A 135310-nucleotide genomic window follows, 5' to 3' on the forward strand; every position below is an offset into this window, starting at 1 on the left:
TGTGTGATAGCTTGTGTGGTATCTTTGTGTATGTACTTGGTGTCTATGTGTGTGTGATGTCTGTGTGGTGTCAGTTGTGTGTCTGTGTGTGTGTACAGGAGAAATGCTCAGGGGGACAAAGAAACAGAAATGACAGAGAAAAGGAAAAAGGATGGATGGTAGAAAGCCAAAGATCATTTCCCTTCTTTCAGAGCTGATCTCTCCCATGGGATCAGGGAGCTTTTGAGGCTATAGGTAAAGAAAAATAGACAATTCACAGCCAGTGCCTGCACCTAAACAAGTGTTCTGAAAATAAAGCCAGCTCCAGAACACCAATCCGATGCAGCCTTCATTCCTCCACTGAGGCTACATGGTCACAGGTTCTGTTCAGTGGTTTGAGTTTTTAAAAATTTAATTTTATGTGATGTGTATATGAGAAGGTATAGAAGACAGAAGGATTGGGTTTTTAAAAGCCTAAAGCCCTACTGAGTTTAAACAAAAGGAATTCTGTCATACTCATTTTTCTCTGACTGAAAAACAAAATAGATTTCAGGAGACGAGAAGCAGGTTTGCTACCGAACTGCCTTGATCAACTTTTAAATTAATATTTTATATGACAGATATTTTATGTCCTTTCCTCCCCACCTCCATCTAGGATTTATTAGCAGGTCTCCCTCAAGAGACCAGCTGAAAGTGCAGCCTGCAGGTACAGGGATATTCCCTGGCCATTATCTCTGAAAGGCTTTTCTTATAGCAGTGGCAGTAAGCTGACTGATGGGGAGCAAAATAAACTTCATTCAGATTTTCCCCCCTAACCTACATATCCCTCTAGGGAGAGTAGCCTGTGTGTCAGTAAATCCACGCTGAAAACTGTCCTATTGTTTCACCAGCCTACAATTAACAAATCCAAATAGAAAAAAATAATATTTTCACCAACACTTAGCCTGCACTGTCCCAGGGACCTGTCCTGAAGGACCTTCAGGGGGGACCGTGAGAATGAGTTTCCATCTCTGGGCTGACGTATGTCAAAACAGATCAAGTCTCTCTGAAAGGGTCCATCCAAAAGGATCACATTCCTGCACTACATTCACATCCTAAATCAGGCTGCAGGGTAGGTTTTGCCACTCTTTTATTTTTATTGCTAACATTATTACAGTTGTCCCTATCTCCCCGCCCTTGGCCCCAAACCGCCCCCCCCCCCCGCCTCCTTCCACAATGTTGTCTGTGTCTATGGGTTGTGCATACATGTTCTTTAGCTCATCTCTTTACTTTCTTTCATCCAGTCTTCACTACCCTCTCCCCTCTGACAGCTGTCAGTCTGTTCCATGTATCCATGCCTCGGTTCTATTTTGTTCATTAGATTGCACATTTAAGTGAGATCATATGGTATTGGTCTTTCTCTGACTGGCTTATTTCATTTAGCATAATCATCTCCAGGTTTCAGATCTATAGGCCTGAAACTTCTTTCCCAAAATCCCTGGCTGCCTGACCAAAGATTATTTTGGTTCACTTGATATTTCTTTACGGAGACAAAATATAAAGAGGAAACACAAAGGGAAGAAGTTGCAAAATTCAAAAACTCATTTTGTTTCTTCAGCCTTGATGACTACCAAAAACTCATTTTGTTTCTTCAGCCTTTATGACTACCAAAAATGAGATTGATTTGGGGAAATAGTAACAAAAAATATTTTATTGGAAATAAAGTTTACTGATATTTCTCTAGAACTTCCTTGTCTTATATGACTACAACTTTATACCTAGTGAACAGCAACTCTTTATGTTCTCCTTCCCCCAGCAACCTAATTCTATTCAACCTAATTCTATTCTTTGCTTCTAGAAGTTTGACAATTTTAGATATTTTAGATATTTTATATAAGTGAAATCATGCAGTATCTGTTCTTTGGTGACTGGCTTATTTCACTTAGTATAATGTCTTCTAGGTTCATTCATGTTATCACTTATGGCAAGATTTCCTTCGTTTTCTTTTTAAATATATTTTTATTGATTTCAGAAGGGAGAGGGAGAGAGAGATAGAAACATCAATGATGAGAGAGAACCATTGATCGGCTGCCTCCTGCACACCCCACATTGGGGATGGAGCCTGCAACCCAGGCATGTGCCCTGACTGGGAATCGAACTGTGATCTCCTGGTTCATAGGTCAAAGCTCAGCCACTCACTGAGCCATGCTGGCTGAATAATACTCAATTTACATACCACATTTTCATTATCCGTTCATCCACTGATGGACATTTAAGTTTTTCCCATATCTTGGCTATTGTGAATAGTACGATAATGAACATGGGATGGTATGTATCTCTTCAAGAAACTGATTCCAATTCTTTTGAATGTTTACCTGAATTGAGATTGATGGATCATATGATAGTTCTATTTTTAGTTTTCCACAGTGACTGCACAATTTACATTCCCACCAACATTGTACAAGGGTTCCAATTTCTTCACATCTTTGCCAACACTTATTATCTTTTCCTTTTTTGATAACAGCCACTCTAACCAGTGTAAACTGGTATCTCATTGTGGTTTTGAGTGGGATTTTCTGGATAATTAGTGATGTTGAGCATCTTTTTATATACCTGTTGGCCATTTGTATGTCTCCTTTGAAGAAATTGTCTATTCAAGCCTTTTGTTCATTTATATATTTATATACATGTGTATGCCTGTTGTTTTATTGTTTTTTATTTGCCTTTTATTTTAGGGTTTTAATTTTTCTTACATAAAAGGTTTTCTGTTTTAGATAAAACCCATTAAATTTTCAGTGTAATTTCTTCAATCAGTTTAAGCTAAGTACTTACGCACACAGATATCAGCTATTTCTGTATGTATTCTAACTTTTTAGAAGAATAGTTGATAGTTTTAATTTAACTCTTTGGGGCATCTAAATTTCTTCTGAAATTATAAAAATCTATACTAAATGTATAGCTTTTCTATCCAATTTTCTTTTATTACTTATTAAAAACTTATAAATTCTATATTTATGCATGATGCCTATTTAATAACCTATTAAATTTGGATATAATATTCTGTTTCTGGCCTAATCTTTCCCATTGGCTTTGTCTATTTTTGTATCAAAAACACACTTTTAGTTATTATTATTTAATAATATATCTTATTATGTGACAATTATAATTATACATAATTCTTCTTTTTAAAACTTCTTTGCATGTCTTGACAGTTTATTCTTTCATATAAACTTCAGAAAAATTGTGTCCTGCTCATAAGGAACTGTATGAAATCTATATATAAGATTAGGAAAATTAATATCATTATAATGTTCTTTCTTTCCATACATATCAATTCTTCCCAAATTTATGTAGAGATTTAATTAAATTTCATTCAAATGCAACTAAGACTTCATATACTTTCTTCTATGCTTCACACACATTTTTTGCAAAGGTTACTTATTTTTATTATAAAAATCATTTTATTAATATACTTTTATAACCACATTTTGTTAGTATAAGGGAAAATCATTTTTATGTACTTACTGAAATCCAGTCTTTTTTAAATGCTAATTATTTATAATCATTATTTAATTTGTACTCTTGGGCTTTATAACTATATAAGCAGTTTGTATGTAAAAAATGATAATACTTATGTAATTTCCAGATTTATAGCGACACTATATCTGATTCACTTTTTTAACTGTGGTTTTTACCACTGCATTGAGATGCGGAAATTTGTTACTATGTCAACTGGATAAGAGATTTCCTAATACTGCTACCTAAAAAAAAGAAATTGATGAAAAACCTGACCGTTATAACAGATAGTATGAGGTTCAACACTAGAGCTAACTATTTAATCAGGAGAAAGAGATTCAGAAATCTCACCTTTGGGGAAGTGGGGAAGGATGTCCATGGTGGTCTGACAAAGTAGTCAAAATAGATTACTTGAGGAGCACCTGCAAGTAACTATTTTTTCAAAATACTCACAGTGCATAAAATAATCAAGACACCTAACACTTTATCATTAGAGTAACCAAAAGATAATGCTTCTCATTGCCTCTTTGAAAATGTAAATATTCCCAGGAGAAGTAACACATGTAATTAAAGTCTGTGTGTGATTTATAACAGCTGCTCATGAGAAAAACGTGTGAGAAGCGTTAGATCCCTGAAGAAAAAGCATGAATGATACCAAAACCAGTCACACTTCAGTTAAGAGGCAATTTTCCCTTGGACTGGCATTTTACTCCTTTTTTCCAAACTCCTCCTCCTTTCCATCACCATCATTCTTCCCACAAAACACCTGAGCTCTAGTTTCATTTCTTCCCGAAACAGAAGGTACAGCTTCAAGATGCCAGCTAATACCCAGGCCTCAATTTCTTATAAATTAAATATTTGGACAAAATGATCACTTTAAAACTTTATAATTTATAAGTGTTGAGGTTTTATTGGCGTTTTTAAGGAGTAAAGGTGAAATGTTCTACAAACTGTATTGATTTTACTGAAAGATATCATGAAATTTTAATACTTTCTTTTTAGGACAAAGAAAAATAAAAGTATTCCACAGCCTAATCCAAAGCAAAAATGAAATGTCCTGAAACCTGACTTTTAACTATGATATATTGATTAGTTATTTTTAGACAATCGACTTGAGAAACTAAATAAAATGTACATCGCTCTGTTTTAAAAAAAAAATTTTCAGGCTGGTCATCATGTGGCAGATTGCACACATTCATCTCTTCTTCCTTGTGAATCCCTATTAACAAACAGCAATGGGATTTTTTTTTTAAAAGAAAGCATAGCCTGACTGGTGTGGCTGAGGGGATGAGGGTTGACCTATGAACCAGGAAGTTATGATTCGATTCCCAGACAGGACACATACCTAGGTTGTGGGCTCAATCCCCAGTGGGGGACAAGCAGGAGACAGCCAATCAATGATTCTCTCATCATTGATGTTTCTATCTCTCTCCCTTTCTCTCTGAAAATCAATAAAAATATAAATTTTTTAAAAAGAAAGCATAAACACAAGCACAAGGAGACCTCAAAAACAACAACAATGGCAGGGGTTGGGGGACAGATAAATGAATAAACACAAAGAATTTTTAGGTCAGTGAAAATACCTTGTGAAATACTATTATGGTGGGAACCTGTCATTATACATTTGTCCAGACCACAGAATGTATGACACCTAGAGTGAATGCTAATATAAACTATGAACATTGAGTGACAATGATATGTCAATGTAGGTTCATCAATTGTAATGAATATAGCATTCCAGTGAATGATGTTTATAATGGGGGAGGCTGTGCATATGTGGGCCATGGAGTATACGGAAAACCTCTGTACTTTCTATCTAATTTTCCTATGAACCTAAAACTACTCTAAAATTAAAGTCTATTTTTTTTAAATGTCAGCAACATTAGGAGAGATGCAAAGCAGAAGGGATCAATGTATATTTACTTTGCAGACTAGAAAAAGCTGAATCCTAAATTGTCAATGGGGAAAAATAAGCAAAAAGATAAATTACTAGTACAAACCAAAATCTTCAAAAGTCTCAGAAATGAGCAACTCTGAAACATTCTGGTATTGAAAGTGAAGGTGTAGCTAAAACCGTGAAGAAGACTCAAAATTTGATTAAGAAGTTTCAAATGAGCTCCCCTACTTCACCCCTACTGAGTGTCTGCCAACCCTTCACCCCATGGAATAGGAAAATAGAGATTCTCTGGATTGGGACGCTAAGTGAAGTTGAAGTGAGGGGTACTCATACTGAAGGAGGATTAAAGGGGTACAATACTGGAAGAAACTGATCTTGAAATCCTCACCTTATTCCTGACTTGGCTCACAGAGCACTGGCAGGAGACTAGAAGATCTGTATCTGCAGAATCTGGCCAACCTACAACAAATAAACTAAAGATACTGATATTTGAGTGTATCATCAATAAAACAACCAAATAAGCTCAGCCTGTTGAGTCCATGGTCAGCATGCCCTATGCATGCAATCATCTTCATAGTAGACCACACTGAAATATTAATTCACAGGAACCAATAGATATTGGAAATAGGATTCTTAGCTTTATGAGACAGACAAAACAGAGATAAAGGATGTCGAAGGAAATAGAGCCCATTCAAGAAAAAGGACATTTTTAAAGTGTACCATAAATTTAAAAAGAAATAAATTTTACATCAATGAAGCAAAATATAATATTGCAGATAAATGAATATAATAGACACAATAAATTTACTTTTCTGACAAAAAAATGCTACTTTGTACACTATATTTCCATCACCTCTATTCTTTTCAGTTATGCACGTGATTTTTATTGACAGAAATACTTAATTACAGTATTGAAACAGGAATTTTTAGGGATGAAAAAGACAGGTTTAGGAAATTTTAGAAATTAAGGGGACCATGGAAGAAGTACAGGTATATGCAGAGCAGCAGAAGATATATTTCCATAGAATAGGAAAGCTGAAAAGCTGGGAAGGGTACATTTCCATAGAATGAGGAAGCTGGAAACAGCAGAAGGTCTATATTTACAAAATAAAGGGAAGGAAGCCCCTCATTCAGAGGGAGAAGAAGAAAGCCCAGAGGGGATAGGAAAACAATAAGGAGGAGGTGACCTTTGAGCTAGAAATTACTATAGTAACCAGTCAAGGGAATAGTGACCAATCAGAGGGGATATCAAGGCAAAAAGATCTACAGCCTTTATAAACCGTGGAAACAGAGACTCGGTGGGACCCTTTCCCCCTCCCCACGTGGGAGTCTGTACTTGTTCTTCAATAAAATTTCCACCTTTTCTATACCACTTTCTGTTTGTGGATTCATTCTTCAACTCTGCAGAGAGCCTGGGGTCCATCCTGCCCAGGGCCCATGCTGCCCAGGGCCCATCCTGCCCAGGGGAACACCGGGTGTTCCAGTCCAAAAATCCCGCGTCAGTATCATCAAGATTGGCCTGCTACTTTATTTGATACTGTTCATTTTCTCCTTCCTCCTGTGTATCCTTTGTGCTCCTTCCTCCTGTGTATCCTTTGTGCATTTACTAAATCAGAACAGCAGAGCATAGCTCCTAATAGTTCTTTTTTTGTTTGTTTTGTTATTACTCTTTTTTTCCTAAGATACAGGCTTTTGGAGGTTCTACACCTGTGGATAGGTTAAAGAGTTCTGCTTGTGTTAAAAATCTTTAGTTGGAAGTAATGGGGGGAAATCTCAAATTGAAGTATACAAAACTGTGTTTACAATTCATTTAAATGAAAAATCCACACTAAGTAGTGACTTCAGGAATGACTTTATTCAGGACTCAGATGATATCACCTCTTTTCTGTGCTTCCTATGAGTTGGCTCCATTCTCAGGCTTCCTTCAGTAGTTCCTGCAACTTCAGGTTCCCATATTCATCACAGTTTGGATTGAGTCTTCTTGGTTGAAATTGACCAAATTGGTAATGTTGACTGATTTAGCTTAGGTCAGGGCTCCAGTTCTAGAGCCCTGGGGTATAGGCAGCTTCAACCCAAAGCTTGCAGGCCAAGAGGAAGGCAGAGTGATAAGTTTAATCAAAATAGTAATCCTTTGTGGGAGTCTGTGTTATACTCCCATGATGTTTCCTAATGGCAAACACATTCTACAAAACTATCACATGAAATTATTTGTTCTTCCTGAAACGATTTCCAAATTTGTAAAACATAAAAATAACTGACATACTAATCATGTATTTAGACTTCCTCTGTCCGTTAGTGAACTCTTCCAAAGCTCTCAAAAATCATGAGTTTTTTATTATCAGTTTTTTAATATATGAACAATTGTAACACAAGTGATAAATACCTTCCATTAATTTATGAAGCCTAATTTTTGTGTTAGTTGTCTCAGATTCTTAATGAGGGTTCTAAAATATTTCCTTGAGTTAACAGTTCTTGACTCATGATTTCAGTTATTTTTAGCCTTTTTAAAAATTTATTTTATTGTTGAGAGTATTACAGATGTTTGCCCTTTTTAACATGGCACTAAAAGCTCCCTGTGGCGAGGGGAATATGGTAAAAGTCTGTAGTTAATGTCTTTCCTGTTCCTAGATGCCTTCCTTAAATGGTCTATTCCTTTTAGCACTTTCAAGACAGGTAACTATGTTCACCAGTGTTACTGCCTTTTTCTCCTTTGTAAACACTTGAGAAACATATGAAATGTCATTATATCATTTCTTCTCCCTCTTGCTTCCCTTTAAATATTTTGATAGAAAATATTTTTCCAGAAATAGATTTGGATTTATTCATCCATTAAAACTGTATTACTGTGGAATATTTTGAAGCAGCACCAAGGCTTTTTTTAGTTTAGTTTTTACAGATGTCCCTTTTCCCCTCATTGACCCCTCCACCCTGCTCCCGCCCATTTTTAAATTATTTTTTTATTTTTATCTGCATATCAAAAAATGCAAACTGAAAAAAAGTCATAAAATATTCTTAAACTTATTAATATTAATATTGACATATACAAATACTTTGAGTCCCAAAAACTACAGGATATTTTTGTCTATTGATTTTAATTAAATTTACTTTAGGTTGTCTGAATTGCAAGTAAGAGAGAAAGAAGAAATAGATGAAAAGAATCAGAAGCAAGCTTTTTATTCCAGCTCTTGGGGGGAAAAACTAATAAGCTACCTCCACAGTGAATTTCTAGTGAATCATTAACCAGGGATTTGTTGCCTTGGTTACTGAGCCAGGTAGAGATTCTAGTAAAAAAAAAAAAAAAGGCAATGTGACCTATGAGCTCAGAAAACTGAAGTAAAATTTCTACATGTTATTTGTAGTTTCTAAAGGAAGAAATAAGAATTTTTAAATGTATATTTAAATAAGAGGGGAAAAATAATACCTTGATTTTAGACTCAATGTCAACACATTTACACACACTCACAAACACACACACACTAAATAATAGCACCTCAGTGCTTGTTTGCTTGTGAGATTCTATAAGATATAGACCATTTCCTATACAGAAGACATCTCCCATCCTAGAAAACAAAGCACTTTGCTTCTCAGTGGTGACTGGACATGCCATTGGTAGAAAATATTTTGATAGCAATACGTTTATAAAACAAGCATTCAAAAAGCAGAATAACTGAGTAGATTTTCCAAGCAAAATATCTCTGTGGATTTTTCATTGAGTTTTTGGCCTATGATTCTTTACATTATACTGTATCAAAATAAAAATCACATGAATATGGGTACCAAACGTAGAACCAAAGGCAAAAACAAGATGCAGAATTTTAAAGGATGACTTCAATTATCAACCTTATCTTTATTACTAACTCAGGATCAAATTGATGATTTACTACACAACATCCAGTGATGGCAGAGACTACAGTATCTGTGATGGTTCGTTTTGTTCTACTTCTCTCAAGAACCCTGAATATATCAGTATCCAAGCTCTACTTCTCACTCTTTTGGGCCAATCCTCCAAACCAGTCCAGTTCATTTTAAAACCAAGACCCAATGGTAGAGAGTAAAGGGCTGGCAAGTTGATAGCTGCCCCATGGATAAGAGTGGGGCATTTAATAAGAAACAATAAGAACTTAAATTCTGCCAACAGTTAGTGATAAACAGACAGCCTGATGTAGCCAATAGGACAGGGGCTCTGGTATCAACTGGCCTGGGGTTATATTCTAGCTCTACCACTTAATGACCGAGTGGCCCTCAAAGTGAAACTGACTAAGCCTCGGATCCTCAGGTATGCCATAGGAAGAGTGATTGCTATCAAAATTCAGTGAGATGATACATGGCAAAGCTTCTAGCTCAATCAAAATTTCATTCTTCCTATTTCTCATCTGGACCTCTCTAACTTCCTTTTAAAAAAAACAGACTTCCTGAAATGCTTAAACTTGAGATACTAAAATTTAAAAACTTCCATACACATTCTAAATACTTTGAAACAAAGCTGGAAATAAAATTAAAAGGGTAAACTTAATGTTCAGATTGGAGATGTAAATTCTCATAGCATGCTTGTTTCTTACTCTGTGCCCAATCTTGAATGCAGTCACAAAGGGCTCAGGTCTTACAGCCCCAGACATAACGCGTTCATAATCAAGATATATTCGCAATCATAAATTACTCGGGGTTTGCAATCTTCCCACCATCCTCTTGTCTGTAACTGCAGGATTTCACTATCATTAATCCAATTTGGAAACTACTTAAAGTACTCTGTTCAACTTTAGAGCTGGAATAAGTTAAATGAGATGAATGTTTGGCATCTGTGGTTTATTGCAAATGCAACAGGAGGTGCTGAGATTGGCTTTCATCCCAGTATGGCTTTATTTAGACTTATTTAAGCTTTTTTGTAAACATAATGAACTTTCTGCCTTTATTTCCTGTCAAAGCTCTTAGATGCTTACTACTTGATATTTATTTACCCTTTACCTTTAAGAGACTGCCAAATCATAAGATATTTAAATATATTGCACAGATTTTGAAATTTTTAGGGTTTATTTTTGTCTCACTAGGGACAACAGAACAATGGCAAAAGTACCACTGGAGCTTTGAATTACCTGCTTAGTAAAACTTTATTTTTCGCCCTAACCAGTTTGGCTCAGTGGATAGAGCGTTGGCCTGCAGACTGAAGGGTCCTGGGTTCGATTCTGGTCAAGGGCACATGCTCGAGTTGCAGGCTCAATCCCCAGTAGGGGGCATGCAGGAGGCAGTCAATCAATGATTCTCACTCATCATTGATGTTTCTATCTCTCCCTCCCTCTCCCTCCCTCTCTGAAATTGATAAAAATATTTTTTAAAATTTTTTATTTTTCTTTCTTTCTCCATGATTCAAATAGCACTATATTTCTTATATAAAAGAGATGATTTTTAAATATTAGCCAATAAAATTAAAGGCTTATTTAATAGTAATATTTGAGTGTACCCACTTCACAATGAACATTTTTATTCTATGATTCCCGATATTTTCATGTAGAAGTTTGTTATGTGAGCATGGACTTTAACCTATTTTACGTCAGGTACTAAGGCAGACCTAACAAAAAGTATTACATGGTTCCTGCTTTCAAGGAGTTTACAGTCTCCCAGAAAGGACAAGCATATAGTCATTATTATATTTCTTGCCAAAGTTCCCTGGAAAAACAGCCTAAGGCAACATGAAACTCTGAAGATTTATTTGGGGCACACAATCCCCAGCAAGCAAAAGTAAAGAAAACTATAAGTAGAACTGGAAAGATGGAGAACAATGCAAAGTAATGTATTCCTTTACAATAAACCCTGAAAATAACAAAGCTGCAAGGGGAGGGGGGGGAAGAGAGACATATGTAATACTCTTTGTAATACTTTAAGCAATAAAACAAAATTTAAAAAAAAAAAGCTGGCCACTGATAGTGCATTTGTCCAGCTACTCAGATGTCTGCACTGAGACCCTCTTAGAGAAAGATCATGGGAAGGACAGAGAGGACATAATAAAAGATAACATCTAAGCATTAAGGCTGTACTAATGTGCTGGCTATCTTTCTCTAACAAGAAATCTCAGCCCCATAAGAGCAGTGGGCTCATCAAAGGATATGATTCAGGGAAGGAACCAATAAGCTCATTTACTGTGACCCTAAAACATGTCAATTTCCAATGGCAGAAATTAATAGTTGTCCTGTTTCATCTTTGTGCCCTTATGATTTTTTATCCTTTCCCAAATAAATTTGCTTCAGAAGAGAAGAAAAATCAAATATAGAAGTGATAACTAGTCTAAGATCTTTGGTTTTATGGTTCTACTAGAGGCCTGATGCACAAAAATTTGTGCACTGGGGCGGGGGGGTCCCTCAGCCTGGCCTATGCCCTCTTGTAGTGTGGGACCCCTCAGAGGATGTCCACCCCAGTGGGGACCCTCACCCCAGGAGGTTTGGCCAGCCTGGGTGAGGAGATGATGGCTGTTTCCAGGCTAGCCACACCCCCTTTAGGGTGGGGGGTCCCCACTGGGGTGCCTGGCCAGTCTGGGTGAGGGGCTGAGGGCCGTTTTCAGGCTGGCCAAGCACCCTGGTGACGTAAGCTCCCAGCCTCTCCTTTTTTTCTTTTTTTTTAATTCTGGGATTTATTTACCTTCTATAATTGAAACTTTGTTCCCTTTAGTGGAGGCCTGAGGAAAGCTTGGCTTCCTCCATCGCCAGGGGCAACCCACTCCTGCTCGCTCCAGCTCCGTGGCCATGGCTGGCTGAAAGCCTGTATCTGGGGTTTGTTTACCTTCTATAATTGAAACTTTGTTGCTTTCAGTGGAGCTCAGAGCGGGGAACCTTGGCTTCCTCCATCACTGGAGCAAGCAAGCCTCCTGCTCGCTCCAGCTCCGCGGCTGCCGGCTGCCATCTTGGGTGGGTTAATTTGCATATAGTCACTCTGATTGGCTGGTGGGAATGGCTTAAGGCGTAGCGAAAGTACGGTCAATTTGCATGTTTGTCTTTTATTAGTATAGGATGATTTAATGTAAGCTGTAGGCTTTAGAATTTAGCCTCCATATAAGCTGCTGATGAGAATACAATTTGTGAATTTATTTAAATAGTAATTTTCTTAGTTTATGGGCATAAAGTATAAGTTGATTAGCAAAAAAATAGATATTAATGCCAATTTTATAAGTTGAGTACAAATTATTTCATTCTGAACACATATCTATGTCTTCTTCATGAAAGTAGATGTCATTCAATTTTTAAGATTTCAGTTTCAATTCTTTCAGCAACTCATACTATACTTGTTAGGCATATATGTCCTTTGTTTTGTTCTAGACATTATATGGGGTTCCAAAATAAATGAACCTCTCCCTCTATAGAGCTTGCTATTTGGTTAAGGAGACCACCTAGAATTGAATCTCAAGGATAGAAGTAACTATGAAGATTTGTTAAGACCAACACATATACCTAAAACAGTTAATAATTATCACTATAGAAGTTACAGGTAAAATAAACAAAATAGACAATTGTTAAATAGTTAAAGAAGAGAGAAATAAATATGTTTGAGAACTTGAAGAAGATTGGTAGAGGAGGTGGTAAATGAGCTGCAACCTGAAGAATTCCCAGGCCATAAATATGTAAAACAGAAAGGGAAGAACAACACAGTTATAGGGAAAGAGCATGAGCAAAGAAACACAGGTAGCAATGAGCACAACAAGTTCTCAGGACAGTAGGAGGGGGGTGGGGGCAATAAGAATAAAGTTAGTAGAACAGAGAATAGTCTTTGGGAAAGAACAGGAAATAAAATTGATAGGATGGCAGAGAAAAGATTTAAAACTCCTGCACACCATGACATAGATTTTTAAATACACATGATATCCTCTAGTCTAGTTCTCCAGCTAACTTTGTTCAACCTTTCTAACCTGCCAGAAGTCAAAATAGAATTACTAATGGTCTAGTAAGTGACTCGACCGGAACTAAGTGCCTAAAAACAGGAAAAGCCTATATAATTCCAATGAGACAGCATGAATCACTCTGCATCATCTACAATATGCATTCCAGTGTATTTTAAGTATCCCAAAAGAGATGATTTATAAGTTCAAAAAGCACAGATTTTTAACCAGAAGTCATCACCTTTTCCTACATACACACACATCTTTTGGGGGGAAGAAAAGACAAATGCACAATACTGTTTCCTAACATTCAAAATGTTCCCTCTCTCAGGCCGTGTGGAAAATCTCATCTATAAGCCTTTCTTCATATTTCTATGGATTTTATTAACAAAGTATCCAAATAAATTCTCTGAATTACAACCAGAACTGTTATTATTTTCTTGGGGTTTTTATTTTCTTATTAATGTTCTCTTAGTTGCTGTCTAAGTTGATTTTAATTCTACATTTTTGTAACTGGAACATGATCCTGGTAAATTTTAAATATATATATATATATTAGTGGCCCGGTACACGAAATTTGAACGGGGTGTCCCTCAGCCCTGTCTGCACCCTCTCCAATCTGGGACCCCTCGGGAGACGTCCAACTGCCAGATCGGCCCTAAACCGGCAGTCGGACATCCCTCTCACAATCCAGGACTGCTGGCTCCTAACCACTCACCTGCCTGCCTGCCTGATCGCCCCCTAACCACTTTGCCTGCCAGCCTGCTCGCCCCCAACTGCCCCCACTTGCCGGCCTACTCACCCCAACTGCCTCCTACTGCTGGTCTGATTGCCCCCAACTGCCCCCCCCTGCCAGCCTGCTCACCCCCAACTGCCCCCCCCGCCAGTCTGCTCGCCCCCACTGGCCTCCCCTCCTGGCCTGATCACCCCTAACCACTTCTGCCTCGGCCCTGCCACCATGGCTTTGTCCAGAAGGACGTCCGGGAAGGTCCTCCTGGAAGGGCTCCCAGTCTAATTAGCATATTACCCTTTTATTAGTTAGATGCTAAATCACATGAATAGTGCTATGGGACATCTTTAGTAAAGTATCTGTGCAGATTGTGGCAGACCCACAGTAGCAGAAATTTTAGATATAATGACTTCTTTTCAGTTATTATTTGGTCTGTAATTTGATGACATACTGAGGCTACATTCTGCCCACATTTGAAAGATATGTTGATGGTTGAGCTTTGGCCAGGCCTGCTATTGTCCTGATGACAAACTGACAAATAGAACCTAAGAGTGTGTTTCTGTGGCAAAGCAAAAATTGCCATTTGTAGATAAGCCCCTGTGTGCTGATGGCTGCTTCCTCAGCCTCCTGCTATCAAAGGCAAGGAGCCCAGCTCTCCAGCCTCACCTGTGAACTTTGAGTACAATTCCTTAAAGAACTGAGACAATATCGAGGCATCAAAAACCTGAGGAGGTAAATGAGAATAATTCATTCATCTGATTCCTTATTTTTTTACTTTCTTTGCACTGCTTGTTTGCCAATTTGATGGTAAACCCACGTGGATAGAAATTAAACCAGACAAGTTAACATTTTTGCTAAATGTCATAATATGTGTTCTGTCATAACAATTTCTGTTGGGCTTCTTAAGATTGCTATCTTTTGAATGACAATATCATTTCAATTAAGTAAAAAGTTACTATTTATTTTAGCTGCTATCTACCAAATATTGCACTAGACCAGTGGTCGGCAAACTCATTAGTCAACAGAGCCAAATATCAACAGTACGATTAAAATTTCTTTTGAGAGCCAAATACCTGTAGGATTTGCAGCTGGTTGGAAAGATACAGGTAACTTTATGCTTCGAATAGGTACTTTTGTCACCCGCGCGCAATTTATGGACGCAACTAGCACTAACCACTGCACAATGAGACTACTGACTGACTGGCTCACTCAACTTGTCCAGGAATCGCGCGCGCCTACCCCGTGCTACTATCCCGCGGCCGGCCTGTGCCGCGTCTCCTGTCGCCTGACCAACCAACACCCCCCACTTCTTCTAACACCATTTCTTCAAAATAGACTCGCCCAGGCTGAAAATCGACTTCTGCATATGGGCCACGAAGTTTCAATCACACTGTACATGTGCGCCCGCACGTGGTATTTTGTGGAAGAGCCACACTCAGGGGCCAAAGAGCCGCATGTGGCTCGCAAGCTGCAGTTTGCTGACCACTGCGCTATAAAAATTGAGCTACTTAATAATAAATAAAGAGCCTCTGCTTTTGAGAAGCGTGGAGTCTATTGGAGAAGACAGACAAATAAGTAAAATGTTTTACAGTGATCTGCATTGAGTCTAATGGGATCTCAGAGGGGCACCTCACACAAATAGTTGAGATCAGAAGGCCTGAAAGAGGTGGGAAGGACAGGGCAGTGGCATTATCTTAAAGGGCTTGTTAAAAGAAGTGAGACTTGAACTCAGCTTTCATATGAATAGTCAGAAGAAAATGAGATAATATATTCCAGAGGGAAGAGCATAAACCAAGGAAAGGAGGAAATAAACAGTGTGATGTGTATAAAGACCCAGAAGTAGTGTGTTGCCACTAAAGCATAAAATATGGCCCCAGCCGGTTTGCTCAGTGGATAGAGCACTGGCTGTGGACCAAACAGTCCTGGGTTCATGTCCTGTCAAAGGTACATACCTTGGTTGCAGGCTCCTACCTGGCCCAGGTCCTGGTCAGGGCGTGTGCAGGAGGCAACCAATCAATGTGTTTCTCTCACATCGATGTTTCTGTCTTTCCCTCTCTCTTCTACTCTCCCTAAAAATCAATGGAAAAATATCTTCATTTAAGGATTAACCCCCAAAAAAGCATAAAATATGAAGCAAGGACAGCAAAAGATGAACTCTTGTATGGTCTATAATGGACTTCAAGCTTTATCCAACAGGTGATGGGAGTCATTGAAGATTTTATGCTAATGATAACATAGTCAGATATGTGTTACCCAGTAGACCTGGGGTGGGCAAACTTTTTGACTCGAGGGCCACAATGGGTTCTTAAACTGGACTGGAGGGCCGGAACAAAAGCATGGATGGAGTGTTTGTGTGAACTAATATAAATTCAAAGTAAACATCATTACATAAAAGGGTACGGTCTTTTTTTTTTTTTTTAGTTTTATTCATTTCAAACGGGCCGGATCCGGCCTGCGGGCCATAGTTTGCCCACGGCTGCACTAGACAATGCATCACCTGGGCAGAAGAATTAACTTAGTGTCAGGTCTAGTTAGATCTTGACAAAGAGAAAAGATTTGTGGATAGGCTCACTGACACATGAGCTTATGTGTTACCATGGTCTCCTATCTAAAAGTTTGTTTTCTTTCCTCTGTGTGTGTTCTAAAGAGACATGTTAATCTTTATCTTATAGCTCTGGAAAACCACCCTTATAAGAATATAAAAATGCTTATAAGAATGTTCACAAGTACTCTTGTAAGTTATGTTATATGATTATTCTGGAACATATCATTCCAGATGCAATGTATGGAAAGAAGGAATCTAACCAGTATCTCTCAGAGAATGGTAAACTATAAATTTCCACTGAAACAGATACCAACCCTGCTAATACAGCATTCTTAAATGTCAGAATCTCCACAATTATCAAGAAAAGTCAGGGTCCACCTTGTCCAGGAACCTGAATAAAACAATCCCTGCAGGAGTTCTTTTAGTTGAGGACCATGACTAGGCCAGAAGTACTCACTGGCAGTGACTCAACCCATACTCATAGATTAAAAAAATACACACAAATATAAATAATAAGCAATGAGGTTCTAAAATTGACTTTCAGTCCCTCTGAATACACTGGAAAGCACACAAGGCTAGTATGACTAAGAGCAAAACCTCAGTTGGTTCAGCGGGGACCACCTTCCTGTTTAGTCCCAGATCTGCTGAATCTCTGTGCTGTGCTACCCTGGGAATGATGCTACTTCCTTGCAGTATGATCATTCTTGACATATGAATTATTCAAAGTTCTTTTTACCTATTGATTTTTACTGAAGCTTTGTTCCATTCTAATATACTTTGCAAAATGCTTTCAGCCTGTTCTACTCATCTTTTGGAATAGCTTCTATCTGTATGCTGCTCTAGGCAGCTCTAACATGCACTTCATGTGTGGAAGTCTCTGCTCTGACAGCTGCATTCTCTCTCAGGTGCTGGGGTCAAGAGGAAGGTTTAATCTGTTCCCTTACCAGGAAGATTCTCCATGATATTGGAGCTCCAGTTATAAACAGTCCTACAATGCATATGCCCTTGACACTTCCTACCTTAAGGTACAAGACACTACTACATATATTCATTTGCTGTACTCAGATTTCTGAACTTTCACCTCAGTGTGATATATTTGACCTCATTATCAAAAATGTAATATTGCAAAAGTATCACTAAGGAATCCATCTTTTAGAAACCATTCTCCAGCTTTTCCAGGAAGAGAAACTTGGTTCAACCTTGTACTTCCTACACACTCAATCTTAGAACCCTATAGAGTATGCCCGAGGATAGGCTTATTTCAAATTGGTCTCAGAAAAATATCTGAACTTGAACTCTAATTACTTGTATTCTAATTACTGAGCATGAAAAACTAAATCTTTTCATTTACATATGCTTTCTATGACATGGTAAACTTCCCAGTTCTCCAAAGTTTATTTTGCATTTTAAAATTCTGCATTTGTTAATATCTGTATAGTTATATTTGCCATTGCTCACTTCTACTCTCAACTGAGGAACTTACTGGGTTGCTTAATAATGAAGCACATTTTGCTCCAGATATTTCATTTTTTTGTTAATCCTCACCCCAGGATGTTTTTCCATTGATTTTTAGAGATTGTGGAAATGAGGGGGAGAGACAGGGAGAGAAACATCAATGTGTCTCACATTGATTGGTTGCCTCCCACATGTGCCCTGGGGATCCAGCCTGCAACCAGGGTATGTGCCCTTGACCTGAATCAAACCGTGACCCTTCAGTTCCAGGGCCAATGCTCTATCCACTAGCCAAACCAGCTAGGGCCACATATTTCCTTTTTTTTTCTTACCAGAAATTCGGAGGACAGAATATATTGCTACTCCGGTAAAATACCTGGATAGGACCATTATCTTCACATGATTTGAGTGAAGAGAAGGGAAAGGATATTTATTTTATAAAGCCCAGAGTCAAGAAGCTCTATTATCTCAACTCTATATGGCATTGAAAATCTTAAGCCTCTAACAAAATTTTGTGGCATCCTGGGTACTCCATAGTTGCAGAAACATCTATATAAGTGTTTATAATCAACTTACCATTTCAGACTGAGGTGTTTTGGCAAGAATGCTATCAGTTCTGACCTTAACATCTTATGGTAGCACCCTATTATTAAGAAAGAACACTTCTTGTTATGTGATTTTGGTCTTGACTTGCTACAAACGTTCTCTGTGACAATTAATCACCCTCTGGTTCTCTGCTTCCAGTGTCTGTAAATGGTGATGTTAATAAAACCTGGCTCATCTTCTGCATGGTGATATTGTGATAGCAATAAATATACGTAGGAATACTTAGGGGGAAAAATAAATTGATATTATGGCATCAGCATAATATGAGCTAGTAATACAAAATAAGTTGTCAACTTGGTGAGAGAATGTGTTAAGCCAGTATGCATATGTTGGATTAGAGCTGAAGACCAACACCGGAGAATTACCTCTCTTCTCCCCACTGTCTGCCTTCAACCCTCCCTCAAAGACAGAGAATACTGGAGCTAACCTCAATATACACCCCTTCTGGCTACCACAGAAAGTTCTAAGTTGGTCTGAAATACAGCATAGGTCTTTGTTGTTATAAACATCTTTCTTGTTACATCAGAGTCACATAACCACAAAGATGGAAGAGATTCTAGCAACCATCTATCACAACTAACTACCTCATTTTTCAGATTAGGATATCAAGGCTTATGGAAGTAAAGCAACAGGCCCAAAACTACATGGCTCCTTAGTAGCACAGCTAGAGGTAGAATCCAAGTACCTGGATTCCTGGCCCAGTGTTTTCACCACTGTACCTCATTGTCTATCTCTTCCATTGTGTCTCCATCATTTTAAAATAGGTAACAAAAAATGCAATTAATTCATGTATTCATTTATTTAACAAATATATATTGAGTGTTTATTATGGGCCTGGCATATTAAAGGCACTGAGGATATAAAACATACATAATTTTCTGACTTCATGGACTTTACCTTCTATAGCAAGAGACAGCAAAACAATTTCTAAGGAAAAAGAAATAAAGCATGGGGGAGAGGAAATAAAGCTTCAAAATCAGGTAACCAGGGAAGGTGACTTTTAAGAAAAGACCTGAAAGAAGTGAGAAAATGTGCCGAGTTTGAAACCATAAAGATCCTAGAAGAAAATACAGGCAGCAAAATCTTGGACATTTCTCATAACAATATTCTTTCTGATATATTGCCTTGGGCAAAGGAAATAAAAGAAAAGATAAACAAATGGGACTAAATCAAACTAAAAAACTTTTTCACAGCAAAGGAATCCATCAACAAAATAAAAATTCAACCCACTGAATGGGAGAACATATTTACCAATATACCTGATAAGTGCTTAACATCTAAAATTTGTAAGAAACTTATAAAACTCAAAGCCAAAAAAAAACCCAAGCCAGTTAAGAAATGGACAAAGTAACTGAATAGACACTTCTCCAAAAAGGAGATGGCCAATAGATGAAGAGATGCTCAATGTCACTAATCATCAGAGAGATGCAAATTAAAACCACAATGCCATATCAGCTCACATCTGCCAGAATGGCTGTCATCAATAAGTCAACAAGCAACAAGTGTTGGTGAGGATGTGGAGAAAAGGAAACCCTTGTACACTGTTGGAATGCAGATTGGTGCAGCCACTGTGAAAGCAGTATGGAGTTACCTCAAAAAATTAAAAATGGAACTGCCTTATGACCCAGCAATTTCACTTCTGGAAATATATCCCCCCAAAAAAACAAAACACTAATTAGAAAGAATATATGCACCCTTATGTTCATTGCAGCGTAATTTACAATAGCCAAGATTTGGAAGCAACCCAACTGTCCATCAGTAGATGAGTAGATAAAAAAGCAGTAATACATTTGCACAATGGAATACTACTCAGCCCTGAAAAGAGGAAAATTTTACCTTTTGTGACAGTATGGATGAACCCGGAGAGTATTATGCTAAGTGAAATAAGACAGTCAGAGAAAGACAAGTACAATATGATTTCACTTATTGTGGAATCTAATGAATAAAATAAGCTAACAAAGTGGAGACAGACTCATGGATACAGAGAACAGACTGATAGCTGTCACAGAGGTTTGGATGAGAAGGATGAAGGGATTAAGCAAAGAAAAAGAAGACTTGTGGACACAGACAACAGTGTGATGATAGCCAGAGGGAAGGGGAATGGGGGAGATAGAAGAGGGTAAAGGTGGGATAAATGGTGATGGAAGGAGATTTGACTTGGGGTAGAAAACATACAAACATTATACAGATGATGTATTATAGAATTGTATACCTGAAACCTGTATAATTTTATTAACCAACTAGAGGTCCAGTGCACAAAATTCATGCATGGGAGGTGGTCCCCTCAGCGCAGCCTGCACCCTCTCCAATCTGGGACCCCTCGGGGGATGTTGGACTGCCAGTTTAGGCCCGATCCCCAGGATTCCTAGGATCGGGCCTAAACTGGCAGTCGGACATCCCTCTCACAATCCTGGACCACTGGCTCCTAATCGCTCACCTGCCTGTCTGCCTGGTCACCCCTAACTGCCCCCCCACCAGCCTAATCACCCCTCACTGCCTCTGTGTGCCCGTCAGGTCACCCCCAACTGCCCCCTCCCTGCCGGCCTGATCGCTCCTAACTGCCCTCCCCACTGGCCTGGTCACCCCTTACTGCCCCTGCGACACATGGTCGTCACCCACCAAATCCCCTCCTCTGCTCTCCTGGTCTCTACCTGCCGCCCCCCTAGCAGGCTGGTCGCTCCCTGGCGGCCCCCCCGTGCGCCTGGTTGCCCCACGCAGCCTGCTATTCAGTTATTTGGTCATCCCTCACTAACCTCCCTGCCAGCCTGGTCACCCCACTCAGCCTGCTGTTCAGTCATTTGGTCATCCCTCACTAACACCCCTGCTGGCCTGGTCGTAGGCAGCCATCTTGTGAGGGCATGATGGTCAATTTGCATATTACCTCTTTATTATATAGGATGTCACCCCAGTTAATTCAATTAAAAATATATATATGCCACAAGACATCGTTTTAAAAGTGTATAGCTAGCTTCCCTGGATGGCTATTTGAAGAAGGAAATGATCATTTGTATATATAGCTTACGTGTGTGTGTGTGTGTGTGTGTGTACACAACTGATATTTATTAAGTGCTTACTAGGTGTTAGTCACTCTGTTAAGCATGTTATGTATATACATTATCACAATATCCTCACAATAATCCCATGGGGTAAGTCTATTATTGCTTACATTTTAGAGTTAAGAAAAATGAGACTTTCAGATGTTCAATAACTTGCCAAACTTACCACCTAGGCTGGCTAACAGGAACTGAACCTAGACATCTTGACTCCAGAGCCCCTACTCTTTAAACTTTTGCCTAGAGTTTGCAATCCAGGAGATGGATTTGAGCCCCTACACCTGTTTTGTTTGGGCTGCATAATGTTTTTAAAAAAGAAATGTTCTTTGAATGCCTTTAGAAGTTAGGCATGTTCATTACATCACAGTCCTTATAGCCTTTATCCTTCCCCTTTTATCATGTAATTTATCTGCTGCACCAAGTACATCTGAGTTGTTGAAACTTGCTCTACTATACTTTTGCCTTCAATCTTTAACAAGCTCAGAATAAATCTAGGATAAAAAAAACACACAACATATTTTATCTCTCACCACTACCACCACCACCACCACCACCACAGCCATCAGGAAAAATAAAACAAAATAAGGCTGTCATTTCTTTCCACCACTTTTCCCTGTGGTGGTCATTCATGGTGCCTAAGGTTCTCTAATAGATTTGCCTCTGTAAGCCTAATTCAAGTGCAACTTCTACAATGTAGGGGCAAGTTGTTTTTTGCCTAGAAGTACAGGGCTATGCCATGAGCATGTTCTATAACAAGAGGAACTCATCTTCCAAGAGATGCATCATCTCATCATTTGTTTGATGTTGTCATATCCCTTATCTCTGAGCAGTAGCTTATGACACATATACGTGCTGTAAGTGCATGTGTATTTAAATCATTTTTCTTCTGAAATGGCAAAGCCTCTGCTGATGGGTGTTGCCTTATGAACTCATTATTAACTGCACATCCATTATACATTCAGCACATAAGAAGATTTTCTTAAATCACCTGTATCAGAAAGCTAGCATATTTCTTTGATTTTCTGGCTTTGAGTACTGGGAAGGGCTCTATGACAGTGTCTGCTTTTTGTATTTGGAGGACAAAATTTGAGCTCTGTGGGTAACCGCTTTTTTGTTTCTTTGAAGAAAATAGGAAAACACTTCTTAAAAAGCTAGATTGAAATCCTGTTTGCTGTTTTTAAAATGGTGGAGAATGTTATTTATTTCTGAACCTAAACTCTTGGGGACATTATCTTAGTATTAAAACCAGTTTTTTCAGAAGCTACTCTTTGTGTTTCGAGTTCCAACAGAGCAGGGATAAAGACGGGTGCTGAGTGCTAAATTGGGCCAGCTGCGTTACCCATCCAATGGGCTGATGTTTGCACCTGGGGCAGTGAAAGAGCACACAGTTATTAACCTCCTACGGGTTTCTTTTTGGTACAGGAAGGGTTGGATTTCTCTTCCTTTTATACATTTATACACAAGAGATGATTTTAGCCTTACACCTAAAGAGTCACCTACTATATGTTTAATAATTCAATTCACTGATTAGAACACCAGGACTCATTCTTATTTAGAATGTATTAAATATTTTAAGAAGTTAAAAAATAACCAATACACTCTCTCAAGTTTACAGACACATTAGTAAATATAATTCACAAAGTAATTCCAGTAATAATAGCTATTACTATTATCCTCATTTCATACACGAGGAAACTCAGAGAACCAAGTGACCCTCCCAAGATCACAGAGCTGCAAGTGATAATGGAGCAGGAAATTCAACTCGTGACTTATTATTCCAAATCCCAAATTCTTTCCATATGTTGGTTGTCCGTTTTTTTGTTTTGTTTTGTTTTTTTGGCTGCTCTGATATTGGTGATAGACTCATTAAGACAGGTGGCTTACTATCTCACCACTCACAATCTGCATTAGAAGTGGGTTGGGAGAATAGAAAATGCTCTGCTTTCCACCACCTGACCACTTTCCCTTAGTCAGTACGGGATATAAAAAGCTCCAACAGTGCCCTGGCAAGGTGGCTCAGTTGGTTGGATCATTCTCCCAGATATCAAAAAGATTACGGGTTCAATTCCCAGTCAGGCCATATACCTAGGTTGTAGATTCAATTCTTGGTCAGGATGCGTAAGGGAGGAAACCAATCAATGTTTCTCTTTCTTTCTCTCTCTCTCTCTCTCTCTCTCTTTCTCTATCGCCCTTCCCCTCTCTCTAAAAATCAATAGAAAAACATATACTCAGAGAGGATTTAAAAAAAAAAAAAAAGCTCCAACAGTTTGTTCCTAAACTGGTAGGCCAGTCCCGAGATGGAAATGTATAGCATTACAGGCCTACCTCAAGAAGCAAAAAACACATTAGTGCCTGGGTTTATATATAACAAAACAAAACTTTATGTGGATTGATGCTCTCTTTAAGATCACACCATATTTGGAAAGAAGGAAAAAAGGGAAAAGACATTATCAAATACCTCCCAGATTCCTTTCCATGAAGTGGAAGACAATGAAAAGCCATCATGTAACCTAATCAAGAACATTTCATAGCATAATTCCCAAGTCAGAGCAGAGTGAGGATTTGAATTCACATTTTCAACAGCCAGACCACACACACACACACACACACACACACACACACACCTGCTAGTTCTGTTCCCTGTGTATTCGATAATTTGTCTTATCCTTTTACTCAGGTGTCTAGTCTATGGAATAGCAGTGCCTCATTGTTTCCCCTGCCTCACTGTGGTCCAGGACACTTCCCAGAGATAACAGCCACTTTGAAGAACCCAATGAGAGGTAGCGTACTGGCCCCAGTTCCATCTCAAAAGTACCCCTGCAGAGGCAGGATGGTTTCACTGAGGTGATACAGACCTCAGCAGTGAGAGGTCTGAACTCTACAAAGTCTGGGTGGTAACGGTCTGCTGGAAAACTCCCTGGTTTCCAAGAAAAGTGTGACTGATTCCCCCAAAAACAGAGCTATCCTCAGGACAGAACTCACTCACATGTCCGGTCTGGCTCAACCTCTGCCCCACCGGGGATTTTCTCCACCTGTGTATTCCAACAGCAAGTGCTTTCTAGTTGCAAACACTGGCCCTTATTAAAACCTGTCTTGTGTATTTGAATCTTCAGCATAACCAACTCCGAGTTTGGCCGGCTGGCCCTCTGGATGAGGAATGAACTGGAGAAGCAAGCTTGGCTGTTCTAGACAGAGGTTCTATAAATAGGTATGCATTTATATAATAAAGACATATGTAAAATCTCTGTACTGAAGCGTGCTATCATCCTCTTGTGTAATGGGACACACTGCCTGCCACGAGACCTGCTTCTCTGTACTGTCAGGCAAACCCACGTCATCATGATATTTTCATGCTCCTTACTTTCTCTTTTCTAAATGCAGTGGGGTTTGGGAAGAGATTTGAGGGGACACCTATCAACAAATCCCATATTCCTCTAGCAAAGCAACAGGAAATCTGAAAGATGAGTGCAATTCTAGAACACTGGGGAAACAAATACCGAGAAAGTGCAAACAAAATATAATACTCAGAAAAACTGTAACTGAACGTTTTAGGAATTATGTCAGAAAAATTTAGAATTCTTTTGAAACGTCTTTAGAATTTACAGATAGCTTCATGATTGCGTCATGTACACAAATGTACACATCAAAACCTTTGTCAATGTAAGCATCTTTCTTTATCTCTTTTTGGATATTTAAAATCTGCCTTTCTGTGGGATTGAACTGTAGAAGCTTCCTTTAACTGAGTGCTTAGCTATTTCCTCAAGAAGGACTATTTCAACTCAAAAATATCATTTTTATTATTGATTTCTACTGCTTGCCAGTAGTATAATTTTTTTTCTTGTCTTATATGTCTATTTATCAAAATATGTCCAGCCAGCATTTTCTTGAACTACTTGATATTAGTACAGAGCATGGCACTAAGTGTATAAAGTTAGTATAATGGTAGTAGGTAGTTGCTGTTCTTATCTGTTCCTCTTTTGAAAATATAGTATATTTTATCAAAGCATGGATTAAGAGATGCACTCAAGTATGATATTAAGATCAAAATTCTGTCTTACAATATGTACTTTCATGAGTGTAAAATGTTAAAAAGAAAAAGGCAGTACAATCTCCTGTGAATATCATGAAGTTTAGAGCAAAGACACTAAAATCCATGGGCCACAGAGGTTGTAGGTATGGCCAGATTGGCAAGGACTCTAAAATCAACCCCTAAATATAGTGCTTTTATTTATTCAGTTATTTATTGGAGCATTTTATCTGCCTTCTTCCCCTAAGAAATGAAATGCCTCATCGTCGTTTTCTCCTCATTTTCCCTGTCTTTCCTTAGATTAGAAACTGACAGCTTAGATCATGTCTGTAAGAGCAATGAAACCACAGCCCAGCCATGTGTTATTTAAAGGCCTGGATTTCATTCACCATAGGTGAGGTTGACTAAAGTGAAAGGGATGATTTATACGGCTGGGCTGCCAGCAGGCTAGAGATCACAGGCCCTGCCTCCCATTGTGAACAAGATCTATAGAGGAAGCTGAGCCTCTAGGTTTCCACCAGGGCACTCATTTTACACAGTGTCACCTGACAGAATTTTCAGGAGCACAACTTCAGCCTGTAAAACAGAAAGGTCCCTGTAACTGGTTTAGAGTGTAACTGGTCAAAAGATAAGAAATGTAGGAAATACAAGTTCATAGCATGACTTTTCTCAAATACTAGACAGGTAATAAATGCAGAAAAAAATTGTTGCTTTGAACCTAATATTGCTGTCATTCCGAATGAGAGTTGTATTGGTTAAACTTTGATTTGAAATACAAAGTTTAAAATGCTTATCTCATTCCTGTTTCATGGGATTTTCATGATAATAGTGCTATTTTAAAAATATGACAATCCTCTCATTAGCCAGTGGCTCAGTGGTTGAGTGTTGATCTGTGAACCAGGAGGTCAGAGTTCAATTCCCAGTCAGGGCACATGCCTGGGTTTTTTATTGCTGGATCAATCCCCGGGGGGGGGGGGGGGGGGGGGGTAGGAGGCAGCCGATCGATGATTCTCATCATGGATGTTTCTATCTCTTTCTTCCTCTCCCTTCATATTTCTGAAATCGACAACACCAAAAAGAAACAAACTAAAAAGAAAATGCTGCAAATGGCAACTATTGTAAATATATTTCATTTAGGAAAGAGAAAGAGATGAAAGACATTTAGAGAAAACAGTTTAATTTCAGGGAACAAGTACAAGTCAGGAAGCAAACAATAATAAAAAGAAAGCCCTGGAAATACACTAAGTGAAAGGGAAACTCTTTTCATTTTCTCTCAGTCAGGTGATGTGAATCTTGTTTTCCTTTTTATTTTTTACAGACAATTGAATCTGTATAATCCATGCAGGAGTTAGAAGAATGGATTAGAGCTCTAAGGCTGACATAGACATTTGCCTAATATCTTTCATTAAGTGTGAAAAGAAAACTAAAGAGCAATATGTATTCATGAACTCTTTTATGGAAAAGCACTTTTAACCAAACCAATATATCACTATGTGTATGTAAATGCATAGGGAACAATGCACACCAAACTGTAAAAATGACTTCCTCTCAGAGAGAATTGTGATTGGTGTGGGAAAAAGGAACTTTGATATTTATTCTAGGTATTTATGTCCTGAATTTTTAATAAGAATGCATTTATATATTACTTGCCAATTTACATAAAGAGTACAAATAGATAAATGTTGAATATATATGCACAATCTCTTCTTTTTTTTTTAAATCCTCACCCAAGAATATTTTTTTCCATTGATTTTTAGAGAGAGTGGAATGGAAGGAGAGAGACAGAGAGAGAGAAACATCGATGTGAGAGAGACATATCGATTGGTTACCTTCTGCATGCATCCCGACCAGGTTCAGCATGAATCCTGCAATCGAAGTATGTGCCCTTGACTGGAATTGAACCTGTGACCCTTTAGTCCGAGGGCTGGTGCTCTAACCACTAAGAAAAATCAACTAAGGCTGTAGAACCTCTTCTTTAATGGATAGAGCTATAGACTAGAAAACATCAAGGTTAGATTCTAATCCAGCCTTAGAGCTGTTTGGAATCCAAACTCCACCCTTATTAGCTGTGTGACCTTAGACAAGTTACCAATCTGAACTGATGACTTCAATATCCTCATTAGTTGTTAGAAGCATCAAAAAAATAGACAAAATAAATGCAAAATTCTGCGTTTAAATTTTGGGATTTTTTAATTGCACAACTATAGCATGAGGAGATCTACTTTAATTGCATTGCTTATGAAAATTATATGCTAATTTGTTTAAGGATCAAATCAGTATAAACCAGCCTAAAGAGGATAATGAATACTTGGACTTCATTTGTCAAAAATGTGGTCCAAATCAAGAATTTGAGAACCCTGTGTGCTCACGGTGTTGTAGTTTGCATTCCATTTGGATAATTCACATAGGTCATTAAGAACCACCAAAACCAATACAAAATTTAAATTTAAAAAGAGCCTTTAAATTTACATTTCAAAACAGTTCTAAGGCTCTTTATTATTTACTCTGCATAGGCAGTTGTTTTTCCCCAGTGCTGCTTAGAAACCAAGAAAAACAGGGGTCTATTTCTCCTCCATCATCTATTTATTCTGAAAAATAAAAAGAAGAAACGGGGGTGGGGGAGGAGAGAGAGAAAGGGCATTGACATTTCCTTAATGGAAACCATGTTAGAAGCTGCTCCATCCTGGAATAGCTTTTTAGAGAATTTTATCTCCTACATTGGATAGAGGGAGCCACCTGTGCTGTCTTCCCCTCCCCAGTGAAGGGGATTTGTAATCCCCATTTGTTTTTGTGCTCTGGGGCCCCATCCCCTAAATGGGTGGTTTTTATGTGGTATCACAGATTTTCTTTTTCTTCTTCTTCTTTTTTTTTATACACTGTCAGTCCTTAACATGTGTATAATATCCTTATTTAACAAGCATTTATGTTATCCTCTTAGTAGATATGAACTTGTACAATGCAGATTTTATGTATATTCTTAATACAAATGACTTTCTACTTCATAATTTTACTAACACAACAGTTCATATTCACAAACTATATTTGTACAGCATTCTCGAAGAGGAAGCAACATAATTTTAAAAGGGAATTGAGGTGTGTATTTTTTTAAGTAGAGATTACAAGTTAAAATTTCACTCAGAATCTTTCTTCAAAATAGAGATTACAAAGCAGGAAAATATGAGTGGAGAAGAGTTAGGTTAGACCTTGTTAAGACTCTCAAGGAAGAGGAAATAGGCATGTTTTCCTTATATCATCAACTAATGAGCAGAAATGACAATGACAGAATTTTCTATTTCATTAAGAAATATTTTCCAAAATGAGGAGAACTTCAAACAAAATACTGAGTTCCAAATCAGTGAAAGAGTTCAAGCAGGAGTAGGTTGATCTTTCAATGATATTGTAAGAAGAAATAAAATTTATGGGATTCATGGTTAACTAGAGGATCACTAAGGAATTTCCAACATTTTAAGGGTCTGTGATCTGTGCTTATGATAAAGCATAACAAAAACCTTTAAAATGTGAAAATTGTCAAAGGGATAATAGGTTTACAATAGCTTTAACCAAAGCATGACTTCCCTGACAAGTTAAATTATGGTAATATTATATAGTGAGTAAGCTGCAGTACATTTTCTATAATTTTAAAGATTGAGGATTGTTACAGTAATAAGTTTAGTGAGTATAAGATAGTATAATCAAATTTCATTTCTTTATTAGAGTGAATTTTAAACTTTACTTAGAAGTGAAACTTAATTTGTGTTTGACGACCTTCGTGTGTCTCCTCTGTCAGCGAGTGTCTCCGGGTGGCCTGCCAAGGACTGAAACCCATCAGCTCTCTGGTAAATAAACCTGTGTGATTTCTTGCATTGTTTATCTCCTGTGTCTCCTCTCTTCTTAGTTTTTGGTTAAGCTTGGCCATATTAATTAATAGTAAGTACCCTTTGACATCTGTATTGGTATATCCAAATGAGGTGCTCTGGGTCACCTGTGCATATGTTCCTATAGATAATTGGAACAAGGGTGTATGAGGATGAGCCTTGAGAAAAGATGACAAATTTGTGAAAAGTTATTTTATTTTTCAAAACACACATACAACAGAGAGATAATAAAACAATAGATTTAAAAATTGTGTTTAATGAGTGCAGAAAAAAGGAGGAAATAAAACATTACCTAAATGATAGCACACAAATACAGTCCTTCTCTAAAAACTACTAAATAAGCCAGCCAGCGTGGCTCAGTGGTTGAGCGTCAACCGATGAACCAGTTCACAGTTCAATTCCTGGTCAGGGTACATGCCTGGTTGGTGAACTACCTAATGATAATTCCAATCACAGACAAGATGAATCAAAATAAAGAACTCCAAAATGAAGAAGCTATGATAAAATAATGATTAATGGGAAGCTTTGAAATTATTTAAATAAATACAGAATAAAATCTAAAATAACCAACGTGATTATAACTACATGGGAAAAGGTACCCTCCCTGTATCAGGAGAATAGAAGACATTCACATTATCAGAGACAGGGAATTTATGGCCAAGAAGGCTGTTTAAATAAACCTTGTTAAACTATTCCTTAGTTAGCTCTTCACCATTTAATACCCAGACCCCAAACTCCTTTGTCTTGTTAATTCTTCACAAATTTATTGTTTCTTTGTCTAAAAGATATAAAAGCATCCTGCTATGATCACTTCTTCAGGTCTGCATTCTCTTGTGAAGGATCCATGTACATGTAAAAATCATCCATTTAAAAATTCAATAAATATGTACGCTATTTTCCTATTAAATATATTTAAATATATTTTTATTGATTTCAGAGAGGAAAGGAGAGGGAGAGAGTGATAGAAACATCAATGATGAGAGAGAATCATTGATCGGCTGCCTCCTGCCCCCACCCGGGGTTGAGCCCACAACCAGGGCATGTGTCCTGACTGGGAATCGAACCACAACCTCCTGGTTCATAGGTCCACGTTCAACCACGGAGCCACACTGGTCAGGCTGTCTATGACAGTTTAGTTCTTAAGCCCAGCCACAGACCCAAAGAGGGTAGAAGGGAATTTTTCCTCCCCCTACATTTATAACTCTTTGTAAATATGAATTCGTTGCTCTTTAACCCCTAGATTCTTGAGTGTTGGTATTATAAATAATTGTTCACCATTTTATTAATTTTTTAATTATGAGTCTTCAATATGAAAGTTTAAAGAGTATGCCAACCTTGATTAATTGCAAAATAAATAATCCACTAATAAAAAAAGTCTTCTTAGTTATCTCCCACAACAAAGCAGTATGATTTTCTTAAGCAGCACATCCACTATGGTAGAACTAGAGGCCCAATGCATGAAATTCGTGCACAGGTAGGGTCCCTAGGCCTGGCTGGTGATCACGGCCAATCTGTGGGGCAAAATCGGGGGCCCCTGCTGGCACCGCCTTGGCTGGCCTGGCACCACCCGCTCACTGGCCCCACCCCCCACCACCGCCACTGGTCACCTCTCTCTGCGGGGCAACAAGTGGGGTGATGGGGGCGCCCCCACTGGCACCTGCCATGGCTGGCCTGGGGCCTGCAGGATGGGGGAAGCTCCTGTGTTGAGCATCTGCCCCCGGTGGTCAGTGCGTATCATAGCGACTGGTTGTTCTGCCAGTCATTCTGCCATTCGGTCAATTTGCATATTAGGCTTTTATTATGTAAGATATTAAGGTATTACCATCACAAGATAATGATAAATGCTATTCACAGTATATGAGTCTATTGTTCATAAATTAAAATGGAACTCCTTGTTTAAAGAAAAAAAAATCCTTTCATCTGGGACACTTTCAAAATGTAAGAATGTGCTCACATAAACAAAGGGAAGCAGAAAAGTGACAAGTGGCCAGAGACCTAAATCAAAGCTGTCACTGGGGTCTTCTTAAAGAGGAGACAAATTCAATAATTCTGTGACTTAATAACTGGCTAGACAACTGAGATTGAAGAGAGGAGAGATAAATGGTAACTACAAATGTATAATCCTGAGAGTGAAAAGGATGGCAGTACTTAGATCAGAATAAAACCAGGTGCAACAATCTGAGTGGAAAGCTTGGTTCTAATCCTGTTTTGTGTTTAGGGGGACAGTAGACATCTTAGTACAGCTATCCAATAGACAGTGAATAGAATTCTCAGAAGATGTGGGAGTCAGGATTAGAGAGGTATCTTTACGTTTCATTGTCATAACAGTCCCCTCAGCCCCCAATCCCAGGCATTATGAACCTATGACTAGATTACAAACCCCACGGAAACTACAAAAATATTAATTGGTTTAAGGGCAAGGAAACACTGAAAGAAACCCAGAGAAAGTAATTTTTCCCATATTTACTTCTAAAGAAATATCTACAGTGCAAGAGGGAAAAAAAACCCTCTTTTCCCATTGTAGCAAAATAGATAGACTATGACCTTATAATGTGATTAAAGTCCACTGGTGCTGATAAGAAAGGCGACACTTAATTATACACTGCTTTTCATCTTCTAAGCACTTTACACGTACTGTGTTAACTAATTAACAATAGAAAACCTGATGTTTCTTCGAAAATACTGCTGTCGCTACTTTTCTTCACCTTTTAGATGATTCTTTTCTAAATCTTGTAATACAACATGCATGAAATGGGTGATATTTAAGCTTTTCAAACTAATGATTATGGTAAGCAGTTCATTTTTCCTAGTACTTCAGAGTTGAATTACAAAGAAAAAAGAGTATAGGTAAGCTATGTAAAAAAGAGAAGCAACTCTACTGGCTCATGAAAGCCCATCTGGTGAGCACCACCAGTGAGCCCTGATAACACTATACAAGCAAGAGTCTGTGTTATAGTGTAGTTGGCATTGTTCTTTTGATTTTGAAAAAATGCTTTTCCATTTCGTATATCACTAACTGGGTTCCTTCTGCTTAAATGGTGAGGTTTCTGTAGAAATTGTGAATCATAATAATGTATTTGTAAGCTTACAGTAAATATTAAATAACACAATGTAGCCTTAGCTGGTTTGGCTCAGTGGATAGAGTGCCAGCCTGTGGACTCAAGAGTCCAGGGTTCGATTCAGGTCAAGGGCACATGCCCTGGGTGTGGGCTCGATCCCCAGTTGGGGGTGTGCAGGAGGCAGCCAGTCAATGATTCTCTCTCATCATTGATGTTTCTAACTCTCTCTTCCTCTCCCTTCCTCTCTGAAATCAATAAAAATATATTTAAAAATAAATAAATAACAATGTAAGAAAAATGTCTAGCCAATGGTAATAGTACCATAAGATACACAGGATTTGGAGTCAAAAAGGCCTGATTATGAGTCCTGATTATAGCATTTAGTGAGTAGGAGCCATGTATTATGTCACTGACATCTCAGAGTATCTTTCACAATGCTAAATATATAGTAAATATCCATTAAAGTTTTGTTGACTGAGATTGACTTATTAGCCAATAAAGTAAAATACTCATGTGCGTGTACATTTCATTTACCTCCTTCCAGGTGTACAGTAACAGGTTCTAGCAGAGCCTTTGAGCTCTTCCTGGTTAAGGCTACCCTTAAAGTGACTGGACTCAGAAAGCAGTTTACACCTTCATTTCTGAAGTACACATATTCTCAGCTCAGCAGCTCCAAAATGAAATCCGAGGGGTAGGACAGACCTGTTACTTATCTTGTGATCTGAGCTTTAGTGCGGATACAGTGAGTTCTAGATATCTAATGATTCTCAGTCTATGTATTGTTCCAACTCAGATATCTAAGGAAAATTCTTTCTGACCTCTGCTTGTGTGCCCTTCGATCATTTACTCCAGAGGTCATGGATTGCAAAAGCATGGATTATAATTCCAGTAAATATTTTCTTAGAATTGTTTTTTCCTTTTTCATTCTTCCCAGTCATCCTTTAATCAAACTGAGACCAGAAAGGTGGATGGGGGTGGTAGAAGAGGTAAAGGGGAGGAAAATGATGATGGAGGGAGACTTGAATTGGCATGGTGAACACACAATGTGATATACAGATGATGTATTATAGAATGGTACACCTGAAACCTATATAATTTTATTAACCAATGTCACCCCAATAAATTCAATTACAAAATTCAAATTTAAAAAAATAAACAAATAAATAAATCAAGACCTGAACAAACATGCACAAACTCTATTTTTTTTCTATCCAGACAACTTTTAAGTCCCTCTGGCCTATTTTTAACTTGTTATTTATATGTATTTATGATATAACCTATATCTATGTACATCTAATGAAGAGAAACTGCAAAATTTATCAAGAATTCTTTTCAGAAAACTGCTCTCATAATAAGCACAAATTGTTAGCATCTATCACCATATGATTTAATCACATAAAATCCTTTTCTAGCCTCATCCCCATAAGGTACCTCTCTATTACGTTATAAAGATAAATTACAAAATGTTTTGCGTGACACAAACTATTACAGAATTCTAGGGGGAATGTTAAGATACTTCCAAAGTTTTCTCATAAGTAGCTACAGCTAAAAGTCAGCCTCACATTCTTAAATCAACTGATTTCTTTCACAATATTTACTTCTGGAAAAACAATTTACAACTGAACCCAGCTATATAATAAGGTCAACACAAACATGTATCAGAACTAAATACGCCATTGTGTGTTTGAAGACATAATAGTTAAGTGTTCAGCTTAGAAATTTGCTTCGGTTGGGTTAAGAATTGTCTATACCATATTATTCTATCCTGCAATGCAGCTAATTCCAAATTATCTCTGAGGATTGGATATGAGCAATTAGGATTCACAGATAAAGCCCAAATTTATATTAGCCAGTAGTTAAATCCCAACCATCCATTGCTACTTGAAGGAAGCATTGACTTTGGGGTAAATACAAATATTGGGAAATTTCTCCATTAAACCTTTCTTCTATTTCCTTTCACTCAGATTAGCTGTTAAATCACAATTCTCTTTTTTGTATGATATTTTATTCCATTTATATTCCATTTATTTAGAGGAACATAGTGCCATTATGTCTTTTGAATTTTTACATAGCTAACTCAAAAAAATGTTTGTTAAAACAAAACATTCTATATATTAAATTTTGAGAATATTTCATTTTCTTTGCATCTTTATTACCAAATCATTGTTTACTTTTGTAACTTAAGAGTGAAAATCACAAACACTCATAACATTTTTTATCTTTGAGAAACTTTGTTTTACCAAAACATGAACATTTTTATACTTTCTCTGAAGCTCCTGTCGATATTCTCAAATATAGCAACTACAATAGCTAATATTTATTGGGTATGTAATCTGTGCCAGTCGTTGTGCTCAATGCTTTGCTGCTATTATTCATTTAGCCCTAGGCAAGTACTATTAGTATCCCCATCTTGCATATCAGGCAACTGACACCTAGAAAGGCTAAAAAATTTCCCCAGTTTCAGCCAGATAATGAGTTGGAACAGAGAAGCACACTGAGGCAACAGGTTCCAAGGTTCTTAACTACCTCACCACATTTCTTCTTTGTAGCTGCTTATATTTCAGTCTGCTCTACAGACTTACCTAATATATGTCCAGATATATGTTAAAAAATGACAGTCAAACCTCATTTCTGGAAGGTCTTGCATCTTGAACAATTCGGTTCTTGACCCAGAAACCAAACTTCAGTTTTTGAACTGACAACCCTTTCAAGCTGATACCTCAGCATGACAAAAAGGATCTCTTAGGCAATAAACAAAGGAGAAACTGTTTTTGTTGCTGGCCAACTGCTGATCAGCACAATTTTAAAACTAAAGAGGCCATCAAAAGTACTAATGTTGCCAAGGGTGTGAAAGAAACATTGATCACAGGCAATTGAAGAGGTAGAAAAACTGTTGTTGATTTGGATAAATGGAAAACAGTTAACCAGTGACAGCATTTCAGAGGCAGTGATACACGAACAAGCAAAGATACTGCATGCTGGCCTGAAACACACCCCTGGACCGAGTGCTAAATATGTTTGGTTTAAGGCGTAGGGGGTGGTTTGATAAATTTAAGAAAATAAGTGTTTAATTATTGATTAAATTGTACATTAGACACGTACTGTATATATGAAAGGTTAAAACAGGGAATCATTTCAGGAGTCTGGAACAGATTAATTCAATTTATATTATTTCTTTATTTTTATTTATCTTTATTGTTGAAAGTATTGCATATGACCCCTTTTATCTCCCATTGACTTCTTCTAGCCTGCCACCACCCCATTGTCAGCCGTGAGCCGCCCTCTGGCACTCGTCTACCAGCTGAGTGGCGCTCCCACTGTGGGAGTGCACTGGCCACCAGGGGGCAGCTCCTGAGTTGAGCGTCTGCCCCCTGGTGGTCAGTGCGTGTCATAGTTACCAGTCGGTCTTCTGGTTGTTCAGTCGCTTAGGCTTTTATATTTATAGATGGGAAAAAATGATTCAGTTTTTTAACAAATCACTTCTCAAACAGCCTTCCAGAATGAATTAAGTTTGAGAACCAAGGTTCCATTGTATATTAATAAAGCATATATCAGCTTCTCAGATCAAGCTGTACTTAAAAATAGCTTAACCAATAAGAGGTATGACAAAACAAACATAACAGCAACCCCAGTGGTAAGACAATCACGAAGACTCAAATTCTTTTACTCTTCTACTCTGATATGTCAAAATTGCCTCCCCTCATGGTCCCAAGGGGCTGCAATTCTAAGCATCAAGGCAACAAACAAAATCCAGGGAAGCAGAGGAGCATTCTATACTGAGCACCTGTTTTTGTTTATTTATTGTTTTACTTTTTGAGTGAAAGAAACCTTTCCCAGAAGCTCCTTAGCAGATTAACTCTTGGGTTCCATTGCCCAGGAGAGGGTCATTTGCCCATGTCCAAACTGAATAGCAAGGGAAATAAGACCACATGACTGACTCATTCTAGATGAGATAGATGATAGATAGATAGATAGATAGATAGATAGATAGATAGATAGATAGATAGATATAGATACACACATATGTACACACATACATATATATAAAAAACAATAAGCACAAATTATCTTCTATCACCATAAAATGTAATCATATAAAAGCCTTTTTTTAGTCAAGATGTCAGGAAAGGCCTCCTCCAGAGGGAGTTGTTGTCATCATCATGAGAAGTCAATGTTATTCCTGTCTTTTGAGATAAGCAGCTGCTAAGAATTACAGTGAAAGCTTGGGTCCTGACCTGACAGTTAAGACTAGTTTGAGAAACATAACAGAGGCACTATTCAATTAATATTATATCTAAGAATTTCAGTGAATTCCACTAGAATTTCAAGGCCTGTTGTCCTTTATTTTTCATTAAGAACCTGCCTCTCCGTGTCACTCCCCAAAAAGCTTCACACTCTTTGTACTGGGGCCTTCTCAAGAAAGAAGAAAAGAAAAGGCAACTGTGGGAGTGTCGAGACAATTGCAAAAATGGCACTGGACAGAAAGGAGGGAGAAGAGAGCAGAGACAAGCAGAGAAATTGAGAAGACTTCAGGCAAGAAGAAAGGAGTTTGGAAGTCAAGGACAGAAAGGATGCTCTCAAGGAGCCTCTAATCCCTGCCTCTGCAAAATGGTCTCTGAAAATCAGAGGGCTTGTTTTAGAAACAGCTTCCCACAGGAAGCAAATCCAGTGCTTACACATAATACCAAAATCCTTCTCATTCCTGCTCTTTTCCCTTAGCATCCTCTCACATACTTCCCACTTCAGATCCTGCCTTTGTGATCATCCAATCTCAGTACTCCTTTTTTCAACCTCTGACATCCTAAAGAAATATTTTCTAATGAAATTTATATGTCAAATCCCAACCAGGAGGCATGGCAGGCTGAAGCATCCAAGTATGAAAGCAACTACTGACATTCACCCCACTTCACAGTGGATTTGCTTTTCATCACTAGAGCAAATACACTTAAGCTGCACAGTCCTTAAAACTAAATATGTATTAAAAAATATACATATTTTTATATATCTGTAGGATGTTTCATAAACAGCTTCATGATTTCATTCTTCTCAAGCTGCTAGGATGCAGGATGGGTGTCAATCAGTCTAGAGGCAAATTCATTTCTCCAGCCAGAAAAGAATAAAAAGCAGGAAGCTATAGTTGGGATTTCATGGCACTACTGAGCTGCCAGAAGGATTTTCTCTTATCCAATGCTGACATGATCTCTAAAAGCAAGAGAGTATGTGGAGCAAAGACTCACACAGCAATCTATATATATAAAGAGGCAATATGCTAATTGGTCCTAACAGTGTCTCAGTCACGACTGGTCAACAAGGTGGGCGGGGCTGTGGGGCCGCAGGGTGGGACTCCGGGTTGCAGGCGATTTCGTCCCATCCAGGCAGACTCCCCCGTGGCCCCACAGCCAAATCCTGAATCGGACCTGGGGTTTACTAAACTTTACTGGAGCTGCTCCCCACCCCCTGTCCCAGGACCACGCTGCCCGGAGCAGGGTGCCCCAGCAGCCTCCTGACACTGGTGGCTGGGGAGAGCTGAGTGAGGCGGGGGCTGCAGGGAGCCATGGAGAGGGGGGACAGCTGGAGCCAAGTTCCCAGGGGTCTGAGGAGAGTGCCTGACAGGAGCCTGGATTGCAAAGAAGGAAGAGGAAGTGGCCATGGGGAGCTCTTCCAATCCCCCTGTACAGGCACCCTACCCCAGCCCCTGCACCCCTAGGGGGGACGGGAGGCTGACAGGACCGGGAGAAGACCCAGCCTTGTGGGTAGCTGCAGCCCATACCGCTGACTCCCAATCATCCCCTCCCCCGCCACCACCCCCGCCAGGGGTGCCCACAACAATAGCACGCCAGCAACGACCCGTCAGCGCCCCAAGGCACTCCGGCCCGCAGCCCGCCACTGCCAGGCCTCCTCTGCTGGGGCCGGGCACATCTCTCCTCTCTACAACTCCAGACCCAGGTGGAGGCAGTCCTGAGCAGCCCCCCAGGGTCAGACCCATTTCCCCCCTCCTCCGCCCCCCACAGCAGCAGCACTGTCTCTGCAGCAGAAGCACACTGAACCTCGCCAGGGGGCCACGGCTAAACCCGCCCTCCTAGCCTGCCTGGCCCCACCCTGGCCCAGCCCACCTCGCTCCAGGAGATTGGAGCCCCACTCTGAGCACTTACAACTGTGAAACAGCCACATTTAAAGAATGGCGCCAAGTGGGGAAGTTTTACAGTTACTCCCCATTCAGCCTCACTGCCCCCCTAGCACCCCCTAGAACCCCCCCACCAGCACCTCCAGGGATGACCACTGCTACAGGGCTGCCCTCCGAGACCTGCCGAACCCTCTGCAAAGCTTCCATACCTGTAGTCACAGGAAACAATCATGCCCTCCTCCCCTAATCAGCACCTGCTACCTACAAGGGTACCCATGGGCAGTTGGGGGTGATCAGGCCAGCGGGTGGGGGGGCAGTTGGGGGCAAGCAGGCTGGCAGGGGGGAGCAGTTGGGGGTGATCAGGCCAGAAGGGGGGCAATTGGGAGCAATCAGGCCGGCAGACAGAGTGGTTAGAGGCAATCCTGTGGGATCGGGCCTAAACCGGCAGTCAGACATCCCCCAAGGGGTCCCAGATTGGAGAGGGTGCAGGCCAGGCTAAGGGACACCCCCCATGCATGAATTTCGTGCACCAGGTCACTAGTTAGAGAATAAATACTGAATGGGTGATTAAATGGAGAAGCACATATGAGGAGTCCACATTTAGAGCCAGGAAATCAGAAAGCAAGGAAGCCCAGAGCCCTGGGGTGGATATGTAGTTGGGTGCACAGACGGAATGGGACAAGCACATGGGCCTGAGTTCATCCAGGCCCTACAAGAACTGGGAATGTGAAGATCCTAGCAACCTTCTGCATCCGGCCATCCCACATCCTAGTGCACACTCACTTCCAGAAAGGCTCCTTTCACCATTTTCTTCTCACGGTTATACAAAAAATACTCTCTCACCTTTTCTACTGCCGTTTTCATAAGACTTCACTGAGACTTGCAAACAGAAACATTTGTACTTACACCCTCTCTGCTATGTCCTTTCTGATTATATTTACTAGTATCGTTAAAGGAATTATTTCTTCTTTTTTTCTCCACAACTAGATTTTTGTATGTGGAAGAGGATACACTCTTATGACCAGAAAAAGGTACCAATAGGGTTTTGTCTCCTTTCCACTTACCATATCCCTCATAACAAGTCCTAGAGATTTGACATCAATAGACCCTCCACCCCCTTTAACCATTTTTTTTGTCTGTTACTGAAAAATCAGAGCCAGAGATAAAGCTAATGAAAAGCTACTCTGGAGCTCAAATTACTTGTGAACTATCAATTCAATAGTTGAATGTTAAGCATGGTAATTCACATGGAAAATCAAGGACTTCAGGGTTTGCCAGCAGCCTCATGCTTGTCTGTGTCTAAGAATTCTCAGAATAGCAATTCCAACATTCTCACCCTTTTGCTTGATGTGCATGTGATTTTTGTAAATTGAGGATATTAATCTTTTATCACATCATAAGAAACATTTTTCTCAATATGCCATTCACTTTTTCATTCTGTTTATATTTTGATCTTAAATGGGGAAAGAGCTTATTTGGGGACAGGTCACAAACTCTGAGAATTTGCTGAGTCCCTCATTAGAAAAATGAACATATGCACATATACATTTGCAAACAATTTTAAAGGGTTTATGGACCTCTTGAATTCCATCTACAGACTCTTTAAGTTACATTACTGATTCATTACTCTTTCATCTGGGTCTTAACTACCTCATAACCAGACAGGGTGATATAAACTCACTGCAATTTCTTACCACTTTGATTTGTGAAAATGTAGAGTACTTTGTGTGTAGTATTGTGTTGGGGAAAGGCAGTGTGTAATGGTAGGAAGGAACTATTTTAGGAGTCAGAAAACCTAAGTTGTCAACCTAATTCTGTCACTAGCCAAAGGAACTGAGAAAAATACTTAATCTTAGTAGTTTATAGATCATCATCTATCAAATATGCATATATGTGTGTGTTCACTCACGTGTGTGTGTGTGTGTGTTCACTCACGTGTGTGTGTGTGTGTGTGTGTGTGTGCGTGTGTAAGGTCTAGTAAGAGAATAACATTCTCTAAAGTCCTTTCTATTTCTAAATTCTGTTATACAACACTTTTATTTTGAAGTCATTTAAGACCATACTGGAGAAAAAACATGTAAACTCCAAATAACATAGCTGTGACTATTCAGCACTCCTTAGTTACAAGTAGTTATACTACCATTTAATGGTGCGATTAAAAATGCATTATCACCATAGTAACGGCAACATTATAAGACACCAAATTTTTCCCTGAAATATTCATGCTGAACAGCATACATTGTTTTATGTAATAGTTGCTTCCACCTTTCATTTTCTTAACTGAAAACACAGTGTTCCCTTGTTTTTAATTTATTTGCAACCATAAAAAAACTATGCTTTTAAAATAAAAAAACTCTCTGATACTTGGAAACATAGAGTGCCAGTTGTCAACAGTGTCACTATCCCGTAGATTGAGAAACAATAATGTTCCCACTCTAGACAAAATTCTGATGTAATTCTCCTCCCACCACTTTTTTATCATTTTGTACCTATTTTTTCTCATTGTTGACCTTTTTCCTTTGGCTCTGTTTTTATTTTACCATCCCCTCCCCCACCTCCTGACACTCTGTCATTTGTACATCCTACATCCTATTTCTCCCTAGGTGGTCACTAAAAACCAAAATATGAGTTGATTTGAAAATGAACTCATGCCCAGCTGGTGTGGCTCAGTGGTTGAGCATTGACCTATGGACCAGGAGATTACTGTTCAATTCCCGGTCAGGGCACATGCCGGGATTTTGGGCTCGATCCCCAGTATGAGATGTGCAGGAGGCAGCTGATCAATGATTCTCTCTCATCATTGATGTTTCTCTCTCTCTCTCTCTCTCTCTCTCTCTCTCTCTCTCTCTCTCTCTCTCTGTCACTAGCTAAAGGAACTGAGAAAACTACAGCTTCCTTCCTCTCTGAAATCAATAAAATATATTTTTTTAAAAAGAAAAGAAAAAATGAGCTCACAAGGTTATTTGCATTTTAAGAGGAAAATCTTGAAGGCTACAAATCTTTCAAGACTCAAAGAAGTAAAGTTTTAGTCATGTAACAGATAATATGGTCAGAATTTAGAATACAGTAGTCCAGCCTCATGCCCCCTCAACTAACCCTAGACAAGCTACCTTGTACTCCATCTACTTATGAGGTCTCTCTCTTTTTTTCATTAAAAACTGTTGAGTTATCTACCCAGTACTCTCCTAGGCACCAGGGCTACACCAGCCAATGAAACATACAAGTGCATAGCATATATTTCTATCTAGTTCAAGGGGAGACAGTAAACCAAAAAGTAAATAAAGATAAATTCAGCCCTGAAGGTCTAAAAGAACTTTCTAAGTAAAGGGACCCACTGGTGCCAAGTCCTGAGACAAGGAAGAATTCTCCATGTTTTTGGAACAGGAAAAGGCCAAGGTATCTAGAGTATAGTATATGAAGAGGAAATTGGTTTAGGATGAGGTTGGAGAGAAAAGTATGGGCCAGTTCCTATAAGAGCTTGAAGATAAAAATGAAGAATCTGGATTTTATTCTAAATCTAATTGAAATAGAAGACTTCGAAGAGGAGAGTAAAATGATCTGACTTATTTTTTTAAAAGATCAGTCCTGGCAGGAGTGGGCTAGAAGAGAGGTCAATGGGGGGAAAGGGAGCATATATAATACTTTCAACAATAAATATTTTTTAAAAATCACTCCTGGCTTCTACATGGAGAATAAACTGTAGCAGGAGACAGGGAAGAAAAGAGACAAATTTGAGGAAACTGCAATGGCCAAAGTTGCGATGACCTAAGTCAATTTTGGTCATAATTGCCAGCAAGGGCAATGGCATGGGTGTCAGAAACTTCTTTTCAATTAAAATGAAAGCCTTTGCATAGGCTGTTAAGAAGTTTTATTCTCTTTCACATCTCTCCAAATGCCATCATGACTGGCATTATCTTGTCCAGATGCTGATGGACAAGTGAAAAGTACACAATCTTACCTTTTCTATTCCAGGACTTCTATATCCAGCTCTGATTTGGTCAAAATCTAAAGTGAACACAAATCATAGTCTCTCAGAACTTTTAATAAACCATAGTAAAAGCAGTGAATATGACTTATACAAAAACAATACAGAGTTAGAACCAAGGTATAAACCCAACAGTCCTACCTCCCAATGTATGGGTCTGTCCACTAGCCATACTTCCACTGATTCCAGATATTATGCTATGTCTCTACTGAAAAAAACCCTTATTTGTGTAATAGCCATCCAAAAAGAATGTAACAAATGAGTGAGGTGGCTAATTAACCTTAAGGTGTCATCAGACACTTTAGCAGAAGTTTGCCATTATCTTTTTTACAAAACGGAATCTATTCCTCACTAGTGTTGATATTATATGATACTTTTATGTTCAATCCACAAGACATCTTAAGACCTGGCTGAAAAGTTGCATGACACTTCCACTGCATTATATTGCCTCCAGTCCTTGCCAGTGACAGAAAATAAGAGACTCAGAAGCTCCAGGACCCATATCCCAAAGCTTTCCCACCCCACTGAGAGGGGAGAGGATTTTATCATTGGCCCAACATGGGCAAGATGTCCACCCTAGACCAATCACTGCAGCCAAAATGATGACAGCTTCCATTGCATGACAAAGGAGATGCAGGTCTAAAAACAGGGGGAAGGAGTTTTGACACACTCCAAAAAAAACAGTAAATGTCCACTCCAGACCATGGAAAATATTGAAGGGTCTAGGTCTGCATGCTAACTGGTTCAGGAGTAAGAAATAGTCAATTAACATTCACTGCTACAAAGCCAAAAATTGAATTTCTTTTAATGCAAGAAATAGTTTAAATCAGGGGTCCTCAAACTACAGCCCGCGGGCCACATGCAAATACAAATATTGTATTTGTTCCCGTTTTGTTTTTTTACTTCAAAATAAGATATGTGCAGTGTGCATAGGAATTTGTTCATAGTTTTTTTTTTAACTATAGTCCAGCCCTCCAACGGTCTGAGGGACAGTGAACTGGCCCCCTGTTTAAAAAGTTTGAGGACCCCTGGTTTAAATCATCTATATATATAAAAGCCAAGTGACCAGAACAACCAGAAAGACTAGTCGCTATGACTGCACACTGTGGCCAGCCAACCAGCCTGATGGGGGCGGGGCCAGCCAGCCAATCTTCCGAGGCCCCTCCCCCCGGCCAGCCTTGCCCCTGATCATGGTGGGCTGGCTGGACCCCACCCATGCACGGATTCGTGCACCGAGCCTCTAGTACTAGTATACTACTCATTTTTTCTTTAGTCATCAAAGGAGAATATTATGTCATTTCTGTTTCTATTTTTTCTTTTTCTTAATCCTCACCTGAGGATATTTTTTCCCACTGACTTTTTAGAGAGAGTGGAGGGGAGAAGGAGAGATAGAGAGAAACACCAGTGTGAGAGAGACACATTGATTGGTTGCCACCTGCATGCCCCCAACCAGGCTCAGGAGCCTGCAACCAAGGTACATGCCCTTGACAAGAATTGAACCTGAGACCCTTCAGTCTGCAGGCCAATGCTCTATTCACTGAGCCAAACCAGGTAGGGCTCTATTTTTTCAATAAGAGGACCTGAACAGATGGCAATAGACTAATTTCCACATAAGGATATAGTAAACAGTAAATTGAAAAAACACTTTTATTTGTCACATTGATTTTTTCTGGTCCCATCTGGCCTTAATATATGAATGCATACATATGTTTTTATTATATTACATTATTAATATGCACAAATGTTCAAAAAAATTTCAATAACAGATACATGAAACGCAAGAGTTAAAGGACTTGTAAACTGGAATATGGTTGTTTTACCTATTAGCAGATTCCTGTTATATGAAATCAAACCCTTTAGGCTTTATCTAAGTTACTGACTCCACATCTTTCTTTTTATATTATCTTAAAATAGGAAGCAGTGACAGTTTGAGGGAGCTAAATGAAAAGGAACTCAAACCAAGCAATATCCAACTTTAAATGGTAAGATTTACATGTAACAATTAACTATCATATTATACAGATACCCTCCAACTTCTAGCTATACATGCTGTATGCCCCAGGGCATTTATTTGTCAAGAAGCAACTTCACAAACAATACTTTCCAAGAAGAGAAGAAAGAGTTGGCTATGACTTCTGGGTATTTGAGGCAAGAAAAAAAGATCGCGCTGCTTAGAATAGGAGGCACTGTGGCCTCCTGATGTTTTCATTGCTGATAAATTACCAAGAAGGAGCGAGACTGTGAAGCTACCTTCTTTTATATCCTCCCTATGAAAAAAGGCCCTCTTTTCCATGCCTTGTTTCACATCTCTCCAGGAGACTAAAGAGGAAATACGTATACTGCAGAGAAAGAGAGAAACAGTTTAGACATTTTTTGAGCTGGAGTAATCACTCCGAGGCTCATCCTTTCTTATCCCTTTCAAGGGGATGATTGCTCGAGATGAGCCTGCCGCTGTTTTCTTCCTAGGCGTTCAAGTGGTAGCTGTCCAAAGGAGATTTTAAACAGGTGTGCTGCCTAAAATAGAGCCCTATCGGCAGTTAAAGGGCTTCTTATTCTAGTCACTTGTATTGTACTTGTTATTCAAATAGTCATATTGCTGATTCAAGCAAAACTATATGGCACACAAGATAGAAATAGGCCTAAGCAGAGACCTCCCTGAAAGGGGCTGCATACCTTTTCCGCCCACCTGGGGAACCACAAATATCAGCCAGAGGACTTAATCCAATTCAGGTATCTCCAGAATAATATCAGAAGGCTTGGGAGTCTTGATTGTTGGTCGGTTAATTGGTCAGTTAGTTGGCTCAGCATTTTAAAACTACAACTAAAAACAATGTTGAAAGTGACTGAACACACCTAATGGAGTGTATTACAAAGCCTATAGAAACTAGAGAGACACAGACCCCGTGCCATTAATATAAGAGTCACCCTGGTGTTCACCATCAGCACTTCTCTACTGAGGTCCTGGTAATAGTGTTAGCCAGGAGGGGCTGAGGGAATCATGCCTAGTCTGGCTTTTTCCTTGCATCATCCAAAGTATATAATATACTAATTCTCTTTTACAGTCACACAAAACCATGTTCTATCCACATTGGTCACTTCCTTCCAACAAAGCTGTTGAATTTCCTCTGTCTGAAATTTCAAAAGTTCAGATTCATAAACTTTTCAACTGTTACAGCCTTTATTCAACTACCCATAACAACATCGCTTCCCCCCTCCCCCAACTCTGACCCCGTTCTCACTGCAGGTGATCTTAAGACCACTGCTCCTTCCACACCTGGCAAGAATCAACAATTTCTGGGCTAAGTTTGACCTCAAGGACTCATTACTCAAAATTAAAATCATTTTAGGATTTCTTCCTCTGTCAAATATGCCCATTCTTCACATCTGTTGTTGAACAATTTCAGCCCAACTAATGAGGGCAATTTAAAAAGTACACTACAAAATTTATAGATTAAGGAAATCTTATTTATTTTCTAAATGTGTTCCCTGTAAGATTCACTTAAAGAATTTATTATTCTAAGTTCTTTGAAATTTTAAATTTTTTAATTTAGATGCCCCATTTTAGGATCACACTATCATTAAATAAGATTAGTTTGCTACTCTTCATAAAAATACAATTTAATTCATTTACAAATATGCATTGTAAATATATATTGCCTATAGGGTTCTAGTTCAAAGCACAACACCCTCGGTGAGAGGTACACTAGGAACTTGTGTGCTCACGCAAAGAAAACAAGAACTCTTATTCATCTCACCTAGACTCTACCACTTCACAACAACCACCTAAAACTTTGTGGCTTAAAGAAACAATGACTTATTATTTCTCAGAATTTTGTGGGTTGACTGTTGTTTTTTGTTTGTTTGTTTGTTTTCATTTTTCTTTTGTCTAACCTAAGTTGCTCCTGCACAATTGATCCTATCTTGGTGTCTGCCTCTGGACGGACCTGGATTAACAGAATAATTCACAGAAAGTATAAATTAAGAAGTGATTCAATAATGAGTTTTCTTTGAACACTTTTCCCTTTTTCAGTTTGAAATTTTTTAAACTTCAGGAAAGTATGAAGAATAACACAATAAACACTTATGTACCCAACACCTGTAATGAACTAAATTTAGCACATTTTATGTGATTTGGCTTAGATACAATTATTCAGGAAGATGCCTACTGAGATAGACGAAGTATGATTAGATTAGTGTTCTCGCTCTCAAAAATATGCTACTTTGTTCTTGTCCCCTAATGCATAAGGTTCTAGGACAACTCAGGAAAGTTAGTTACCTGATCCCCCAGTGTTTTGAATAATGAAAATGCTAGAGGAGTACAAGAAACAATCTATAATGTGTACTGTTCATTTTTTTTATTTTGTGGCAGTTTATTTATGATCTTTATCCTTTAAAGATCCCATTTAATGGCTCTGTAAAGGTAGCGTAGTGGTTCAGCAGCATTCTTTTTTTTCCCCTTTATTAATTAAGGTATTACATATATGTCCTTATCCCCCCATTGTCCTCCCCCTACCCCCCCCCCCCCACTCATGCCCTCACCCCCTCTGGTGTCTGTTGGTTAGACTTACATGCATGCATACAAGTCCTTTGATTGATCTCTCCCCCTTACCCCCACTCTCCCCTACCTTCCTCTGAGGTTTGACGGTCTGATCAGTGCTTCTCTGTCTCTGGATCTGTTACCAACAGGTAGGAAAATCTCAGCCTCAGTGTTCCCGCTCATCATATCTTATACTGATTCACTGAGTGGGGTACCATGAGTGCCACTTACACCCATTATTTCTAAGTATAGTTAATCCAGAAAATCCTTAAAGATCTAGATTTCCAAATAAAAAGAACATCTTCAAAAGAAAATACGTTTGGAAGCAATGTTTTAATTGTAAATATTTTTTCATAGCAGAGGAAAATAACGTTTTTTCTTTAAATAGAAAATTACATTTTCAGAAGACTTTGGGATTCTTCCTTTCAAAAAGAAAGGTGTGCCACAATATGTATAAATGAGGCACAGTGTTTATTTTTAGCTTCGTATCAGTCATAAAAAGGTTTGTTTTATTTCTCCTCTCTGAGTCTTTTTTCCCTGTATTCACTCACTTATATATACAACTTGTTACAAAGAAACACCAGAACATCTTGACCAGGGATGGGGAACCTTTTTTCTGCCAAGGGCCATTTGGATATTTATAGCACCATTCACAGCCCATACAAAATTATCAACTTAAAAGTTAGCCTGCTACATTTGGCCAAACATTTAATTAACTCACCCCTAATGCCTTGGCAGAGCCAGACCAAATGATTTTGTGGGCCTTATATGGCCTCTGGGCCAGACATTCCCCACCCCTGATCTAGAGGTAATCCATTATTCAATTATGTTGACCATGTAACACTATAATTCCAGAAATCAAAATTTAATTCACATCTGTTTGGAATAACAATAAAGGTTATATCACTTTTTAATTCCATACCACTCAAAAATTTCCTAAACACTGTTGAGGATGGAGCTTTAGGCAGCTTTCTCTGAACATAATTTCCTACCTGCTTCCTCATTAGGACATCCCTGTAATTTAAAAAAAAAAGTTCATAAGTTGAAGAACACAGATTTTTATTCATGAACATGTTTGTCATAAGCTTGAGTGATTCAAGACAGACACAACTCTGCTTGTAATTCTTCTGTGCTATCTTCAAAGCTAGATTTTCTGCTTTCTTATGGGAAATTTTACTCCATCACTCTACTGAGTTTCCTTCATCTGTGACATTAGGATTGATATATTTCAGAAACACCAAGGAGATGACCAAAACTCAGAGATGTGGGCAGCCCCTACCTCCAAACTCAGGCCTTGAACATTTGGGGACAGAGACATAAATAGGAACTGGGGACAGAGAAGGAAAAAGGAGGAAAAGACTGGAGGAGAAAGGGAGAGAGTCCCTCACATATAGGGGGAAACTGGAGACATGTTGTCATATAAGGCTCCTTTGAGAACAAGGAAGCCAAATGTTTAATTTGTTTAGTAATCTGTTGCCTGAAGTTGTAGTATACCTCGGTCCTAGGGCAACCATATAATTTATGGCCCAAACTTGGGCCCTTTGAGAATAAAAGGGGGTGCTATTAATAATTAAGCAATGTCAGGACATATAAAACAGGGCTATCACTGGCAAACCAGACCTATTGTCCCATCAAGCATAACCTACATGTCATTATCCTCATTATTCAATGAAGTCAGCCACATCCAGATGACTTGTGTGAGGTTTTCATAGGGAAACTTAAAAGTGAGAAAAATAACTCCGCTTCGCCCTACCCAGTTTGGCTTAGTGGGTAGAGCATCAGCCTGCGGACTGAAGGGTCCCAGGTTTGATTCGGTTCAAGGGCACATTCTCTGGGTAGCGGGCTCGATCCCCAGTAGGGGATGCATAGGAGGCAGCCGATCAATGATTCTCTCTCATCATTGATGTTTCTGTCTCTCTCTCCCTCTACCTTCCTCTCTGAAATCAATAAAAATATATTTAAAATAATAATAATAATAACTCCACTTCAAGTTTTGGATGGTGAGTGATGCTGAACAGTAACAACTTCCCCATGATTGCCCACACTCTCTCTGTCCATTGCACTACTCCAGTGGGGAGTCAACTGAGAGCTGGTCATGGTGATTAAGAGAGAGGCCAGGTGGGGAAAAGCCTCTCGCACTGCATGTGGATTTGGAATCAGCCAATCATTTGATCCCTGGCCAACAAATTGGGTACACCATGTTGTGCCCTTGTTGCACTTCCTTTCTCTCCACACAGCAATCAGACAGGAGTTAAATGTATTCTCACCTAGAAAACTAAATATTTAAATTTTAATTTAAAAATACGTACTAGATGCTCCTTTCCTCTGAGCACCTCTGGCTAACTTCTATGGCAGCAATTTTCAACGGCTGTGCCACAAGAATTTTTAAAATATGTAATACCTGACTAGTCACTGACCTCTTTTCCTTAAAACTGTCAAATAAAAAAACAACAACAACAGTGTAAAACGGAAACAAAAGGCCCCTTGTTCAAAATGTATTAAGAATATCAAGGCAATGACATGAGTAAAATAAACCAAGCACAGAGTCCTGTGGTTGCATGTGTTGCGTGCCCGTGGAGTGTGTCCTGCTGCTCCTCCTCTCCACTCTACCAGTCAGCTCTTCGTTTATGACCCAGGGCTTTTCTTAACCTGTGGCACTCATACATGGCTCATCTGGAAGACTGAGTGAATTACAGTCCATGAGAGAGCCAGTGAATAAATGCCACCTCCCTCTGTCAGCCAGATGGCTAATTCCAAGGTGCATTCTACACGGCTCTCCAAGGGGGCCAGTAGGAACCAGCTTCAGCTGTCTCCAGTGCTCAATAGCCTGATGATGAACCCATGAATCGGTGTTCCCCCATTCCTTTGCCCACACACAAGTATGCCTCAGACTCTGCTCTCAGACTTAGACAAAAGCACATTTTTAGTAAAGTACTTTGTAAAGACCTGGCTCATCGAAGCTCTCCCTCTCCCTTTCTGACCTGCAAGAGTCAGTAACCAGAAAAGAGAAGTGAGAAGCAAATTCTGATCACAGTCCAGAAGAAGAAAAGGAAAAAGAGAACTTTATGCTCATTCCACCTTCCATCTTCTCAATTCACCCCTCTCCCCAACCATTTACCCTTCTTTGCCTCAACACCATGAACTCGTATTGCTTAAAATGCATCTGTTAAAAATAAATGAATAAATAAGTAAATAAAGAAAGCAAGCATCTGTTTACTTCGTGATACAAAAGTTCTAGAAATTCTATTTATTGATGTCTTGTTTTTCCTGACATTCATTTGGCCTTTATCCTGTGATAATCTCACTGAAAGAGAAAACATGATCATGACTCAGGCTCTAAATGAGGAAGGAGAGCAACATTCATTATTTCACCAATAATACAATAAACTCATTTAAAGGAAGTAAAGCACTCTCAAGACACCACTTTAAAAGAATAAAGGGCAATTGGATTTTTTGTTAGCTAAGAACCACACTCTGATAACTATAAAAAATTTTATATATTTTACTTGCTTTATATGTTACAGTATTATATTTTTCTTTCCCAAAATAGTATCCTTTCTTTCATATATGTTATTCATCAGCACAGTTATTCAATAACCTCTCTAAGGAGCCATATTAGAGCAGAAAAACTATATAAAACAGTAAAATAACCTTGGCTGACCAGCTTGACTGACCTTCCAATCTGGGTTCTGCTACCTACGAGAAGCCCACCCTTAGGCAAACTTCAGTAAAAACTCAGTAATCCAACAGGGTCCATACTGATACTATACCAGTATCAGTATTGGATTTTTCTATACTACTGATACCATAGTTACCAAAATATGTCTCAGTTTTTATAATTAAATATAATACTTTAATATATTATTATAAAAGTATAATACTGTAAGTACATAATAGAAGAGTATATTCTAGAAACCACTGAATATAATTGGCTATCAATACATTAGTCAATCATACCTATAGATATGATAAATAGCATAAATATTAGTTTGATTTTTCATGGTGTGCTTATTAATTTGTTAGTATAAGACAATTCATTGCAGGAATATCATGGTGCAAAGTGTCTTTGTTAAAAAATATTTATATCAACTTTAAAAAATATTATATTCTAACTTAACTTTTTTTACCAAAATCATAACACACTATTTATGTAACTTAAATAAATGTATTCACATATTTATTGATTCAATAAATATTTCTTGACGACTACTGTTTACCTGGAGGTAAAATAATACATGAAGTAGAAATGCATTGAAGCCTTCAGGAATTTATAGTCTAGTCAGGAAAACAGACAAGTTAACATGCAATTAGAATACAAAGCAATGTATTGGGAAGAATGTACAAAGAATGATGGGGGAGGTCCAATCTACTTTAGCAGTGCCTAAAAGGAGCACTTATTCCATACTTGAGGGGTCAGGAAATCTTCCAGGAGGATACATTAAGCTGAGACTTATAAAATGAGGAGTAGGGGCTGGCCAAAGAGGCATACAGAGATGGAGAAGGTTTAAGGCAGAGAAACTATATGTTCAAAGGCCTAAGCAAGACAGCAAGGTATATTCCTTTTTTTAATATATTTTATTGATTTTTTACAGAGAGGAAGGGAGAGTGGTACAGAGTTAGAAACATCGATGAGAGAGAAACATCGATTCAGCTGCCTCCTGCACGCCCCCTACTGGGGATGTGCCCGCAACCCATGTACATGCCCTTGACTGGAATCAAACCTGGGACCCTTCAGTCCACAGGCCGACGCTCTATCTGCTGAGCCAAACCAGTTAGGGCAAGGTATATTCTTTAAGGGACACCTATTTCAAGGTTTCACATGGCCGTATTACTCAAAGATTTTATATGGGTTGTATTCCTTAATGTGAATAAAATTTACTTTATATAAATTATCTCAAAACCTTCCTTCCTGCTGTGACTGCTCCACTGACAGGGTGGATGCAACATCGATGCACTGATGCCAATGATGTGTTGATGTGTTCATTCCACCCATGCACTGGTACCCTTGATGCATTGGTGCCATGGATACACTGCTGCTTTGATGCCACTGATGCAGCCCCTCAGTGATCTTCAACCAGTTGTCACCAAGAGAAACTCTTCCCTTCACTCTTAGACAACCTACTCCTAATTGTTTAACTGTTTACTTAAAGAAGATCTGTACTTTTTCTTACAAACTATTAACTATAGGTAATATGCCTTATTAACTATAAGCAGATATCTACTTCAGTAACATAATTCATCAAATTTTAGCCCTAGCCAGTTTTTCTCAGTGGTTAGAGCATCAGCCCTCAGACTGAAGGGTTGCTGGTTCAATTCTAGTCAAGGGCACTTACGAGACAACCAATCAATGTGTCTCACATCAATGTTTCTCTCTTTGTGCCTTTCCCCCTCCCTTCCACTCTCTCTAAAAATCAATGGAAAAAATATCCTCAGGTAAGGATTAACAACAACAACAAAATTTATAATCATTTATTTAATGCCAAATTTATTTACTCCTGGGCTTCTTTCTCCCTCTTCCTCATTCATATCTAGTGGTATTTGTGGATAATAGTTTGAATAATTATTTTTCATCCATACCTTTTAGACAATAATGATAATTGGTCATTTGTCTCAATGTAATATTTCAGATATTACTGTAATACCAAATTTAATTTCTTCCTTGTATATGCTTTTATTATGATGAAAAGTAATGGCCAAGGATACAGTTGTTACAAATATGCAACACTCTATACTGTAAGGTTAATTAAACAATTCACAATAATATTCTAACAGTAATTTATAATTATAAAGCAAAATAGCACCAACTAAAAACCATACTCAAGAAAACAGGGATGCTATAGAGATAAATGTTTCTCCTAGATATTGTGTTCATTACAGCTCTCTACATGGGAACAAGTACAATAGGAGTTTTGTCAACTTGCCAAGAACTACATAGTAGCCAGACTCTTTAACCAGAAATATACTGCATTAGAGTTCTCTAGTTACCTATTAATATTCCTGTATGACAGCTAAATTTTAGTCAACTTTAATAACTCCTTTAATAGGTTATTGGTAACTAGCCATTACTCAGAACCAAAACATGAAAGTCTCTAGAACATGTCATTTGCCTCTATTTTCCTCATTTGTAAAATAGTAACAATATTTATTCCTACCTCACAGAATTATTTTGAGGATCAAATTATTTTAAAAAGTTATAAATGTGATGTGGTTGATATATTTTGCAAATGTAAATTATTATTATTAAATCCTAAGATGGTCATGGCTGTAACAGCTGCAAACTTGAGCTGCTTTGAACAAATAAATGTTGAATTGTTAAAGGTCTCAAAGGATTCCTTGTAAAACTGAGGAATTCTGGCTAATGTTTAGTTGAGAAACCGAAATTGAAGTTATTTATAAAACAATATTAGAAAATTATATATTGAAGCTGAACTGATTTGCATAATATGCACATAGTTGGTCAATATAAACAAATTTCCTAACAAGTATGGTTCGCTGAGGTACTCCATCTCTAGTTTCTGTTGAGGAAGGAAAAGAGCCAAATTTTCACATTCTCCACTTGGGAAATATGCCCTATGGATAGTTACTAACACATTCTGCTTGTTTGAAATCATTATATTAGTATACACAAACTTACCTTCAGGATCTGTTTTAATTACAAATTTTCATGCATAAAACATGTGATATCATTTCAACATGTTCATTATCCTTTTCCCCATTCTTCAATTCACAAGGCAAGTTTAATTATGGTATATTCATCAACTCTTCTTTAGTCTTAAGATTTCTACAGATATTGGTTCACCTGAAATTTATAGAAAACAGTCCTCTGACAGGTTGTCCCTGATTGGGTTCCATGATAGAGGACAGTACCAGACAATGTATTGGAAATCACATAAGCACCAAAGCCACATTTAAATCTATGGCCCTATCATAGGGCTCTGATTATGGAAATAGATCCACATATTTTAGTGATATTAGCAGCTACAATTCTTTCTCAAATGAAACCCCAAGCAGTCATGCAGATTAGTACTGGTTTAACATTTTAAAACTTTGTTTCTAATTGGGCTTCAGAGGAAATGATTGCAGCTTCCCTGCTCACTTGTTCTCCCTACTTCACTAGGGTAACATGAAGCTTAATTAGACTTATGTTGAGGCTATTTGCTCCTCTGAAGTTTAAGTTTCCACAAATGTTGAATCATTAAATAATTGCAGCAAAAACATTTTTAAAATCCTTTCCCAAAATCAAAAGAGATTTGAGAAATCCCAAGCCATCTGAGGCTGGAGGGATTGAAATGTAATTAGCTGGCAGATACTCTAATATTTATTTGAGATGATGGACAAGAAGTTGATTCTGAGATGAGGAGTCAAAATAAAAGCCACAGAGAGTGAAAATAAAGAGGCAAACTTGTTTTTAAATAAAGCTAGAGAGACCTTCGGGAGAGAAAAAAAGTAAAAAGTTATTAGAATTGGGGAGGGGGGGTGTTAAACACCAAGGGCATCTTAGGCGATTTTTTATAATAAGGGTTAGGTACCCGATGGAGAGAGGGTCTAATTGAATTGGCGTTCAGGTGGCTGAAAGGAAAGCAATTTTGACCAGCCACCAAAAAATGGTTTTGAGACCCAGACAAAAAGTAAAAAAAATCTTTCTTTCCCAATAAGGAAAGAGTAAAACAGAGAGAAATAGCTGTCCTTACACTAGAGCGATTGTTTTCTATCCTTTTTCCACCAAGACATATATGACAAATGATGTTTCCACTTAAGACAGATTCCAAACAAGCACACAAAAACCTAGTAGGTTCAAACTTGTGCAATTTTTCACCACATTTCATCTCTCCCTCTTCAGCTTTAGAACTGTGATGTGTAACTACCATCTTTGTAGGCTAAGCACTCTAAAGTGTAGGAAAGGTTCATTATTCATTACTTGGAATATACCTCACAAGTGCTTTAGACACCTCAGGTTGTTACATACTCCAGCAGAATTAAGACAGGAAGAGCAACTGGAAGTTCCTAGAGAGGGCCAAAGTATCTGCCTACCTGTCTCTAAGCTCAGGAGAGCACGCACGTTAAAAGAATTCGATATTCCCCAAAGACTCTGGATCTGAGCCCCATCACTCACTACCAGTTTTCCATACTAGGAGTCAAGATATCTATCTGTGCTGAAATCATAATAAACAAAATCCAATCCAATTTTTTTTAATTACAATCTATGCATTTTAAATTTGGGGAAACTCAGAAATCAGCTCACTCACACCAAACAATGCTCTATGAAGGATAGATTGTAGAGGGAGGGGGAGAGAACTTGATTCTGATTTGGATCTGGTAAAAAATGTAAGTCTTTCTACTTTCACATCTTTTAAGAAACTTATTTTGTGCATATCTCCCTTTATCTGAGATGTAGTACTTATTGTAGTTACTAATCAATCATTAAATCACATGCAAATTTATTTAATTTTTTCTGCTTTGACTTATCTCTCCAATTAGATTGCAAATTCCAGATGATCAGGATTGTACCCCTCTCGGCCCTTTGGCCAATGCCAGGCACCAAGAATCCATTTTGTTAAATTCTTACATGATTAATTAATTAAGCAAACATAGCCCTGGCCAGTATGGCTCAGTTGTTTGGAGCATTTTCCCATACAACTAAAGGTGGTGGGTTCAATGCCCACACAGGGCACATACCCAGGTTTCGGTTTGATCCCTGGTTGGGGCGCACAGGGGGGCTACTGATTGATGTTTCTCTCTCATATCGATGTTTCTCTTTCTCTCTCTCACTCTCTCTCAAATCAACTAAAAAAACAAGTAAACATTCTCAGGTGAGGATTAAAAAGTAATAATTAAGCAAATTTAATGAATTCCTACATTCTCCAACATTATTTTCATGCCATTTATTATTTCCTATGGATTTATTTAAATGATATTACAGTTAAAGTAAAACAAAACAAATGGTGTGTTTGTGTGTGTGTGTAACACCTACAGGCAAATGGCAGATGTCAAAAACTAGGAATAAAGAAAAATATGTCTGGCTTTAATGAGACAAATCATCAAAAACTAAACATACTTTTAATCTTCGTAGCAACTGCTTTAAGCATGGGAATGTTGATGAGCTCTTGGGATAAATAAACCAAAGTGCACATCTGAATATAAAGAATCTTTTTGTTCTACATATATTAAACTCCTAATGACATAATGTGTATTTATTGTAATACTAGAGGCCCGATGCACAAAATTTGTACAAGAGTAGGCTTTCCTTCCCCTGGCTGCCGGCACCGACTTCCCTCTGGCACCTGGGACCCGGGCATCCCTCTGGAACCCAAGACCCAGGCTTCCCTCACAGACCCAGGCTTCCCTCACAGTCCCGGCTTCGTCTGGAAGGACGCCCAGTCTAATTAGCATATTATGCTTTTATTCTTATAGATATTATTCTAATGATTTCTTTTTGCATCAACTTTACTATTGAAAGTTATCTTCTTCTAATGTTACTTCCTTAATGAAAGCTCTTAAGAGAAAATATAAATCTAAGCAAGACACCTTAGAGCAGTGGTCGGCAAACTGTGGCTCGCGAGCCACATGCGGCTCTTTGGCCCCTTGAGTGTGGCTCTTCCACAAAATACCAACTTCTGCACATGGGCCACGAAGTTTCAATCACACTGTACATGCGCACCCGCACGTGGTATTTTGTGGAAGAGCCACACTCAAGGGGCCAAAGAGCTGCATGTGGCTCACGAGCCGCAGTTCGCTGACCACTGCCTTAGAGTAGCTTAATTTATACCAATTTGCTTTTACAGCCACATTATTAAATTCAAAATTAAAATGAGCAGTGCCTAGTCATATGTCCCTGACTTGTTTTGCAGAAATCCTAACCTAGAAAACAGTACAAAAGCCAGCAACTTGATTTCTAATGTTATGCTCACTATAGGGAAAATTGCAATGAAGAAAAGAGATGTTATCAAAAAGCCAAGTGTAGACCCTGGCCAGGGAGCTCAGTTACTTAGAGTGTTATCCCATTATGCCAAAGTTGTGGGTTCGATCCCTGGTCAGGGCACATACAAGAATCAGCCATTGTATACATAAATGAATAGAATGACAAAACGATGTCTCTCTCTCTCTCTCTCTCTCTCTCTCTCTCTCTCTCTCTCTCTCTCAAAACCAATAATAAAAAAGAAGCCACGTGAAGGTAACCTGAATTCCTCAAGGGACAGAGGATAATATTAGGTTAGATCAATATTTCTCAACCCTCACTGAAAGGTGAAACTCCACCATGCGTTTGGATACTGGAGACCCCAAAAGAAATAAATCATCACTAGAGCATCTGACTTTCCTCCCAAGTCCTCACCAAGTGACTGTGCTTCTCTTCAGTGTGTTATGAACCATAGATCTGTGATTGCCAAGAAAGTGTTCTATTGGTCCCTCAAATATGATTTTTACACAAAGAACTTGCAATTAAGAAAAAACTCATCCAATCCTCTGAAACTTTCCACTTTATACCAAGTTCTAGTTGTACGCATGTGAGGACTCCATTACAGATCAGAGTTACTTTTCCCTAGAAGGGAGGGAAGGGCAAGCACGAGTTTCTTGAGCACACACAGAGTCCAGAGTAAGCCACTAAAATACCAATTTCCAGCACTGAAAGTTTCTTTTATGAAACTCGGTCCAGAAAATATAATAAAACTATTTACAAAGGAATAAATAGATTTTTTAATTTGCATGCAAAAATTATTTGGAGCTGCCCTTATGTGCTATATGTCCATTAAGCTCTTGTTTTAGTTTCATTTTTGGTGAGCTAGAACACAAACCTCTCCCCTATTGAATGACCTGAGTAACTCTCAAACTCAACTTTAATGAGTTGGGTCAAAATACCAGTGCAGACTGACTTTTGGAGATTAATTGCTACCAAGATGATATCAAAGAAAGAAAACTCCATATGCAATCCTGTTGAAACCATACTTTATTAGAAATGGAAGAAACTTCGGATTTCATCAACCCCAGTATTTTGCAAATTTCACTCTGTACTGTAGTGGAGGAGTTTAGGAATTACTGAGATAAGGGGAGAGCTTAATGGACAGGATGCTGCTATCCCATCCCATCCCACCCCAGCTTTCACCTCTGGTTTCTGCTCAGTGGTGTGTTTTTAATTTAAGAAAAGAGTCAGATTGTTAAATATAAACTTGAAAACTAACAAATTCTTCATTTTATAGGCAAGGAAAGGTCCAGAGAGATAATTTGTCCAAGCTGCTTAAAAGCACAGCAAAATGAATGCAAGTCTTCCCTTTTCATAATACTATACTGCCCCCTTTCCAAAAACATTTTAACAGAATTGACTATACAGAGACAGAGAGAACCTTTATACACTTACTATGTTTTTTCTAACTCAAAAATTTTAAATTATTTTATTCTTACTAAATACTACTTGTGAATAAGAAATCAAATTGAGTCTGTCTAATAAAGTTGCCACTAGCCCCATGATTTAAATTTTAGTTAATTAAATGAAACATCCAGTTCCTCAGTCACACTAGCCCTCTTTCAAGCATTCAAAAGCTACCTACATATGACTACTCCTTGGACAGACAGATACTGCACATTTCCATCCCTGCAGAAAGTTCTATTGCAAAGTGACGGTGTAGACAGTATCCCAGCACTATCTAAACAAAACAGCATTTGAGTCTTGTGCCACAAATGCCACCAAGACACACTAAGCCCCTCAATTTAGTAATATAATTTCTTTCAAAAAAGAATGGGGCAAGATACACATTTTTTTCACACTTTCTTCTGTTTAGCTGTAAGTACAAATATATGCTATATAAAAACTTGGGAATTTATCCTGTCACACTTCTCAGTAGAGTGGATTATATTCCAGCAGAAAGTTTATATAAGGGGAAAAACTGCTTATCAGATGATTCAAAAGAAACACCTTCAAAAATATATGTATACAACATCTTCATTGTTAACCTGATCTCAACCAAGAAATAACTAAAACACCAGAATCCTCGTGCATCTATCACCAATGTTTTGGCCAATTATTTCTAGTTCTCATACCAACATAAATAATTTAAACATATTTCAAATAATATAAAAGTATTTGTTTACAAGTCATTGCAAATAATGTAAAAGCAAAGCTAATCCACTCAAAGTGAATCAGGGCATCTCATTCCCAGTTATGAAAGTCCCTATGTTCGCATCAGCTCCAATTTTGCAGGTGAAGTTTTTTCTCAGTTTAGAATATGTTGTCTTTAATGTTTCAACTAATCTAAGGAACTCAAAAAAAGGAAGGGCTACTTAGATTATATGAAAAATGAGAGGGAATGATAAGCAACTACAAATGCAATGGCTAAAATATTCAAATGATAAGAAAATGAATAAAGGTTGAAATTTTCTTGCACATGTCCTATCTATAAGTAATCCTTTGTAATTAAAGCTACACTGTAGAATTTCATGTAATTAAATGAGAGTTATATTCTACAAATGTCTTGGCTATTCAGGGTCGCCATTTTACTAATCCTTTAATAATGTCTCATACTGCAACTTGAAAGAAAACTAACTGGATTATTTTATCCACTCATCTGCTTCATCAGAACAGATAATATTTTCAGCTCCCATTTGGCCTCAAGAAATATTTTATTTCTAAAGATTCTAAAGTAATGATATCTGCAGGTTGGCATTTTATTGATGGCTAGTTAGTAAGAGCAATGAGAGCACACACTAATCTCACTGCACCAAAAGGTCACTGGTTAGATTCCCAGTCAGGGCACATGCTTGTTCCCCAGTAAGGGGCATGCAGGAGGCAGCTAATCAGTGTTTCTCTTTCTTTCTCTCTCTCCCCATCTTTCTCTAAAATCAATAAAAACATATTTAAATAGTCCTGGCCGGTGCTGCTAAATGGTTAGTGTCAGCCTGCACACTGAAGGGTCTTAGGTTTGATTCCATCAAGGGCATGTACCTGGGTTGCAGGTTCCATCCCCAACCTGGTTGGGACATCTTCAGGAGGCAACCAATTGATGTGTCTCTCTCACATCAATGTTTCTTTCAGTCTCTCTCTCTCCCCTCCTCCTTTCCACTCTCTCAAAAAATCAATGGAAAAAATATCTTCAGGTGAGGATTAATAACAACCACCAAAACATATTTAAAACTAGAGGTCTGGTGCACGGATTCATGCACCAGTGGAGTCCCTCAGCCTGGCCTGCACCCTCTCACAATCCGGGACCCCTCAGGGGATGTTGGAGAGCCAATTTCAGCCCGATCCCCACAGGCCAGGCCGAGGGACTCCACTGGTGCATGAATCCATGCACCGGGCCTCTAGTATGCATATAAGATCTTTGGTTAATCTCTTCCCACCCTCCCCCGCTTCCCTCTGAGATTCATCAGTCTGTTCCATGTGTCCATGCCTGTGCATTGAGTGTCTGCTCCCTGGTGGTCAGTGCATGTTATAGCTACCGGTTGAACAGTCAAATGGTCACTTAGGCTTTTATATAGAGAGATAATAATAAAATAATAAAATAAAATAAAAGCACTATAGATACATAGGATACCCAATGGACATCAAGATTAGGGCATTTCCAAAAAAAATAAAAGATTAGGGCAGTTCCCACACAAATTAATATTCACCTACTACTAATATATATATAACTAGAGGCCTGTTGTAGGAAGATTCCTGCAAGAATAGGAGTGAAACAGAGAAGGGAGCGAAACCTGCCGAGGAGCGAAACTCCGCTGCCCCACTTGCTTCTCCGCAGCTTCGCTCCCTTCTGCAGCGCTTGGCTTCCTTCTAGTCTTTGCTCTGTGCCTGCATATGCAAATTAACTGCCATCTTCATTGGGTTAATTTGCATACTCATCTGATTGGCTGGTGGGCATAGCGGAGTGACACCAATTTGCATGTTTCTCTTTTATTAGTGTAGATATCAGATAAGGAAATACACTATGATAGAATCAAAAGCATCTTGATGTAAACTGATCACACATTTTTATGCAACCTATCTGTGTGGGATGATATCTTGAATAAAGTGTTAAAAGGTTATTATGAGAAAATCTGACAATATATAAAGCTTCATGCCTATTTGAAGGCTTATCTTCTTGATTACAACAAAGAAAAGTAACTTTGCAAGTATGCTTGTTGCATGTAGCATTTCAGCAAGACATTAATATACTGTCTAAATTATAAAATAAATTTAAAAATAATAAACTGGAATGTATGAATCACTGGATTAAATTATCAATTACTAGTATTATGAGAAATAGGCATACTTAATATTATGGCCTGGCCCGTGTGGTTCAGTGGTTGACTGTGAACCTATGAACCAGGAGGTCACAGTTCGATTCCCAGTCAGAGCACATGCCTAGGCTGTGGGCTTGGCTCAATCACCAGTGTGGGGCACGCAGGAGGCAGCTGATCAATGATTCTCTCTCATCATTGATGTTTCTGTCTCTCTCTCTCCCTCGTCCTTCCTCTCTGAAATAAAAAAATATATATTTTAAAACATTAGGATGTTATAGACCAGTGATGGCGAACCTTTTGAACTCGGCATGTCAGCATTTTGAAAAACCCTAACTTAATTCTGGTGCCGTGTCACATATAGAAATTTTTTGATATTTGCAACCATAGTAAAACAAAGACTTACATTTTTGATATTTATTTTATATATTTAAATGCCATTTAACAAAGAAAAATCAACCAAAAAAATGAATTCACGTGTCACCTCTGATACGCATGTCATAGGTTCGCCATCACTGTTATAGACATTCTCATTTCACCTTTAAAATGGAGATATAAAAAATTAAACTGTCTTCAGATTTGAATTTGTGAAAAATTATTTTCAATAGATACTTCTGATTTATAACAACCACTGATTTAGTTCTCAAATATTCTGACAACTTAAGTGCAAAATTTCATCTTCTATTATTTTAAGCAGCATGCGATATCAATAATTCATATTTTAAAAACCATCATTGTGTTTTGATATAAAATTGATTCACATGGACACAGACAATAGGGTGGTGAAGGTCTGGAGAGGGAGGCAGGGGGTGGGGCAGGCTGGGAGAGGTCAATGGGGTAAAAAGGGGACATATGTAATACTTTCAACAATAAAGATTAAAAAAAATAAAATTGATTCACAAATTTTAAAAAACCCAATGTTTCACTGAAGCTGGAAACATAACAATGCACTAAAATATCTCTACCAAGCCTGAAACGGTAAGATTTGGGGACCTAGGATTACTTGGTAAGATAAGTACCATATGATTTCACTTCTGTGTGGAATCTAATGAACAGAATAAACTAACAGGCAAAATAGAAATAAACTCAGAGATACAGAGAATGGACTGATAGCTGTTAAGGGGAGGGGAGTTGGGTTGCTGGGTGAAAATGGTGAAAGGATTAAGCAAAATAACAACCACCTATTGTCTCTTTGCATCTACAAAAACATACCTTTGGAATGTCAAAGTAACTTCTTTTCTGTACCCCTAAAAGCACAGGTACGCAGAGCAGAGACCACAAATCCCCTCATTGTTATTTGTCAGCTGTTAACTAACCTGCACCCACTTATGTAAAAGATGTATCATTTTACTTTTATTTCATTCTTTTTTAATTTTTTATTAAGGTATTACATATGTGTCCTTATCCCCACATTACTCCCCAATACCCCCCACTCATGCCTTCACCCCCGTTGTCTGTGTCCATTGGTTAGGCCTATATGCTTGCATATAAGTCCTTTGGTTGATCTCTCCCCCTTACCCCCACCCTCCCCTACCTTCCCTCTGAGGTTTGACAGTCTGATCGATGCTTCTCTGTCTCTGGATCTGTTTTTGTTCATCAGTTTATGTTGTTCATTATATTCCATAAATGAGATCATGTGATATTTATCTTTCTCTGACTGGCTTATTTACTTTTTATCCAATCCCATAGGATTCCCTGCTTTGCTTTCTCCCACCTCCCTAATTTATCACCAATGGATTTCATGTAACCCACTTACATCTTCTGACTGTAATGTAGTGCTCATTTCGGCAACACATATACTAAAATTGGAATGATTGTAATGTATAAAATAAGGTGCAAAACTGCCATTCTCTGGAGCATAATCTCAATCTGTTGAGATTTTGCTTCTTGGCAATTGTTGACAGTTTGGCTCAAATAAACTCACAAGAATTCTCTAAAGGTTTGAATGCTTCTTATGTTGACAGTATGCTTTTTCAAAATGCTAAGAGAAAGAATACAGACACAATAGATTATGTTTTCTATAATTCCATTTATATGAAATTCTAAAAAAGCAAAAATAATGATAGACAACAAATCATTATTTGTCAAGGGCCATAGCTGGAAGGAGGGGGTTGACAGCAAAGAGTCACATGAACTTTGAAAGAGAAGGAAATGTCATATATCATAATTACTAGTGGTAGATAGATATATGTTTCTAAAACTCACTGAAATTCTACATAGAAAATTGGAAATTTTTATTTAAAAATTATACCTCAAAATTTTTTAAAAGATTATATATAATAAATCAGCATAGTTAAGAGTGTTCCCGTGTCTCTAGCAGACAGCTGTCTCTCCTTGGCGGGCAGAATTCCCGTTGATTTTCACATCCAGATGTTATATGGGCACCTCTTCCTCACTCTAGTGCTCTGGTGGGGGAGCCTGGCATGGGATTGAGACTCCATGCTCCTGTGGGGGAACCTTTTCAGCTGACAGATCCCTCTAGAATCTCAGCCACCTGTGGGACTGAGGCCATCCCTTTTTGTATCTCCGCCCTTCCTATCAGTCTCAATGTGGCTTCTTCTGTAAAATTTTGGTTATGAGGCTTCTGTTCAGCTAGTCTTCAGTTGGTTATTCAGGTTGATTGTTCTGTATTTTAGTTGTAATTCTAGTTTGGTCCTGGGAGAAGTGAGTGTAGCTTCCATCTATTCTGCCACCATCTTGGATCCACCTCTGACCTTTTTACAAGAAAATTTTTTTAAATTTTTGCCAGAAAAATAAGCAAACTAACACATACTTGAAAAGTAGCCTTGAACACAATTTAAAATCCTCCAAAAATGTTCCCTAAACTCAGTACAAACTTGGCAGGTCTCTGAATGCTTTTCCCAGAATGTTATAGTATAACAGAGGTTGTATGTTTAGATTATACAGGGGCCAGATTGATAATGAGTGAGTGTCATGGAGCAAGAGGTACACTGCCATAAACTGGAGAGTACATGACCCCTCCCAAAAGAGCTGCCACCACTGAGTCCTACAGATTGACATAGGAAAGAAAACATACCGCAGTGTAGCCAGAGAATCTGAAGTTTGAAAAGAAGCAGAAATCTGAACTTGTATGGTAAATGTCCTGATTTTTTTAGAATGATGGTTCACATTTTTTATATCAATGTGTGAGCCAAATAAAACACATCCATAGGCAGAATTATGACCTCTGGTCCACAGTGCAGACTTCATGACTTTTTCCATAACAAAGTTTTGCCATCTTTCTAAACACTTAACATCTTTATTTGTAATGAGCCTAGAATAATATACAATGCTAGTGTAACTGAAGTAAAATTCATCTCAAAATCACATGAAGGCTAGTCACCTCTGGCCATTTTGCTGAACAACCATGTCCTGTTTAATTTCTAAGCATACTGGTTGGTAATAAAAAAAAAATCAGAATAAAGGGAGAGAGATGAGGAAAAACTGATGAAAATCACAACTTTAAGATCAGAGTCAGCTTCTAGACTCTAGAGGAATAAAATAATCCACATGTTGAAATTTGAGGACTTCATTGCCCCAACTAGTCCAACCGGGCTGTAAATTTCGAGCAAACAATTCCAAACAGTCCCCATCTGGCTTGATATAGTCTTTTAAAACCTCTGTTCGAAAAAGAGAAAAAAAACACAAAAATTATTATTAAGAAAGGAATCAATATCCTTTTAGCAGTTAAGAGTAGAAGAGCAAAAATATTTCCTTAAAAAAAAAGAGAGAACAAATTAATTTCAAGGATTTTGTCACAGGCTTTACTATTTATAGGTAGAAAGTCATTTGAAATAAGTACCCTTGAGATTGAAAAAAAACACTATGAGAACTTCCAGTAGCCCTGATTTATCGGTTTTCGTTTGTAGATGAGAAATGAGGATTTTAACACCCACACAGATGACTTCAGTTTTCCAATAATGCTGACATGTCTTCTGAGTACAAACTTAATTTATTTTTTAATAAATGCAATCCATGCGTAAAAAAGAAGTCTACAGTAACTATACAATCAACTCACCTTAAAAACTAAGATAAAATGTAAGTCTCTGAAAACATATACTTTAGTGAAAGTAAAATGAATGAACATTTGGACCCAGAAATATTCAGAACACATAATTAACAAATAACTATATCCCCCTAGCTATAACTTGGTAGTACTAAGAACATTCTTTCACTTTCAAATTATACATCCTTATTTACCTAAAATTTTCACCATATTATTCCCACAGTTAAGTCTTCCTTATTCATTATATTATTATTATTATTGAAAATGATATTTTGTTGGAAAAAAAGTATCTCATATATACTGGATAAGTAGCTGTGATCAACACTAACAGAAAGAAAAGAATACCATAGAAGCTTTTACCATGCTCACTTAGACAAATACTTAAGACAATTTAACCTTAATCACATTGCTAAGTTAGCTATTCACTAATTACAGAAACTGGGTATGAAAATCACAAGTCAGGGAAGAAAAGTCACTAGACAGGTAAAATAAAATCTTAATTGCTATACAAGATTGAGCTTGGAAGAAATCTATCAAATTCCCTTTAGTAATAAGGAGAGTTCCTTAGGAATAATTAATGTAGGTAAGGTTTAAAGGCCAATACATGAAAATTTTTATGTTTTTATAATGTTCTTCAATTGCTCTCACAGCAAGATACTTATTTGTCTGAAAGTATTGGCCCTGTTTAAAAAAAAAATCAAAGAATTAAAAGTGCCTGTCTATAACTCAACTGAATTTAAATTTGGGCTTTGCTAGCATCTAGGAGATGGTAACATAAAGACTTCTAGTACTTTCATAAGTACAGAATTAAATGTTACTGAACTTGAAAGAGAAAGATTTCCCCAAAGTCTTAGGACAATAACCCTGTAGCACTTTTCTACTTTTACCCCATGAATTCAATACATTACCAACCTCAGTTCACTTTTAAGGTGGTCTAAGATAATAGTAAACCAAGGTTCTCTTTGTTTTTGCTTATTTGTTCAGTTTTTCAGTACAAAGATGTTAGCAACTCTATTTTGGAACTTTAATCTGGAATCTAAACTGGAGTCAGCCAGTCAAAAATATTTACTATTCTAAGTATCTACTTAATCAGTGTTATGATTACAGATATCCATGTTTTCTAAGAGTTCACAATCTAATAGAAAAAGATGACCAGGTACTTAGAGTGGAAAAATACATACAACCTAAACCCATTTACCATGTCCTTTCTCAATGCAACACATTACTGCATGATTTTTTTTCTTTCTAATTGACAAAAAATAGAAAATCAAGGAGTAAGTCTTATGATGCTAAATATTTGTTTAAGTTCAAAAGAGGACAAATGACATAAAGGCAAATTAATAAAAAAATTATTCTTATTAATTTTAAATATCAATTTAAAAGTAAATGCAAGATCTTAAAAGTTTCATCACAAGAAAAAAATGTATAACTATGTGTGATGATGGATATTAACTAGACTTATTGTTGGTGATCATTTCGCAATACAGATGCTCAACTTACGATGGTTATGTCCTGATAACCCAGCACAAGTTGAAAACATCATAGGTCAAAAATGCATTTAATACAATTAACCCACTGAACATCGCAACTGAGCCTAGCCTACCTTAAACATGCTCAGAACACTTACATTAGTCTATAGTTGGGTAAAATCATCTAACACAATAAATGCACTGTAGGTTTTAAGTGATTTGGTTAGCCTTGGGACTAGGTGGCTACCTGGGAGCAGTGGTTCACTGCTGCTGCCCAGCATTATGAGAAAGTATGGTACTGCCTATCACTAGCCCAGGAAAAAAAATCAAAATTCAAAGTATGATTTCTACTGAATGTATATCGTTTTGGCACCATTGTAAAGTCAAAAAATTGTTAAGTAGAACCATCGGAAATTGGGGGCCATCTGTATATACATATATTGAATCATGTTGTACATCTGAAACTAGTATGATATGTCACTTATATCTCTATTAAAAAGTAAGTGCAGCCCAGCCGGTATGGCTAAGTTGTTGGAAAACTGAAGTCATCTGTGTGGGTGTTAAAATCCTCATTTCTCATCTACAAACAAAAACCGATAAATCAGGGCTATGAACCAGAAGGTCATGGTTTGATTCCCATCAGGGCACAAGCCCGGGTTGCAGGCTCAATCCCCAGTGTGGGGGGTGTACAGGAGGCAACCAATCAATGGTTCTCTCTCATGATTGATGTTTCTCTCTCTCTCTCCCTCTTCTTTTCTCTCTGAAATCAATAAAAGTATATATATTTTTTAAAGTAAGTGCATATATATTTAAATATGAGTACAACATGTACATACTTAGATAATTACATAATATCTGGCCTTAGTAAATATATGTCTAACCAATAATGAGGAAGTAATCCATGCATAGCCAGTCATTCTCCTTTTGTTCTGAGAGCAAGGAGCAGGGTTGGGAAGAAGATGCTCAAATGCTATATAGATTCTCATAAAACTATGTTTTACTCTTCAGATAGAGACTGTTACTGAGTAAAGCAGTAAAAAGGAGTGGAAATTCATCTAAGGTAAAGTATAAAAAATAAAATTTGACTAAAATACTTTTATTTCCTAATCTTCCTATTAAATCTTTAAACTTAAGAATATACATTTATAATGTTGGGTTATAAGCCATCATAGTTATTGATGGCTTATCTTTCAATCTAAGGAGGAAACTTCAAAACTTAAAAATCGGGTAAATGTATGATTTGAAATGAATATGCTGCTAATTTTGCCGCTTTTTATATTTTGAGGCAGAAATAACAAATTATAATTTTTTAAAAAATCTTGGTGTTTCTAGAAGCAAAAGAGAACTTTTCATTTTATGAATTTGCAGTTTAAGAACATTTACATGTAAAAGTTCTAAACATTATATATATAACATGTATCATTCTAAATCCTAGAGTTATGATCTCAGAAAAAATATACTGCAGAAATTTGAAAGCTGCTTTCTGGTAGCTTTAATTTGTGTAGCTCTACACCTAAAATACATGCACATGCTATATAATAACATGCACTCAAAAATAAAGGATTACAAATATTTCTTGTCTACCACTACTTACCCAAAGCATAAGGATTACATATATGGAATAATGTGATTCGCCCCCCACCCCATTACCTCCAATCTAACTTTTGTTTTAAATGGTTCTCAAAGTGTACTTGTGCTGCTCTCTACTGGGAATATGGCAGAACTGCATTTCATAGATATAGGCTGAAACACTAATTTTTATTAGTAGTAACAAAAAACTAATTGTTTTCACTATTTTACAACTTTATCTCTTTAAACATAATTTTATTTAAAAGTAATTGATAAATAGTTTAATTATTATTTAAGAATGAAAGATTTTGGATCTTAGCTTTTGGATTTTTAAAAGTAAAATAATAAGCCCTAAAGCAAACACTAAATTGAGCTTTGGCACTCACTGACTGACTAAAATTTAAGTGATAAGAATACAAATTAGAATTCCTCCATCAAATATAACTGGTGTCAAACAATTTTTTTTTCTCAAAGAGCAGTACAATATCACTTTTCATTTAAGTCACATATTTAACGCATTAAAGAATCTATGGCAGTCCAAAGTTTAAAGGCAATTATTCACAGAGAATCCTTCTTCTAAGTAAAAAAAATTAATCATTAGGTAGACATCTGAATATTTCTCAAATGAAGTAACACTACACTGTTTCTTCTATATAAGCAATTTAAGATACAGAAAGTCTAAGTGTTATCAATAAAAATTCTTTGGGGAATGTGTATTCACTTTCCTATATATCCTAACTCATAAACTATACCATTTTCTACAAAATAATATGACAGGATGGCAGCCTGTAGTTTTCCTGAGTAACAGTTTGAAAAGTTGGGGGTTTTAAAAGCAGGGATCATCAAATTAATAAAATATATATTCCTGAAGAAATTATTTGAATAGCAAACTTTGAATATCAAATTCAGTCTCTCTCAAGAATTTACATCCTATTGTTTGAACTTTCACTTGAAAAATATAGCATTCACGGAGCTTCTAGTATATGCTACAGAATTTCAAATATATTATAACCAATCCTCACATATCTGAAAGATTAAATATCATTATTCCCTCTTTAAATTAGGACTTTGAGGTGGAAAATGATTAGAGTAACTCATTCAAATTGCACCAGTATTCAAACTCATGGCAGTCAATCTCCAAAGCCAAAACTTTTCACTATTCCTTGCTGCTTAGTTTAATTGAATGATGAACATTATACTAAAGCATTAAGTCTAGTGAGAGTTGCAGGCTGCAGCAATTACCTTTACAATGGTTCAGAAAAGCAACACTACCTCAACATAAAGCCCTGAGAGTTTCTACCAAATATCAAGGGAACTGTAAACACCTCTGACTGCTATTCTGAGCTCCTGGTTTTAGAACAAGCAAGTGCAGCAAAACAAACAAACAAACAAAAACAACAAAAAACACTCTTCATATATTCTGCTATAAAATTTTAGATTAATTAAAATAACATATCTGATTTAACTCAAATACTAAATTCAATCCTTTTTTTTATTTTGACAGAAGTCAGAACAATTTTATTTAAAAAACATACCAGCAAGAGGTGGCTTATGTGAGTGAAGGGTACAAGGTACACTGACAATTAATTTGTGATCTGGAATGGGGAGCATATTCCTAGTTAAAAGAGAACAAAGTAAATTATATTTTACAGGACATTTTTTATATACGAGCTACAGTTGCCTTAATTTTTTTTAACCTTTCAAATAATATCTGAATTTAAAATTAATTTAATAAAAACAATAATGGAAATCAACAATTTAAGTATTAAGTACTAATAATTTCCTTTTCAACAATTATGACAATTACATACTACATACTACATAAGGCAAAAAATATTATAAAATTTCATGTACCATACCATTCATACTTTTCTGGTATGGGACATTTGCAGATTTTTGAAAATGTAAAAATTAATGAACATCAATGATCAGTTGGTTAATAATTTTTAAAAACCTAAAGATTAATACATTTATATAATTTTGAAAAATCACCACTCCTACCTTAATGGTAAAGTAGTTTTTTCTTGAACTCTCCCCAGTATAAGACCTTCATAAGGCTTTTTGTGTGGAGAATCTAATGGGAACACAAACTCTCCTGAATTGGTGATCTGATAGGAACGAGTAAAAAAAAAATCATATATCTTTAAATATCCTGGAAAGGTTTGTTTGTGGGGTTTTTTCCTACATTTTCCACCAAAGAAAAAGAACTTATTATACCTCCAAGCTAGTGTTGTCTAATAAAAATAAATATAATGTGAGCCACAAATATGTATTTTAAATTTTCTAGACGCAACATTTAAAAAAGTCAAAAGAAAGCAGTGAAATTGATTATAATTATATATTTAATTTAATCTAATATATCAAAAATATTATTTCAATATGTAATAAATTCAAAAAATGTATTGAGATATGTTATATTGGTTTTCATACTATACCTCCAAAATACAGTATTTTATACCTAACACCAAATCTGTTTGGACTAACCACAAACTACCATATTGGACAAGCAGCTGTAAGGGACTAAAAATATTTTAAAAATCACTTTATCATCTTGTACACAAAAATCTCCAATTTTCATTAACATTTATTCCTGGAAACCATGCCATCATTAACTCATTTATTCATTCATTCAAATATTTAATGATTACTGGCAATGTGACTAAGTAGATTATAATACTTTCCTTCATTTATAGGAAACAGAGTCATTAATGCTGTCAGAGCTAAAATTAAAAAAAAAAGAAGCTCAGGGATTGATGAGATAGACAATAGTACAATCCTTGGGCATTATAAATCCAGAAATTAATTTTATCATTTCATCCTTAAGGGATCAGACTCTCAAAGACTCACTTAAGCTTCAAAATGTAATTCATAATAACACTATTAATTCATTAATTAAAGGTGAAGATATAAATTTTCATTATCAGAATATTCATATCTTTTATATAGAATCCTTTACCCCATATCAAAGTACCTAAAAACAAAATCAGGAAAACCTTTTTATCACCACTAGGGCCCATGAGAGATAGCACCTCTACCATACAGTGCAGTAAAAGCGCTGGAAATTCTCATTCTTTGGATATTCTTTATACTCAATGCAGATTACTCCTTCTGTTATAACAATAGGGTTTCATATACTACACTAAGTATTTAGCAGCAAAGTAGAAGTTTTAGACTATGTTGAAGGAGTAGAGCAGCGACGTGTTAAATATTAAAAAGTCCCTCGGCCTGGCCTGTGGGATGGGGCCGAAACCAGCTCTCCAACATCCCCCAAGGGTTCCTGGATTGCGAGAGGGCACAGGCCAGGCCAAGGGACCCCATCGGACCCCACCAGTGCACGATTGGAGCCAGGGGAGGGATGCAGGAGGTTGGCCAGCCAGGAAGGGACTGAGGGGGGGCTCCAGGGCGGGTCCGGCCCATCTCTCTCAGTTCCAATTGGCAAGACCCCAGCAGCAAGCTAACCTACTGGTCTCGGAGCATCTGCCCCCTGGTGGTCACTGCACATCATAGCGAGTGGCCTTAACATATCATTAGCATATTATGCTTTGATTGGCTGAACAGACGATTGGACACTTAGCATATTAGGCTTTTAATATAAAGGACTGTATTTTTGTTTTAAACTCTGGTCTTACCATATAATCTCTCAGAACTGATTACTACTACAAATAGTCTTAGTTTTTATGTATTAACATTTTACTGGTTATGAGTTCAGAGGGTAACCTTTTCCTGACTTTGGCACCAGTCTATTTTTTTTTATATATTTTATTGATTTTTTACAGAGAGGAAGGGAGAGAGATAGAGAGTTAGAAACATCGATGAGAGAGAAACATCGATCAGCTGCCTCCTGCACACCTCCTGTTGGGGATGTGCCCGCAACCCAGGTACATGCCCTTGACCGGAATCGAACCCAGGACCTTTCAGTCCGAAGGCCGACGCTCTATCCACTGAGCCAAACCGGTTTCGGCCAGTCTGACTATTAAAAGAAATGTCATAATGGGCAGGATGAAATAAGGTTTTATATCCTGTCATGATCCTATACCAAATCAACCAAAGCTAAGCCCAAAATACATCATGAAAGCAAAAATACAACTGTGAATGCTTGTTTGGAAAGCCCCATAAAACAGATGCAAATAAATAATGTACACAGCTTTTACAACATTTCAGTAGACTACAAAGTACAAACAAAGCATATAAAAATAGAACTCTCCTGTGTCTAACATGAATGTACCTATCTAAATATTAAACATTTAAGTGATAATAATTTGGCTTATCTTTCTAAAATTTAGGAGGGCTTTTGTGGAATTCATCTAATTGAACAATGTATTTTTAAAAGGATGTCCTGTAAACTCTGAATTAATGCCTTAATTTTTCTGTATATTTTGGTATTCTTATAGCAAGCAAGATATTAAGATCATTCAACCAATATGAGTGTTGCAATCATTCTTTTAAAAAATATGCACAGCAGCACATAAGGCACTGAAGGGCCTAAGTTAAGATTTAAAGTATGAAAAGTTCTTATTTCTGGCACCTTCCCATCTCTTCCACACTGGTTTACTTTGCTATTCTCCTTCCCATCCCCAGCAACAAAAGAAAGGAAGGAAAGGAGTCAAAAATGGTGACTGAAATTGTGGAGGTATAAAGAGGAAGAAGATGAAAGGTAAGGCTATTTCTATGTTTACTCATGAACAGATTCCTCAAAATTTTTGTTTGTTGTTTTTTAAACTACAGACATCAGAGCTTTTTAAAAAGTCATCCTGGTATTTTTCTGAGTGGCTTACTAAGGCCAGTAGTTTAGAACTCTGTTACAAAACAAGAGGGAACAAACAAAGCCTTAAAAATGAAAAGATAAAAGTATTTAGCAGCAAAGTAGAAGTTTTAATTAGACTATGTTGAAGGAGTAGAGCAGCGACGTGTTAAGTATTAAAAAGTAGATGCTATATTAATTTGACTTACATGTCATGCTATATGAACAAATTAACTTCTGAACTTACCTTTAACCAGTGCCATTCAGCAATTATCTCCACAGACCACGAAGGATAAAGTTCTTCTTTTACAAAACGTAAGTGCTTCTGTCTATTAGTCACCCAAGTAATAACAAGACAGTTTGGAGCAGCCAGTTTAGGGATAGGTATTTGTTTTATTTGCAGTGGTGACAAATAACTATACCTAAAAATAAATAGAAAAATATTAGCAAAATTTGCTGCAAAAATAACAATAAGCAGGGAAAAAACCTGTATAACACTCCATAAACACAAAGCTTCCATAGGTATGTATTTGTATTACTAAATATGAACCCACAGTGACATCCAGTGGACACACTATTACAGGCAAGTCAGAAATAACTTCATTTTTTGTTTTTACTTGTTTAAACTTGTCAGGCTATATTTCTTTATCACTTCTAAATGCATTACATTTCAGTAATTTTACTAATATTTACAACGTGCTTTTTACCATTATTGTTTGGTTGTCATAATCTGTACATCACACAGGGACCCTGTCACAGTGAGTCTTGACACTACTGTCTCAACATTCTACCGTATTTTCATCCCTCAGTCTATCATCCTCCTTCTTTCTTCCTTCCCAATCAATTCCACTGGCCTCTCTAAAACCCTCATGCTTTCATTACAAAAAAAATTTTAAAAATTAAAAATCCTAGTCTTGCATCTCGTGGCCATTAATAGTATGAAGTCTAGTTTCCCTTGCACTACTTGCTCTACAATACTCAATCAAATATATGTTGCCCTTTCTCCAACACTCAATACATACAACTGGGAGAAGCGAGGTCAGAACTCTCCTAGGAGAGTTCTGCTGCTTCCAGGATATAATTCATCCATCCTTGCATAAAATCCCCTTCTCTTTGAGAGGTATGCTATCCAGCCCTGCTAACCTCTAATGTTTCTTATAGAATTTTCCTCAATTTGGTCTCCTTCTGCCTACAGCTAAATTAAGGGCTGATATGCAATTAGTCTTTCTGCTCTCTCTCCTATATTCCTCAATTGACTACAATGAGGTTTCTACTATTAAATCTGCTCTAGAAAGAGTAAATAACATCAAAATGGCCAAATACAATAAACGCTGGAATCCAACTCTAACGCAGGGTAACTGTATGTTGTACACCTGAAACTGATATAAAATAATGATGAATGCAAAATGTAATTGAAAAAGTTATTGGCTAAAAAAATAAACTCAAATGGTTAAAGACTTAAATGTAAGGCTTGAAACCATAAAAGTCCTAGAAGAAAACATAGGAAGTCAGTCTGAGTAATATCTTTTTTTATATAGCCCCTCGAGCAAGGGAAACAAAAGCAAAAAAACAAGTGGGACTTCAACAAACTAAAAAGCTTCTGCACAGTGAAAGAAATCTTCAACAAAACAAAAAGACAACCTACTTGAAAGAAAGAATATATTCATAAATGATATTTCTGATCTGAGTTGATATCCAAAATATATAAGAAACCCATACAGCTCAATAATTAAAAAAATAAGCAATACAACAGAAAATGGGGAAAGGTCATGAAAGGACATTTCTCCAAAGAAGAATACAAAGAGATGCTCAACATTACTAATTATCATGCAAATCAAAACCACAATGAGATACTGCCTCACACTTGTCAAAATGGGTATCAAAAAGTCAATAACAAATAACAAATGTTGGCAAGGATACAGAGAAAGGGAATCCTTGTGCACTGTTGGTGGGACTGAAAACTGGTGCAGCTCCTATAGAAAACTAAAAATAGCTCCCTTTAAAAACTAAAAATAGATATGCCATACAACCCAGCAATTCCTCTTTGCAGTATTTAACCAAAGAAAATGAGAACACTAATTCAAACAGATATATATGTACCCCTATGTTCACTGCAGCATCCTATACAATAAAAGGCTAATATGCAAATTGTCCCCTCAGGAGTTCTACCAGGAGATGGGGAATTCGATCAGTCACTATGGAGTGCGCTGACCACGAGGGGGCAGCGTGGAACATGGCAGGCAACCAGCACAGCAGCTGCAGGGCACTGAGAGAGCAAGGAAAGGAGGAGGCAGGGAGGCGAGGAGGTGGGGAACCCGATTGGCCCTGATAGCCGGTCAGGCCTAGGGACACTACCCATGGTGCACTGGGCCTCTAGTTATTTATAATAGCCAAGACATGGAAGCAACCTAGGTGTCCATTAACAGATGAATGGATAAAGATGTGCTATACATACATAAACACACACACACACACACACACACACACACACACAAAATGGAGTATTACACAGCAATAAAAAAGAATGAAATCTTGGCATTTGCAACAACATGAATGGATCTAGAGGGTATTATGCTAAGTGAAATGTCAAGCAAAGAAAGACAAATTCCATAAGGATTTTCTTACATGTGGAATCTTAAAAAACAAAATAAACAAGACAAAACAAAAACAGACTTAATAGAAACAGAGACCAAAGAGATGGTTACCAGAAGGGAGGCGGTGGAGGGATAAGTAAAAAGGAGAAAGGGAATATCGTCAATAAAATTGTGGTAAGTTTGCATGGTGACAGATTACTAAAATTATTGGGGTTATCAGATAAAAAATGTCAAATCACTATATTGTATACCTGAAACTAGTATAACCAATATAAGATTGTATACCAACTATACATAAATTGAATTTTTTTATTGCATTGGCTATTTTTGGCCCTTTGCATTTCCATATAAATTATAGAATCACCTTTTCAATTTTCACCAGAAATAAAATATCTTCTGAGATGATGTTTGAGATTGCAAAAAACCTAGACAATTTAGGGAGAATAGATACTATTTACATATTCAGTCTTCCAGTTATATATGGGACATCTTCTTTTATTAAGATTCTCTTTGCTTGGGGGATATATTCAATAATATTATAGTAACTACCTATGATGCCACATGGATACCAAACTTATCGGGGTGATCAATTCATAAGATATATCAATGTATAATCATTATGTTCTACACTTGAAAGTACTATAATATTGTATGTCAACTATAACTGAAAATTTTTTTAAATATTTCCTTTAATTATTCTCAAAAATATTTTATAATTTTCAGTGTAGAGGTCTCATATCTTTGGTCAGATAATATCTAGGTAATACATTTGTAAAAGCTATAATAAACAGATTACACACACACACACACACACACACACACACACACACACTACACAAGCACAATCCTACCAGCTATGACAGATTACCTCCAGCAGCTTAGGGCAAAAGTCAGATTATTAAGGAAATCCATACTATGGTATCTATTTCTAAACTTTAGTGTTTGATATTAAAGAAGGCAAAAAATGTTGCCCTTTGCAGAAACATCCCTGAACGGGTTCAGTCAGTAAACTCAGTAATTAATAAATATGTTACTTTTAACATCCTTACACCTATATATAGCTCTAGTTCAAGAGAATTATCTACTTAAAGAAATTAAAACTTTAATACTAAAGTGTTTTAGCAGTTTGAGACAACCTATATCAAAAACTAACGTTTTTAGCACATGTAACTAAAATGTTCATAGGACGACAGCCTTCAGAAAACGTATCTAATAGAAGACTTATTTATACCTACCTGTTACTTCTTTTAACTGACTTGTTCTGCCATGGTGGATCTATCACAATCACATCATATGTTTTCCTACCTAAGAACAAAGACACAATTTCAGAAACTTTAGAGTGTATGCAATCACCCTAAAACCTAAACATGTCCTTCAAAACCAAAGTGCATTCACCACATACACAAATATAATGCAATACAACAAAGGATTTGTGGCATTTATTCAAACAGACTAAATGAACTAAAAAATATTAATTTAGTACTGCTAGGATTTTAACATGATTTCACCTATTACTATTTTTATAGAGACTGTCTGAAAATAACTATAGCTCACTTAACTGGACACCCATGATTTTAAAACCCTGGTAGTCTTCATAGCAATATTAATATAGTCCTTTCAAACTTCAAGGTTTTTTGCTTTATTTTTAAGTTTCTTTATGAAATAAACTTTCAGTCTTTTAAATGATATATCAGCCATAATAAAATTTCCTCTTGTCTACTAGTGTCGTTTTTTTTTCTGGTCCTGGATCCAAATCAGGATCACACTTTGCATTTAGTTGTTATGTCTACTAAATCTCCTCCAATCTGGGGAAGTTCCTCAGTTTTTCTTTGTCTTTTATGATCTTGACACTTTTGAAGACTGCTGGCCAGTTATTTTTGTAGAATGTCCCTCAGTTTGAGTATTTCCTCATGATTAAGTATAGGTTTTTTGGGCAAGAGTACCAATGAAGTAATGCTGTGTCCTTATCAAAACCACCTATCAGGAAATACAGATGTCAGAATGTCTCATTATTGGTGATACTATCTTTGATCACTCAGTTAAAGTGTAGTCTACAGGTTTCTCTAGATTTTCCTTTGTAATTAATAAGTGTCACATACTTTAAGACTGTGCAAATATAGTGTCTCATGTTTTCACCCACTACTTTTGTATCCAACTACTGTGGTATTTGCCAAATGTAAATTTTCCAGTTCCATCATTCATTCCATCCACATTTATTAATTGGAATTTCACAGTAAGGAAGAGCTGTCACTTCTCCTTTTATAAACGAAAGTGATTTATATTTTTGTGAATGCACAATCTCATAAGTAATCAAAAGAAGGCAATTTAAAATAAGGAAGTAACAGTTTTTAAACTATTAGAGTAACAAAAATCAAAAAGAATGGAAAAAATGTTCAAAAATAGCATTATTTTCTCATTAATTTGTTAAACTATCATGTACCCTGTGGAATTTATAATACTGTGGCATGACTAACCACTCATGTGTAAGATGGCTTGATCACAATTAAATTAACCTTTTCATTAATAAGCTATGTCATTTTAACTTTAAGTTTTTATATAAAATGTCCAAATGATAGCAGATTAAATTCAACTTGACCAATACCTACCTTTTACCTACTCATCCCTTAGAATACTGAGTTGTAATTTATTAAAAACATATAAAGCACAGAGCTAAACTCCTGATGCAGATTATTCATTTAACCTCAACATTACCCTGAGAAGTAGGTATTATCATATCCATTTTATAGATTAGGGAACTCAAGCTCAGTTTTGTAAAGTACCCAAATTCACATTTAGCTAAGCTTCAGAATCTAAATTCAAATTCTGGTCTGGGCTTCAATATTTAAGGTTTTCAACTTTATACAGGAAAACGTTTCAAGAAATTTGGTACAATAAACTTGAACATTAGCTTGAAATAGAAGAACCTAAAAGGCTAAGAATTAATATTCATATCTGAAGTGTTTCTACTTTGCTATGAAGAAAAGTTAAATAAAATTATTTGGTCAAACCCAATTGTATCCTGAATTCCTAAGTACAAAACAGTAATTGTATTTGCTCTTGTAGGGACTAGGTATTTTTGACCCCTTGTTCATAAGAAGAATTTAAAATATTTTTAAAAAGCAAAATTCAGCATTTTAAACTTGAATTTAAAAGCAAAATTACATTGAGAAAATTCAGTGTTTACCTTACCCTCATAAAACTTTTGCCCTCAGTTAATATTCAGACTAGCTCCTGACTTTTGAGGCCACAGAAAAATTATCTTTTTCTAATAATAAACATAATAATTACTTACAATTCAGAAGCGGGTGCATACAAGAAATGTCAGACAAAAGAAAACTGCTTTTTGGTGGCACCAGGTATTTCTGTCCCATTAAAGTAATCATTTTTGTAAATCTAGAGTTGTTTTCAACAATCCGTGAAAATAAATCCTGCTCTGTAACAGACATATCGTTTTCCATCAATTGTAATGTCAGAAGTTCCATTTCATTCAGAGAAGGCAAATGCTTTGCCATTTCACATAATTCTGATAAATTGCAAGTATCAAATGATAAAGTAATGGGCTCATTACACTTGTCCTGTTTTTCAGAAAGTGGATGAAGAAAGCCACTTTTTAAACCTTCTTGGATTATCTGTGAAGATCCATCCAAAATCAGCCCCCTGATCTGTAAGAAAAAAATTTGAAGTACATTAAAAGGTCACTGACATTAAAACAATTTTCTAAAATATAAAATTCCTACTGTGCTTTGAATATGTAAACATTTATGGATTGAAATCAAACCAGAATGCTTATAGGAAAATAATTTTATACTACAATGAAAAGATAAGAATGCATCAGTATACTTTTGAACTGTAGTTTCCTAATTGGGGAATGATACAAACCTCATAAATTCAATGAAAATTAAATAACAAAACAATATATATAAGAAAATACATCCTTAAGTTATAAAATGAATTTGATAGTGTTTCTAAAAGAAAGTATAATCTCTAATCTGTAAAGAGAATTAAGTTCAAATCACAAGATTTAATCTTAAATTTTCCTAGTGACTTAACTTTCAAATAAACATACTTTGAGTTTATAAAATATAGCTTGAATTATTAAAAAAATTAAAGAAAAATAACTGTAAAATGAATATATAAACAGTTTTGCAGACATGCAACTACAATAATCATAAAAATAAAACCCAGTTCTGCTTCTGGACAAGATCAAGTACATTTCATCTGAAATAAACTTCTAAAAATTATTTTCTAAAAAGGCCTTCAGATGATGGATAGATGTCAAACAGAGCAGAGCAGTGGTCTCTAAAAAGGAGAAGCAAATGATTGCTCCAGCCAACTGCCTTGAGAAAGTTTCTAGGCAGCAGCACAGAGGATACCATTCAGAGTCCAACTGTCTGAGTTGAAGAGACAGAGCTTGGAGTCTGAAAAGGCCAAGCAGGTAGAGTATTCAGAGGAGGATACCACAGAGGAAGAGCTGCACAGAGAGAGGTCTTGAAAGCTGCAAAGGGCCAAGTCTCCACTTCAGTATTAATCAGCATATACATATGATGAAACTCAAAGTCAAGGAAAGAACCAGGAATGATCAAAGGGAATAATCCCCAGAGCTCATACAGGGCTGGGAACAGTTAGTGCTCCCACTGGCCAAATGAAAAATCTCATAATTCACAAACATTGCCTCAGTAATGGAAACAAACAAACAAAAAGCTCTAAGTCTGCTCTGGTGCTAACTAAAAAAGCTTAAAGGAAGTCTCAAGAGGATCAACCAGTTTCAAAGTAGAGGATACCAGGGAATGGGAAGTTATTATTTGATGGGTACGGATTCTACTTGGATTGATGAAAAAGTTCTGGCGATGGATAGTGGTGATGATGGCACAATAGTGTGAATGCATTTAATGCTGAATTATACACCTATAAAAGGTTAAAATGATAGATTTTATTATGTATATTTTACCACAAAAAAACATTTTTAGGGGAAAAAATCCAATGTCATACCATCACATTAATTCAACATGTCCAACCCTGGTTTCCCATCTCAATTGAAGGTATTCCTTAGGCAATTAAGCTTAAATATTTGTGTTCCCTCGGTTTTCTCCCATTTCTTTATCTCCTAGATTTCATTTATCTCTAAGTTCCAGAAATATATCCTTCATATTATTCATGCTTTCTTCTGCCACTCTCTTAAGTTGTTTTAGCTATGGACAGTAGGCTTTTATAACTTATAAAATTTCTAAACTTGCCGAAACCGGTTTGGCTCAGTGGGTAGAGCGTCGGCCTGCGGACTGAAAGGTCCCAGGTTCGATTCTGGTCAAGGGCATGTACCTGGGTTGCGGGCACATCCCCAGTGGGAGATGTGCAGGAGGCAGCTGATCGATGTTTCTCTCCCATCGATGCTTCTGACTATCTATCTCTCTCCCTTCCTCTCTGTAAAAAATCAATAAAATATATTTTAAAAAAAAAATTCTAAACTTAACCAATATAGCATAAATTTACTTACATTAAATATGTAAAATAGGAATATATGAAGTTTTAATAAAAACTTTGTTTAAATTGTTCATTACTATGAAAGTAGCAATAAACCACTCCTTTATTAAATTCTAACCTTGATCACACGATTGCATTTTTAAGAACATCCTTATTTATATCTGTCTGTTTACACTACTTCACATCAATCTTATAATGTTATCAATAAACATTTCACACTTTACCTTTTCATGGTATTCCATAGCATCCAATTCACCTTGATTGAAACCAACACACCTTTTACGCTTCTAAAGAGTAAATTACAGGGAGAAAATTATATTGCCATCTATCACAATATTAATATTTTGAATTTTTTTTCTTTAGCACATTTTCCATATTGGAGCAACTCAGTCTTTAAAAGGTAATAATTACTATTTAGGTCAAAATCAGTGCAGAGGGTATGGAGAAAAGATAAAAATGTTTTCCCACATAATTATTATTGTTACTTTTACTACAAATTTAATAGGTGATAAAAGGTCACCTCAGCCTTTTCAGCTATTAGTAAAAAATAGTACTAAATGGTACCAGTGACATCCATGGAACAACTGAGACATTTAAACAGTCAGCAGTGTCATCTGTCAGTTGATATATATGGTATAATTATTCTGGACTTTCTTCAGTTCTGGAGAACTATCATCTATATACCTAAAAAATTGTCCAATGTATTTTTAATAGTTGTTTGTAATTGATCTGAGGGCTAGGTACAAATCAGATATACTAATACTATCCTGTATCTAACAACTCCAGAGCAAAGAACACGTAAGACAGTGCAATACAGAGCAGGGCCTATGTACTTTTTATTGCTGAAACCTCAGTGCCTACATGGTGGCAAACTCCTAGCAGACTAACAAGAAATGTTTGTTGGCTGAATAAATAAATGGATTTAGATTAAGTTAATTGCACAATTTGGCATAGCATATCAGAAATAAGGTAAGTTTTATCAAGATAATCTCATTACATATGCTCATCTATATTTTTCCATATTAAAATGAGAAATTTACCCAATATAAGACACCTAAACATTTAAATACTAAAATACATAAACATTAAAAGACAATGTCCATTTTTGGTGAACTGTAAAGTCCTTTACAACTGTTCATTATTATTTGCCTGAATTAATAACAGTAATGATAAATTACCTACATACTATATTACTGAAAGCTCAGAAATATTTTGTGCCTGACACATAGCAGATGATCAATAATTAGCTGAAAGAGAAAAAACATGTATGAGAAAAAAATCAATGAATATTAAAATTGCTACTTCAGATACCTATAACAATGTAATAATTTACCTCTATTAATTTTCTTATTCTAACTCTCAATGTGTTTATTTAATAATATCTTTCTTCCCTTTACAATGATAAGATCCATGAAGGCAGGGATTGTATAGCAAGGGTTATTAGCAAATTGTTAAAAATTACTCTGGATACACTAAAGCCTTATTATGCTTGATTGATTCTTATGCTTTATTCTTTAAACTTAGTAAATCACAAAATATTTGATACTGGAATAATAAATCTCTTGTTTTCTGTAGAAATATAAAAATTTCTTAAAACTTTCTACCTTCCCAAGAGTAGAAATGGAGATTTCATTTTTAACACCATTCATTAGATCTTCCTTTTCATTATTTTGTTGGCATTCCTTGTGAATAGCTGAAGTTATATAAGGTTTAGTGATATCAAACAGTTCAGATCTAAAAATATATTTTTGTATGAACATTTCACAATTTCCTCCACCATCATTCTTGGGCTTAGTGGTAGAGTCGGAAGTAATAAATTTAGTTGAGGATCCAAAGGAGGACACAGAATCAAGGTGAACAGAAGCAGTGGGCTCATTTTTACTGCAACAAGACTCATGATGCTGCTGAACTTGATAGTTGATCTTGTTAATGAAAGAAAGATGATCCAGTAACCATCCTGGTGACAGCTGGTGCACCACTGACATTCTCTTTCTTTAAAAAAAAGAAAAGAAAACACCTCTGGGAATGTGATTAGAAGTAAAACCCAACTTTCCAGATCAAGTTCTTAAATGTCCTGTATTTCAACAAAAATATACTTCATACACAAATAAATACACAAGTAAATAAACGTGACATGTACGCAAAAGAAAAGTTAGCATTCATGATATGTAGCAGGTCTAGTGTTTTAATATAAACTTTAATATCAGGGTTAATAATTCAAAATTTTCAGCCAACTTGGACAAAGAGAGTTAAAACCTGTTCTTATTTCTAGAATCCCAATTTGATCTATCTTCCTGGGCCCTGCTTGGATCCAGCCACTATGTCTACAACTTCCAAGTCAGAAAGTCACTGAATCCTTAACAGGTGAAAGTGTCCTGTCAAAGCAAAGAATACTGTATTACCTATGTGAATCCACCCTTTTTAGTGAGATAAACCTAGAGGTCACAATTTCAGAGGAGCTGTTAGCATATCAGCTCTTGTTTTTCAAACTACGTTTAACATAATAAGTCAGCCCATCCTCCGGTATCATTGCCTTACTTAACCACTGATACCAATGGAGTGCAAAAGGATAAAAGTAAAGCAAAATGCAATTTTAACAGCTCTAAACCACAGCAAAATTGCAAGGTTACAGAGTCTAGATCTGTATTGGTTCTGAGCAGTTCTCCTCCAGCAACTAGAACTTCCTTTTTTCAAAAGATGCTTTTCAGTTCTGGATATTGCTTACTAAATCTAGTATAGTGGAACGCTGAAGAGGGGGGACAAATTAATATATGTGACTAATAGCACAGTTAATACTAGTAACATCTAGATTCAAACTTTTAACTCCATGCATTAGCTTTATGACCATGGGACAAGCTATTTGATCTCACTGAGCCACAATTTCACCTTTTTTTATGACATCTCGGAGGGCAGTTTAGAGAACGTAATGCGATAATCGACATGAAGTGCTGTGCAGAGCCTGGCACAAAGCAACTGCTCAAACAAATGCTTTTGGTGACGGTAAATCTGGTACTGGTCCTCCCTTCAGAGTCCTGTAATATCCACCGAGAGCTAGAAATGTAGATAGGAAGATTGAAACTCAGACAGAAGGGATGGCGTGCCCCAAATTACAACTGTAGTTAATGGCACGACTACTACCAGGCCCAGGTACCCCGACTTTGGTTCTGAGCTCTTCTTCCAACCCCACCACCCTAGGTATCATAGGCGGTGCTTGTCCGAGTTCAGACTCAGGGAAGCGGGAGTGACTGTGAAGGGAGGACCAATACCAGGTTTACCATCACCAACAGCAGAGCAGCCTATGCTCACTGCACCTCTCGGTCTCTCCTACTTCTCTGCTTCATACCAATCACCCCCTAATCATCCGGATTCCTTCTAGCCTCTCACAGGACACCACCAGACTAAAAAGATCGTAAAATCCTAGCGAGCAAATTCTGAGCCCGAACCCAGGCGTGGGCCACACCGGCGCGATCTTCGGAACCGACTGCGCCCAAACTCAGCAGGCTCACCCCCTCCTCCCTCACTGCTTTCCTCATCAGAAAAGTGCATGCCGGCTTCCCAGAACTGCATCGTGAAAAAAGCACGTATCTAAATAGTTGTCATAAAAGACGCCCCTTTCAGCCCAAAGCGGGGGAGAGGAAATCTTCTCTAAGAGTCAACGGGCGCGTCCATGTTGCTGTACGGACAACGCGTTTCCGGGGCGGCTCAGAGCGCTCTGCCCCCGACTCAGCGACTCAGAGCGCTCAGGCCTTCGGAGCTACACTGGGGGTCGGACCGGACTGGGTCGGGGACGCTTACAGGGCCCGGGAGGCGCCGGCGCGCCCGGAGAGACGGCGGGACGCGACGCACGCGGATTTCCCGCGACGAGCGGCCCCCGCGAAAGAGATGCGCACGCGCGAGCACGGAACGTGATGACGTCAGCATCCGCGGAGATTTTAAAATTCTAACGGCGCGGGTGGGTGGGCCCAGGCGCTGGTGTTTTGGCGGCTGCCTTCCTGTCCCGCAGGTTATCGCACGGTTTACGGAAATTTGATTTCTGAATCCGGTCAGAAAACTGGAAGAAAGGTGAGTAATGACTTCGGGGTTATTTTGTGGCGGCAGGGAGAAGGCGAGAGCGCCCACCACCAGAGGCCCTGCGGGGCGATGGGCTAGTGTGGGCTGTTGTGCTGCTGTGGGAAGCCTCGGGCCCCACTCTGCGAGGCGCTGGTGTCCGGGAGTCCAATCCATTTCTCCTGGCAGCGACTTCCCACGGGAAAGGGGGTGGCCTGGGGGCCGCTGATGGGGAGGAGAGAGGCAGGAGACCGGAAAGGGGGAAGAACTGAGGGGAGCCAGGGACAGGAGCCGCTTGGTGGGTTTGAGATGGGAGTGTAACAGCCTAGGGCCCGGGTACGTACTTGGGGAAGACTTCATCTCCATCCTCAGAGTACATTTCAAGTATTGATGGGGAGGGGGCCTATGGGTTAGAGTGGAAACGTTGATTGATGGATGGATGCAGAAGCATATGTTTAAAAAGAAATGCATGGGCAAACCAAGAAATTGAGAAGAAAAGAAAAACTCTGAGAGGTTGTAAACGAAATTACAGCAGCCAGAGGCCGAGAGAAAAAAAGCAGAACACTTAGCCTGTTGATAGCTGTTGACCAGCAGCTAACACAAGACGGCTCAGATGCATCTGTTTGTGGGAATTTAGGATCAACTCCCTGGGAAAAGATTATTTTGAAGGAACAATGGAACTTGACTGCCTTTCTGTTTGAAGATAAAAGTGGGTGCTTCATAGTGCCACCTGGAAAGTTGTGTGTTTTTTTAATACTGAATTCATGAATGCAGGTCGTAAGCATGAAGCGCAGTTCAGTTTCTACCGGCGGTGCTGGCCGCCTCTCTATGCAGGAGTTAAGATCCCAAGACTTCAATAAACAAGGCCTCTACACCCCTCAGACGTAAGTATCTCATGCCTCATTGTCTTGGACAAAGCAATCTGTAAAGGCGATAATAGCAAAGCTGCACTATCAGTGATGTCCGATGAATCTTGTCTGCGGCCAGGGGCACCCGATTTTGGGTCAGTGACAGCTAAAAGTGGGCATATTACCAAGGTGTTGTGCCTCACCTCATTTGTTCCTTAAGGCTCCATGCCCTGTCTTTGGCCAGGCAACTGACATTCATTCTCTGTGCAGTAACTTTCAGCTTGCTGAGGTGTATTCAGCTTGCAAAGTTCTCCATCAAAGGTATTATTTGCAGCAGACGGTAAGCTGCAGTTAAGTAGCCGTCTATGGAACACCACTTCTCCAAACTGTTTTCTCAAGATGCGCTGGGAAAAAAGGTGTCCAAAAGAACTTGCTGTGGTAAACTAGTTTTACTCTGTGAGTGATTTCCTTCCTACTAAGAAAAAGGCTATTAGTGAGCCCCTGTAGATCTGTATCAATCCTTCTCACATACCAAGTGACAAGACAGACATTCTGAAGTGCTCTAAAATGAAATGACATGCAGCTTACCGTGGCCTGAGAGCGTGAGAGATGGTTAGCCATTAGTAGCCTTGGGCCACACCTATGACGAAAGATTGCTCGCATCTCTCTATATAAGTGGGAATTTAGGGTTAATTTCAAGATGGCTATTTCTGTGAATATCCAACAGAGAATAGCCAGGTGCCTTAGAAGCCCAGGTGCCTCTCCACTTGTTAGTTACATACCAACTTTTCAGTCTGCCACCCACAGCTAGCCCAAAGGAGTGGATGCTTCTTCCTTGCTAACTCTGGACCCATCCTGAGCTGGCCCCACTTCAGCTTCCCCCACCCCTTTTGCCCGTAGCTAATGTAAATTCTTTCAGAATAGCTTACATCTCCAGGACATCAGACATGCCTTTTCATCTAGCCATGCTGCCGGCGGTTCAGACTTAATGCTCTAGAACAGTGATGGCGAACCTTTTGAGCTCGTGTCAGCATTTTGAAAAACCCTAACTTAACTCTGGTGCCGTGTCACATATAGAAATTTTTTGATATTTGCAACCATAGTAAAACAAAGACTTATATTTTTGATATTTATTTTATATATTTAAATGCCATTTAACAAAGAAAAATCAACCAAAAAAATGAGTTCGAGTGTCACCTCTGACACGCCTGTCATAGGTTTGCCGTCATTTGCCTAATAAATCCTTTCTTTTCAAAAAGACTTTCAGACATGTAATTAACATTTTGTTTAACATAAGGTACAAGTTTTATTTGCTAACTGTTCTTAAATTGCTTAGGTTTACATAGTATAAGCTGCAGCTACTTTTAGGAATTTGAAATATTTATGCATGGTTTTTCTTCTGAAGTCAGAAAAAACTTTTATACTGTTGCATATTACTTACGCCGAAAGATTTGTCTTGAATTGCACGGGAACTAAAAGGCTACCATTTTCAATGTTTTAGGTCTGTAACTTAGATAATGTATGTTAAGTGTAGCTGTGTTCTGATAGACTAGGCCTCAAAAAAATTTTTTAATGTGGCTATCCTCCTATGATTGAAAATATTTTTTTAAGTTTTTTCTTTTCCTTTAATGTTGTTATCCATAAATGTCTATATTTTAAGATAATTGAAATCATAATGTAGCTATCTTTTCTTCATAACATTTTAGCATTATAACTTATACTGTATTAGCCTATTCTCCTTATTGCAGTTATGATTGCTACTAAAAGTTTTCATAATTTTGAATTATTTTTATAGGTAATAGGAAACCTAATATGTTGGTTCTAACATATTTCCAAAAGTTTCTTGAACTAATAATATTTTTTTATATTTATCTTAAAGAGTGTGTTTTCCTCCTTTTCTTAAAGCAAAGAAAAGCCATCCTTTGGAAAGTTGAATATGACCAAACCCACATCTGAAAGAAAAGTCTCTCTATTTGGTAAAAGGTAATGATATTTTTTATTAGTTCTACTGAAGGTATTCTTCAAGCCAAGGGTTGAACTAAATGCTCTCTGGATACAACAAATTAGATAGCATGGTCCCTTTCAAGAGAAAATTTTAATCTAGTTCTCTTCTGTTTTAAATGGTTATATCTGCTTTAAATGATGCAAAGAGATATATCAGCACAGTCAGACTACTATTTTTTGTTGATTTCGCAGGGGATGGAGGGGGGAGAGAGAGAGAGAGAAAAGAGGGAATGGGAGAGAGAGAAAGATAGAAACATCAATGATGAGAGAGAATCATCGATCAGCTGCCTCCTGCACGCCCCCCACTGGGAATCAAGCCTGCAACCTGGGCATATGCCCTGACCAGGAATCGAATCGTGACCTCCTGGTTCATAGGTCGATGCTCAACCACTGAGCCACACCAACCGGGAAGACTACTATTTTATAGTTATAAATGAATAGTTAATTTAAAATTCTATACCTAACTTTCAGATACTATGGAATCATAGTATTTAAAGTTAGGAGGAACTGTTATCTAGTTAAACATTTTAATCCCAGACTTCTTTATACACTTAAATATTAAGACTCCAAAAAGCTTTTATTTTGTGGGCTATATCTCTTGATATTAACCATATTAGAAATCAAAACTGAGAAAATTTTAAAATATGTATTAATTCAGTTTAAAATAAGAAGCCATTACATGTTAACATAAATAGCATCTGTTTATTTTAGTTTTTCATAAACAAAGCTGTTTTAATAAGAAGCACGTCCTTGTTTTCATCTCCGCCGAAAAAATTAAAGAATTGTTGAACTTTAATGTTTGATGCTGATGTTAAAATTTAAAATCACCTTGAAAGAATTTAGATTTGACCACAGAAGAAAATAGTTTTGACTCTTTTTTTTTTTTTTTTTTTAATGTTTCCAGAACTAGTGGAACTGGATCCCGGAATAGTCAATTTGGTATATTTTCCTGTTCAGGACCCAAGACCACTTAATGACAAAGCATTCATTCAGCAGTGTATTCGACTACTCTGTGAGGTATTTTATAATTTTAAATAGCCTAAATTGTGAGCATTTCTAATAATTTTTCTATTATAAAATGTTTGACATTTCATAAAAATTATTGTAGTTCCTTACAGAAAATGGTTATGCATATAATGTATCCATGAAATCTCTACAAGCTCCTTCTGTTAAAGACTTCCTGAAGATCTTCACTTTTCTTTATGGCTTCCTGTGCCCTTCGTATGAATTGCCTGACACAAAGTTTGAAGAAGAGGTTCCAAGAATCTTTAAAGGGCTTGGGTTTGTATGTTATATTTCTTATTAGCCTAGACAGAATGTAAGAACACAGATAAGAATCAATCTCAATAAATTTATAAAGATTTTGAGTTAAGAGAAATAATATATTTTAAGATGGTCCCCGTGGGCAACATATGTAGGATAACTTGAAAAACTATTTGAAGGTTATTACCTAAATACAGATGACAGATCATAAGGCCCTTAGCTACTGAAGTGACAAGGAATAGGTAGGATGGGCTGGATACCACAGAAGCAATATAGAAGCAAAAAGGATAGGATTGAAGACCTGGTGAAAAAGGGGTGAGATGAAGTTAGAAAGCTGTGTAGAGTAAACACAGGGAAGAATGGATTTGAGGATGACATGTTTGCATATGTGTGGTTGATTTGAGGTACATTTAGTTTGAGGGGATAGATGATCTTTTATGAGACAAATTCATATTGGTTGTAATTTGCATTCTGTAGCTTGGGGGATATATATATTCACAGTAATCTGAAGAAAAGAAACCAAAAAATACACAAAATCATCTGAGAGTAAGATGACTAAGGACAGAATCTCAACAATGATCTTCTAAACAACTCAAGACTATTGGTGTATATGTGGAAGTTTTAAAATATAATTTCTTGGTTAATTTAGACATTTTTATAAAATTAACTTATTAAGTTAGTTTATTTTTTCTAATTTTTCATAGGTATCCTTTTGCATTATCTAAAAGCTCCATGTATACAGTAGGGGCCCCTCATACATGGCCTCACATTGTGGCAGCCTTAGTTTGGCTAATCGACTGCATTAAGGTATTTGATTTCTCATTATAAAATGTATACATAGAAATTTTTTTTTCCTCAAGTTATTTCTTTTTCTCTCCTAATCTTGCTTTGCCAGTTATCTTAAAGTCTCCATCAGTTTTCAGTTTTCAAATGCTTGATTTTAAATTCTTCAAACTATTAATACATGATTCCAGAGGTGAGGAATAGGAAGTACCACATTTGCAAGGAGAGTCTTTGTTTTCATGAGCTTTTACAGCTCAAAAAAAGTGAGTCAGTAGGAAATTATTTCCCCCAAAGCACTTATTTATTTATTTCTCTTTTTAAATTAAAATTCCTATTTATTGCAAAAAGTTTGGAAAAATACAGAAAAGCTTACACAGAAAGTGATATACCCACAACTCAAAGACAACTTAAAATACTTCCTTGAAATACAGTTTTAAAGTTACATTTTTGCTGTGAAAATTATGTGTATTTTTTAAACTTTTTATGCATATTGAAAATTTCCCTTCAGAAAACTTGCACCAGTTAAAAGCTCCTCAACAATGTATGAACATACCAATTTTCCCATTCCATAGGCATTCATGCTTTAAGATCTTTACCCATTAGGAAGGTGAAAAATAGCTTGTTTTAATATATATATTATTAAGCGATTATGTTTTGTATGATTTGTCATAATTTATTTGTGCATATTTTTGGCCTTTTTTTGTATTTCATTATTTGCTCCTGCTATTAATTTGAACCCTTATTTATTGAATTCATATATTAAGCTTATCAATGTTTTTAATAATTGACATGATAATTTTCATATTTGCATTTTTTTGTTTTTAACACATTGTATGCGGGAAACGTATACTACCAGTCAACGTAAAACGTATAAATACGTTTCCCGCATACAATGTGTTAAACTTGAACATTTTTCACATTATTACTGCCTATTTGTATCTTGCCTTTTTTTTTTTTACTGATTTGTAAGTGCCATCCTATAAAATAAAAGAGTAATATGCAAATAGACCCTAACAGCAGAATAACCAGGAACGACTGGTCACTATGACGCGCACTGACCACCAGGGGGCAGACACTCAACACAGGAGCTCCTCCCTGGTGGTCAGTGTGCTTCCACAGGGGGAGCACTGCTCAGCCAGAAGCTGGCTCATGGCTGGCCAGCACAGTGGTGGTGGCAGGAGCTTCTCCCATCTCCGCGGCAGCACTAAGGATGTTCAACTAACAGCAGGTGGACATCTCCCGAAGGGCTCCCGGGCTGCCAGAGGGATGTCTGACTGCCAGCTTAGGCCCAGTCACTTGGGGAGCAGGCCTACGCCATCAGTCGGACATCCCCCAAGGGGTCCCAGAGTGCGAGAGGGCACAGGCCGGGCTGAGGGACCCCACCACCACCCCACGTCCCCACCCCCCGAGTGCACAAATTTTCATGCACCAGGCCTCTAGTTTTGTACATAAAAATAATTAAGTTGGAGAAATTAGTTATTATGTGTAGGATGCAAGTATTTTTTCCTCTTTCTCTTGATTTATATGCTGTATTTTGACTGTTCAGAGGTGTGAATTTTTATCTAGCCTCGTGCAGTTTCTTTTTATAACTTCTTAGTTTCCTGCCCTACTTAGTGCTAGAATCCTTAAAACCAATATTGTCCACCTAGCATTATTTTGCCCATCAGCTGGCTCTTAACTAAATGTAGTCAGGCACTGGGTGGATGGATTTTGACCCAGTATTCATTCTAGTACATTCAATGCCCCCAATTGGAGTAGAAATCCAATACCATAGTCCTTTAATACAAGTCAAGTTTTATTGAACTTTATATATAGCATTTATATATCAATTTGTTTTTCCTCACTGATACCTATGGACATTGGGTAACCATCTTTCTGCTCCCCCCACCAAATAACCCTGTTGCCGCTAAAACACTTTACCCTTTTTTGTCTAAGCAGTTGTCATGTGTTTGGAGATAGCATTTTCACATTGATTACAGGAGGTCATGGAATACCTATTGTGGCTTCTATTGACAAGTGAGCTCCTAAGATGACTCTAAGTTTATTATAAAAGTCGAAATCTCCTTCCTATCTTGGTTTGCTTGAGGTAGTGAAACTCAACATTATAGCAATTTAAGAATCAGTGAGAGACTTCCCACTCAGGAATTCTGTATTGAGCCCTAGGGTAAGGAAATTTAATGAAATATTTTCAGTAGAAACCTCATTCTTCTTTTTACTCCTAATGAATAGCCCTTTTCTTAGAAGCTTAATGTTCATTATACTAGATATACATTTATATCTTTACATTTTAATAGCAATTTCATTTAAATTTTCTTTTTTTTCCTTTTAAAGGGTTATATATATATTTTTTAATATGTTTTTATTGATTTGAGAGGAAGGGAGAGAGATAGAAACATCAATGATGAGAAGCATCATCGATTGGCTGCCTTCTGCATGCCCCTACTGGGAATTGAGCCCATATCCCTGGCATGTGACTTGCCTGGAATCAAACCGTGACCTCCTGATTCATGGATCGATACAGTTCCTTTCAAGGTGCACAGATTCATGCACTGGGCCCCCAGTAAAGTATAAACATCTGAATGTTTTGCTATAAATTATTATCTGTAGTAATTTTTAAGCTTAAACAATTGTACTTTTGAAGATTTTATATTGTAAAATTCAATCTAAATTTCATATTTATACATACTGAAGGAGTCAGTAGATAACATTTGAGCACAAAAATTTGAGTTCATATAAAAGAGAAATAATTATTATTGGTTCACCTTTTATGTTTTGGATTCTCAGAGTTGTATTAAAATGTTTGTATGCCCTAGCTGGTTTGGGTCAGTGGATAGAGCGTTGGCTTGCAGACTGAAGGGTCCTGAGTTGTATTGTAGTCAGGGCACATGCCCAGATTCAGGCTCGATCCCCAGTAGGGGGCGTGCAGAAGGCAGCTGATCAATGATTTTCTCTCATCATTGATGTTTCTAAGAAACTCTCTCTCCCTTTCCCTGCCTCTCTGAAATCAATAAAAATATATTTTTTTAAATGTTTGTGTATGCTTTCAATGGGTTAATAGTATAAACATCAGCGTATTTTTCTCTGTAGAATAGAACTAAATATGGAACCCATTCTTTTTTAATCCTATGGGATTTAGTTACTAAAATATAAAAGATTATAATTTAAGGCTCAATAAAATAATCTCTGAAGAGACTTTCAAGTGTGAGCAATGTAAATGCATCGAAAAATGACACTAAAAACAATTGACATAAAATGAGAGCTGTGTGTTTTTCTTATAAACATAATATGTTGCTTGTGTACTGATTAGTTACATACTGCCATGAAAGAAAGCTCACCTTTATTTGATGATGGCCAGCCTTGGGGAGAAGAAACTGAAGATGGAATCATGTATAATAAGGTAACTGATTACTATAAATATCATTTTATAGTAATTAACTATAAAATGATATTATTAAATAAATGTGTACATTGAAATTAATATGTTCTTTTGTAGAACTTGTCTTTTTACTTCCTGAAAAACTTCTAAAATGATTTTTTTTAAATATTAGTCAGTGGATTTACTCTTGGAGTTATATTGTAACTTCCTGAAATTTATTAGGCACAGACAGTTGAAAATGTTAACTAAGTCAATGAAAAATACAAGGCAATTGGAATTAAATCATGACATGTTATTGTTAATTTATACATAATAACATTTCTTTTCCTCTCCTATCTCTTAGAACCAGGATTTCAATAAGGCAGCATTATTTTAGTATAATTCTTTGTCAATGCAAAGCATAATTGGTTGAGTATTCAAATATTGCATGTGTGGTTTTTGTTTGTTTCTTTTGTGTTTGACTTTTCAGTTAGACATATTGCCACTTAGATCAGATTTACCACTTCCAAAAATAAACAGTCTAAATTGGTTCCCAAACCACAGTCTATTGGAGCCCAGAATGACTAGCCCCACCTTATTTCCTAAAACAAACGAATTCATATATCCTAATGAGCAAACAACTGTAAGGAATAAATTTATAATGTTGACATTAAACATTAATGTCCCTTGCCATATGTAAAATACCTATCACCATGCAGGTCCCTAAAAAATATACATATACATTATCTGCTCTAATTCTTATCCTCACTTTTTGGAGCATTTTTCAAAAAAAGAAAGTGGAAATAACTTTAGATCCATCTTTTATTACTACCTATGAAACAGTTCAGTGATGCATCAACTGATTGATATGATATTGCCTTTTTTTTTTTTAACAAAGAATAATTATGCCCCTTTACTACTTCAACTATGGAGAAGCAGCTAGAAAGAAAATTCTCCTCTCAAGTTGCATATGTGTACTGGACTAGGTTTATTTGTACCTCAGTTTTCACCCAATTATAAGTTCAACACGTATTAAATATTAATTTTTTTACATTTATTTTAAAGGTTAAACCAGTGAAAGTTACTCTTGCTATTTTAACTATTATTTCAGATGACAATATATGGAGAAGCACTTTGGTAACTATAAAGTGCAATTTTTAATTAGAGAATTATCAACTGTTTAACTTCACCAGATTCTGAGCCACAGCTTTGTGGATCCAGAAACGTGTTTTGTGTTTTTTAATCTGAAAAATCAAAATTGACCAAGCTTAAAGGGAACTGATTCATCCTCATTGAATTCACAAAAAACTTATCTAAAGTAAACTGAAAATGTATTAGTTTACCATCAGTGATACACCTTTCCTGTTATAGGAATACTCACACTGCCTATTCAGAATACCCCTTTCATATCAGCCACGTAATGAAAAGGTTGCTTGTAAGCACAGAATCAGTGCAAAGGGAATTGGTTTGTCTTGAGGGATATTTACGTCATCTAGACTATGGAAAATTCTGATCAGTCATCCTTACCTCCTAACAAAGTATGCATCCTCTGTGACCAAAACAACTCATAAATGCAAAATACAGTGTTACTTTCTCTTGGATAAATATTAAGAATGATAGTATAATATTATTTAGATCTCTACTAATCATGCCGTTTTTAAACCTGAAGTTACAATGAAATTATAATCTTTATTAAGTTCTGGTTTTCACAACTAGATCTTGTCAGCTTAATTGGACTTATATGATTAATGATTCATTAAAATTTTTATAAAGTAGATTATCCCTAGTAAACAAGTTTGTGCATTTTATGTTGAATTGTATTTATTAACAAGCTTCCTTGTTTGACCTCATATTCTGAAGGTATGTTTTTTTTTTACTGTTTACTATCACTTTTATCCAAATTTAAGTGTATTTTTCGTCCCCAGTATTAGAAATACATAGCAGACCAAGTCTGTGCGGCATTATTAATGATATAACCTAGGGTTGTGTCTCATTTATAGGAGTTCATATAGCTAATTAGTATTCTTGACTTTTTTTTTAAAACTCAAATTTAAACTTCCACTTAAAAAAGTGAAACAAAGTAAATAGAGAATCATGGTTTTGTTTTTAAAACTGCTTATCCTCATCAGTTGTTTTTGGACTACACCGTAAAATGCTATGAGAGCTTCATGACTGGTGCCGACAGCTTTGAGGAGATGAATGCAGAGTTGCAGTCAAAGCTGAGTAAGTAATCTCATTCCTAGCATACTTGCTTTTGGTCATTTATAGCTTAGCTTACCATACCCAATCCTATATAATAAAGATGTAATATGCAAATGGTCATTACGCAGTGAAGGGTAACAACCAATCGATCACGTCACGACCGGATCAGCAGGAGGGTGGGGCAGCGAGCTACAGGAGCGGGCAAGGCAGCAAGCTATGAAGGGGTGTGGGGGATCTACAGGAGGGCGGGGCAGCAGGCGGAGAGCTACAGGAGGGCGGCAGCGAGCTACTGCTGCACGGATTCGTGTGCAGGACTACTAGTGTTTATATAAGCACTCACATTACATTCATTTGGATGCCTACTGATTTTTATCTTCATTGTTTCCCTGGTGAAAAGAAGTAGTAGTTGAGCAAAAAGAATACTGGTGTTGCTCCTCACTGGCTATGTGAACTTAACAAACTACTTGTTAAAGTTTTGCAAGATTAAATGGCCATGTGAATAAAGTATCAAACACACTACCAGAAGCACAGAAGATAATCAGCAAGTGTTATCTCCCTTGAAGGATAATATTTCTGTGATATCTTTGCTTTACTATGTGAGAAATTAAAGCATCAATTAGTCAAAAGACCTAAGGTTGCTTTCAGAATTGTGACAGAGAGTTAGTGGTCCATTATATTTCCAAAGAAAACTTTTTCCACTCAGCTATAACCTAATGACACTCAGTATGTACTAGCTAACTCTAAAATGTTCCAAAGGCATTATTTTACATTTTTGTTCCTTTTATTGAAATAGCCTTGTATATAAAATGCCAGAGTAGTAGTAAAATAGGTAAATTTGTGTAAAGCTATTCCTCCAAAGACAATAAAATCAATCAAAACAGGAGAATATTGCCTTGCCACTATTGCCATGAAAGGTGAAAGCAATTCCCTATGTTCTCATACTCCTGAAGAGTAAGCAGGATAATTTCACATGAGAAAGGGAGCAAGGTAAGTAATGTTTTAAAAAAGGAAAATTCATAGTGATCTAATACAGAAAGCATCTATTTAGTTCTTGGATACTTCTGTTTATAATTAGTTAATCAAATTTATTCAAACAATATTTATTCTATACTTAACTATGTTCCAGCAACCATTTAGGCACTAAGGATACAGTGATGAATAAGTGATAAAAGTCCTACCCTAATGAGCTTAAATTCTTTTAGACTGAGACAGTAATCAAATGAATAACTGTAAATCAATGGTGCTAAGTGCTATGCAGAAAAATAAAGCAGGATAAGGAGGCTGAGAGTGTAGTGGAGAAGGGAGAACAGTTTGCTATCTGACAGAGAGTGGGTGTCCTTCACCGAAAGTGTTTTGTGAGAGCATTGGTGAAAACCTGAGGGACAATGTTCCAGGAAGATTTGAGATTTTATGAAGTTGTTGGTTTTTGTCTCCAGAGGATTTATTTAATGTAGATGCTTTCAAACTGGAATCATTAGCAGCAAAAAACAAAGCACTGAATGAACAGATCGCAAGATTGGAACAAGAAAGAGAAAAAGAACCGGTTAGTAAACATGCTTATCTTCAATAAACTTATATACTTACTTAGCTCTTTTGGACTCTGTGTCTCTTTATTGAATACCAGCTATTTATCAATTTTTTTAATAGATTACAAAATAAGCTTCTTAAAAGCTAAATATTTTTTATAGGACAGAACTCCCAACGAAAACACATTTCGTATCTCTGGAGCTTTGTTTTCCCTTGGGATCTATCAGTCTTGGACTAATGATGTTCAGAATATGATGAAAGAGTCTTACCTATTTACTTAAGACCAAAAGATATTTTGAACCAGGTCCCCATATTATACACCTCTAAGAAGCACTATATAAGAGCCCTAATTTTTTTTATTTTATTTTATTTGTTTAGTTAGTGGAAAGGAAATAGTAATCAGAGTTTATATAATATAATGTATTCTAGGGACTTTCTAAAAACTGATAATATTCAGATACCTAATTTTACTTTGTGTATTATATTATTGAAACAGCTAGACTGTTCTGTAAAATATCAGATTTTAAATGTTTGGCTTTTTCATTCTAGCTCTTGACTTTTTCTATCCCAAACTGACTTCTTGAAAAGTACACCTTAATTATGTAATAACAGTAAAGTCCCTTGACTTCCTCTAAAAATAAAACTCTATTTACCCTTCTCCATGATGAATTTAAGAAGTATTTCTTTACTTTCAAGGAAAGTATGGAATTATTATTGATAAGAATAACTAATTTAATGTTCTTTTCTTTTAAAGAATCGTTTAGAAACATTGAGAAAACTGAAAGCTTCCTTACAAGCAGATGTTCAAAAATATCAGGCATACATGAGCAACTTGGAGTCTCATTCAGCCATTCTTGACCAGAAATTGAATGGTCTTGATGAAGATATTTCTAGAATAGGTAAGCACAGCTAATACTAAAAGACATCATTCATATTGGGATGGAGACCTACATGGGATTTATCATATATAGAGACATCTTTGTCATCTTATCTTTTTTCCTTTAATGGTAAATAGCTAAAGCGGGCTACCAAGTTTTTTTGTTTGTTTATTGGTTTGTGTTGGGTTTTTTGTTTGTTTGTTTATTAATCCTTACCTGAGGATATTTTTTCCATTGATTTTTTAGAGAGAATGGAAGGGGAGGGAGAAGAAGAGAGAGAAACATTAATGTAAGAGAGACACATTGGTTTGTTGCCTCCCACACAGCCCCAGTTGGGGCCGGGGATCAAACCTGCAATTCAGGTACGTGCCCTTGATCAGGAATCAAACCCGCAATGGGCAGATGCTCTAACCACTGAGTCACATCGACCAGGGCTGGCTTTCAAGTTTTCAGTGTTTTCTGAGGCTGCTGTAACAAATTACCACAAACTCAGTGGCTAGAAACAACAGAAAGTTATTCACTCACAGTTCTAAAGGCTAGAAGTTTGAAATCTGGCAGGACCAGCTTACTCCAAGGACTGTGAAGGGGAATCCATTCCTTGCCTCTTCCAGCATTCCTGTCCTTGTGGCCATGTCACTGCAATCTCTGCCTCCATTCTGACATTACTTTATCTGTATGTCTGTCCTCTTGTCTGTATTAGTTTCTCTTTGCTTCTATCCTTAAGGGCATTTTTTAAAATATATTTTTATTGATTTCAGAGAGGAAGGGAGAGGGAGAGATAGAAACATCAATGATGAAAGAATCATTGATCGGCTGCCTCCTGCACGCCCCCACTGAGGATTGAGCCGCAAGCCCAGCATGTGCCCCTGACTGGAATCAAACCCGGGACCCTTCTGTCCACAGGCCAATGCTGTGTCCACTGAGCCAAACCTTAAGGGCATTTTTTATAGCATTTAGGGCCCACCTAGATAACCCAGTGTAATCTCTTCTCAAAATACTAAATTGCATCTGCAAAATCCCCTTTTCCAAATAAGGTAATGTTTACAAACTCCAGGGATTAGGACTTCATATCTTTGGGTGGCCATTATTCAACCTACTATACCTTCTAATATGGTTTTAGGCACCTGGCTTTTTGAAGCCAAGAGGGACCTAACCTAAGAGCATATGCTGCCTGCATATAAATACTAGTATATTGTATTCCATGTTGTAATTAATTAGCCAGATTCTTAAATCACTGCTAGCCTCAGTGTGCTATGATTATCTTTTCCTCCATCACTACCGCCTAAACTACTCAACAGCTTAAGCTGACTGAAAATACAATGAAAAGAGGCAAGTACTATAATTCTTATGAAACAGGAGCCCAACTAAAGAAAGTTTGTTTATAGTCTGTGTGTTCCTAACTTTGTTTTCATAAACACATTGATCTTAATAATAAAACACTGAAAATGTTATTGTACTAGTACATGATTTGTCGAAACTTCTCTAGTGCCAGAAGCAGAGCAAAGGAAGTTATCTACAAATCACAGGGCCATTGGACGATAGTTACAAAATAAAAAACTACTAGTATATGAACCTACTATACTATTTTCCCAGGTCTTTGCCTGCTTCAGTTTATTCTTTTTGTATTTTACAGGCAGTGTCTGCCTCACATAGGATTCATGTAGATTGTCTTTAGGATATTTGATATAACTCTTACCCTATGAAATATTGATCATCTGTCAAGGGTTATAATTAATGGTGTGATTGGCTAAGTAACTCAGATTGTATGTATTAGGTTTGCTCGAAACCAACCCTTTGAATAGTTTACATTTGATCTCTAATGTTTGTTCTCTATAGCGACAAGGAACCATGGACTACTTTTTTTCCCCTAATCACCATTTATCCCTCCATACCTCTTCCACCCTACTCCTTCCCGCAGTCACCACACTGTTGTCCGTGTCCATGAGTTCTTTCTCTTTTTCATTTTCCTTTTAGCTCAAATTAATGGGGTCACCCCATTAATTTCTTATTATAGCAATGTTTGTCATGCAGTTAAATCAATACTTTATAATATTAATATTCTATCTTCTTTATTGGTGTTTAATCAAGATAATTTTCATACTTCCTACTTTTTGGTATGGGAATTTTTTTCCCCAATAACTGCAAAGTGAGAGAGAAGTACTTCAATCATTTGCAATTCCAGACTGATTTAGTTTGATACAATAATATGACAGCTGTTAACCTAAGATGATTTTATTCTTGATTATTTAAACTTTAACTTTCTTGATTATTTAAAGCCATTCATGGCCAAAAGTGAGTGAGACATATTTAAACTCTACAGATACTGTACATTACAGATTTTTGTGTGCAGACTCCTGTATAAAATTTTACTTAAGCCAACCATTAATTTATTATGAGCTTAGGTGCAGAGCTTCCCAGCAACAGTGCTACAAATAGATTATAACAAAACCATGATCTTGATCCTCTCAGCCCTCAAGATGATCTCTCTTGGCCCCTTTGGTCATGAGCATCTTCATCCAATTATTCCAGCCTGCTTAAAAATGTTTTCATATTCTTTGCAAGTTATGAGTCACAGAAGGTTAGAAAACACTATTCTATATAACCCCAAATATTTTTAATTTTATAACTTCTCTTCCTCCTTGCATAATCATTTGCTGTTTCTATGCCCCATATTTTCTTGGTACTGAATAATCATTCTGGATTACAAATTTTGATAAATACTAATAGACAAAGCAAGAGCCTAATAACTATGGTTACTTAGTATCTGATGAAACCACTGAAATATCAATGAAATAAGAGTAAACTGATCTATTTTAATAAAAATATTTCTGTTTATGAAGAACTTATGGGTTTTCAAGCTTATTGCAGAGAATCGCATAGGAATGTTAATCGCATAGGAATTGAACATTAATAGACTGTCCCTCTTAGCTGTAACAGTTCTTAGTTGTAATCATTATACATGGGGTCATATTTTTTATGTAGCACTTTCTGAAAAATATGGCATGGCAATACGGAAATAAGGTTCACATAAAACTTTGTTTATTAAGAATGTTATTAACAAAGTGGGATCAAATAGAATTATCCAAAAGAGAAAATTATACATGTACATAACTTGAAAATTTAAACACCTTAATCAACTCTACTAAATAATGGCATAATTTCTTTCTAGAAATTGAAGGAATTTAACAAATTTGTGTGTTTTTTATGCAGAACTAGAATGTGAAACAATGAAACAGGAGAATACTCGACTACAGAATATTGTTGATAACCAGAAGTACTCAGTTGCAGACATTGAGAGAATAAATCATGAAAGAAATGAATTGCAGCAAACCATTAATAAATTAACCAAGGAATTAGAGGATGAACAGCAGCAGTTGTGGAATGAGGAGTTAAAATATGCCAGAGGCAAAGAAGCGGTAAGTCATAGCATTTCCAGAGTGGTAGCTCACCAGAGCGGGCCTTTGTAAAGGTCTATCCTAATTCAGAACTGAATATATATATATATATAAAAGGCTAATATGCTAAGTGTCCAACTGGTCGCTATGATGTGCGCTGACCACCACAGGGCAGACGCTCAACACAGGAGTTGCCGTGACGCGCACTAGCCATTTACAGAGAAACGGCACTGCGGACCACCCCTGAGCAGCACCCCACCAAATCACAGCCAACGCTGCTGAGACCCCATGGCGCAAAATGCAGCCCGCAGCTCAGCCCAGCCTGGAAACAGTGGCTATAGGCACCAGGTAATGACGTCACGTAGCAATGCCTGGCTTCCTCTCCCTAGCCACTAGCCTCCTTGGAGTTTCTTCAGCCCAGGAACATGACTTGCTTTATAGCCAGGTGCAAACATTTTACACTGTAACCAAATGTCTGTGAAGTGTTTTCCCATGCCTCATCTCATTTGATCCTCACAGAAGCCCAGGAGTAGATAGATAGGAGACTCGGTGGAATCCTATTTTCTTTTCATTAGCTGGAAAACAGAGATTTAGAAAGCTTAGAAACTTGACCTAACTGAAAAGAAGTAAGAAATGGTGGACCTTGTAAATGACTTCAGGTTTTCTCACTGCGCAGAATATAGTCAAACACTGCTGCAGTTAAATATTTTACCCTTTGTCTCTCTTGCGTGATCTACAATAATAATCTTCTTCGTGTTGATATTTACTGCTGTGTTGCTGTCAATTACCTGAAAGAGAAGGTAGGGTGCTCCACTGGACTGGAAAAGTTTAGCTAAATCAGAAAGCAGGTCTAATTAAGCAAGTTTATCTATATATATAAAGCTCGCACTGGCACCAATCGCTCGCATGTGTTTCCATCTGTCATTGTCGATCATGAATTTGGTTGACACTTCTATTATAGAGAAAGGGCGAATAGTGATATTAAAATATTTCTTCTAATTAATTTCCTTTCAATGTGCACGAATTCATGCACTGGGCCACTAGTGTAGAATAAATTGGCTAAAGAGGTAAAAAATTTTTAGCATTGACATTTTACTAAAACACACTCATCCTTTTATATCAATTCAGTAACTTGCCAATTTTTGTCAGTCAAATTAAGGTAGCCTTTATTGTCAAACAGTGAATCGAAAAATAAGCAAAAAGGTTTCTCAGGCCATGAAAATAACTTTCTTAAATCCCATGCCTTTCATTCTAGAAGAGGATATGAGTCACCTCTTAATTTACCTATTCACTACTCAAGTAAACATTTATTTAACTAATGTGCTGTGTACCACTCATCATGCTGGGCCTAGAGGAAATAAAGATAAAAGGACATGTATTCTCTCCTCAAGAAACTTCTAATCTGGTTGATATTTTCTACCGTGGGATCAGACCTTTAATAGGCATTTACATAAGTAACTGAGTAAGCATATATTATACTTAACCCACATTTAGTGTGTATAGTGGGGAGATGGATAAGGTGGTTTTTAGAAAGGCTTCCTTGAAAAGATAGCACCTGAACTGAAATGGAAAGTTTAAGGAAGAGTTAGCATGGCAAGGGTAGGGGGGGAGTCAGCAAACAAAGGAGTTTATGGGAACACCACAGAGATTATAGCATGATGCATTCTGGTGTCCTAAGCATTTCATGTGGCTGATGCTTAATAGCAAGGTACAGGGGCACGGCAACAGATGACACTCAAGAGGTAAGGCATGGACCAGACAGTAAAGATCCTTTTCATGTTTAGAAGTTGTTAGGACTTTATCCTGAAAACTCTAAGAAGCCTTTAAAATTTTTAAACAGATATGATCACAATTCAGAAAAATCTCAGTTTTGGTAATGTGAAAAATGGATTGGAAAGTAACAAAACAGATAAGGATCTGTGGCAGTAATGTGGTGAGAAATTACAAGCTGAATTTGGATAATGCAAGTGAAGATTCAAAGAAGTGGGTAGATTCTGACTAGATAGGAGATAGAGTGAAAAGGACCTGGTGGAAGAAAGGGGAATAGTCACAGTGTCTGGCTTGGGTGGTTAGCAAGCAGTAATACCACTCGGGAATGAAAGGAAAGTCACCAGTCAGGAATGGGGATGGTCTGCTGAACCTGTTGTGTTCATTGGGCATCTAAGTGAAAGTGTCTAATAGGCTGTTGCTATATGGATCTGGACAGTCTGGCTTTGCAATGTAGATTCAGTAAAAATCAGTATACAATAATATTGTGATGGAAACCAAAAAAGAATACATAGGAAGATAGAAATCTGAGAACACCATCTTGGAGTGGATAAGATTCTTTAAGAGAGGCCTAATAGGAAACTAAAGACTATCCAGAAAGGTCAAGAGAATAGAAGCTGAGAAAGGAAATATTCAGAAAGGACTTAGCATTGTCAGATGCAATAAGTCAGACAATTCAAAAGTTTGTCAGATTCACTAATAGTGATCACTATCAAAACCAAATTATTTGACTTTATTTTAATTTTATAGGTAGTACATTATCATTTTAGCCAACATTGTTGAGAGTGGGCCTACTGACAATGTAAATTTCTAGACAATCTTTTATAAATATTCTATACTTCTGCTTTACATGGCTATATGCTATTTACTTTTTTACATGTAGCTGTCAGCATACATGGACTTTTAATGATTCAGCATTATCATGGACATGACACCAATGTATTCTTAAACAATATAATAAGTTAACAGGTTGACTTTAAAATGTCTAGGGACATTTTTCCTGTCAGTTCTACAGCAATCTTTTCTGCTATATACACTATTTGCATTCCTAAGAAAACTTATATAAAACTTATTTTTAAGGAAAGGAAAAGAAAGCATGTCTATAAATAGGCTTTTTTTTTTCAGAGTTTCAGACTTGTTCTGAAGTTTTTTTACAGTAGTATTTTCAGTTACAGTGTTTGTTTATTGGTAGTTATAGTTCTAAAATTTAAATAGTTACTAAGAAAAAATGAATCTCTTATCTTTTGGTCCAAAAGAAATGACATTGTTTTATCCTATTCCAGCACTTTCCTTAGTACAATATTTCTTATATATATTTATCACCATTGTTAAAATGAAAAAAAAAAGAGCTCAAATGCAGCCATGTTTGCATATGGGGGCAATACTGCTTTTCATCCTAGTCACATTATAAAGTAGATTATAGGTATAATGCAAATTGTTTCTTAATAGGTGCATTATTAAAAATCTGAATTTTAACATCTACATATGTAATTCTTAATCAGGAATAGACAGTTCAGTATGAGGAATAAGCATTACCTCCCCTTTTTTGGCCCTGTTTCAGTATACTTTTACTTTGCCTTAATCATCTATATTTCCTCATCCTCCTAATCCTCTAGGTAATCCCTGTCTTCATGTATTAAGGAGAAAAATATGCATTTATAAGTAGTCTGTGGAGGTGATCCCTAAAGTTTTTGAAACTAGAATTTGGTAAACATGTGTTTTAGCTCTGGATTTGCCGCCTTATGCCTGTGTCACTTTAATAGCTTCAGTTTCCTTATTTATAAAATGAAGTGTGGTTAGATTCGCTTGATGAATCTGAAATGACTTACTTCAACAGTTATTTATGAGTATATTTTATCTCTTGAGTTCTATATGTGAAAGGGGAGGTTAGGAATCCCTGGACTAAGTAAACTCTGAGCTTAACTAACTGAAACTAGCTGTACTAAAGGGAATGCTACTTTTGATTTGGAGGACCAAGCTGAAAGAAGAAAATTATCTGGGATAGGTAAGCAATGGCCTAATGAGCCAGAGTAGGGCCATCGACACTGAAGACAAAGCCCTTGAGTTGGATACTGGGTGAGAGAGTAAAGAATGTAAAAGTTCAATATAAATATTTTGTTCATCTTTTTTTTTTCTGGACTAATTTTTATTCTACATGCACCGCTAAGTGGGGGTAGCCTTCTGGAAATCTTTGTTGAGAAAGATATTGAGAGTGCATCTAGATTAATCAGAAAAGAGTTGATCAGTTTTCACTGTCTGAATTGGTTGTGGGAAGGAGAAAGTAGAGACACATGTACCACGTATTTGCTCTCCCTGCAGTTTGGCATGATAAAGTACATGGGTTTGTGAAAGCTGTTTTCATTAGATGAATAAAATGCTAGTAAAAAACAGAAGAAACTACTCCTAGTACCATTTAGTATAAGGACAAATAGACCTACATACATATCTTAGTGTCCCTAGAAAGCTACTATATAACAAATTGTAGTAGTTGAGATTATTTCCTTTCATAAAGAAGAAATCTTAAATTTAATAAGTAGAGCTAATAAATTTTTGGAAATGGCAAGTTATTTAAGTAAGTTCCAATGAGTGCTTTTGCCATTGCATTCTTTCACTCAAAATATTCTTTTTTATAGATGGGTAACGGCAATGAGAATCAAAATATGTACTAAATGGAGGAAAAAATATGAAAATAAATTGCCTAAACTCTGCAGATTCATTTCTTTAATCAAATATTAAGTGTTTACTATATTGCTAAGTAGTATTTTAGATTCTGGGGATTCAGCTGCTTTCATGGAGCTTATATTTGTTTGTGGTGATGAACAAATATATGTCACAGAAATGAAATCCTTGACAAAATATTGGCAAAATATTATCTTTTGTTTTCAATAGGTTGACTATGATGTATGTACCTAAGTTTGGTTTGCTTCATATTTTTTTCTTAATGTTTGCTCTATTTATTGGTTCTATATGGGAGGGAAGGGGAATTTTCATTAATATCTCAATGTGGCTGGACTCTTATTTCAAACTATTTGTCAGATAAATGGAAGAGCAGTAGTATATTGCTTACTAATTATAGTCTTATAATTATTCTACAAATTTAGTGTGAATAAAATATTTTTATTTTTTGTATTTTAAAATTGCCACTTTTACAACTAAAAATACTACATTACTAAAATACTAAAAAAAATAGACAATATAATTTTGTGTAAAATTACAGAAATGCCAATTGAAAACCATTTGGAATGCGGCTGTTTGATTTTTTTTTTAACATTTTTTGTTGTTGTTCTCTTCTTACAGATTGAAACACAATTAGCAGAGTATCACAAGTTGGCTAGAAAATTAAAACTTATTCCTAAGGGTGCTGAGAATTCCAAAGGTTATGACTTTGAAATTAAGTTTTATCCTGAAGCTGGTGCCAACTGCCTTGTCAAATACAGAGCTCAAGTTTATGTAAGTAATCATAAGTATTTCAAAGATTTTCAGATACATGATTGCTATCTGGTTCATATGTCTATAAGTAAAAGTTTAAACTTCAGCATGTCTATAATTCCAGACTAAAAATAAAGCACTGAAAATTTTTATCTTCTTGGTAGTGGAAATTTTCGCTATTGTACTTTACTCTTAAAACTATAATGCCTTTTCATCCTGTCTACCTATTTTATCTATTTATCTGGTAAAAAATTGTGCTTTATTAGAAGTCTTTACAAGGTGTGGTAACAAGACCAGTTCTTCCCAGAATTGAGAGAAAAAGTATCCACAGAGCTGGTGAACCTGGAATGAATCTTAAAAGGTTTATGGGGGTGGTCTGTGGAGAAGAGTTTCATATACAAGGAGACACATGAAAACATGAAGCATTAAGTGACTTCAGCAGTCAACAATGAGAAATCTGCAAATTTGCACCTAATTTGTTAAATATATCCAAGGATGTAATTTGGGGAAGAAAATTTTTAATTGCTCTATTGCAATTTCTCGGTTATTCACAAATTTCAGTACTCTAGTGCCCCCCCCCCAATGTAAATTTTTAATACTTAATTTTTAAATAAAGAATTTCAATTCTAAATTTATGCATTTTTCCTTTGAGAGTTTTTCATTCCTTCAGTAAGTTATTTAGTACAAGTGTTCCATATTAGCTAAGTGCTAGAAATAAAATACCCAGAAAGATACAGTTTCTAATTTCTCAGAGATTACAGTTTATTGGTAGATAGATTTTTATTAAGTAAAGCCACACTCATTTTCAATTTCAAAAGGTGCACCCCGTAAACATTTAGTCTTCTACTGAATTGTTTCTCAAACAATTGCTAGATGGGCACATAGGCAGGCAGGTAGGCAGGCAACCAGGCAGATAGAATGTACTCACTGCTGCTTTGAGTAGTTTAACTTGACTAGTGTAAGAAAATAACTACCTGAATCAAATCAGAAAAGTCTATCCATTGCAAAAAGAATACATATGCTCAGAAAAGAAGGAAACATTTTTTATTTATCTGTAGTTTTACATAGAAATAGAATAATAAAAATAGAAATAGCATCAAGAAGGTACCATTCCAACTGTTTTAAGTAGTATTTGGAGAAAAGTTAAAGAGGACATTACATCTTTCAAAACAGAGCAGCCCAAATTAAAACTCACCAATAACTTCAAAAGGCCTACTGAAACATAGTAATGTACAGGATTTTCTTTCAAGTGATGAAAATGCTTTGGAACTAGAGGTGATGGTGATACAACATTGTGAATTACTAAATGCCTCTGGATTGTATACTTTAAAAGTTAATTTTATATTAAATTTATTTTAACTTAATTATTTTAGTTTAACCATTTTAATGTGTAAGTTTTACATCAACAAATAATAATAATAATAACAATAATAATAGGAAGCAATGAAGTGCTATGTTGAAATAAATCAGTAAAATAGCAGAAAAAAAAACACAAAAGAAATACAAGCAGGTAAGAGCTTCTGGGTTTGTGAATATGTGGAGATGCAGAGAAAGTGGCAAAGCCCAGAGAGCATGCCCCTTCCCAAATACCTTCCTCTATGTAGCTCTCCTATCTGGTTGTTCCTGAGTTATATTCTTATTTAAATAAACTTGTAAACATTTACCTATCCTGTACACCCACCTTGCTTTCTTCACAGAACAACATACCCCAATGATCTTTCTGCAGTAGTATATTGAGTTGTTCCTTGTTTCTTTTGCAGCCTCAGAGTCCTCTATTTGTGTGGCTTATTGAGCCAGTCCCTGTTCTAGTCTTTGCCATTGCAGTAGGGTCACAATGAATAGCAAAAAAGTGAAGAAATGAAATACAAGCAGATAATTGTAAGGCTAAACAATTAAAAAGGATTAAAAGAAAATGATACCTCTGGAGAATATAGCATAAAACATACAAATTGTTTCTAAGACTGTATTAAACTGAGTATATTTGTAAAATGTTTAAATAATAACAGTGGATTTCCAGAATAGATAAGCAAATCTAGAATTTTGCATGTATTCAAAACCAAAAGCAGGTTATATTCTATAGAAATTATATTAAAAATTAATTTTATATTCTTATTGACGGTGTGTTCATTTAGATTCAGGATATCACAGATTCACTTTTTTTCTCCAAAAGTGGTTCCTCCTATCACATTGTGTAGATGCCTCATAAGAGAAACTTTGTAATTACATATGTCATATGTAACCCCCATTCTTATATATTTTATAGGTACCACTCAAGGAACTCTTGAACCAAACTGAAGAAGAAAGTAATAAAGCTCTAAATAAAAAAATGGGGTTAGATGATACTTTAGAACAAGTAAGTAACAAAACATAGTCATTAAAAGCAAAAATAAGATTTTTTTTAAACTTAAAATTACATGTAATTTGTGGTTTCTAATTGCTAAGGAATGAATTTTAAAATATGATAAATGAGAGTTGGGAATACCCTTGACTTAGAAACATTTGAAGTAATTTAAGCATCCTAGATTTCATATATCATTGATATAAGAAAGGGATATATGTAACTGAGTTAATTTCCCTTTGGTTGTTTTTTTTTTTTTTTTAATATATTTTTATTGATTTCAGAAAGGGAGGAAAAGGGAGAGAGAGAAACTTCAATGATGAGAGAGAATCGATGATCAGCTGCCTCCTGCATCCCCCCCCCCAATGGGGATTAAGCCCGCAACCCAGGCATGTGCCCTGACTGGGAATCGAACCTGGGACTCTTCCATCTGCAGGCTGACACTGTCCACTGAGCCAAACCGGGTAGGGCGAAGCAGATATATTTTTGAAAGCCTGCTGTGTATCTGGTATTGTAATTGATGTTGGTGACACATTATCTGCCCTTTTTAACTCTATTTCAAGTAGAAAGGAGGGCCGGAAAACACTTATTTTTCTTATAACATTTTTGTAGTGTAAATACACCTATCTAAATAATACACCTATCTAAAATAATCACTAGGTTCTTTCTGAAGGAAGTGGTAGCTGAGCTGAGTTGTGAGTAACAAGTAGGAATTGGCCAGTGGATTACACAGAAGGATACTAGTACACACACACACACACACACACACACACACACACACACCACTGAAGGTCCAGAGACCAAAGAGCATAGCATGTTAATGAAATACTATTAGTATAATAAATAGAATAAGGGAGAAGCCTGGAGTAATAATGATATAATTATGAAGGGGATTAGTTGGTTGTTGGCTGAATGTTTACTCTGTAGTAGGCAGTGGGGACCATTGAAATTTTTTCAGTCAGGGAATAACACCTGTGTGTTTTAGTAAGCTCACAGTATTGCCCTTTCGAAGGATAAAGACACACAATTAAGAGACATCACAGTAACTTGAATGATAAGTGGTAAGAAATCAAACTAAGGCCACTGCAGTAAAGATGAAGAAAAAAGATTTAAAGGTTGAAACAACATAATTTAGTGGTCCATTTGTATGTAAAGTTTAAGGAAGAGAGAAATTTAAAATGTTCATATGTCTAGCTTTAGTATATGGTGTTAAAGAAAAAATATTCATGACTCTTGTTAAAGACCATAAGGCAGACTGTATTCAAGGGAGACTATTACAATGGGGTTTTGCAGTAGGCAAGAGAGATTGGACTTAACTCCAAATATAACAAAGAAAAGTGAGAATTTATAGCCAAGGAGCAGGGTGGAGTTCAGGGGTTAGAAAATTACTGAGCAAACTCAGGGTTAAGGGGGATTCTGGCTAAACCAACCTAACAGAGTTCTTACTGAAGGCAAGAACATCACACGGGAAGGGTGAGGGGCATGGACGATGAGAAACCTGATCAGATATTGAGGATGGGAGGATTCTGGTTAAAATTCTTGTTAAAATTGAGCACTACAGAGACAGACATGAAGCCCAAAATTCAGCCTAGTTGAGAGTTCAGAAGAGCATAGTTTTGTCAAGGAGAGAATCTTTGTCATTGGTGATCTAGAACCTTGACAAAGAATACAAGAGAAGGGTATGGAAGAGAGAATTTCAGGCTGGGATATGCTGAGTTTCAGGTCTCTGGGAGACCAAAGTGGAGAATGTCCAATAGCCAGTTGGAGTTCGGAGATATATAGATATAGATAGGTATTTCTTAGTATGCAGTTAATTAAAGCCAGGAGATCTCCCAGTTGTGAGATTGAGAGAAAGCTCTCCCAAATGAGCAAATGAGAATGCAGCCAAGATCGGAATCTTGGGAGAACATCTACATCCAAAATATAATCAGACAAAGAGAAACTTGTGAGAAAGAATTAGAAGGACCTCCCAAAACTTAAAGAGGAAACCAGGAGTTTACATGGTCTTAAAACCCAAGTAAGGGGATTTCAGAAGGGAATAATCAGGTGTTACTCCGATGTCAAATAAGATTAAGTCTGTAAGTTGCTCTTTGGCTTTAACAATTAAGATATACTAGTGACATTTTCAAAAGCAGAGGAGCCAGAAAGCATTTTACTGTGGATTGAAGCTTAAATGATGAAAGATAGACGAAAGATACTTTAGTATGAATAGGTTGCTCTTTGTGGACTACTAGAAGTTAGACTAGTATAAATGTGTCTAAGGAAAGGAAATGAAACGGTAGTTAGAAAAATATGGGAAAGTTTTTGTTTTTTGTGGTTTTATTTTGTGGTGTTTTAGGGGGGAGAGGGTTTTGTTTTAAAGATAAGGGAGTTCAAGGGTAAAGTTTTTAAAAATTAAGAGCAAAGGGGATTGAGGGATATGAATGTAGTCCATGAAGAAATATGAAGGCATAGAATCCAGAGAAGAGCTGGAATCTTACTTCTCTTCATGAGGAAAATGGGTGTTCTGTATTCTGAAACTGACTTGAAGAAGGGAAGATCTCCTCCAAGTATCTTGGTTGATTGGAGTCAAGTAGTGATGGAATTCCAGTCTATTAGTGGCTCTATCTTCTTATAAGTAACTTTAGAGCTCTTTATTGAATGAAAGAATGTGTATTTTCATAATCAAGTGAGGAAATGTTTAATTAGTTGATGAAACTTTAGTAAGCTGACATGGAAAATAGAAGCTCCTCAGAGATAAAATTTTGACCATCCATGAAGGCCCAGTGGAAGTTCAGGTTGTTTGGGTGTCCATTGGTCGTATTGCAGGTGAATTTAATGAATCAACTAGCTTAACTTACTGATTACTTCAGAAATATTTTTAGGTTGGAAGCAAAGTTTATAGCTTCAGTAACTCTAGGCTTTAAAATAATTGAAAAGGCAGGAGGTATAGAGAAAGTCCTTGGAGTTAGAATGTCTATGTCTGAGTTCTGGTCATATGCTCATTGCATGATCATGAGTAAATAGCATTCTTTCCAGCCCACTCCTCTCACTTGTAAAATAAGAAAGGAATGTCGCTTGTAAGGACTTTTGATGATTGAATGAGAAGTATGTGCAAGCGTTTTTAACAAGTGTAGTCATTTTACCATCCTATCTTTTGCTAAATAACAATAACTTCACTAAATTTTTCTCTATATATAAATAATTTTTTAATTTTATGTACATATAGAATCATCCTTTTAAAGAAAGATGTCAGTTTATACATTTTACTATTTTCTGTTTCCTGTGGGAAATATTTTCCTGGGTTTTAGTTTTAACAGATCTTAAAGTACAAGATTAAATTTGCTTACTTTATTACTCTTTGGAAGGATGCATTGACTGTAACCAATCAGCAAGTTATTGGTAAAATCCATATGAATAGTTTTCTTTAATATCCCAAAAAGTGAACATAAATGGAAAATTAGATAACTAAAATAGATAGTCTTAAAAAAAAAAACTAGAAAGCAAAAGCAATTTATATTTACTATTAATAAATTAATATAAAAATATAGGATATGATATTTATATAATATATATGAGAGCTTAAAAGCATTCTCACAGCTACTAGTAGAAAAACAGATAATAGAATCCTATTTTACTGAGAATGAAGCCACACCTTTGATTTCTAGTTAATGCCCTCCTTCCTGTACTACTCTCTACATTTAAACATTATTTATAAGTTTTCTTAAAATTAACTCTCCTTTGGGGAATAAATTCTTTTTTTTTTTATTGAATTTATTGGCATGACATTGGTTAATAAAATTATACAGGTTTCAGGTATACAATTCTACAATAAATAGCTTCTTAAGACAAATCATAGTTGAGTGTCCAAAAGGACTAGAAGAAATAGCATGGTTTAGTTAATTGTTAGGACAAAAGTCCTATAACTTATTATTAAAATTTTTTTGATGTATAGTTATGATTTCTCACCCAACATTTTCTTCTCCAAGTTAAATACAATGATAATGGAAAGCAGAAGAAGTGTAAGAACTCTGAAAGAAGAAATTCAAAAGCTGGATGATCTTTACCAACAAAAAGTGAAGGTAAGAACTTTGCCGCAGTTTGTACAGGTTAGGCAAAGCTATGTCATGAGCGATTGATTGGGCACCTGTTCTGACAACAAACTGAAATATTTAAGCTGTATCTTATAACTTGTGTATTAGTTTTGTCTTCTCTTCCAAAGTTTATTGTAAGGAGTTATTTATTTTATTCTTTTAAATGACTTTTTTCTGGACTTGGGCTATTTCACCATAGAATATGTTTACTCTTTCACTAATTATTTATACTTGCATATGTGATTTAGTATCCTTGAAAGACCAAAACATACTCTTAAAGCTTAAACCCCTATAAGGCCTTTTGTATATGTCATTTCATATAAATTGTCATTCCAAACTGACAATCCTGGCCAAATTCCAAAGATCATTTATGTGAAATCTAAAATGTGAGTAAAATAATAAGATTCATTTCCTACCACCTCTAACCCACCTTCTGGCCAGCATTTTACTTAAGGAAATACTCATAACCACTTATACAATTTATGTGAAAATTTTAACCACACCAATGTTTTTCACTTAGTTACAATGACAAAGTATTATGAATTAAAAACTTTTTTGTTTACCTGTAGTGTATTTAGGGTTTACACATTTTTTAAGCAATGTGACATTTTTAGAAAATACACCACAATAATAGGATCTTCGTAAGAAATGAGGCATTTGGTAATCATTTTTGTTTTTTCATATGTCCTCTATGACAGCACTTGAGTTATTTTCATTAAAGCACTTAAGTGAAAGACTTCTTTAGTATATTTCATCTTGAGAACCCTAAGAACTTAGGAATTTTGGCTACTTTGCCTATACATAATTAATACATATGTGAAATAATGGCAGCATGAAAATTATCCACATTTTTACGTATAATAAAGCATCTTTAATGCTCATGGAAAAAAATTTAAATTAGAATATTATAAAATTTCCTATGATACAGACTTGAAAATACTGCGGAATGAATTTTATGCAGGCCTCTTGAGGAGGTAACATTTATGTTTACAGTATAAGGTTCTCAGAGGAACATTTTAATACCTCTTACATGTTAAAGCAATAAGCATCCTGGGAATACAAGTGATGATGCAACCTGATTTTTTCAAATGCTTTGCATACATTTTTTTAAATCCACCTGAAGTATATAGAATGTGACTATCAAAATATATATATAAAACCATGACTTTATCCTGATAGGAAGCTGAGGAAGAGGACAACAAATGTGCCAATGAGCTGGAGTCCTTGGAGAAACACAAGCACATGCTGGAGAGTGCTGTTAATGAGGGCCTCAGTGAAACTATGAATGAATTAGATTCTATTCAGCGGGAGTAAGTTCATCTTACCAAGTTTTTTAATGTTTATTTTCAGTTTAATTATTGAACATTTCCATAGAATTAGATCTATGCTTATTTGCTTTAATCTGTATTGCCGAGCTATTTGGGGGTTGAGGGAATGGTGACTAGAACTTAAGCAGAATAGTTTACAACATGAAGATACTCTCACCAGACAAATACATTCTACTGCTATTATAGCTATTGCCCCTTCATTTTTAGATCTAATTAAGAAATGGCTTTTAATCCCTCAAAACAACACAAAATTTTAAGTCAATTCAAATAATTTAAGCTATTTGTTAGTAAATTTTAATAAAAATTCACTAAGCTTTAATAAATTCCACTGAGCTCTTATTTTTTAAGATACAGTTTCTAGAAATTAGGTATATATGAACTATTTATACTTTATATAGTCAGTCTGCCTTTGTAATCACTACACTATGCAAAATATGCAATACAAATCACAGGACTTATGGGAAAATTGTGATTGGGGCCTAATACTCAAAAACTCTGTCAGTGATACAGACAAAAAACTGGAACCTGCCGAAACCGGTTTGGCTCAGTGGATAGAGCGTCGGCCTGCGGACTGAAGGCTCCCGGGTTCGATTCCGGTCAAGGGCATGTACCTGGGTTGCGGGCACATCCCCAGTGGGAGATGTGCAGGAGGCAGCTGGTCGATGTTTCTCTCTCATCGATGTTTCTAACTCTCTATCTCTCTCCCTTCCTCTCTGTAAAAAATCAATAAAATATATTTTAAAAAAAAAACTGGAACCTAATGAAAATGCTAGCACAATTATTGTAAACATGTTAAATATTTCAGAAAAGCATAAATACTATGATAAATACATTTTACCTTTAAAAGACCTGAAGTTTGTGTGGGGAAATAGGTAATCAAAGGGTTGCAGCTTGTGAATTATTGAGAAGAGGTAGAAGGAGGATTATCTGAAATTAAATGGAAAGTTGTGACTACCAGATTTGGATGCATATGGCTCATCACATATGTAATAAACTGGAGGAGCTAGTACTCCTGTTAGGTGTGTGCTTAAGTATTTTGTGTTTTATGTATTCCTTTGCATCTGGATTCAACTGAGTGCAGTTTTCTGCATTCATCTAATGTTTCTCAAGCAGGAAATTGACATAAGAGAATGCAAAATTTGCATTATGCTCAAATTGCTATCTAATATATGAGTTTGAAACAAATACATATTTCCAAATAAGCATTATAGCAGAACCGATTGGACACTATGGTACATTTCTTAGAAGTTTTTCATTTTCAAATTATACATTAAGTTTTCCTGGCTGTTTTTCCTTATAATTTTAAAACTTACAGAGGAAAATTTTAGACATATTATATAATAACTGTAATTAAAAATAGTGACATTCCTTCCTTAAAAATATTCTGCCTCTGTGTACATAATTCTCTCATACAAACTATATAAAATCAATTTACTAACTAGTTAATTCACAGGTTCTCTTAAGTCTAAAGTTGCCTTTGAGTAACTTAAAATCTTATTTTAATGTTGGAAGTACAAGCCTTAAGAAAATCAATTCTTCATTTTCTTATGTGTAGCCTAGGAATAGGAAACTTAGTTGAAGGTTTTTTTGGCTTGTAGTTTTTGTTTCAAGTTTGAATTTGAATGCCTAAAAACAAGACTCCCCCCTCTCCTATTCAAGTGTATTTAATGTCTTGCCCCGAAAGCATTTGTAAAGAGGAATTTTTACTATAATACTATTATGCATGATAATCATAGGAAAATATTATATCAAAAATTAAGTTTACAATCTTTTGGAGATTTAGGTAAGACCATTTGCTCCCAAGCTTTGTATATCAAAGATTGAAGTTTTGTTGCTGTTTTGTTTTGTTGTTTGTAAAGGGTCTTTGAAAACGTTTTTATTTCTGTTTTAATGATTGAAAGCTGGATCTCTGTAAATTATATGCGAACAAGCAGCAGAAATCCCGATCACAGCCTGGTTTTATTGAATCTGATAAGGAGAAGTGAACTAACTAGAACTGATATATTAAGTTTTTTCCCTACACAACTCAAATAAGAGTTTTTATTCTACAGATACCAACTGGTTGTACAGACCACAACTGAAGAAAGACGAAAAGTGGGAAATAACTTGCAGTGTCTTTTAGAGATGGTTGCCACACATGTAGGCTCTGTGGAGGTAAGTGTGTGAAGGTCTTTTCTACATTCTAAGAAAGCTTTTTAAAACTCTGATAATTTCTGTCTTATTTCTACAGAAATTAAATGATATATTTTATTTCTATGGGAAATATGATCTAGTATAAATTTATCAGAAGAATCCTACCTAGTGGTGTGGTAAGGGGACACTTGTGCCTCTCATAAAGTAATCTGTTTTGTTCACATAAACAGCAAACAATGATATTATTACATCAACAGTATAGAATTTGCTGCCAAACCTGGTTGTACATACTGAAAACATTTTAGTATACTTAAGATTTCATTCAGATGACAGAGCATGTTATGACAAATATTTTTTCTTGCTATTAATTTTATTAAACACAGCATAAAATATTTCTGAAACATGAAGTTTACCTTATCCTCACCTTTCACACAGCTTGAAAATTTAACAATAAAATGATTCTTCCAACCTGCTGTACAGAATTCAAAAGCTAAGATAAATTGCTGAACTCCAAAATTCCTGGGTAATTGATTAGGTGATATACTTCCCATTGTGAATGGTTTAAGGAAAGAAGACTCATATCACACTAATAGGCTTCATGTATTGTAAGCAGAGTACATGATATCCTACTTGCTTTCATCTCTCCTGGAAGACATTGAACTGCTGCTTTCTTGCTTGCCAGTGCTCTTCACTGCTTATTAGTAAAAACTAAGAAAAGCATCCTGGACACTACATCAGAAAACCTGGTTTCTACCTACTTCTAATTCAGCCACTTAGTGGCTCTATAACCTTTAATGAATCCTTTTTCAACCACAGACCAGAAAATTATTTGAGTGACTACTTTCTCATTTTCCCAAGGATGGTGTTGTTTTATTCTAGGTTCATAAGAAATATTCATTCATAATTTATAAATATTGGCTTAGATTAGAAAGTCTGCTTACTGATATATGTATCATTTGACTTCTTTTGGTCTTTACTTCATCTGTAAAATGAGAGAGTTGTACTAAATATTTGTCAACATCCTTTGTACCTCTGTCTATTACAGATAACTATTCGTCTGACCTTAGTGTTGTTAATCCAGTAGTGAGTTATCACTATGGATTTATGGGAAAGCTAACCACAACTATTAAACTTTTAATCAGTTAATATAAAATTAGATTTGAAACTCTGATGATAAATTACTATTACTTTTTAATTACTTTTTGTATATTTTAATATTCAAGAACATCAGACCAAATTCAACATTTACTGAGCAATTATTTTGCACTATGCTAAATTCACAATTAGCCAGTACAGTACAGAAGGAGCATAGAAAGTCAGCCAATTATCATTGAAACTTAATGTGGAGAAATTTTGAGTAATGAAATTGTACTAGAAAGAAAACAAGATTTGGATCTGAATAAAGTTTTATTGTAACACAGCCACTTCATTCACTTCCATACTATTTATGGCGGCTTTCTTACTACAACATCAGGGCTGAGCAGGTACAACAAAGACCATCTGGTGTATTTTAGGCCCGCAAAGCCTAAAATAGTTATTACTTGGCCCTTCACAGGAAAAGGTTGCTAACTCCTTTAGATTCCTAACCTCCCTGAGAGGACACAAAATCATTTTTTTCTTTTGTCTGTTTTGATGTTCCAAAAATTATTATAAGACTATAATAACTCACACACTTTAGTATTAATACATACAAACCAATCTCTCTGGTTAAGAGTCCAGAAAAAAATATATGAGAATAGACAGGAAATTGATATATGAGGGAGTTAGTATTGTATAGTTGGGGTAAAGTGAGTTATTCAAGTAAATTCACTTTTATAAAATTAAGATCTCTATATCAAAAGACATAGAGGGTAGGAAAACAAGCCACAAAAATGGTAGAAGATATTTTTTAAAACAACTGATAAAGGGTTTTTATATATATATATCCTCTGAAAACTAGATATGAAAAGTGGGCAAAAAACTTGAATGGGAATTTCACAAAGACCTAATGTGGCTAGCAAACATGTGAAAGATATGCCATTTCCCACCCTCAAAAAATTGGCAAAAAATTTGTTTGCTAATATTAAATGCCAGCAAGAATTGGAGAAATGGGAGTTCTTATTTATATTACTGGAGTTACAAATTGATGTAACAGTTTTAGCGAACAGTTTTGCAACCCCTAATAAAACTATGCTTTTTCACTCTGAGTATTTAATTAAATTTCTACTTTGCTAGAGGTACTGTACTGGGTTAAACAGTATACCTCCAAAATACATGTCTATCTGAAATATCATAATGTGACTTTATTTGGAAATAAAGTTTTGTGTATATAGTTAGATAAGATGCAGTCATATGAGATTAGGTTAGGCCCTAAATCCAGTGACTGGTAGATTATAATGTCTGAATGGAAATAGAGGCAGAAATATAGTGATGTAGCTACCAACTACAGGGTGCCAAGTAAAATAACAAATAGTAAAATAACACAATAACCTAGAGTATTAGTTTTCTATTGGTGCCATAACAAATTATCACCAATTTTTAAATTGGCTTAAAGCAACACAAGTTTATTTTCTTATATTTCTGGTGATCAGAAGTCTAAAAGGGGGCCTCTGTGCTGCAGTCCTTGAGGGGCCACCTACATTCATTGGCTTGTCACCTCGTCGCCTCTCTCTCCAGCTTCAAAGCCAATAGCACAGCATCTTCTATCCTCTCTAACTTCTCTTCTCGCCCTGACTGTTACACTGCTCATCCCCTCTTAAAAGGACCCTTGTGGTCTACCAGGATAATGCAGAATAATATTTTCTGGAGATCCTTAACTTATATCTGCAAAGTTTCTCTTGCCATGTAAGATAATGTATTCAAGGGTTCTGGGGATTAGGACACGGACATCTTTTTTTTTTTTTTTTTTAATATATTTTATTGATTTTTTTACAGAGAGGAAGGGAGAGGGATAGAGAGTAGAAACATCAGTGAGAGAGAAGCATCGATCAGCTGCCTCCTGCACACCCCCCACTGGGGTGTGCCCGCAACCAAGGTACATGCCCTCGACCAGAATCGAACCTGGGACCCTTCAGTCCCCAGGCTGACGCTCTATGCAGTGAGCCAAACCGGCTAGGGCAGGACACGGACATCTTTGGAGAGGATACTCTTCAGCCTACCATGGCTTAAAATACTGGATGAAAAAATAAGTGATATTACATTTAATATCATTCAATAAATATGAAGGTTGAAACCAGGTACCACTAACTATATTAGTTAGAGACACATACCTGTGTGTGTGTGTGTGTGTGTGTGTAATAAGGAAAAGCATTCAGGAGAATGGTTGTCTCTCAGGAGAAAAGAGAAGGTGATATGATTAGGAAAGGACACAAAGGAGCCTGCATACTGGATACAAGAGTATTTCTTCTCTTACAAATGGTATACTCTTGTCTGTAAATTTGACAATTAAATACTTTAAATGAAATTAATGTTTTTACATTAACAATTGCTAATTGTTTCCACTAGAAACACCTTGAGGAGCAGATTGCTAAAGTTGATAGAGAGTATGAAGAGCATGTGTCTGAAGATCTCTTGGAAAATATTAGAGAGATTGGAGAAAAGTATAAGAAGAAAGCTGCTCTAATTAAATCTTCTGATGACTGAAGATAAAAATGTTGATTATCTAAGCAAGAACTTTATTAACATTGTAAATTTCAAAATGTCCTTTGAGGTTTGAAAAATCTCTTACATATATATCCTATACCCATTCTTACAATGAAGTGTCATGACCACATCTTCCCATACTTGTGAAATATTTTGTAGCTTTTTTAAATCTAGTTCATTAACTTAAAGTGTGTACAACCTGAAATTATGAAAATTTGTTGGTTATTTTTAGATATGAGTACCAGTTATATTATGCACCCAGGGTTAATAAAATGTTAACATTAAAGTGTGGAGGTTTTTTTTCCTGATTTTTCTGCCTATCTTCAGATGGTTTGAAAGGTATTTGATCTAAAATAAGAGTCACCAAACTGTGGACCAAATCTAATCACACCCATTCATTGACATATCATTTATAACTGCTTTCATACTACAATGGCAGAGTTTAGTATATGCAACAGAAACCACCCCATGGACTGCAAAGTCAAAAATGTGTACTATTCTGGCCCTTTACAAAAAAGTTTGCCAATCCCTCATATAAATTATATAGGGTTGCTACTGTTCAACTAAAAAACTTTCTTAATGATTCTGGACATTTAGTCCAACCTACTCCTTATTCAGAGCCAAGAAGCTAAAATTATGTCTAGTTTTTTTCCATCTTTACTCTGAAATAAGCAGAATGTGGAATGTGAGAATCAGAAGAAATAATAAAATAATCTAGTTCAACCTCATTTTAGAGATGAGAGTTCATTCCAAAAGAAGTTCTCATTTACCTCAAGTCACAGTTTTTAGTGGTAGACGCCACACTGCAATTTACTTGAATCGATACAGCCACAATAGCCATGAAATATGAATGTTCTGGGTGGTGAGGAAGTTGTGCTATGATGTTGAGTCTCCATGATAAAAAGCATGGTATGTTTTTCTATTTGTTGAAGTCTTCTGTTGAGTTTTTAAATTTTTCTTCATAAAAGTCTTGCTTCTTTTAAATTTTTTTCTATGTATTTTTTTGTTGTTGCTATTTTAAATGGATCTTCCACTACGCTTTCTCTCTGGTAATAATTTGTATAAATGAAAGAATTTGATTTCTATATATTTATATAACTTGTAACTAATTTATGAAGTCTTTATTACTCAGTTTTGTTGTTAATGTTGAGTCTCCGGGGTTTTTCAATTACATAGTCATAATACTTGCAAATAGTAATAGTTTACTTACACCTTCCCAATTATTATAACTCCAATTTCCTTCTTTTGTCTAATTGTATTGAACAGTAAATCAAATATAATATTAAATATTTGTGAGAGTGGCCATTATTGTCTTATTTCTAATTTTAGTAAAGATGCTTGAAGTATTTACCCATTAATCATAATTTCAGCCTTTGTGCTGAGTTAGATATATCATGTTAAGAAAGTACCATTTTTTTTTTCTTAATTTATTAAGCTTGTTTTCTTAGTAATGGTTGTTGAATTTTTCAAATGAGTTGTAAGCATCTATGACATGGACTCTATTATTCTCTTCTAATATTTTCATATGATTTTTTCCCAAACATATAAACATCCTTACATTCCTAGAATAAACCTTACTTGGTCATGAAGTATTTTTTCTTTTTGTTTGGTTTTTAAGATATTTTTGTATTTTTATTCATAAGTTAGATTAGTGGTCTGATGTATTTTTTTATTTTTCTCAGGTTTTGGTATCAGTGTTATCATTTTAGAGAAATTAGATGTTTCCTTCTTTGAAATTTTCTCTGGTAATAATATTAATATTAGAACTAGAGACCTGCAGCACGAAATTTGTGCACTGGCGGAAAGGGGGAGAGGGGGGGCGTGTCCCTCAGCTCAGCCTGCATCCTCTCCAATCTGGGACCCCTCGGGGGATGTCCAACTGCCAGTTTATGCTCAGTCGGACATCCTTCTCACAATCCGGGACTGCTGGCTCCCAACCACTTGCCTGCCTGCCTGCCTGATCACCCCCTAACCAATCCCCTGCCAGCCCGATCGCCGTCAACTGCCCTCCCCTGCCAGCCTGGTTGCCCCCAACTGCCCTCCCCTGCCAGCCTGGTTGCCCCCAACTGCCCTCCCCAGCTGGCCTGGTGGCCCCAACTGCCCTCCCCTGCTGGCCATCTTGTGGCTGTGGGCACCGCCATATTTGAGGGCGGGGCAGTCAAATTAGCATATTCCCTCCTTATCGGCTGTGAGCACTGCTATCTTTGCTACAGCGTGAGGGTCAATTATCATATTCCTTTATTAGATAGATTGTATGCTTTCAAAGTTTGGTAGAATTCCCCATCTGGGTGCGCTGCTCTCTGTGGGTGTAGCTCTTTGACAACTCTACTTATTTTTCCTAGAGTTCTGTGTAAGTCTTTGTTTTTAATCTTTTCTATGATTTTGGTAAATTGTATTATCTTAGACATTTTTCTATTTAATAAAGTTTTTAAACTGGTGAACACAGGACTGAACAAAGTAATTTATTGCAATTCCATTTACTTTCTGCTTTTATGGTTCTTTCACTTGCATTATATTTTTTGCACATTTGCTCTCTTCCTTTTTTCCTTAGAATCAAATAGCTGATGGTTTCTCTATTGGATTAGTTTTTTAACTTAATACTTTTGTCCTTCTGTTTTCTAATTTATTAATTTTTCCTTTTTTCTTTGCTAGGTAACTTCGTTTGCTTTTCTTCAATTTATTTTATCAAAAATAATAATAAACAAAAATAGAAAAAATAACAATTTATTTTATCCCCTTCCCCCACTAACTTTTTGAATTAAATTCTCAATTCATTTATCTTAATTCTTTTTTTTTTATGTAAGAATGTAAAACTATGAATTTTCCTCTGGGTTGTACAAGTTTTTCTGTTGGTCTGTTTGTGTTTCAGGTTTTTTAAGCACTTTATTTTCCTTGCACAATGGCATGTTGCTGGCAACTAATGTTCTCACCTGACAATAGAAAACCAAAATTTGTTGTTACCACTTAAAGAATTGTTTGTACAGCTTTCCATAAAAGAATTAATAAATTTACAGGTATAAATGCAAACCATTTGCCAATGCAAGGCAATTAACAACTCACAGTTCTGGCAGGAAAACATCATAAGAAAGGAAACTGGGTTTGAAGTCTTGGACTCTTCCAACACTGTTAGACTGGGAAGACAGAAAGGACAGCTGATTCAAGAACTGCCAGCCTCTAGAACCCTGGAATAGTCAGTGAGTATACTCTAATACCCTGCACAGATCAAGAATTTGATGGTCTTACAGATTCTCACCAAGCCAATTTCTCTTCCATAAATGTGTTCTCTCACCTCAGTCAGGAAGTACCAAGGGTTTAAATCAAAGATAACTTTGTAAAATATACAAAGGTAACAGTTAACTTAAATATAACATTAAAATTAACAAGTTCTACAATCCAGCTTGTAGCAAATAAAAGCTTCAAAGACAAATTTCTTTTTATTATTTATTTGTTTTTTATTAATTTAAGAGAGGAAGAGAAAGACTGAAACATCAATGTTGGGAGAGACTCATCCATCGGCTGCCTCCTGCACACCCCACACTGGGGATCAAGCCCACAACAGGGGCATGTGCCCTGACCAGGAATCAAACCCTGACCTCGCAGTTCAGAGGTCGGCACTCAACCACTAAGCCATGCTGGCCAGGCGACAAATTTCTTTTTAAATGTTTATTCCAGTTTCATGAGGTAGGGCAAATGTATACTTCTGATTTAATTCATGCAACAAATGGTATGCATCTGCTTGCAGTCCATTTAGAATCATTTGCAATGGACAATGGAGGTGCCCAACTTGTTTTATTCCTGCTTGCTGATCCACATCTGCTAGAAGGTGCACAGCAAGGCCAGGATGAAGCCCCCAATTCACACTGAATACTTGCATTTAGGAGGAGTGATGATTTTCACCTCCACTTGCTAAGATCCAGTGCTGTGATCTGCATGCTGTCAAACATGCCAGAGTAAATGCTGGTCCCATCAGAGAGCGCCGTGTCACAAGTCCTTCCAGATGTCAACATCACAGTTCATGATTGAGTTTAAGATGGTCTCAGGACTCCATACCCAGGAAAGAGGCTGGATGAGTGCTTCTGGACACCAGAACCACTGGTTGGTGATGGTGAGCACCTGATGATTGGGCAACTGGTAACTCTCAAGGAGAAAGACTCAGTGGTGGCCATCTCCTGCTCAGAGTCCAAGGCAACATAGCAGAGCTTCTCCTTGATATCATGAATGATTTTCCATTCTGCTGTGGTGGTGAAGCTGTAGGTGTGCTCTGTGAGGATCTTCATGAGGTAGTCCATCAGACCCCAGCCAGCAAGGTCCAGACACAGAATGTAGTGGAGCAGTATAGGTCTCATAGGTGGCACCATGTGAAGGAGCCCATCCCTAGGGGTCCATTATAAAACCAGTGATGTAGCCAGAGGCATTCAGATACAGCAAGGCCCAGATGAACACGTACATGCCCAGGTGTTGAAGGTCTCAAACATGATCTGAGTCATCTCTCTGAGGGCTTTGGGGTTCAGTGGAGCCTCAGCAGCACCAGGCGCTCCTCAGGGACCACATGTAGCTCGTTGTAGAAGGTGTGCCAGATCTTCCTAATGTCGCCCCAGTTGAGGACTATGCCAGGCTCCATGAGGTACTTCAGGATCAGGATGCCACACTTGCTCTGGACTTTCTGCCCCCCAGACCACCTGGGCACCCAACAATGGATGGAATCATGGCTTGGGGGTCATCATTTCTAGCAAAATCACCTTTACACCTGCCAAAGCCGTTGTCAATGATGAGCCCAGCGATTTCTTTTGCATTGCAATCTAGAAGAGTGGGAGCAGAGGAATGAGGAGGTTGAGCCACAGGAGCACATGGATAGCCTACAACTCCAGGAGTTTTTATATATTGTGTCTTTATTGTCTACAATTTCAGTTAATGGTTTCTCTTTGTTCTAAACTTTGTTTAAAATAGTTTTAAATTTCCACATAGAAAGAATTTTGTTAATTTATATTATATTGCATTGTGATTTAAAAAAAAAAAATGCTATCACCCAGCCGGCGTGGCTCAATGGTTGAGCGTCGACCTATGAACCTGGAGGTCACGGTTCCCATTCAGGGCACATGCCCGGATTGCAAGCTCAATTCCCAGTGTGGAGTGTGCAGGAGGCAGCCGATCAGTGATTCTCATCATTGATGTTTCTATCTCTCTCTCCCTCTCCCTTCCTCTCTGAAATCAATACAAATCTTTACCAAAAAAAAATGCTATCTTTACAGTTTAGTCAGTGATGGTGAACCTTTTGAGCTCGGCGTGTCAGCATTTTGAAAAACCCTAACTTAACTCTGGTGCCGTGTCACATATAGAAATTTTTTGATATTTGCAACCATAGTAAAACAAAGACTTATATTTTTGACATCTATTTTATATATTTAAATGCCATTTAACAAAGAAAAATCAACCAAAAAAATGAGTTCGCATGTCATCTCTGACACGCATGTCATAGGTTCGCCATCACTGGTTTAGATGTTGCTAAGGTTTTTCTTTGTGGCTTAATTTTTTTTAATTAATTTTTTTGAGAGAGAGAAAGTGGGAGAGGGAAAGAGAGAGAGAAATGATTTGTTGTTCTACTTATTTATGCATTCATTGGTTGATTTTTGTATGAGTCCTGACCAGGTATCGAACCTGCAACCTTGGCATATGAGGACAATGCTGTAAACAACTGTAACCAACCCTATCAGGACTGTGACTTGATAGTTTTTGTGAATGTTTATGTATTCTCTTTTTAAAATTTGATATATTAATCAGATCTGCCTTATCAATTACATTACTGAGCTTTTCTTAATTTAATTATTATTTACTTGTACTCTCATAGACTGAGAAACAGAAAAGTTAAATAATTTTACTAACTTCTCAATAGTACATGGTAAAGTCCTTTAGGAAATGGCAAGACTGAATTTAGACAGTCTGACTTCAGGACCTCACCACTTAACTATTATATCATGAGGAAGAGAGATCTCCCGGGGAAACACCTTGAATTCAATACAAAGGTTGTGAAGACACAGGAGTTTGTGTAGCAATTTAGTAAGATATCCAAAAAGTTGGGTAATTCAGGGGCTGAGAAATTGTGCATGATGTAAAAAGACTAGAGAAAAAGGAACTGCAAACTACATGGAATATTGATTGGTCAGCGAAGTTGCCGAAGGTGTGGTCTATTTAGCAAGGGTGCAGTGTGTTGGGGCAAGGAGGTTACGGTTACATATGGGATGATGATGACTAATATTAAACTAAGTAAGTGGAGAACAAGCTTCACCACCATTCTGCAAGAAGCTTATGATAGTGGAATGGTTTAATCTCTGCAGACCTTCCAAGCTCTACTGGGGAGGAAGATATCATTTCCGAAGCAGGAGACTCTACCAGCCAGAGAATGGCAGGGTGAAAATACAAATGAGAAATGCCCCTGAGTTGTTTTTCCCATTAAGGGAGGTGATAGCTCCATTGTGGTGGAGGGTGGGGCAATTTGTAGCTCTCACTGGCAGCTCTTTCAACTCCTACCAGGATAAAGATGTGCTGCAGAAGTTAATCTGTTCACTAGCTGAAATGAATCCATCTCAGGGAAGTCTTTGGATATAATGTCTAAAAAAGGATGCAAACCAGAGTAGTGTTCTGCATGGGAAAAATTACTCCCTGCATATCTTTTAGCCTCAGATGTAGAAACAGTGTCTGCTCTCCATAGCAGAGAGTAATCTAGTTGCTCAGGCCCCTAGGAAAAGTCCCTTGGGTACTTCCTTCACAAGGATGGAGAATGCAAAACTTTACCAATATGCTGGGAGAGAAATGGAATGGCTATAAAACCGATTTCCTAAGTATCTGACAGCTTTGGAGTAGGGAAGGTGAGATTAGGTATGTTGGAGAGAAAAGGAATCACACATTGCTCTAATACACTCTCATGCCTCACATCCTGAGAGAGGATATGGGGAGGTGAAACAACTGGCTATTTCAAGTTGTCCACTCTCAGGTGAGCAAGGAAAGAGTGGAATTGAATCAGGCCAGACATAAAGTTGGCCATGGAGAGGGGGAAAGGCTGAAGTGGTGTGTGTGACGCATCAAGCAGGAAACCTCTGATGGAAAGTGGTGAGCAAAGAGTAGATCTTGGAGCACTGTCAACCAATGGTTGTTGATGCTAATTCAATGCCATCAGGCATCCCCAGTGTGGGGTGCGCTGAAGAAGGAAACTTTAGTCAGTGCAAAACAGCTCAATTGTTATACAGGACAGCTCTGAGGTAGCCCTTGGGGGAAGTGACCCTGGCGCCTGGACCCTCTTTGGCTAGACAGCACTGCTCTGCTCCTCACTGGTCTGGACTGCCCTGCTCCATGCCAGTTTGCTTTGCCCTGCACTGGTCTGCTTCACTCTGCTCCGGCTAGACACCTTCGGTATCTAACCAAAGGAAAGGCCAGCCGGTCATACCTATAGACAAAAGCTTATCAACTTGTAGTGAGGAAGAACTGGTTTAGGGATGTCTCATTAAGACAGAGCACGGGGTTTGGTTGGTTGTGCTTGTTAGTCATTTTTGCAACTGCAGTGTAGCATTAATTATGTTTGGTTAGAAACATTGTTCTATTGGCTTCCCTGCATCCTGTTGAAAACTTTGTTTATCACAGTCTGACCTTAGCACAGTTGCTTTGTACTTTCTCAGGATGTAATTAGAGTTGAACTGAAGGTCCTAGCTGGGACAGTAATTTGGCTGACTAGAAGGCCATGGAAAAGCTTCAGTGGGGTTGTGACTCTAGAGGAACACTCCAGGAAAAATTCAACTAAAGCAGAGAAAATGAGGAAGGAATATGGCTTGTGTGGAGGTAGCAGGCCGCTCAGCAGTTGTTGAAATATCTAAGATGAACCTTTCCTCAGTTGCACAGCAGCTGTTCCCTGCACTTCCCTGCATACTCTATTTTGTAAGAAGACTGAAGCACATGGGGAGGCAACCATAAAATGATACTGAATATATGACACTGTGTACTTCCTCTTCCTGTTGTGGTTGGATTTGAGCTAGAACACCTTGAGGAATTTGGCTTTGAGATGCAAGCATTTTTTTTCTCTTAGGCTAGCAAAATTGGAGACAACACACAATTTAGTATAAACTTCTCTTTGTTCTGAAAAAAGGAACAGGCTGGACAGACTTAGTTTTGTAGTGTAAAACAAAAACATTCTCTAAAATGGAAAGGGTTGATATCATGAAATTAAAAATCTAAAATATTCATGGAATCTGTAAAGTATAGTGTGTGTGTGTGTGTGTGTGTGTGTGTTTGTGTACTTGAGACTCTGCTCAACTTCTTTTGAGAAGCATATTTTTAGGTTTAGGTCAGAGGAACAGGGGGAGGGACACACCCAACAGCTGTAGAAGCAGGAAATATCTACTCACAAACTGAAGAATAAAATCATGTAAGCTGAATATTTTGTTCCAACTACCATTTTTGATAAAGTCCATATTTGATCAATGTATGATTGAGAGTGGGGATGCTTGCTTTTCTTTGTGCAGAGTATCCAGGCAGCTTTACCTCTGCAAACTCATTGTTTCCTCTGGAGAGTATTTCTTTTAAGATAATTTTCCAGAGGTATTAGAAGCTAAGTCCCATAAGACAGCAAGGGGGGTAATTATGGGAGTGATGTTCACCTCAAGCTGAAGGAGGGTCAGTGAAGAGTTACTGACTGGCCTGGGTTTGGCAAAGGTCAAGTTGAACTGAACTATTGATGGCAGTATTTAGAACTAAGAAATATAGACTTTAAGAAAAGTGAAAAATGCAAACTGTCTTTGTTTATCATAATTTATATGGTTATATAAAAATAAGTGAATTACCTGCTACAATATCTGTGTATCTCTTGTAGTGATGCTGCAATCTAAATTTATAACAGGCAACCAACTTCCCTGTAAGGAGAAGATGAGCAGTACCCAGTTTTCAGGGAAGAACTTAGTTCTCTTTAAAGAAAATGAAACCTATATGGCAAATGGAAACTTAGTCCACGGGGAAACTTGTGTTTCTCTCTGGGCTTTGTTTGGGAACTATCTTGAAATAAGGTAGACATGTTTGCACAACTACTGATTGTTAGGGGAAGATGATCTCTGACCATTTGAAGGCCAAGGCTATAAACTGCAATTGACCCAGCTGCATTTTTGTAAATCAGACTATGTATTCTTTGCTATATTTATCACACATTTATGTTGCCCGTGGCCCAGTGTTTCTCAAAATGTGGTATATGGACTGCCTTCATTAGCATTACCTGGAAGTTGTTAAAAATAAAAATTCCTAATCCTGAACTTTAAAAAAATTATCTTTATTGTTGAAAGTATTACAGATGTGCCCTTTATTTTCCCCATTGATCCCCTCCACCTCGCACCTGCACCCACCCCTCCCAGGCTTTCACCACACTCTTGTCTGTGTCCAACGGCTATGCATAATCCTGAACTTGACTAATTCAAAATATAGGCATGGAACCTCAGGATCTGTATCTTAAACACCCCTCACAGGTTATTCTTATGCATACTACAGTCTGAACACCCCAGTAGGATCTCAACTATGCTTCCAGGAATTAGGAGGAGGTCTGTGCTCATGAAGGTGACAGACTTAATGAGAGAGGTGGTGGTGACAACAACAGAAATCCCAAGTGAAATATTGGAGTTTCAAAGTCTAGCTATTCTACATTGTCTGTGTGTAAATTCTCCTTCTGTTGCCAACTAGCCTTTAGTCTGTTTTTGCAGGAAATAGTGATTTCCTGTAGGCTTTGCCTCCCTATGGAGAAGCCTGGAAATACTTTCCCTACTACTTGCCACTAGCTGAAGGCTGAGACTTCCACGGGGGGCTGCTGTTAAATCTTTTTTTTAAAATATATTTTATTGATTTTTTACAGAGAGGAAGGGAGAGAGATAGAAAGTTAGAAACATCTATGAGAGAGAAACAACGATCAGCTGCCTCCTGCACATCCCCTACTGGGGATGTGCCCGCAACCCAGGTACATGCCCTTGACCGGAATCGAACCTGGGACCTTTCAGTCCACAGGCCAACGCTCTATCCACTGAGCCAAACCGGTTTCGGCTGCTGTTAAATCTTTAAGAAGGTGATCTTCTTTGAGCCAGGCAATATATTCTGCGACCTTTTCAGTTTCATTTTCTCCAGATACTGTAATGCAGTGATGGCGAAACTTTTGAGCTCGGCGTGTCAGCATTTTGAAAAACCCTAACTTAACTCTGGTGCCGTGTCACATATAGAAATTTTTTGATATTTGCAACCATAGTAAAACAAGGACTTATATTTTTGATATTTATTTTATATATTTAAATGCCATTGAACAAAGAAAAATCAACCAAAAATATGTCATAGGTTCGCCATCACTGCTGTAATGACTCCTTACTTAGGCATTCCGTTTCATTTTCTCCAAATACTACAATGACTCCTTACTGTTTTATTTGGACCGGCCTGCTGTGTGGCTTACAGGGCCTCTGATGCAACTTAGTAATCACACAAGGCTGACGAGAGCCCCAATAACAGTGAATGCTTTCTCCTTGCCTCACATGCCTGCCATGCCCAACCCAACATATGCTTACATACCATCAATCCCATCTTTCTGGCCATCTTTCCTTCCTTCTGCATGCTTTATTCTGTTACTAATCTCCTGCAGAAGCAAAACTGACACTTGTTCTTCTTCCAGTATGATTAAGCACATCACATACTGTAGTTTAGACCAAAATAAGTCTACTTTGCACTCTTAGATATTGCATTCTCTCTCTCTCTCTCTCTCTCTCTCTCTCTCTCTCTCTCTCTCTCGGTATAATAGTAGGCTCATCCTGACTAGTTCTGCTTCCAGAAGAATAAACCCTGGAACATTTCCTGTAAGCCTGAACCCTCTAAAGATTGTTATCCCTGATTTTTTATATTCTGATGTCTGAAGACATGAATGATCTTTGTAAATATGATAGTTGTGTGAGAAAGTAGTTTTTTTTTTCCCACCATGAAAAGACTAATATAAACTTGGTGTCCTTGATAATTTTGCCTTTCTTTCCCTTTAAATACTTATAGTTTGAATATGGTGAGCCGGTCTTTCTGACTTCTTCAGAAAGAAGCCTGACAACCTTGCCCTGATGACAGGTAAAAGTTTGTCCATCCTTCCCTAAATGCAACAGTTTCTTGAGCATTTTTTGGCGGTCCCTTCCAGCTCTTTGTATCGTGCCTTCCAGAACACCTTCCATTGCAGTAAAATGGAAGCATTATCATTTATCTCTATAAAAGCATTATCATTTACCCAGTGGCCTAAACCCAAAGCCTGGAGTCATCCTTGACTCCTACCTCTCCTTACTTCCTTCTCTTCTCCCCTAAAAGTCTTTCATATCAGTTCCTAACACAACCATGACCTCTTTTATTCATTCATTTATTTACTTAGGTTCAATCATTTTTTATTTCTTATCTGTTGCTTTTTTGAAAACATCTTTATTGAGATATAATTCACATACCATAGAATTCACACATTTAATGTGTACAATTCAATGGTTCTACGTATATTCACAGAGTTGTGCAAACATCACCACAACCTAATTTTAAATATTTTTAATCACTCCAAAGAGCACACTTTAGCAGTTGGCTATAATCTCTTGATTGGGTTTCCAACTAGCTATTAGTTTAAGTTCTTGTGATCCATTCTTCATGTTACAGTCAGAAAGAAGCTTCTAAAGTGTAAATCTAAGTGTGTCCCATTCTACCTTAAAAAGCTTTAATAGCTCCTTACTCCCATTGTTGTCCTGATAGAATAAAAAATCTTTAAGGTAACTCCAGGACCTGTAAAGGTCTGACCTCTTTCTTTAATTCAGGGATAAATAGTATTTTAGAATCATCTGGGGATGGTGAAAGGCTTTAGAAAATTGTTTGAAATGTACTTGGACATTTCTCTCCATGAAGAGATAATGCTCAAATTGTATTAGATTTTCCACAGTCTAGGATATCTGGAGAAATAGTTTAATTATATATAATTTTACCCATTTTATAGTTTTTTATTGTTTGAGATTTCATTTTATCTATGAGCAGGAAACACGATCATATTTTCAGAGTTTAAGGTTTCTAAAGCTCATTTGGCTCAGGGTCTGTGGGGTAAAGAAAGTCTTTCTTGGGGGAATAAGGTCTAAACTGGGCCCAGTTAGTTAAACTAAGGGTATCGGGAGGCTATTGGGAAAGAAGGAAAGAAGGACCATGGAAAGGGGAGAGAGAAGTCTATTAGGGGGAGGAGTGGAATGTCAATGCCACAGCAAGTCTGGTCTTTATTCCCTGGGCCACTTGCTTCTTGGAGGATGGGAACTAGGTGCTGATTTTTCTTGTTCATCTTTGAAGCCCCAGTGCCTGGCACATGGTAGACATATGGTTGGCAACAAATGCTGAATGGATAAATGAATAAACAAATGAATACTTCTAATAAAGCATTCTAGTTATTTATGTTTCTGTGTCTGTTTTATTCATCTCTGCTTAGTTAATCTTGTGCTCAGTACCTGTTGAATTGCCTTTAGTTGCATAGCTAGACAGGAATTAGGTTTGGCACTTGGGAGTACAAGTTCTTACTCCTAGTTCAGGTTTCTTATCCCTAACACTGTGTTGCCTCTTTAATGCTGTACAAATATTAAAATATGCCCCTGAGTGCTCTAAACGTTTCTCAGGGGCTCACAAACCACAAGTTTCTTTATCTGATAATCAGTTTCATTTATTTTTAGCCACACCTCTCATTGGTAAGGAACATTTTTTTTTTCTAGCAGTGAGTTTCAAATATTCAAACCCATTGCCGTTGTATTTTAGGTAACCGCAGTGTTTTATCTAACTTATTTTAAAGAGCGCAAAAAGTGTGTGCTTTTGAACCTGCCGTGGTACTACAATGTCTCAGGGGTAACAGATTCCATCTGAAGAAGAGCCTAGTGTATTCACCAATATAGCAATTTGCCTCAAACTTCTAATTGATTGAAAGAAGGTCTATTAAAACTGAAACTTTCAGAAAAACAACAGACTTTGCTCTTATGAGGCCCTTACCATTATTCCTTCTCTCCTCCATTTATCTCTCTGTTTTCATCCTCTATTTCTCTCACACACAATGCCAACCATGTTCAAAACTGATTTACACTTATTTTCCCCCTTCAGCAACGTTTGTCTCACAGTTCTTTACAACTTGCTTCTTCAGCTTTCTGCTCAAATAATGCCCTAACAGAAAGTGCTTCCTGACCACTATATGAAAAATGTGGCCTTCTGGTTCCCATCCTTTAGAGTTTTCTCCATAGCACATTAATCACCACCTGACATGCTGTATATTTAATTGCTAAATTGTTTGTCTCACTCAATAAAATATGAGCCCCATGAAGATAGAGGCTGACTTGCATCCTTACTATCTAATTGGCACACCAATGACTATTTGGTGAATGAATGATTGATATATGACCTTTAATAACTGTCACTTTATTTATCATCTAAATAAGCTATAATCTGTTCATAATAGTGTCTGCACAAAATGATGTCCTTCATTAACACTGTTGCCACAGTTATATTTTTAGGACACATCTAATTATGCCATCACATGTATAAAATTTTTCTATTGTTTCTGACTGCCACTAGCCATGCTTCTCAATTTGAGGTATGAGGGGATGGAGAAGTCACAGGATAAAATAGTACATAATTCTATTTCAGAGGGCAAATTTTACTTTCAGGATTTTTTTTTGGGGGGTGGGCGGGAGTTTCCAATTTTACTCATCTTTATTTTTTTATTAGTTAAATCTTTATTGTTCAGATTATTACATTTGTTCCTCTTTTTTCCCCCATAACTCTCCTCCACCCAGTTCCCACCCCACCCTCCTCCCTCACTCCCCACCCACTGTCCTCATTCATAGGTGCACGATTTTTGTCCAGTCTCTTCCAGCATCCCCCTCACCCCATTCCCCCCCAAGAATAGTCAGTCCACTCCCTTTCTATGCCGATTCTATTATAATCACCAGTTCATTCTGTTCATCAGATTATTCACTTGATTTTCAGATTCACTTGTTGATAGATGTGTATTTGTTGTTCATAATTTGTATCTTTACCTTTTTCTTCTTCTACCTCTTCTTAAAAGATACCTTTCAGCATTTCATATAATACTGGTTTGGTGATGATGAACTCCTTTAGCTTTTCCTTATCTGTGAAGCTCTTTATCTGACCTTCACTTCTGAATGATAGCTTTGCTGGATACAGTAATCTTGGTTGTAGGTTCTTGGCATTCATCACTTTGAATATTTCTTGCCACTCCCTTCTGGCCTGCAAAGTTTCTGTTGAGAAATCAGCTGACAGTCGTATGGGTACTCCCTTGTAGGTAACTGACTTTATTTCTCTTGCTGCTTTTAAGATTCTCTCTTTGTCTTTTACTCTTGGCATTTTAATTATGATGTGTCTTGGTGTGGTCCTCTTTGGATTCCTTTTGTTTGGGGTTCTCTGTGCTTCCTGGACTTGGAAGTCTATTTCTTTCACCAGGTGGGGGAAGTTTTCTGTCATTATTTCTTCAAATATGTTTTCAATATCTTGCTCTCTCTCTTCTTCTGGCACCCCTATAATTCGGATGTTGGTGCGCTTGAAGCTGTCCCAGAGGCTCCTTACACTATCTTCGTATTTTTGGATTCTTTTTTCATTTTGCTTTTCCGGTTGGGTGTTTTTTGCTTCTTCATATTTCAAATCGTTGAGTTGATTCTTGCGATCCTCTAGTCTGCTGTTGGGAGTCTGTATAATATTCTTTTTTTTTTTTTTTAATATATTTTATTGATTTTTTACAGAGAGGAAGGGAGAGAGATAGAGAGTTAGAAACATCGATGAGAGAGAAACATCGATCAGCTGCCTCCTGCACATCTCCCACCGGGGATGTGCCCGCAACCCAGGCACATGCCCCCGACCGGAATCGAACCCGGGACCTTTCAGTCCGCAGGCCGACGCTCTATCCACTGAGCCAAACCGGTTTTGGCTGTATAATATTCTTTATTTCAGTCAGTGTATGCTTAATTTCTAGTTGGTCCTTTATCACAACCTCGAGG

The 135310-nt window shown here is 36.9% G+C and overlaps 2 protein-coding genes and 1 pseudogene across 6 annotated transcripts; 1 reads left to right on the forward strand and 2 right to left on the reverse strand.

Annotated features, from left to right (window-relative positions):
• Nucleotides 1–63433: 63433 nt before the first annotated feature.
• On the reverse strand, nucleotides 63434–85142 carry METTL4 (methyltransferase like 4). 5 transcript variants are annotated; one of them, XM_014456269.2, is made up of 9 exons: nucleotides 85077–85142; nucleotides 82886–83273; nucleotides 81506–81568; nucleotides 79096–79465; nucleotides 77039–77108; nucleotides 73457–73631; nucleotides 70470–70576; nucleotides 70004–70083; nucleotides 63434–65044 (listed from the first exon to the last, which is right to left on the reverse strand). In XM_014456269.2, the coding sequence occupies exons 2-9, from the start codon at nucleotides 83264–83266 to the stop codon at nucleotides 64899–64901; spliced, it is 1392 nt and encodes a 463-aa protein (XP_014311755.1). In that variant the 5' UTR covers nucleotides 83267–83273; nucleotides 85077–85142; the 3' UTR covers nucleotides 63434–64898. The 5 variants fall into 5 exon arrangements, 4 of the variants coding, with proteins under 4 accessions (XP_014311755.1, XP_006089315.1, XP_023609978.1 ...); XM_006089253.3 differs by lacking the exon at nucleotides 85077–85142 and adding an exon at nucleotides 84168–84307; XR_002829410.1 differs by lacking the exon at nucleotides 85077–85142 and adding an exon at nucleotides 84168–84307 and having other exon boundaries at nucleotides 64982–65044; nucleotides 70470–70542.
• An 86-nt stretch (nucleotides 85143–85228) lies between these two features.
• Nucleotides 85229–120558, forward strand: NDC80 (NDC80, kinetochore complex component). The gene is given in 18 exon segments (XM_006089254.3): nucleotides 85229–85343; nucleotides 86103–86212; nucleotides 88082–88159; nucleotides 89085–89129; nucleotides 89131–89197; nucleotides 89289–89461; nucleotides 90148–90250; nucleotides 93534–93623; nucleotides 95711–95804; nucleotides 97220–97326; nucleotides 98065–98209; nucleotides 101399–101604; nucleotides 106648–106800; nucleotides 109043–109132; nucleotides 113086–113178; nucleotides 114370–114500; nucleotides 116570–116672; nucleotides 120135–120558. Coding segments are annotated over 17 exon segments (1917 nt in total). The 5' UTR covers nucleotides 85229–85343; nucleotides 86103–86111; the 3' UTR covers nucleotides 120273–120558.
• Nucleotides 120559–123881: 3323 nt separating this feature from the next.
• On the reverse strand, nucleotides 123882–125236 carry LOC102434177 (annotated as a pseudogene).
• Nucleotides 125237–135310: the final 10074 nt, after the last annotated feature.

The sequence above is a fragment of the Myotis lucifugus genome, unplaced genomic scaffold (genome assembly GCF_000147115.1).
Source record: "Myotis lucifugus unplaced genomic scaffold, Myoluc2.0 scaffold_58, whole genome shotgun sequence".
Classification (NCBI taxonomy): domain Eukaryota; kingdom Metazoa; phylum Chordata; class Mammalia; order Chiroptera; family Vespertilionidae; genus Myotis; species Myotis lucifugus.

What these genes read in the sequence shown, in the direction of transcription:
- METTL4 (XM_006089253.3), bottom strand. Translation starts at nt 84,223, where the DNA reads ATGTCGATTATCGCATTACGTTCTCTAAACTGCCCTCCGAGATGTCAT. An exon ending in CCGAGATGTCATAAAAAAAG is followed by an intron (nt 83,274 to 84,167) that starts GTGAAATTGTGG and finishes TTTTTTTTAAAG; the next exon opens with AAAGAGAATGTCAGTGGTGC. An exon ending in CTGAATGGCACTGGTTAAAG is followed by an intron (nt 70,577 to 73,456) that starts GTAAGTTCAGAA and finishes CGTTCCTATCAG; the next exon opens with ATCACCAATTCAGGAGAGTT.